Here is a 144,179-nt window from a genome sequence, read left to right as displayed (position 1 = left end):
CATGAAACAGGAATGTGAAAATTTAAACATTTTAAGTATTAGAAATAATATAAGCTCAGATTATGTTTTACCTTTCTTTCAAAACGTGATTTTCATGATGATAAAATAAGAAATTGTAGTTGATGGACAACCACCTACTAAGTGCTCCAGTGTTTCTGAGGGTAGTTTAAACTAAATGTCTTTGCCTTGAATTACAACTTTAAAATAAAACATACTGCAGATTACTTGCATCGAGGAGTTTATTAACAAAACCAAATAAAAATTTTGCTGAGCTTTCAAGAAGACGTGTACAACATGTAAGACGACTTAACGTGACTTTGGGTTCATTTCAGCAATTTATATGCTGTTGTCTGAACTGCTAATGCTATCTGAGAGTATTCTGTAAGAACAGATAGAGATCTGTTGTAACATGACTAGCTAGTGCTATGTAAGAGTATATCGTTAGAATAGGTTGTGATCTATTGTAGTTTAAACTATTGGTGATATTTAATAGTATATTGTAAGAATAGATAGAGATCTATTCTATATATATATATATAGTGCTATATAAGAGCTTATTGCAAGTGCAAGCAATACTTCGATGTATTTCATCTGTTTATTCATAGCAGCTGACCCTAAACATATGTATTTTAATTTCCAAACCAAATTGACCGTAAGAATGCTATGGCAACAAAGCATCAATAATTTTATGTATTTCTTGCTTTAAGTTTTGATTTTATACCGGATAAACCAAAAGCCCTAATCCAGCTAAGTGTTTCTTAAACACGTAAGCTCTTGCAACCAAATTGTTTCTTATCGTTACACAAAAGAATAGACGGTAAGGAATTTTAAGTTAAACAGAGCGTATAGTAATTAATAAAGACCACTGCTATTTTAGGGGACAAATTATTGGAGGTTAAAGTTAATTTAACTACAAATGTCTGATGTTTTTAGAGTAATTATACTATAAGTGTTGTTATAGAATTAAGTACCTAATACCAATAGTTTAAAAGAGAATTTGTCTAAACCTTAAACGGTAAACTGTCCACACCCGTTATAACCACCTTTACTTTTGTGTAATAAACAACAGTCTGAGTGCAAATATTTATGTTTTATAGGTATTTAGCAAACTGAACGCTATTTTTCAAATAATATTGGATTATTTAAGGGAAGGGAAGTATGCACGGCCGATCAAGAGTCATTGTTCTTGATGTTTAAGAACGGTTATAGTTTGCACTAATGTAATGGTTACTGTTTGAGTAATATCTTGTGACTATACAAACTGAACATGTGTATTGACTATATCTCCATTTGCTTTTAACTCATTTTTAAGGAATAAGTGAGATTAAAAATCTTAAAAAAAATGGAAGGCGTAAATTCTTAAAAACTGAGGCGGAATTAATATAATTTTAAAGTGTTTGCCATATGAAACAACTCGAAATGGGAGCCTTATCCCATTAAAGACTTCAACATTGAAATATTCATATATATCTTACTTTTGATTCCACTATGTAACACAAATTTTGTTCTTGAATACTATTTGTTATTTCTTAATTGCTTATGCTGTAAAAGTATAGAAAATGGCCATTATTCCCTTCAAACATTGCTTTTGTGATCAGAATAATGAAATTTCGAAATTAACCTATTTTCTATGTAAAAACGGGCAAATTTGCACATTTTTATTTGCATTAAGTTTGAATAAAACAGCATATGAATCAAGATTTATATGTATTTATACTAAAGTTATACAAAAATGTTTAAAAGTGAGTAGTTTTTCGAGATTTGTGATTATAATGTAAATCAATTTCACGTATCAGCCCCCAAATATAGTCTCCCATCAAGTTTTCGTTATACGCTCCTTGGTAGCGGCTCTCAAAGTCCAGTGTATCCTGATGGAAGCGCTCGTCCTACTTCTCTGAGTATGCTCCCATATTCTCCTTGAACTTATTAAGATAAGCGTCAAGGACTTGGACTTTCAGGGACCTCCTACAGCCCATTTTGCCGTAGTTCTTCCTTAAAGCCTCAGCCTAGTTCCACATAATTTTCTACCTTATGATTGCCAAAGAAGCCCCGAATTCTGTCCGCTCCAGGATCTTTTTTATTTGTGGTCCAACAAAGACACCAACATTGATCTTTGCCTCAGACAGTTTACGGAAGAAGTCTCCAAGGTACTGGAAGGCTGGAGACTTCTTATCAAAAGCTGTGACAAATTGTTTCATAAGATCCAATTTTATGTGAAATGGTGGGAATAACACCTTCTGGAGGTCCACTAGTGACTCACACTTGACATTGTGCTTCCCCACAGAGAACTCGGTCCGTTGTGGCCAGTGCTTCCTGTTGTAGTGCGCTGCGGTATCTCTGCTATCCCAAAGACAAAGATAACAGGAAAACTCGCTAAAGCCTCCTTGGAGACTCGTCAGGAATGCCACCATTTTGAAGTCTCCGATAACCTCTCAGACATACTTATCATACTCAAGGCTTCTAGCAAGATCTTGACGCTGTTGTATTTCTCTTTGAGGGGCACACAAAGATATTTAAATTTTAAAAGGTCTAAAATTTATATAATATAAAATTTTACTACTCAAATAAGTAAAAATTGTCCGTCTTCTAGAGTTTTTTTGCAGTACTAGCAGGTAAAATGAGGTGCCTAGGCTTCGTACTGATCCCCGACAGGTATGCCGAAATATGTCTTGTAAGCTGCACACATTTTAGCAGATGCTGTCACAGAGTACTTTTTCGCTCTTGTGTTGATAAATTGGACACATACATAGCAGAATGCGTCTGGAGAATGCTTGCAGCTTCTTTATGCCATCTCTGATAAAATCAGATAGGTCTATGTGTTCACTCAGGCAGCTGGAACTAAACTGAAGTAGTGAGTGGTGAACTCCTGTATATATATTACTTTGGAAAGTTTTTTTTAGATAATTATAGTAAGTTCTACAACATTCTAGAAAGTTCTTGATAATTCTTGTAAGTTTGAGAAAATTCTCTATCAGCTACTCAGCACTGAATCTACCTGGAATGTTCTGGAAAATGGGTAAATTTGAAAATTTCATTACCCAGGTCACAAAAGCAAAGTTTGAAGAGAAAAATAAGTCTTTTCCACTTACTCTAGGAATAAGCAATTGGAAAATAACACTTTCTGCTCAAGAACAAGAAAAAGTAAAAATTTTGTTACATCGTGTTTTTTCTTTTATTATATGACTTGCACTATAAAATAAAAAAACGACACTTTAAACTAATAATATTTTGTTTGTTTTACTTTCTGTAGATGTACAGTACTGTAAATATTAGAATAATTTACGAATCATTAAAACTGTATGTATTGTTATTACTGACATCAACAGGTTAATGAAAGAAAATCATAATTATATGTATTTAGAACGATTTTTAATAAATTTAAAGACAACTATCCTATGCTGGAAATCATATGAAGTGGTGATTGACTAGAACATTTGTCCTGGCATGGTCAGGTGGTTAAGGCACTCGACTCGTAATCTGAGGGTTGGAGTTTGAATCCCCGTCGCACCACACACGATCGCTCTTTCTGAGAATGCATTATAATATGACTGTCAATCCCACTGTTCATTGGAGTAGTCCAAGAGTTGGCAGTGGGTGGTGGTGACTATCTGCCTTTCCTCTAGTCTTACATTGTTAAACTAGGGTCGGTTAGCGCAGATAGCCCTCATGTAACTTTGCGCGAAATTTAAAAACAAACAAAACTAGAACATTTACAGCTTAGTCATAAGATATTGTTAGGTAAAAGCATTACTAAATTCACATTTTTTTTTTTTTTACCTGCTGTGATTCGGTATACATGAATATTATCTTTAACAGTACAAGAAAGCTTTAACTCTATCGTAAAGAGTATAAAGGTTAGAACGGTCCCATGAATTACAAACACTGTAAACTTGCAGTGATTAATGAAGTAATATGATGCAAAATTACGAGTTAGCTCCCTTTTTTACAGTAATATGCTGCTATACAATCTACTATAAATTTACAGTAACAGTTACTGGAACTTAAGTTGCCAGTGCTTTTCTGTATCTGTTCCTTTTTACAGAGTGTCTTCAAATGAAATAATATTAAAATCTGTTTCATTTTGCAGATGTTTGAAATACAAACATTGAGCGGGAAAGGTACGACTGTAAGCCTTAATTTAGTAAATGTATGCTCTGTTTGCCTTGTTTCCTTACAAATATAAATATATATATATATTTCTTTTTTAGTGCAAAAGATCCAAAACATTGCTCTGAAAGCAAGCAGTATTCACTTTGACCTTTTTGTCCACTTTTCTGATTTCCAACTTTACCATGGTGTAGTATTTAGCACTAATCAATACTTCTAAAACAATTTTGACGCACTGTGCACTAATTTTTGATATATTTTAACCCCATTTACCAATAGAAAATGACTCAAGACTTTTCACAGTTATTAAGGTACTGATATGTTTCAACGAAGGTTTGTTTGTGTTTTGAATTTTGTGCAAAGCTACTCGAGGGCTATCTGTGCTAGCCGTCCCTCATTTAGCAGTGTAAGACTAGAGGGAAGGCAGCTAGTCATCACCACCCACCGCCAACTCTTGGGCTACTCTTTTACCAACGAATAGTGGGAGTAACCGTCACGTTATAACGCCCTCACGGCGTAAAGAGCGAGCATGTTTGTTGTGACGGGGATTCAAACCCGCGACATCCAGATTACGAGTCGGGCGCTCTAACAACCTGACCATGCCAGTCCACTTCAACAAATGTAACCACATGTTGTTATTTTTCCCAATTATCTGCCATTCGTGCAGTTTTTTTACGAACAATCTTCCTTTCTATATTATCCTAGTCCCCCTAGTTAATTTTATTTTTTTAATTTACAATGCCATCAATTCTTATAGAAATCTAACTTCTTATTCTATAACATTTTTTTATAATCTAAGTATATGAATATTTTGTGTCGAAAGTGACTGTTACTTACCTATTTCAAAAAACGATCAATTATCGGCGACATCACACTATTTACGAAATGCCGAATATGCAATATCAAAATATGCTTCTGATACATGCCGTTCCACCGTGATCTCACATCGTCTATGGTTGTCACGTGTCTCTTTTATTTCTAAATGCTAATACATTTTAATATAACGTAATCGAGTTGACTGTGCACTTATTATCTGTAAATGTATTATATAGAAATAAGCTAAGAACTTTTATTATATTTAGATGTTTTGTGTGGAAGTTAACTTTAAACTCATGTTATATGTGAATGTTTCGTGTGAAAGTTGACTATAGCCTTTTACTATCTGTAAATGCCATGTGTATAATTTGACTTAAAAGTTTGTTCTCTGTAAGTACTTCAGATTGAAGTTGAGTGTGAACTTTTGTTATTTATGCAGATTGTATACATATGTTTTCTATGTAATCCTTTTTACTGTTGTTTTGTGAAGAAAAAGATACGAAGGTTTTTCGAGATTCTGTGTACGAACAAGTTTCAAATCGCACCTAATACTGCACCTTAGTGTATTTTACACAGTTTGCTCACGTTCTGTGTCTGATGCATAAGCCTGAAATAAGTAGTTGAGTGAGCGGTGAAACATCAATGAGTAACAGAAGTCCTTAAATACAGCCAGAAAGCAGTGCGATATAAACATTTTACTTCGAAAGTGATGTTTTCTATATCAAATATGATAGATTCACAATCCTACTTACATGAATGACTTAGAAGGCATTTTACACTTTACAAACGTGGCAGCTCTAGTTTAACTTAATAAACTCTACCAAACTTGAGAGGTCCGTCTCCTCTTGCAACCCTATCTCAATTTTAAGAGCTCTAATTCAACTTGACAGCTTTACTTAACCTGGATAGCTAACTTAACATGGAAACTCCACCTCAACTTGACAGCTTTACTTAACCGGGATAGCTAACTTAACATGGAAACTCAACCTCAACTTGACAACTTTACTTAACCTGGATAGCTAACTTAACATGGAAACTCCACCTCAACTTGACAGCTTACCCAACTTAACAACTCTACCTCAACAGCTTACCCAACTTAACAACTCTACCTCAACAGCTTACCCAACTTAACAACTCTACCTCAACAGCTTACCCAACTTAACAACTCTACCTTAACTTGAACATTTATGCCCAATTTATTTGAAATATAAACAACATTTTAATGGTTGTATTCTAATGAAAAGTGTCTTTGTTTTAAACGCACAAGTATAATTATACTCTTAAAAATTTGATTTATTTATGTTTCAAATGAATGATAAACAAACTTAAGTTTGAAACCTCAGTAAACCCACTTAATAAACTACCTAAACTATTAGTTTCCTTCGTGATTTTTAATCATTTTTTCAAAGCTAAAAAATACACAATATTTACAACTACATTATGAGCTATTAACATTAAGAAATTACAGTTTTACATTGTTAGTTAATAATTCACCAGACGCAAAACATAATTAGATTTTAAACGTTCTTTTCATTGCAGTAACAGTGTACAGAAACAGTTCGTTGTTAAAGTTTTGTTTGTCTTCCTAGAAGTATTGCGTATTACATTGTTTGCGAGTCTAGTCAAATGCGAACTGCTCTGTAAAGCAGGACTGTGAATACAAACGCGTGTCTGTATAAAGATGCAAGATTTAGGTACATACATACATAAGAGAGAGCAATCACCAAGCATAATTCTGCTTTAAAGCTATCATATATCAAATTGAATGTGCGCCAACTGCTTTCACATCTCCGGCATTTTACCCACTCTAGCCCGCCATTCAAGCCGTGCACGGAGAAACTTTTAACTAATTCAATACCTCCATTATAGGCAAAGAAGCAACGTAAATACGTGCATTAATAACTTTATTGTGAGGCTTTCTATCGCATATTCTAAGCCTTATCCAAACCGTAATTAGATTGTTTTGTGGCTGCTATCACTCATGAACCGCTACTTCCTTCTACGAAGCCTTGCAATATTAATGTCCTACAACTAGGACGTCTCGACTTGTACAGTCACTTCAAATAACGTTCTTCACTGTCCTCGTTTATTATTTACATCCGTTATGGCGGCCGACTTGAAGTTTATTGTATAAATGTACCAACTAATAGGATTACAATCTTTGAGACTGAGGAGCGCGCGCCCACATCCTTATGGTTTTCTACATTCCGGCGGAAGCCCTTTCGAATAAAATAAACACACTATCATATAACAATCATACCTAAACACAAGAACAACAGTTTAGTCAATTACATGCTCTAAGCTCGGAAGAGAAGAAGTCACGTTACGTTCGTGAATCATTTTTCCACAAGAGGGTGCTAATCCTATAAGAAGATATATAGAACGACATATATATATGTGTGTGTCTGTGTAAGTGTGTGCGTACAAAATCCTTATAATATGCATATAAAGGCCTCATGGTGTAGTACGTATTTATCTGATTAAATCATTGAAGTTTTACAAATTCAAACATGTCTGTGACAAAATAAAAGTGATTATGAAAGTTTTTTTCTTATTTTTTTTTATGAACGAAGAAGAGCTAACAATGTCTTCAAACGGAAATTATGATAACTAAAAATGGCACGTACGTTTAAAGCATAAGTTATATCATTAAGTGTGTTCGGTAAACAGTCTATAATTATGTGTAAGTACAAGGTACATTTATTATAATAGTTTATGTACAGTCACAAACGAAACGGTTTACATACTTAAAGAAAAGAGAAAACCATAGAGAAATTAATTTGTATTATTTTTAATTACTGTCTTGAAAATACACATTAAAGTTAAGTTTTACAATAAAACAACATATTATTACAAAACATGTATAAAATGAAAAATATCATGTAAAAACTAACGTCTTGCTTTGACGAGAGTATTTAAAAGCTTTTACTTCTTTATTTTGTGTCCATCTATTGCTTTCTTAAAGAGTATAATCTTTTTTTCTTTTTGCAACCAGTTTCTGGCATTTTTCCAAAGATATCTGCGTCCGTTCCTCGACCATAGAGGTATGCATTTTGCTCAACTTCGGTTTCCTTTCTTTGTCTTGGCCCGGCATGCCCAGATGGTTAAGGCACTCGACTTGTAATCTAAGATTCGCGGGTTCGAATCCCCGTCACATCAAACATGCTTGCCCTTTCAGCCGTGGGGATGTTGTAATGTGACAGTTAATCCCACTATTCGTTGATAAAAAAGTAGCCCAAGAGTTGGCAGTGGGTGGTGATGACTAGTTGCCTTCGCTCTGCCAACTGTAGGTATCGAACCACAGGTCTTAGCTTTATAATCTCACTGACCGTTGAGTTACTGAAGGAAGTTGTATTATACAATATGAAAAAAAACTGTGGAATACTGCATACTGTACACGTTCTATTACTTAATGACTGGCGAAGAATTTACATGATCTTACAACTTTTTACATATTCAAATTAGTATAAGGCAGACTGGCGCAAAAACCAAAACTACCATCTACATATTTGGTAAGTTAATCTGTTTTTGTCACCTTCGGCGCTTCATAATCCGATTTGAACATCAAGTAATCTCATTTTTGTTCTGGCTACACGCTTCCAAGTATAAGGTTACAAGACGTGGACTAACAGTCTTGCTTCTATTGATTGACTCACCTATTGAATCAACGGCTTTTCGCCACGCTTGCACATTAGACTCGAGCTAAAGTTCTTGATCGAAAGTCAACGCTAGGATCAAATTATCACGGCTGCAACCTTAACTTTGTTTGTGAATCAAAAGTCCTCCGCCCGCTTGCCAAAACGAACGCAGAGCCTACTATACACATGCGCAGTTCGAAATTCCGCGCACGTGAGGGACATGCTTGTGGTCCCATGGGACGCTAAATGCGCGAAATGTTATTACCTGAACGACGTGATGACGAGGTAGTAATCTGTCGGACGAAAGCCTGGAGTTAGTTTCAGTGTATCAAGTTCTGCTCGTGGATGTCTTACTGTCTGTAAGGCAGGGGAAATTACGTGCACAGATTTTCTTGCGTCAGGCAACAATTAATAACTTCAAACATTCAGAGATGTTTTTCTTTCTATGTAAGACTCTATTTTTCAATGAATAAAGAAACACGTTAAGGTCTTCATCCTAAACATGTAGATGTGACACATGATCGCAGTACTACATGTATTCAAACGTTGTCTGAGCTACAAGTGTTCTTTGTCTTCTCCGAACTAAGCAAATTGTTAATATGAATAACGTCTCAACCATTACATTGTGTCTGTCGTACTACAGCAGATATGTGGTTGATATATCATCACACACGCTCCTTTGCTTCTACTTAAAACATCGTATCTGAAATACCATAAAAACAAATGCGTCACACAACACCAGATGCAGACGATATCTCACGATAAAATGTTTAATCTTAGTCATTGGAAAAAAAGATTAAAATAATAAGATATTCTGCACGACATAACTAAAATATATCTTAGTAGATCATGGTAAAGCATATCAAACAGCGCGGTAAAAAGCTATTTCAGAAAGTCAAGTGAAAATAGTATATACGTAGAAAAGTCTAAAATGCACTATCTACAAAAACAAAGTAAATCCAGTATGTCATAAAGTTAGGTAAAAGTGATACTTTTAATAAACAGAAAAAATGTGTTTCAAAAGAAAAATAATCTAAAACACTGTACCTCGAAATATGGTTGTTTTTCGTAGTTAAACACAAAACTATACAGGGGCTATTTGTGCTGTTCTAACCACGGGTATCAAAACCAGATTATTAGCCTTATAAATCCGTAGACCTGCCACTGTGCCACTGGGAAATCAAAAATATAGCATATGACGTAAAAGCGAGTAATTTAGACTATCAAGACAGCTGTAATGTCTTAAGATTTTGTCCTGTGACAATAAGATTAAAAAGAAGTGTATCATGAACCAGAATACTGTTTCTGTCTCTCTTTCTTGTTGTTGTGCTACATTCAAATTTTTTTCATCCATGATTAATGGAGAGAACCAGTTAATTTTAGCCTCCAAAGTTATTCCTAAATAATAAATGTATTCATTTCTTTCTCCACAATTATATCAGCAAAGCGTTTAAAAGAACGAGTTTTCTGACAAAAATAAAGTTAAAAACTTTAATAATCAATATTAATTAGATTTAGTGAGACGGAAAAGAAATCGAGATACAAATTAGCCAACTCTTTCAGCTGTTAAAAAACATGTTCAACAGTTTTGTAACTTGCGAAATAACATGTTACACAAAATAACAACATTCGCTGAAAAGAAGGATTCGAGATATAAGCGTCTATTTTGTTAATCAATTAACCTAGCTTCTTAATTTTTGTCACGGATTTCTTCTTAAATAAATATATGTGTGTGTGTGTTGACAATATACAGAGGGAGCGATAAATTCTTATGTTTCAAGTTATTACATGCTGAGTAAAGCAGTTTCAACATTGTCAGAAATCATGTCCACCACATACATAACCTTGCAATTACAATAGAAATCGTAGGTTAAATACACACATATATGTTATATATATATCTACCAATCAATCGCAACAAAACATCATCTCAATGTGCAAAAACATGCCAAGTTGTATGCAAAATACAATAGAGCTTGTAGAATGGGAATCACACTTGTAAATGTATCAATGATTCTAGATTACGAAAAGTAAGTGGAAAGATATTTGTGGAGTATGTTAACAGAGATTTCTTATATATATATGAGAGTGGCCGATAAATCACAAAAATCAATACTATTTATAACGTATTAACTGCGGAGCTTTCTTGCTCACTAATTCTTTATTAAGAAATTTGTGCCCCCCAGTGGCATAGAAGTATGTCTGCGGACTCACACTTCTAGAAACCGTGCTTCGATACTCGTGGTGGACAGAGCACAGATAACGCATTATGTAGCTTTGTGCTTAATTCCAAAGAAACAAGAAATATGTAAATAGGTCATCTAGCTATCCATATATATATATATAACACAATAATTTTTGTGTCTGTCTGTTTGTCTATTATCTAACCACTCCCAAGTCGCTGGGCTAATCTCAACAAAACATTGGGAGATGATAGTTTGGATTAAGATGCATGTTAATGGTGGATTCAAAAACCTTCCACCTACCGTTATTGAGCTTTTATTTTTTCTTACGTGAAATAATGTTAATTGTGTTCATAATGGCACAACATTAAATTTTCTATAGCACAACATGCATACAGTGTGAGGAAGAGGGCGCTTAACGTCTTTTATATTTCAGAAGGTGTGCTTGCACTCTCTATAGAGGAATACAAGGAAAAAAATGGCAGTCACTATTACAATAATACATAAATTCAACCGTAGTTTATGTACTCCAATATCCACAATAAACGTGATATAAAATGCCGTTTCTTGAGATATACTCACGACATCATCCCATAAGACTCTTCTGCAGTCAATGAACGTCAGTTAATTTATAATGTGAAAGGACATTAAGAGCTGGGTGTTGAAAAAAGGTGATAGAAAGCACCCCTACCGCCACTTATTTGCCTGACAGTCGCACAATGTATATCATGTTTCAAGTCTATGCATACTGAGTTCTTAAAGCTTGTAAAAAACATTTGGTGAGGTAATAATAAATAATGCAACAATATGTTACGTTATAAATAAATTATGTGAAAGTTATGTTTTTGTGTTATTTATCATCATAGCATCTACTCGTATATTTTTAAGTTCACAACGAGAACACAGGACGGGAACCTCAGGTTGTATTACACAGATTAGCCCAAACTAGATATATTGTTCATGTTTTTCATATAGTTATCTAAGGAAAAATATTGCCTTACTGTAAAGGATTCGGAAAAGTGCAGCAGGAATGAATCTAAGGATTGAAGGATTATCTTATAAGGATGTGGTAAGATTTCTCAACTTATGTTATGTTAATAAGACAAGGGTAAGAGATGATCTTATTTAAATTTACAAGATTATCTGGAGGTAGATAGGATTAGGTTTCTGATTTCTCAATGTTATGTATTCTGAAAATAATAAGACGAGAGGACACACAACTTTAATATTTGGAAAAGACAAGCTAGACTCCAGCTAAGACAGTTTTATTTGTCTTATAGGAGGCGTTGTAGTCAGTAGTACTAGAAAGCTAGCACTTTACAGGAGATTAAGAGGGTAGGTAAAAGCAAAGAGAATATATATATATATATAATACACTGATAACACTATATCTATCATTTCAAAGCTAACAAGTCTCTGTAGTGGCATAGCGGTATGCCTGCGGACTTATACCGATAGAAACCTGGTTTCCAAACCCATGGTGGGCAGAATATCAATAGCCCTTTGTGTACCTTTGTGCTTAATTGAAAACGACAACAACTTACAAATCATAATTACGAAAAGGCTCAATGTTATTTATTTTATTACGATAGACAGGTAGGCTTAGAATGTTCCCTAACTATACCTCTACTGATATATACATAACTGAAGTGTAAGGAGGTTAAAAAAACCCATGATACTTATGTATATACATATAAAACGAAGTGTTGCGTATTACTAGTAACAAAAACGTAATCGAATAGTGAAAGTACGGTGGATAAAGTATGACACATAGATACAAATAAAAGGAGTTTTTTTTTTTTATCAAAACAGAGAATTAAATGAAAAGTCGAATTGCAAATGTAGGGCTAAATGTTCAATTCCAACTAGAAGCTTATAAGACGAGTTATCAGTTGTTGGATCAGATAATAAATATTGCTTTTACCTCAATAAAGAGAACTCATGCAAAATTAATTTTCAGCTACTATGATGGACAAACCCTCCTAATTTTATACAAATGCAGAAAATTTAAATAAACTTCAATCGCCTAGTATTAAATGTTGCTAAATCATGCCACTTTTTCAATTAATCTACTCTTAAATGTTACCAAATGATGCTACTTTTAATGCCAATAAAATAATTTAGTTATAATAGAATTGTTAGCCGAAGCAATATTAAACAACATAACAAGAAAAAGAATATATATATATAGGATAAAAATCTGTGTATCTGCCTATTTGTCCGTTATCTAACTACTCCTTGATCGCTGGGTCATTCTCAACTAAACTCTGTGGAGTGATTATTTGGAACAAAGGACGTGTTGATGGGTCTTACAACTCTGCCATCCCCATTATTTATGTTATTAAGCGCTTATTATATTTGACGTAAGTTAATGGTAACTAGATTTATTCTTACTAATGCTAACTAATCCATTCATAGATGGCGCCACATACTTAAACAAAACAAACGAAACTCGTTAATTTTTTTGTAAAAACATACACACAGCGCGGAGAAAAAAGCATATAAAATGTCTTATACATCTTAGAAAATACGTTAACACTCTCTATGACGGAATGCAATGAAAAGAAAATGACCACCACTATTGCAATAATACATAACTTCGGCTGAAATTACTACAATGTATACAGTAATTCTATTATAAAAAAAACATTTATTGAGTTATACCACTTTCGTACTTTGACCCTTGACTTTACAACTTCATACCCTAAGATACTGTTTTACATTATTGACCATCATTGGTCGCAGAGCTGGGTATTAAAATCAAGTAATGGAAAGTACCTCTACCGTAAATATTTTTCCACCTCTTCCTACAAAGTCATACTAAAAATCATACAGTGTATAACATGTTTTAAGAATATACATCTTGAGTTCTTAAAGCTCATACAGAACTTTGGGTAAGGCAATAATGAATACTGTAATGATATATTATGTTATAAATAAATCATGTTAAAGTTAGGATTTTTGTGTAATTTATTAACCAATCCACCCTCACGTTTTTTTTTTAAAGTTCATATCCCGGACAAAGTGCGGATACTTTAGCTTGTAACTAAACACAATACGATTTATCAATTAGATAGAATGTTACTTTTATACCAGTAAAGGTAACTTAACCAAAGTCAAACTGTCAGTTGTCATGAGGAAATAAAGAACATTACTTTTATATCAGTAAAGATATTCTAAGCAAATTCGAATTGTCAGTCATTTACTGAATGAGTATCAGCCACGTTAGTTTCATGTCAATAAACTGAGTTTAGTTAGAGGAATAGATAAAGGATGTTATTTCCATATTACTTAACCTAACTTATGGAAACAATGAACATGAAACAAGATACTTTGGCACCAATAAGAGAAGTTTAACTAACACCGTATATTTACTTCTTATGGTCGTTAAAGGATGTCACTCCGATACAAATAACGAGATCTTAATCAAAGATTGTTTCTATTAGTGGGATAAAATTATTCAAACTAATCTTCGACAAATCAAGCATGATGGAATGTTGCACTATCATTTTAACCTAATCTTCTCCATTTAGGTTGAAAATGCTCTAAGAGCGTTGAACTACGCCACGAATGTTATCTGCTCTACTAACGGACTCAAGACACGCAGCCGCTACTACGAAAATGTTGTCACACCACTTTTAGAATTTTGCTGTCTTAACTCGACTCGGGTATGATTAAATGTTTCATGTAATTCATTTCAAAAGAGTTCTCTTCGCCATAGGATATGGTTTAAAGTGATTCATGGTGCCTCATTACACAACTTCAGTTCCTCCTTAACAAATATATTGAACTTTAAAGATTTAATAATCTGTATTTTTCTATGTGAATAAACGACTTGTCCAGTCGTCTTCTCACTGAGTTGGAGGGAATACTATCTTGTGGTTTGTTTGTTTTGTTTTTTTTCTTTTTCTTATGACAGATACAACACAGACCTCTTGAATATTCCTACCTGCAATACCACATCATTCAATATACCACCCAGTTATTTTCTGACAATCTTTGACCTCGATAACTTCCAATTATTAAACGTTGGACCTTTAGTTACAATTGTAAAATTTACAAATTATTCTTTAGCAAATAAAAGCAACAAAAGTGACTAAAAGTCACAGAAACCTAGAATGGATGAAGATCTATAAATTAGTAGAACTGAAAATGTCGCAGAAGAATGTATATAAAATCTAGCAGAAAACTCCACCACAAAAGCAGTGACGCTTGAGCAAATCAAAACTTTGTACCAATGAGGGAGGACCTTTATTAATCCAACTTTAGAGCTGTAAGTTAACCAAATTAATTTTTTAAAATAATTTTTAATGTAGCGGTAAATAATACTATACTGCATCAAAAGTATTGCATCATCTGCCCCCTAGTGGCACAGTATTATTTCTATGACTCACACCGCTAGAAGATGGTTCGTGGTGGACAGAGCATAGATAGTGTATTGTGTAGCTTTGTGCATAATACCAAACAAAAAAATATTGCATCATCTATTTGAACTAGGAATGCCTCAGTAAGATAATATGTACTTATTCACTTTTACAACAACTAGCTACTTTAGCCAGCATGTCACTGATTATGTTAATTAGTAGTTAACTACACTCTCTGTATTTATAGTAAAGACAATTTCGTATTAGTGAAACTGAACATAAATGTATAAGAGTAAAGTTAAGTGAGTGACCAACGCAATAAGTTTAGAAGGCCTTGCTATGCGTATTTCTAATTTGGTTTTGGATACCAGATCTTTCACCAGCCACGGTGGATACTCCATAATATCCATCACGCAATACATTTAAAAACAATCCAACATCCGTCGATATCTTCGTAATTGTACATATAATATCTGTTGCTCGAATTCTTTGTATATTAACTGCAGTCTTCTCTAATTTCACAGCAGTCATCTACAAAACTGTTTCCAAACCTTTTCCAATATCATTTACCCATGTAAGTATTTCACAACAGTTCACTCAACCTAGTTCAAAAAGAGGCCAGCAAATATTAAATTAAAATGCAAGTTTCTTTATTACAACTTGTTTGTGTTTTTCATAATAGCAAAGCCACATTGGATTATCTGCTGAGTCCACCGAGGCGAATCGAACCCCTGATTTTAGGGTTGTAAATCACTAGACTTACCGCTGTACCAGAGGGGAACTAACTACGACTTAAATATATACTAAACTACAACTAGAATGAATACAACAAAAAACAAATGTATTTATCAATTACAACAAAAATAAATAATAACAACTAATGACTTTTTTTAGCTCTTGAGTTTCTTGTAGAGTTGATAATGCTGATCCACTTATTGTTTTCATTCACCCTGATTTTCATCTCATTAACCTGTGGGTAGACAAGTCACCCAGTTGAGAAGCACTGGTCTATATACCGGAGACATATTAGTAAATGTTCCATATTATGAGATGACACTTTATCAGCAAGAACGGAGTAGAATTCAGCTGTTTTTTACTCCATTGATAAGTTTTACTTAAGTTACTTGATATCTTCTGGCATTGGTGACGTTTTTTGTTTTTTTTAGCAGGAAGATAAATATGTAGTGTTTTTTGTTCTTTTTTTGCGGTATTTCATCATTTTCAGCTTAAGGTCTCAGTAATGTCAGGACTTCTGTAAGAATTTACAACTTAAGTGTATAAACGAAATGCTAAGCCTTGTTTCCCTAAAAACAAAATGGCGAGAATAGTTTGATGAAAAATACAATAGGATCATGATGATAAACAAGTTTAGAATAGTAGCTTAAAGCATCACTAATTTTTATCCAATTGTTAAATAACATGAAATAATTGAAAAGTACTGCTTTATCACATCTACATTCAGCTTTATAATAACTGTAAGTAATACTCAAGCCGAGCTATTGTAAACTTGCGGTTACATCCATGAGAAAAGGCGGTAGTAAAAAGTTTTAGTGGTGCCACATGCGTATAAAGATAGCGTATAAAGAATAGTAGCTTAAAGCATCACTAATTTTTATCCAATTGTTAAATAACATGAAATAATTGAAAAGTACTGCTTTATCACATCTACATTCAGCTTTATAATAACTGTAAGTAATACTCAAGCCGAGCTATTGTAAACTTGCGGTTACATCCATGAGAAAAGGCGGTAGTAAAAAGTTTTAGTGGTGCCACATGCGTATAAAGATAGGAATAGTTTTCAACATTTGATAAATTACTAATAATTGGGCGTTTTTCATCAAGTGATTTCGTTGATGTCAATGTATGGCTGAGTGACTACAGAAACAGCATAAAAAATATCAGATGAATCCACGATTGCTGAAGTGCAGTGTGACAAAGATGGTCCAGCAAAAACAGAGTTATCAGCGCTTGAAGCAGTTTGAGGCTCAAGTAAACTAGTTGATGTATCATCAGTACATCACCACAAGAATATAAAATAGTGGTGTCAACCTCACGAGCTTCACGTTCATCACCAGCACCACAGAAACACAGAAATGGTGAGTTTGTTGTGTTATTAGCAGTGTATGGAAACAAAAGTATAGAGCAATTTTAATGAGGCAACCAGTATATAGCTTTACCATAACATTGCAGTATATATGATACATAAAATTTATAGAAAAACCTCTTATTGTACTTTTCTTTATATAGATATATTATAATATCATGGATCAAACATGTAATTTAAGGCACCCAGACATGTACATAACACAACACAAGGTACCTATTCTCTGGGCTTGGGCAAGGGTATTTGGTGCCTTAGGCGAACCCTTAGATGTGCGCCCCTAGTAAGTTTTCATAAACTAATGTAGGACCTCCATTACTGTATTGTCCATCTTAAGTCTCGAATAAACATCTATAACACGTATATTTTCATCTTATGGTTTCATATCGTCATTCATACAAATAATCAATTTATTATAATAATAATAATTCAGTGAAAAAATATGAATGAAATAAAATTTATTGTTAAGTTTATTTTAAGGTAATCTGTAAAAAAGTAAACATACATATTTTAAGCATTTAGCTAGATCATTTAATCTATTATTAGTAGTATTATTGATTATTATTATTATGTACGCGGAGGGAACATGAGTCACAATTTATATTTTATTTTCAAAGAACCCTGGTAGCCTGTCGGCTACCGCTAATTATAGATCACATGGTGAAATTGTTCAGGGGCCAACACAACTATATAATCTCAAAGGTTCTTTAATACTACTATATTCACAGTCCTTCCACGTTTGACAAATTAAATATATCATTCTATTTTCTTATAATAACAAATGAGAGCATTGTAGAGTACTGTACATAATCTGTAATATTCATATTACTTTTCTAATATTCTAGAGTACATAACTTAGATGAGCCTATATTACATCTAATGAAGGATAAGTCATAAGTGCTGTATACTGCAGACGAGTATATCCTCCCAAATAAAAACGAAATATGATTGTAAGGCACTTCTGTTTATATTTAATAAGTTATGTAACTACAAATGTGTGGTAATATAGTTCTCTCATCTCAAAAGAGGTAACTTGCAGATAAATAGAATTATTACACTATGTAACAAAAGTTTTACTTTTTCTTGTTCTGGGCACAAAGTGTTATTTTCCACTTGTTTATGCCTAAAGTAAATGGAAAAGACCTATTTTTGTCTTCAAACTTTGCTTTTGTGACCTGGTTAATGAAATGTTCAAATTTACCCATTAGCCAGAACATTCCAGGTAGATTCAGTGCTGAGACAATTGGAACTGCCTATAACCCGAACGAGTGGCTCCTCTTTATTGATAGCTCATCCACAAGGCTCAAACGGGAATCCGTCTCTTCTCCTGGCTCATTAGATGCACCTCAAAGAGGAATACAACAGCGTTAAAACCTTGCTAGAAGCCTTGAAGTATTATTAGTACGGCTGGGAGGTTATTGGAGATTTTAAAATAGTGGCATTCCTGATGGCTTTCCAAGGAGGCTTTACCAAATTTCCCTGTTATCTTTGTCTTTGGGATAGCAGAGACATCGCAGCGCACTACAACAGGAAGCACTGGCCACAACGGACCGAGTTCTCTGTAAAGTGTGAGACCTCCAGAAGATGTTATTCCCATTACTGCACATAAAATTGGGTCTTATGAAACAATTTGTCACAGCTCTTGATGAGGAGTCTCAAACCTTCAAGTACCTTCGAGACTTCTTCCCTAAGCTGTCTGAGGCAAAGGTCAAAGTTGGTGTCTTCGTTGAACCACAAATAAAGAAGATCCTGGAGTGCACAGAATTTGGGGCTTCTTGGGCAATCATAAGGCCGAAACTTTTGTAGAACTGGTTGAGGCTCTGGTGAAGAACTACGGCAAAATGGGCTGCAGGATGTCCCTGAAAGTTTATATCCTTGAAGCTCATCTTGATAAATTCAAGGAGAACATGGGAGCATACTCAGAGAAGCAAGGCGAGCGCTTCTACCAAGATATACTTGACTTTGAACGCTACTAACAGGGAATGTATAACGAAATACAACGCTAAAATCAGGGGTTCGATTCCCTTCGGTGGGCTCAGCAGATAGCCCGATGTGGCTTTGCTATAAAAAAAACAGTATAACGAAAACATGATGGGAGACTATATTTGGGAGCTGATACGTGAAAATGGTTTACATTATAGTCGCAAATATTGGAAAACTACTGATTTCTAAACATTTTTGTATAAATTTAGTATAAATACATGTAAATCATGATTCATATGTTGTTTAATTCAAACCTTTGCAAATTTGCTCGTTTTTCACATAGAAAATAGGTGAGTTTCTAACTTTCATTATCCAGGTTACAAAAGCAAAGTTTGAAGGGAACAATGGCCATTCTCTGTACTTTTACAACACAAGCAATTAAGAAATAACTCATTTTACCCAGGAACAAAATTTGTGTTACATTGTAAACTATTATACATATTCCCGTAACTGTACGGGATTGGCTGTACTTTAAGCCAAAGTAGATATATTGAATGAAAATTGTATTTACATATTATTTCGAGTGAACTCTGTTTAATGCAGGTATGCTGATTTTCTGAGGCGCTGTCCTTCTTGGTCATCCTTGGATGTTTCTTGCAAATTTATTTATAAAGCTTTTACTGATATTTTTATTGGTTTGTTCGATAGCCACTTTGATCATGGCACAGCTTATTGTCGTAGGTACAACAATGTCACCAATATTATATAATATAACACCATTATTACTATATTGTATGCAAACACATGAACTACCTTTAAAACTTTACCTTTCATGCTTTTGATCTGGCAAATGTGCAAACAAGTTGTTTCAAGTCAAGTTTCTCAACAATTTCATGTTCTATTTACAGAATGGAAAGTCTAACAAGCCTTTTTTGCGTATCGTTGACCGTAAATACGTTTTTATCAATTTAGTTTGGAAAAGCTTCGCTCACCACTGGCCACAGACTCAGGGAGTGTCAACAGAACATGTAGAGCAATAAATACATTTGGAACACTATCTGTCAGCTTTTTTTTTTACATATAAATTTCAAAATATCGTGTGGTGATGCACGTTTCTCGACCCGTCTTGCATTGAATTGTAATTCGCTACACAAATCTGCAGAATCAATATTTTTTCATCATCAAGTTGCAAAGCTTTTTCTAGTTTTAAGCTATGTTCTATTAGTTTCTTCGATGATATTTTCTACATTTTGTGGAACTCATAAAGAAAGTCAAAGAGAAAACTTACTTGACGCGTGTGTGTGAATCTTTGTTCAACTGATTGCATTGCTGCGTCCAAGACTGTAAAATAAAAGTTTACTTTAAAATTTTGCTTGATGTTCTGAAGTGGTTCATCGTCTACCTCGTATGTGAACTGCTTTCTCCTTCTTCTAATATGAACTGAAGAGTACACATAAACATGTTGTACCAGGTTAAAGAATGGTGTTGCCCCCAGACAACTTTTGGCAGCATCATTAACAACCAGATTTAAAGAATGTGCACTGCAGGGAACGAATAGTGCTCGTGGATTGATATCCAATATTCTCCTTTGTACACCATTTTATTTTCCTTTCATTCTGCTTCCGTTATCATAGCCTTGACCACTCATATTTTTGACCAGTAATGATATCTCTTGTAACTGATGAGGAATGGCGTCCGTTATACCAGCACCTGTTGCGTCCTTAATTAGCACAAATTCCACAAAATGTTCTTTGATGCGAAGCTCTGGCTCGTAATTATCAGCGTCTGAAGATATGGCTACAAATCGAAATATCATGGTTGTTTGTTCAACAAGTCTCACATCAAATGTGCAATCTAAGATTATCAAATAATACTTGGAAGCATGAGCAGCTGTAGTATTTCTTTTTTGTTGCATTGGCTAATAGCTGAAGCAGCTCATTTTGTACATACTTCCCAAGGTAGTGTACACATGTCTCACTGTCTTGTATCTTACGAAAATGTTCATTCATAAGTGGGTCAAACAAAGCAAGATATTCTACTAACTTCAAGAAGTTTCCATTGCCAGACCTGTGCAGGTCGTCGTGTTATCCTCTAAAAGGTATATTTTGAATAGTAAGAACTCTCACTAAAGCAATAAATCGTTCTAAGATTAGCTGTCAATATCTTTCTCGTTGTTTGATATGGCGCATGTTTGTTTCATCAATTGTTTTTTTTTATTATTTGTTTTTGCTATTCAATCGTAGTTCAAGTTCTCTCCAGTTTTCAGAATTATTCAAATGTTCCTTACTTCTTTCATGCAATACTGGAATTGTAGATATGTTTTTCCAGTCTCTGCAACCTTGATCAGCTAGAGGCGAAACATTTTGGTAGACAATAATAAACAGTTTACAACAGAAGCAAAATATCGAGTCCTTTGATTTCCGATGCATTTTTTTCCCCATTGTCAAGTCTTCTACTGTGATGAACTGATGAGAATCTTCTTTGTTTATGGTCTTTAGGAAAAATCGTATTACTGAAGTTCTGATCCATGTTCCACCAAGATTAGTCGCAGATGTTCGTCACATTTGTGCAAGCAGCAGTGTCATTATAGTCCAGATTAGTGGTATTTTCACTTTTGTCTTTCCAAATTTTGTTTCTCACAATTACCACTCTTTTCTGTTTGTTTATTTAAAAATATTCACCTGTATTTTGAAAAACTGTGGTAAAACCGGGTATCTCATTATATATGTCTGTTTGATCAGTTGAATGTTCTAAATTTGGACATTGTAGACGAAGATGCTTCAAAAGAGAATCTGCTTGTTCTTTTAGTTCGATATCTTTTTCTGCTTTCCTTTTTCGATTCTGACTCCAGACAATTTTTTTTACAGCTTTCTCCAGCCATCAAATAACTGTGTTATAAGAATAATAAAACAGAATAAAATTTAACTTACTGTCTGACAGGATAATCAACTCTTGATCCTTGTTCCACTGATCACTGCAAGACGAAGACTGAGGTTACAGGTGTCATGAAGTCTTGAGCAACTCGCATTTTCCACTCCACTCCCACCCACGCCAAATTACATGGCCCGTCATACGTAACACCACTCGTCGTCCGTCCTCCTGTCATCCACGGTTGACCTCATCATTCCCCATCCTGTCCTGACCTTCCACCTCTCCCAGAAACGTCGGTTTTAGTTGTGAAATGTCATTTTAGTAAAACTCTTCCGAGTCCTTCTCCACAGTTTTTTTTTACAACATAACTGTCTTCAGCCCAAGTCATTTCTCCTTTCATAACTGAGTTTTCGTATTTGTACTAAGATTAGGTAATTTTATTCAATGCTATCTAGACCAGTGCAGCAGATGCACTTGCATTGTTCAAAAATTAATGTATCATCTGTATCAATCAAATTACTGATCAGCCGGGATTCTTATCTTGTCTGTCTTAACAAGCCTTCGCCACCAACCTCTTGAGAGTAACTGTTACCTCCGTAAAATGGCACGTTAATCTCTAAATGTTATTCTGACCGGAGACTCAGAAGCTTGTTGTCCGTTGTATGACGCCAGTGTATGTGTGAAGTAAGTTGAGTAGTCACTCGCCATTTACAAGATGTGGTCACTCCCAAATGCACGTGTAGGCTACTTGGAAGTGTATTTGGTGTGGTCGGCTGCGAAAAAAGAGGAAGGAGAGGGGTTATGGGACTGACCTCAGCTGCGTGTCAGCCAGAGTAGGGTTACTCCAATAGCCTATGCCAGGCGCTTGACAACTAGAAGGGTAAAGATGGAGGATGAACTCGCTGATCTGGGAAAGAAGGGAGGGGATTTGTACGTCACACACACCTTCCCCAAGCTTCTACCGGGATTATCTTTTGACATGGAATTAACTGACAGCTGCCTACCTATTGTTTTGAAGAATTATGCTTATTAGAATATGAAATGTACAATTAATATTTTTATATATGAGTTTCAGCATATCTTTTGCTACTTATGAATGCTTTCTGATTCTGTTTCATTGAAGTCTGTCCACAAGTTGTGGCGCCCTAGATGTTAATGCCCTAGGCGAACGTCTAGTTTGCCTAGTGGGTAGCGCCGTCCCTGCCTATTCTAATTGCATGTCAAAGACTATATTGGCTAATGAAACATCAAAGTTACGTAGCACTATACCTTGGTCGTCACGTGCCAATCTTTTTCTTTTGCTGGCATGAAATATTTGTATATTGCCGCAACCAGATTCATGTAGACATTTCATTCTGATCAGTAAGAAGTGTCGAAGGTCTAACTTATACATATCGTATACTGTGTAGTTCCGCGAGTCAAACTCTTATTCATACAGCAGGTAACTTTCAAATTGGTTTAACATCAATACAGTTCTCAGCTCTTTCCTTGTACAGGAGTGTATAAATCTCAAACTCACAACTACTTTATAGTCTTATTTCCGTGACGCGACAAACTTGATTCTGGTCAAAACCGACTGTTTCAGTTTAAGTTTAACACAAGCGTTGTTATTTGGATAGTTTACACTACGCGTGTGTCATATTGAGTTATTTTTTAGAAGCGAGAGATTATGACAAGTTTGGTTAATTTATTGTTTGCAAATTAAACGTTGTGTAACGCGTAGTTCAGTTTTTATCAGTTAGCGATTGTTATATTGTTGTGTCATGTTACTAGAACTTTTTGAATTTTTCTTTCTGTCTTAATTGAGTATTAACGTATCAGAATATCTAATATTGCTTGGGATGTTCTAAAATAAATACTCGTTGAAAGATATTTAAAATGCAGACTGCGTGATTATGAGTTTAGCTATAAATAGCATATACTGGCGATTTTTAAAGTGAAATTATCATAGACTGTATTTTAATAAATAACAGAAAAGAATAGTTCGTCTTTTCAATTATGTTCTAAAGTAATTGAGTCAGTCCATGTGGACTTTGACGAAAAAGAAACAGTTGCTTAAAGCTCTGGATACAAATGTGATAATCAACAATGTAACAAACATTCGTATATACGATTGAGTTGTTTTAACATATTATTTCAAAACAAGTGGACTGTGCTGTTATTTGTTTATTGTTGAAATTTATCCCCAAGAAGTCACAGACACCTACTGTAAAAAATCCGACTTACCAAACCCGACAATAGCAACATGGCTTCAACTTCCAAGTATAATGTATCAACAGAAACCATTGAATGTGACTATTTCAAGCCAAAAAATGCTAATACTGCATCAGAAGAATGTTGACAATGTAAAAATCTTAAATTTCATAAGCATCTACGCTATAGCTATATAAACACATTATTTTTAATCACAAAACAGAGTGTTCGGTCGAACCCACCATTCTGCGTACTTTTACTCTAAGGAAGCTGTTTTTAAGCAGGTATGGCGTTTCATTCACTAATGCAATCAATCGCAAATACACAGATTTTAAGAATATAAAATATTTTTATTTGTAAATCTGCATTCAACGATATAACAATGCATTTAAGTTAAATAATCGAGAGAGGTTACTTATGCATGTGTATATCAGTACGAGTGAATTGACAGCTTACTTTTTATAGCTGAACCAAAGAAAAACAAAACTAGACGAATTGGGTTATGTAGATGATATTAGACGAAAGGTTTGGATAAGACTAGGAATATCTGTGGAAGTAATGATAAAAATATATAGAGTTGTGTCTAAGTATATGTTAATTGTGAATTTGTTTGATTTTATTAATAATATTTCTCTATTTCATCTTTTCTTAGTGTCTGTTTCATGTTTCAGTGTGACGAAACTTTGTCCATACAAACTGATATTGTTTTTGTTCATATGGTCATGGACTTCACTGTTTCTAATTTATCGATATTTAGGTCATTTAGATGGACCTGATAGGGTCAAGAATAACCTTGACCTCTTTCTTCCTGTTCATAAGGTCGTATGGAATTTTGTTTGTTTTGAATTTCACGCAAAGCTACACTACCTGTGCTAGCTGTCCTTAATTTAGCAGTGTAAGGTAGCTAATCATCACCACCTACTGCCAGCGCTTGGACTGCTCTGAGAAACGAATAGTAAGATTGTACGTAATTGTTTTGAAATTAAGAATTGTTTCACTTATCTAAAACTTGTGCAACCACTACGAAGGGTTCTTTATTTATTTTACCTAACGTGTTTCATTCCAAGGGTGAAAATGAAACTAGTCGTTATGTTAAGAAAATATTTACTAATTTTTCACAATTTTCTATTAGAGGAATGCTGATATTTTCTATATAAAGGACAGTACCAGTAATTAGGTTTTCTTCATTTTGTGAAGTGTTTGTAAAAAAAATATTGTCTATGTTTTTTTAATATGTTAATAGTTTGTAACTACTGTGATAAGGAATTGGTTTACGTTAGTGAAACAAAAAAATTCAGTGGAGTAACTTTTCCATTGATGTATTCTGCTGTGTGTATATAGTGTATGTTAAGTTTAAGAGGCGTTTTGAAGTTCCATGTTTTTGGTGGGTTACAAGATTAGAAAACCATTTATGTAATTTCCATTGTTTGTGTCTTTTCCACGAATTTGAGTCACGAAACTTTAGGTGGAATGTGATCATGTGACGTTAACAATTGAAAATTTTGTTGTGTTGTTATTTTCATTTCGACTTAAACTGTATTAAAAGAATGGCTGTGGTATCTAGTAGCGACTTTCCCATGACAAGTCCGTATAAATCAAGAAAGTATGAAACTCTGTGTTAAAATTAAATAAATGTAGCTAACTATAAGCAGTTGGATTAAATTGACTTTTTTTATGCTAATTCATCTTTTTAGATATTGTAAAATAATTGTTCTTCTAAGTAGTATTGCGCATGTCAAGAGATTTGATGGAATAGGTTTACGATATCAAAGCTACAATCGTCTAAACTATGTAAGTATTGTAGGAGGTATAGAGTGTTTTTATACGAGTATTTCATTTAAAAACATGAGATACCAAAATCCAGTTGAAAAATATAACAAGTAAAGACACAAAAGAAGGTATAAGAGAACGTAAGTTTTGTTGTTGCTGATAATATTTTGTTTTTGTTGTATTGTTTAACTAAGAACATTTAGAAGTATTATTCAATATATTTATCATTACGAAATCACACTGGTTGGTAGGATCACGACAATGTTTTTATCTGCTCTTTGACTGACGTCTTCTTTGTTTCTAAGAGGTTTTAAATAGTTCATTTCTGATGGTGTTAGGTTTTGTTGTATAGGTTTCTTGTTGCTTAATATTTTCGAAATACTTTTCACTAGATTCATCTTGAAGTTTATAATGGACCGATTTTTAGTCTTGTTTAAGAATTGTTCTCTAAGTTATGTTTTGGAATGCTGAAGATCTCCGGATATTCATCGTTGTCTTGAGTCGAATCAGACAAAGATTTTTCTCGAGATTCTGGACTTGAGATTACTTTTAGCTAATTAGATTTATGATTTGATTATGTTGTTACTTTCCAGCAAAGGTCTTCAGTGATAGTTTTAAAATTCGACAGTGGGATAATGATAGGAGTAACTGTTTCGCTAAGATCTTTGTTTAGGGTTGGGGTTTAAGGTTCACTGAGGTATCTGCGAGGTTCATTATGATATTTATTACAACATTAAATGCATTCTTGGATTGTACTGATCAATAGTGTTCTTCTACCTTCTTTTTTTCTCTCTCTCCTTTCCAAATTTTATCCTTTGTCTACTTTTATATTTACTCTTACAAATAATGTAAGCACTCTTTGACTAGATCTAGGTTTAATATTACAAACAGTTATAAAACTAGGTATAGATCTAGATTTCTAATTGCATAACACTTTGTCTGCCTCTGTATTTACTACTATACAATGTATTTTACTGTTTATGTTACATTTATACTTACTATTATAAACACTGTATGTAGTTGCATGCATCTTTATTTATTACTGCAAGTGGTGTATACATTATGTCTATATCTAAATTTACTATTGCAAGCAGACTAACAGTTTTTTTCATTATATTCTAATAGATGTATCTTTAGTTTGATGAAAGTACATGATACAAAACGGATTTCCTTCAGGTTATAATGTAATGAGCATTCGTTTAGTACAGAGTTGTCTCAGTAAAAATGTCGGTTGATATGAGCAAAATTCAAAAGTATTTCGTTTCCATGCAACAGCACGTGCACCTGATGATAACAGTATCGGTCTTAGTATTAATTCTTACCAATCTATAGCTTTGGATTTAACAATACAGCACTGTGATCGTCCACCTTTATTGTCTTAAAGCCTTCCATTGGGTCGTTTGATAGCTGCTAAAATTATCACCAAGCTTCTACAACCAATGACGATCGAGGTCCTGGTTTGACGTCCCTTTAGACCACGGGATCTTTTACGGCACATTATTAACCTTAAGGCTGACGTTTCTCAGTAACTAGTCATTACATACTCCGATGAATCTTCTAGAATGTTCTTACTTTAAATCCCGTCTGTTTTCGTTTTCAAATTTATGAGGAAGGTACAAAGTGATCTTTAAAAATTTTCGGAATTACATGTCTCTTCTCTGGCAGAAACTTCTTCATCCTCTACCAGCTGAGAGTAAAATTAATGATCGACACCAGACATGAATTTCAATTTCCCCTATTCGACTGAACAGTTTGGTTTAAATCTTGTGGATCAAATTTAAACCCCAGAAAAAATTTGGACCGAAGACTGAACGTGGCAAGCTTCGGGAGTGTTGATTTCAAGTTATGGTTTCCGAAAATTCCCATTTAACGCTTCTCAACCTCTCATCAAACTATGAAAACAAGGAGATAAAATTTCAATTTGTTTGACAGTTCATCAATTTTTCAAACGTACGCTAGACCGAGTTTCCCGCCTCTTCAAAGATTAAGTGAAAAATGAGTATGTGAGGAAAACGTATAAAAGATATAATAAGCAAAAGTATTATACTATTGTCAAAATTACTATACTATTGTCAAAAGCGTTAGATATTAGAATATGCAAAAGAGAGTTAGCATGGTCAAAATATAATTCATTTATCGTATTACTGACACGAGCGTCGTTTTAATTATGAATGAAATAATAGTAATAATTATAATTATTGAATTGAACGATTCCTTATGCGCGTGGTGGGTTAAAGGGTCGAAAATCTTATATGATTTAAGCAAAGCCGTTGTCCCTAGTTTTGAGACAGAGAAAAGAGAGGCAATATAAGGTACTCGCTGTTAGAAAGAGCTCTTTTTAACCAAATAGCTGGCCCGGCATGGCCAGGTGGGTTAAAGCGTGCGACTCGTAATCTAAGAGTCGCGGGTTTGCATCCCCGAAGCACCAAACATGCTTGCTCTTTCAGCCGTGGGGCGTTATAATGAGACGGTCAATCCCACTATTCGTTGGTAAAAGAGTAGCCCAAGAGTCGGAGGTGGGTGGTGACAATTAGCTGCCTTCCCTCTAGTCTTACACTGCTAAATTAGCGACGGCTAGTGTAGATAGCCCTCGTGTAGCTTTGTGCGAAATTCAAAAAACAAACAAATAGCTTACTTTCCTGTCACACTCATAACGAACCCACAGCTAAAGTTTGGTGGCACCAAACTTGTTAAGTTAACTACACTAATTGGAGCTAAAACAATTATGATAATATGGGTAAATCCAGGAAGCGTGATGATTCAAAAATCATGGTTAAATTTCTACACATTTATTAACAAGTGTGAGAACAGCTATACAGTAGTTAGGCTAATTAAGCTTTAATCAGTAGGGGTTACGGACCGACTTCCAGAAAAAAGATTCGACCAAACTTTATTAATATGCTAAAAATAGCTGTCCAGTACTTAGGCTAGTTGAGTCTTTATTAGCAATAGTTGTAAACAGAAAGGACATACTACATTGGAAAACAAAGAAATTGTTGTTGTTTTGAATTAAGCACGAAGCTACACAATGGGATATCTGTGGTCTGCCCACCACGGGTATCGAAACCCGGTTTTTAGCGTTGTAAGTCCGCAAACATACCCCTGAGCCACTGAGGGGCCAAACAAAGGAAAATTCCATTTGTATTGTTAAAATAAATATAAAATTCGTCCACCTTCTTAACAACAGCTTACTTGTGTGAGACTTCACTAAGTATAATCCTATTGATTTGGCCTTTGTCAGATATTTATCTCCATCAAACATTAGTCAATCTTATTAAAGTTGTTTTAGTTTGTTTTATTTTAGTTTACTCTTAATATTTGTTTTATGAAAAGATATTGTTAAACCTTACTGTTGATCTACTTAATTTCTACTCAGTTAAGTAATTAATTAATTCTACAATTTATTTATACAGATGAAAGTACCAGAATAGTGGACCTTTTATTATATTTATATAGTTTTGCTCAGCAGGTTCACTGGACATCCATCTAGAAGAAAGAAAAGTATATTATAAGGTCTATTATTGTCTGCTATGTAGAACTTCTTGTACGTGTCTTCCAATGTCATGTCTTATCAAACTTTCTTAAAATAGATAAAAAAGAAATTAAAAACACAGCACGAATACTCAGTTAATAAACTAATAAAGAGTTCTATTCTCGTTGTATAACTATTTCGACCTCCGGTGACACAGCGGTGTGTCTGTAGACTCCCATCCTTAAAAATCGAGTTTCGATACCGGGAGGAAGCAGAGCACTGATAATCTATTGTGTAGCTTTGTACCTAATTATAAAAAAGTAGAAAACAAATTATAACTGTTTCTATAAAATCCATTGTGGTTACATCTAGTAATAAAAACAATAACTGTGGAAGAAAACAAACAAATTTTCAACTCAAATTTTAATAAATTAACTTTTTCTTCTGTAAAATATAATAAAAATATCTGGGTTCCATTCAGAGGATGTTTTGCAGCTTCTGTACAGTTTAGAAATAAAATAGCTCTTTACGGCTTTATATTTGTAGTTCTCTTTTAAGGAAGTTTGAGTAAGACTGAAATATATAAAAATGTTAAATGTATCGTACAGGGAGCAACTAACGAGCTTGTTTGAAATAAATCTGCTACTGAGTCTATGTAATAATATAACCCTTAGTTTAGTATATCTTTACCACGTTTTCAGTTATAATTGTACGTATAAATAGTTGAGTGGATAAATTTGTATATCTTTTATATATGTACATATCACGATATTTGTATGAATTTATTCCACATTAAGTTAGTTTAATATACTGCGCATTGTGATATGTAGTAAATCCAAGTAAGCTAATGATAAATCAATTCTGATGACGGAAAAAAACCACTTGGAGACAATAAATTTTGGAGACGGCCTGAATGGGTAATGAACAAAACTTTATTACGAATTTATCGTAGTATCAAATGTACAACGTTTCGACAACGATTTGTCATCATCAAGTACAAGTGGTTCTAATAAAGTTTTATTCATTACTCATTTAAACCCTCTTCAAATCTTAATGACGTAAAACCCTCGAAATATTTACGTTAAAAATCAATTAGTAATAAGTATTTAATGCAAATGTTCTCAAACTAAAAAGAATAATGAAATCATGCTGATAAATATGTATCTTGCATTTAACAAAGTACGTAAATCGAAGAAAATCGTAAAAATCAACAACAACGGAAAATACGACAGTTATTTAGGACAGTAAAGATCCGTCGAGATTTGTCTTTCACGCTTTACTGTAAATTATAATAATACCAGTTTCACTCGTGAAATGTAATATATATGTATATAACGTAGTAATATTTCCCAATCATTTGTTAGTTAATTCACCCGTAAGAAATGGAAGCTGACAAAAATCTCATTGATTAAATCTTTACAACACTGCAACCATGGTAATATGACCCGGGGATATAGCTCTAGGAATTACACTTCATTGCCAAACGTTAATCGTGGACATTAAACGTAATGACTAGCTTTGCTGGTAGGGGGCGCCGGAAGGAAGCACCATTGGTATATATATATATGTATTACAGCAAGAAACTTTATCGACGTTGCTTATTACGTTTACACACCCATGGAGAGCTTTGAGAAGAGAATGATATCTCTGAATTAAAAGTAGCTTAAAAGTGTTCCTTTTTTACGTTCACTTTTCACAGTACATTAACGGAGGTAGTATAATAATAACAAATTCAAATTTCCAAACTAATAATATAATAACAAGTATAATTATAATTCCCTGCCAACTCTGCACTATATATTTATCCTCGAAATATCTCAAGCTCATTCAAACGATAGGCATTTTTAATTCCATGTTCCCCAAGACGTGTTCAGAACTAAACGTGAAGTCCCCTGATGAGTTAGTGGTACATTTACGAATTTACCACACAGAAATCTAGTGTTAGAGGTCCCACAGTGGACAGAATGCAGGTTGCCATTATGTTGCTTTATGTTAACTCCAGTGACTTAGTGTCAAGACTGACGAGTTTCGATACCCGTGATGAGCACAATAGAGATAGTCCATCGTGGCTTTGTGCGTAATAACAAAACAAACAAATTTTGCGCTAAAAACAAAACACATGTCGGAAACGACACTTAAAACATACTAATAACATATTTAAATTAACCTATTGTTTCAGTTGCTATTGTTTAAATGTTTTATATGTAACTTTATTTAATGTTTCTAAACTCACCAGAGATGAAGTATTGCTGGTACACACCAGAGTGCCGCTCCGGCATCTGAAATTGAAGCTGAGTCCAAACACTTCAGAAACTAAAAACACGTATGTAAACAATACGTTATTCAGTTTACGATCCAAACTGTATTTTATAATCAAACACTCAGAATGTCACAGAATACTGTTGCTGTTTGTGATTTTCAGTATCCATTGGTAAAGCATTTTGAGACCATCCAACACACACTTTGTCACTCCCCCTTAAGAGCTGGTGTCAGGCATTTGAAAACGCTCTTCTTTTAGAGTAGTTGTCAAAACGTTAAAATGGTGACATGTTTTTCCTTTTATATCAAAAAATTATCAAAATGCACGAATATGGTATCTAAAAAACGCAATAATACACGTTTTACATTTATACTGTGTATTCAAATCATACATATTTTAAGAATCGTATCATTTACATAATATGTAATGGAGGTCGCTTGTTTTACTTATTAATGTTGGGAAGACAGGAAGTGTGCAAAGCTTTTAAAGGTCAAATTTGATAATACTATCGTGCACTTAGAAATATGGTAAACTAATAAGATATTCGCTTATAAAATGGTTCTAATGTTGGTGGTTTCACATAATACCCAATTGGCTTTCCTCTTTCTTGCTGCTGAATTTAAAGGAAATTGAAATACTTGTTTTCTCTCAGTAATATATGAATATTCTATTTAGCACTAATGCAAGTAGTCTCAAATAATCAGTGCTACACATATTTCCGTTATTTAAAATGGGATCACAGAAATGGAAATTAAGTTTATAATATGATACTTTTACGCTAATGGTCACGTCATACGTCTGACAAATTTTGGCATGTTCTGATACTATAAAATTCAGTAATGCTCCACTTAGTTTATCTGCAACATAAATTCACGTCCCAAGAAACTATCTCACGTTAATGTTAAAACGAATGTCAGAAATATAATTTATATTGGAAACATTTAAATATGTCTTATTTTTTTTAAATTGCTGCAATTTTGACAACATCTCTTGATTAGAACGACAAATTATTTTCAAAACTTTTAAGTCTTCTCTAATTTTTAGAATTGCTACGATTTTGGCGGCGTCTTTTAGTGAAGGTGTATGAAATATAAATTATAATATAAATGTTTTAGCCTTATTTCCTTATTATCATTGCTAGGGCTTCTCGGTAAAAGTTATATATATATATATATATCTGTGGGTGTGTGACATTATTTATTTATGTACATGTATTTGTTGTATTTTTATTAACGTTTTTTGCTTTAACAAAATCTGGCGGACCAGTAAGCTAGTTTTTGTTGTTTTCAAAGTGAGTGAAACAGCTACAGTGTCAACACGAGAAAAACTCGTAAGTAGTTTTAAGAACCCATGAGAGAAATTAAATGAGAACGCAATAGTATGTTAATCACACTATACCCGCAATATCCAAATTGTTATTAAAATTCAAAATCAAAATCAATTAATGCTGTGTCATTAATTCTTACCCTAGTTATCTGATTTGTAAAAGACATAAAATTAACTAAAATTACAATTTACTTGCTTAATCTCGTTCACAGAATAACACTAGTTGACCATAACTGGTGATACATATAGCGCCTACGCCGCTACTATGTCTGTTATATTCCAAACGGTTTAATGAGGTCTGGTATTAGACCAGTGGTTCCCAACCAGGGGTGCTCGCACCCCTTGGGGGTACGAGATAGCGTTCCAGGGGGTGCGAGATAACATTTTTTTGGCTACCTTCACCTTTATTCTTAAATAAATAATTACTGTGAGGGGTGCGAGGACATATAAAAATGTTTTAGGGGTGAGGGGCATAAAAAAGGGTTGGGAACCACTGTAATTAAACAAAAGGCTTCGTTGACACTGGATGAAGCAGAAGCGATGTGGTTCACATATTATAATATTCACCTTTGCTTTCACCAATGAGATCTTAACGTTATTTTTTAAATTCTCAATTTACCCCACAGGTTAAGCTGTTATTAAAAAAATATAAGTATTTTTGCAGGGTCACCGAAAGTGTTCAATTTCATGAATAAATGAAACCAAAATTAAGAATAACAAATATTTTTACTTCTCGCATTTCAACTTCATATATCATACTGTTTTGTTGCCTATAGAGTGCATAATTATTCTCTTAATTCGTGACACGGACACGTTTTACTGATGTTACGACAACATAAATTGCAGCGTTAAGCATTCTTATATGACGTCATTTTAGTGTATATTTAACTGAGTGACAGACAAAACATTATCATAAATTCGTGTGAGTGGTTAAAAAAGATGACGCATAGAATTCTGATTTTAGTCTAACAAACATGAAGCTGCAGCTAATTAACAATAAACATTGAAATTGTTTTAGGTATGAAACACCATATAGGCTAAACATAATTTAAAGACTGTTAAAGTGCTATTAGAAACAGTGTACAAATTTTAAAATCCACAAAATATATGTTTTTGTTTTAAAAAAGTTATATTTTCTTGCTTTGGTATTATTATACGTAACTGTTAAACTGCTGTGCATGTTAGTATAGCATTTTACCTATACAAGACTGTAACAAAGATCCTAGAGTTCCATATTGAAGTGGTGACATGTAAAGGGTGGAAACAATACGTTTTGGGCACTTTTATTGGTTTGAATAAGTGTTCATAAGATCTTTCTTAACAACCATATTGATCAGCTTCAGGAAGAAACTAGTGTTGCATACAACAGGAAAAGCAAATGCTCGTGAATCATCAGAATGTGCTGGTTCGCAGCTCCAAGCATAGCGTTAACTGGACCCCTTGCTGACCATACTGACCATCAAAAGGAAAGTAACTTTATGGCATGAATTCTGGCTTGAAATGTACTGCCCGACTAACCATACCGGAAGAAAACATTCTTCTACCCTAGTCTCTTTCAAGACCAACTGGGATGACACGGTTAGGCCTACTATTATTCTGTTTACTTGTAGCAGTTTAACTTCCTGACTGGAAATTGTTTTAGCATGTTGTGATAATCTTCTCTAGATTTCACAGACTTTCTGAAAAACTGTAAGAAAAAGTTTTGGTCGCATCTCATGATGGATAATGTTTTAAAATGTTTATCAGAAACTTGATTTTTAATCTATGCGTTTCAGTTAAATTCATAACTAAACGGCCTGGAATTTAAAAACAAAAAACATCTACACTCTTGAAGAAAAGTTTATTGAATTTCAAATACTATTAATTCTATTTATAATATAACAAAAATAGGAGCATTTTGTGAAGCACACATTTACATTACAACTCCAATTTAAAAATAAAAAAATAAGTCAATCATAAAATTATTACTTATAGGTACAAACTGACACTTTATTATTCTCGGAGAAGACAAGTTTAATTGCCTATATTTTAATATTTTAATATGTTTTTTTTAAAAAAGGAGTTTTTAGAAGACTTAAATTTTATACGTTGGGAGACATAACATATTTTGTTAGGTTTTGGTTTTGTTTCAATATCGTAAAACGTGCTTCAGTTATATGGATATACGAGATGAGCCTGCTTGCGTTAAAGTTTTGTTTCGATTACGTTTTTTTAAAAATAAGTTGAGATATTTTGGTACAAAACTCTAGAAAGGAATGTCCAATTTTCTGTCAAGTCCTTTTATAAAGGTTGTAGCAACAGACATGGGCTATTACCCTTCCTCTGCCGGTAGACATACCGTCTAACTCGTCAGGAAACTCCGGCGGATGCTTCCCCGTTACAACAGGCGATTACAACGATGGTCACTCGCAGAAAACTGGCCTAATGGCCTTAATGGGCAGCAGGCTCCGCAGCAGGGTTGCGGAGTTGTCTTGGTGGTGACTAGCTTAATGACGTTGGAAATCTGTGACGATTGCTTGGACAGCAAAGCAGAGCAGCGGACAACCTCGCCCCCATACGGGTGATGAATGAGAGATTTTTTCTCCAGCACAAGACAGTGGAGTAAACCTACAGGAAATGGCCAACTCTGCAAATAAAGTCTTAAGCACCATATATTAGAACAGTCACCATTCTTAGGAAAAGTAGCATTAAAGAGAGGTTTCTATCAGTGCTTTGCTTTCAGACAATGCTCTGCATGTAGTTTGGATTACTACTTCTAAATAAAAGTAGTAAAAGAAAGATCCAGGACAATTAACAGAATGGTCATAGATAGACAAAGAAAAAATTATCTAAATTTTTTGTAGGGGGGAGAAAGAGATAAAATGCCGTATGTTAAATAGTTAAATGCCCTGAGTTTAAGATCAAAGGAAACTGTAATGATAGTAAAGGAAAGGAGAGGCAATATTTTGTAAAAATTTCTGATTTAACATTTATAATAGTTTATAAAATTTCAAAGTTGATCAAGAAAAAGTTTGTTTGAATTTCGCGCAAAGCTACACAAGCGCTATCTACGTTAGCCGGCCCTAATTTATCGGTATAACACTAAAGGGAAGGCAGCTAGTCACCACCACCCACCGCCAGCTCTTAGGCTACTCTTTTACCAACGACTAGTAGGATTAACCGCCACATTATAAAGCCCCCACGGCTGAAAGGGCGAGCATGTTTGGTGTGACAGCGATTCAAACTCGCGACCCTCGGATTAGTAGTCGAGTGCCTTAACCACCTGGTTGTGCCGGGCCTGAAAGAAAAGAGGAATAGTCACAAAATTTCAAATAAAACCGTAGTTTTGTAACATCAATATACGTACATGAAGTCTGTATTTACACAAAGAGTTGTATATATGTAAATGATCTACGCTCAACTATCCTCAAAATAATTATTTTATTTATAACGTTTGTAACACATATCGAACTATTAAAATTTCACGTTCTTTCGAGACAGTCCCTTTGTCTTCATTGTCTTCGCTAAATATTACACAAGTTTCCTTTCTCTTATTAGCGTGGGAACCATTAAAAGTCACCGAACACTGTTGAAATAGGACATTATAAGAAAGAAAGAACGTAGGAAAAGGAAGCAATATTACTTCAAATATTGTGTTATTCACAATGTTCTACTTTGTCTTGTTTGACTGGCTTTACTTATGTATTACAACGCCTCCAAATACTGCATGAAATTGAAATGGTTTCGTTTCTCTTATTGCATTTTGCAACAGTTTCTGTTGCGTAGTCAAAAGCTTGTGCCTTACTTACGTATATTCCCAAGAAGGTGGTTCTTTTAATTTACTTTGTAGATTTTTCTTTCGAAACCAAATATAGTGTCTTTCTTATCTTACATTTGATTGTAAAACAGTAAATTATATTTATTTTCTCTTTAACATCCTCTCTGATCGCTCTTTGGTAGCTCAACGGTTCACATAATGCCAAAAATTTGATTTTCTATAGTCCATACCAACGATGGGTAAAGCTTAGGTAACTCATTATTGTAATTTGGTGCTGATACCTAGAAAAAAAAATGCTTTGTTTCCTGTTAAAGGCTGAAAAAAGTGTAGGTAAGCATTTGTTTTTGTTGTTTTTTCACATCCTTGAGAATAGAGTAGGTTGGTGGAGTATTGTTCTGATTGGATTTTGCCACTAATATTCGTTATTCTAATGGTACTTTCAACTTTCGCGGGGCATTTTGTTTTAGGCCTACAGTGAAGTTCAACTGATTTGGCACCAAATGTGTCTACTAACTTGTTTATCCCAGTATGTTGACATCTGATCATAATCATTCGAATCTGGTTTAGGATAATATAACTGGAACACATCTTTGAATGTTCCAGTAAATTGTAACATTGTCTTTTTTGTTCTTGTTGTTGTTTAGAAAACGTGGGTACCTGTTAAAGACGGCAGCCAATATTAAAGTTGTCGTGATGAAATGTTTGAAATTTCTTGAATGGAAGCTCAGCTATTATTGGCTAGTAGTGTTGACATACCGCACCGATTAACGAATCAGAAAGGTGATTTTGTATTATATTTACCTTGCACAATATAGTAGCAGTTTGCTACAGTAATTTCATGTTTACTTGTTTGAAAATAAGCACAAAGTAACACAAAAGGCCAGGGGCGTAGATCCTGGGGGGTATACACCCCCTTCATTTTAGGTGGGGGGTATGGTGCATACAATCATCCCCCCTACAGTTTGGTCTGTTGAATTGTTTTATTGCATCACAGGCCTACAAATTGTGTTTGTTCTTGTGATTCTCGTGTTCTTACCAATCGAATTACATAATTAGACCTAGATGTAGGCTTTTTCAGTAGCCTAAATGTACATCTTTAATATAGGCGTGCTTCTAAGCTTTTCGATCTAAGTTATAGTTCGTAACTTCGTAAGTAACATTCAGTAGGCCTAAGTATACATCCAAGTATCGTGGCAACAAGATTACTCTGTGACTGCATCTTTACAGCTTTCAGGTTCACGTAATCAGAAATTACCAATATGCAAATTGAACAGTCCACATAAGTGGTTGCAAAAATCATCCCCCTCATCGGGTGTAAAAAATATACGCCCCTGCAAAGAACTATCTGTGCTCTGCCCACGAGAAGTATAGAAACCCGGTTTCTAGCGCTGCAAGTCCGCAAACATAGCTTTTTGGTTATGAAGGGGTTAATAATTTAACGAATAATAATAATAATAATCGAAGGGCAGGTCAAGAAATGAATTGGAGAGGGGAAGCAATGTAAAATTTTAGAGATGCGCTACCGGGAACATTACACATTATAAATAACTTTTTTATCGTTATTACTACCTACTAATATTTGTTTCATGAGAACACAGGTTGTTGTTTTCACTCCACTTATAGTACATATCATGTTTAATTTTTACATCATTTCTTTCTACATGTTGTTTCATAACATTTTCACAAAACATTCTCATATTTATTTCAACAACTCATATTTTCAAAGTTTTCTTTGTCACCTATTTAAATGATATTTTCAAGCAACCGTATGCTTGTTTTTGTTTTATTTCCTGTTGCTCATCTTGTTCTGCCACATTGCACTGGGATATATCAATTATTTTTTTCTTATAATAATTTTACACGCTCAAAATAATTCTTTGTTTCTATGTAATTTTCTTTATAGCTATTTTCTACATAACATTTAATTGCTTTTGTACGTTTTATCTTGCATTTTACCGGTGAATCTTGCATGTGTTTGATCTTTCTTTAGTCCGACGTAGCTATGTAGTTATCATACAGGGCTGTGAATCCGAGGGTTCATGGTTCGCATCCTTTTGCTGCATAACACTCTTTTGAATTTTGTGGCTGGTTGCTTCATAAGAATGAGGGTTAAATCGCACTCTTCCATTAGAATATACGAAGAGTTGGTGGTGGGTGCTGTTAGTTATCTGCTTTCCTTCTAATCTATCATTTCGAAGTTGTACACAGTTGACACAAATACTTCTTGTATGGATTTGCGCAAATGTCAGAAAAACGTATTAATAGCTTTTTAAACTAATTAAACTCGATTTTTTTTCCAACGGAAGTAAAATAAATAATTGCTTTTCTTTATCCTCGAGATATTTCCTTTCCTTTATCTGGGTGTCATAAGAGTTATTTTCTACCTGTTATTAGCAAATTCCTCATTTCACCTTTCTATACCGAGTGATTTTCCCAGGCCATTCACTGACGTGACAAAGAAAGCCTCATGAGTATTTCAAATTTAACGGAAACTGTACTGCCATCAACAAAGTATAAATGCCCATATTTGGAAATTTAGAAGACTGAACTCTCTAAACAGGAAATGTAAAACATTACAGCAGCTGAGATTGAGAGCACAGAAAACCAAGCAAGCAAATAAGTATGTTTGTTTGTAGTTTAAACACAATGAGCTCTGCCCACCATGGATATCGAAATATGGTTTCTAGCGCGTAAGTCCACAGACATACCGGGAGGTTCTACATAAATAAAAAAAGCATGTGTAACCCCTTAAATATAGGCACTAAATAGCCTGAGATCGTAAAGGCTTCTTACTTTACTTCAAGATATTTACTTTCTTTTGTCTGTATTTTATAATAGTTGTTTGTTTACTTTACCTTGAGGTTATCATGGTCGAGTTAGCAACAATAAAACAAATTAGCAAATCACGTGATTATCAGAGGTGATATAAAATCGCAGAGGAATGACACATCTCGAAATATTGTTTTGACATTTATGTTCGTAGGTAGTGTGATGTTACCAAAAGTCGGTCGAAGGGAAGCAACAAATACCCCACAGTGTGATCTTTTGCAGCAAGTGAGAATACAAGGGTCACTGATTAGAGCTGCCAAATTATCCCAGAGACAACATAATCAAGAAAAAATATCCGTCTGGGAAGGCGACACAAGTCAGGTGTAAAAAAAGTGTTTTAACGACATATCCGTTAAATCGTGGCATATCTCAAGCAGCTAGAGAATGAAAAGGATATTTATGCTATTCAATACGAAGATATAATGAAGTCGCAGACGCAGCCCTTACAAGACTATGCGAACGGACTATCGAACGACTTCTAGAAAACTGTTATCATAGAGTAGATGAATTATAAAAAGGGGTCGTGTGCTTTGGACATGGCAGCTTTACGAGGGGGCCGTTTGCAATAGAAATATGCTGCAGAGATTATTGTTAATATTTAGGGTCATTATATGGAGTTTAACTATACGTGCTGACATGAGCTGCAGTGACGTGGTGATGCTCCAAAACTGTTTTAATATAACTTACTCAGCTTTTGTATTTATTGACCTGGTCATTCAGATTTTATTAAGCTGTTAGTTGTTATTATTATAATAGTTAAATACTAAATTCAGATAAAATGTGCTACATATAATCTACAATAGTATGCTTTTTGTAGTATATTTTTTATTTGTATCATAAATAAATTCGACAGATAGAGAATGATAGTTTTGAAGTGAGAGGCTTGGGATTTCTTTCCTGTATTGGTCTTAGAGTAGTTTTGTTTTCACTAAACTCAGAGAACTGTTACCCCATATCGTGACTTGTAGATATGCCGTTTCTAATTTTACTACTGTTTGTTTTTTGTTTGAATTCCTGTTAACTTTGTCCTTTCATTTATCGCAGTGTTCTACACAACCTCGAAATAAATACTTTCTACTGATTTATGTAAATTTTTGTTTCTGTGATCTAACTTCGCAATGAGCTGTTCTTACAATTTTCTCAACAAGAGTATCTGTAGTTCTTTGTAACTGTGGGTATTTAATTTTACTGCTGCGATCATTTTCCGTCAATAGCGAATTTTAGGGGAAGTTTTAACAGGCTTATCTTGATCTATAGATTTCCTGTGTTCTAGAAACGAAAGTCTAGTTAAAGGATTTATTTTTTCATAAATCATCCGTTACTTTTTATTTGCCTGTTGGATACTTTCCAAATGTTAATTTCCAACTAGGGACCAGCATGTGTTAGTTCCTAGAATCCATTTATCAATACCCTATGAAGCCAAATGCAGTAAAATAATGCGTATACATAAAAATAGTCTAATGGCATAATCTGAATGACATTAAGCTTACATTATGTGTAACAAAACTATGGTAGCGACGGTCGAATTTACTGCCATTTGAGCTACTTACTTAAACGTTACGCAACTAAGCTAAATTAACGTCAAGAATTTACAGCAAAGAATTGTTTGTTGTGCCATCTGTTGTCATTCTAACTAAATGTATATTTGATTTCAATTTTTATCTTATTAACTAAATATCACTCAAATGAAAATAAAACCTTCTGCATCAAATATATTTGTGGTTAAAATATTAGCACAGTAATTACTTGCTTGTTATATTGTAGGATCAATTTATGTACTGGGAATTATTATAAGGCAGCATCTTAAGTGTATGCAAAAAATAAACGTTATCACATTGATTGCATTATAGAACTATGTGGAATCACACTTAGATGGATTGGAGACTACAACGCTTGAATTGTAACATGCGAGTTGCGGATTCGAATCTCAGTAGCCGAACATATTTGCCCTTCCAACCGTTTAAGCATTATAATGTTACGGTCACTCCACCTATTTTTTGGTAAAGGAGTTGGCAGTAGGTGGTGATGTTTTGCTGCCTTCCCTCTAGACTTACACTGCTAAATTCGGGATGGCTAGCGAATATGACCCTCATGTAGCTTTGCGTGAAATGCAAAACAAACAAACCGAACGTTTAGAAAATTATTATATGCCATAAGTAATCGCCCGTATTGATAATAGATAGATAGATATAGCTTACGTTTTCAAACGTATTAAGCATACATAATATATAATTTTAAAGTAATACACATGTTCAAAGTTACCACTGCACTGCCAGAGGTCTTCTTGCTACATATTCAAAACTTAAATTTTGAAACGTCTTGCATTAATCTTCTCGTGTCCTGTTTTACCTAAACATCACCAAACAAAGTTGTTGATAACAAAGTTAAGAAAAAGTGTTTGTGATTTTGTTGGCTTTTATGGGGGAGGAAGAGAATTATCGCCTGTACAACACTTTGATAATATCCTTGATGAACGACGTATTTTCAGCTTTTCTCACGGTGATATGGAATTATCTTCAGTGTCATATAACAAAAACAAACTGTATCGCTATTAATAACAGATGTTTAAGACGTTCGACTAATAATCCGACGGTCGCGTGTTCGAATCCCCATCACACGAAACATGCTCGCCCTTTTAGCCGTGGGGAGTTATAATGTGACGGTCAATCCCACTATTCGTTGGTAAAAGAGTAGCCCAAAAGTTGGCGGTGGGTAGTGATGACGAGCTGCCTTCCGTCTAGTCTTGCACTGCTAAATTACGGAAGGTTACGCAGATAGCTCTCGTGTAGCTTTGCGCGAAGTTCAAACTAATGTATAGGTTATTTTATTTACTAATCTGTATAAAGAAATATGATGTTATGTGTGACAATTTTTATCAGTTTTCTTGAGCGATATTGAAAACAAATGATGACACAGTGATTATAAATTAAGAACCAACTGACTGTAAGTAAATTGTGTATTTGTGTATAGACAAACAGTTCGAATAGCTCGCTTAAGGTACGTTCTATAGAATTCTAATTAATGACAACCACTGTAATTGAAATGAGCTCAAGTTAACAACAAAAAAAAAGCGTCCATTCAGCTCACTTCTCTCATCTAATTGCAGCTAATTAGCTTTTAAAATCAATTAAAGTTAGGGATAATTAGCAATTTCCTGGAGAATACAAAAAATGAAGAATCACCTATACAACACCAGAGTGTGATTATACAATATTTACATAAGTCTTAGAAATGTTAAAGCTTATTCCAAAAGTGGGAAGAGTTTAACGTACGCATCAATTTTCATGAATTAAACAAACTGATAATTATTCATGTCCCTACTGATAACTATATATATATATATATATACACGCATAATGAAAAATTAAGCAAACATTTAAAAATTTTTATTGTTGTTAAATTGTTACGTGAAGTGGTTATGTCAGAAAGTATTTATATCACAACCATCATAACTATATAGCGTCAAGTTTTCTTACGACTACATTATGTTAAATGCCTATAACAACTGTGTTATGTCAAGTTAAATGCCCAATTTAACTTTATGTCAAATGTTTATAATAAACATGTTCTATTAAGTTAAGCGACAATCACGATTTCATTATTTAAAACGTGTAAAAGGACTATATTTCACGACTGCATTATGTGAAGTATCTATAATGTTTACGCTATGGCAGGTAAAATGTGTATCACAATTATGTTATGTCAGATATCTATAATGACTATGGTCTGTCAAGCTTATTGTCTATCATGACTGTATTATGTCCATAATGACCATAATTCAGCGAGTTGAGTGTGCATTACAACTACATTACGTCAAATATCTATAATGCCTGTGTTAAGAAAAGTGCAGTTTATCACTATATTATGTCACATGTCTATAGAACGTCAAGTATCACGAAATGTGTAAAACAAACTTTTTTTTTTTCTCAGGTTATAGAGCCAGATGTGGTTACAGTTCTTATTGCGCCAATCTTTATATATGAAGATTCATAGTTAGTGTCCTTACTGCAAAAAAGTGCTTCACACTTTGTAGTCGTAGGTGATTTATTAGGGCAACTATCAAACCCACCAATATATATATGTATATAAGAAGTCGTTGAATGGCAGAACATTCATGTTACTTGAGTAATTTAAAAGCAGAACAAGCACTGTTGGATAGAATAGTTCTAATTAAACCATCTAATACAAAAGTAGACAGTCAACATTTCCACGTGACGCTAAGATTAATTTTAGTGTGTAACTTGATTGTGCAAATCACAGTTGAAAAGAAACGAAGATAGATCTCTTACTGAAGATTTCTCATTTTTATACACGCGAAACTTCTAATCTTAAACATACCTCATAATAAAATAACAAATACCCAAATCAAGGCGTGCCACGAAACGCAGTATTAACTCTCGACAATGCATCTAGGAAAGATCACATAACAGAAGTTTATATTTGAGTAGAAATCGTTTAGATACTCTAATAGTTTTCTTGTTATCCATTGCAAGTTGATATGTTTTATTTTATATATCAAATACATACTTTTAGGTCTTTCGCTAGATAGGAATCTTAGTGGTTTAATCCTACGCTAATTCCAGTTCCAAAGAATGGAGCAGATGCACGTGTTTCTTATATACAAGTTAACTCTTATAGTTAATTTAAAGGTACATAACTGGCGCTTTAACTCCGAGTTATTGGGGCACAAGTGGGCGAGAATGTGTATTATTCCTAGATGAAATGCCTTTCCATCACAGTTTAACCATCAGTTACCTGTTTGTACTTTATTATATAGCTTCGTAGACAGAAGAAAATGGCGAAAGTGTCTTGCTGAATGACACATCAAATACTAATAATAATACAGAATTAAGCAAATAAAAACACTTTGAAGTGGCTAAAGTGCTCGTATTTCACGTCTTGTAATGGCTATACAAGATTCAAAAGGCTGAAGAAAAAAACGTCTCATTGATCACACTGCACAACAAAGGTTTTGCTTCTTGAACACTGTTTGGTGTTCCTTATAGATTTTTGGCTGCTAATCACGAAAACCACATCCAAATTTGCCCATCACGTACCGTTTCATTGAAATCTTCAGTTTTGTCGTATTCACCAGGACATTGCTACAATGGAAAAACGATATCAGAGCAACTGGAATCCGTCAATGCTTGCTGACTACTATTGGACACTGCAACGTGATGCACCGGATATTGAATACAAATGGAAATCAGGGGCAAAACACTTTTAATTATGTTGAACTTAATAGCGTATTAGAAACATAAACGCAATTAAATACGTTATTGCCGGTAAACAGTTAACTGTCTATTTCTCAGAGTTCCTACGTGATGAAGCGAAACCAAGACTATATTTATGCATATCCACCAGGTACCTGTCACAATCAGCAAAAACTTTTCAGGAAGCAAAACTTTTCAAAAAAATTGTTGTGCAGTGTCATTTATGTGTCAGTGAAATTACAAACACAACCTAAAGATCACATATATAATGTTAAAAACAAAGTGTTTGTGGGTCATTGGAGCAGAGAAATTTTTATTTGTCAATTATGTTTTGTTTATAATAAAAAGTGTTATATGAGTTGTTATTAAGCTGATGTAAAAGCAAAAATATTTATATATTTACAGATTATAAGATTCTAGGCCTGTAACGTGTGTGGCTGAATATACAGAAGTGTGTACAGGTTGTTTGTGTGATTCTGAACGTAAATATTACTGAAGATACAGAAGTGTGTACAGGTTGTGTGGTTCTGAACGTGAATATTACTTAAGACACAAATTTCTGTACAAGTTACACAGGTCTGCGATGGTTTTGTTGTCTTGAAATTTCTACAGTAACTCCTGTATGATCAATCTGAAATCCATTTTTCTCCATCACGTACAGAGTTTTCAGAAAAAGTCATATGTACTTTAAGCTATGGGGCATTGTAATGTGACGGTCAATCCCACTATTCGTTGGTAAAGAAGTACCCCAAGAGTTGGCGATGGGTCGTTATACGAGGTAAATTCTCCTTGATCATTGTTAGCTTCCACTTTCTACCATATTTTTCTAAAAGCAGTACATTAAACCCTTAACAGTTCAAAAGATCAAATTAAGTAAAGGCTAGTATGCACTTCATCAAAATAGAAGCTCCTTGATGACTTTCTCTTGACAGTCTCAGATAAACTAATTTATGTGCAAGTATTAAATATGTATGCTAATATCTAATGATTATGGAATTGCTTAGTTATTAAATTCTACATTTTCTTGAACTTTTAAAAATAAAGATTCATGCAATATTCCTCATAAATAACTGATAAATGGAAATAAGATGAAACAAAATGGCTGCAATAATTCTGAGCGAGTTAAGAAAGAATTGTGAAGTTCAAAAAACGATAAGGATCCTGGGCCAGATATTTCCTCAAAGGGTTTTGAAGGAAGTTGAAAATTGTATATGTTAGCCACTTACTGCTTTTTTTTTTTTTTTAATCACTCCTATAATAGTGATGACACATGAAAGTCACTTTAGGCTTAACTCCTTCCTGACGTCACATGCCATTATTTAATGATTCTAAACTTCTCTTACAGACTAAACGATGCATATGTTTCTCTGGTCGTTGATTTTGTGTACGATACTTACACTCATCACTTAGTGCCTGTCATCGGCTTTATTTCGCTGATAGTTGCTTAAACCTGACTTTAACCACAGATAACTCTATAGCACAGAGTATTATTACACTAAATACACTCTGTTGTGCAAGTGTCGCAAAAATAAATAATGATATATCAAAAGGTTTCTGGTTAGGAAGATAACGTAATAATGCTCGTGATTTTCGTTTGTATTCAATGTCCAGTGCATCACGTTGCAGTGTCCAACAGTAGTCAGCAAGCATTGACAGATTCCAGTTGCCTTGATATCGTTTTTTAATTGTAGCAATGTCCTGGTAAAACTGAAGATTTGGATATGATATTAGTGATCAGCAGCCAAAAATCTATAAGGTACACTCGAGAAACAGACAAGAGTTGGCGATGGGTCGTGATGACAAGTTGCCTTCCCTCTAGTCTCATACTACTAAATTAGGAACGGCTAGCGCAGATAGCCTTCGTGTAGCTTTGCGCGAAATTCAAACCAAACCAATCACCCTTAACTTAGAGACGGGATAATCCTTATGTAGGTTTGGGCGAAATTTAAAAATATTAAACTATTAAACAGCGCCACTTCTTATCTGCGCTGAACATGAGGTAGTGGTTAGAGTGCTGGAATCCAAGATTCACTCCAAATACTTTGAGCAATGGAAACGTTGTGCTGCGACAGTTAAAAATAGCCATATAAGCGACAAGTGTCTGGCTAGCAGTAACTTACAGATGGTTTATATTATTGCTCTTACGTAACGTGTCATTCTGATTAAAAATATCAAAACTGGTTTCCTGCCTTAAAAAAATGTAATTTCAAAGTATAATTTGATATTAAGTTTATCAAACCGCGAAAAAAAATAAACTACACATATTTTACTTCAAATTTATCATAGTTTCACATACATTAGTAATACCAGTGGTTATCTTAATTAAAAAAGGCCCGTGTTTGGTGTATTTTCTTAATATATATTCCTTTTGTATACTTTTGAAACAACAACACAGTGGTTTCCAAACGGTGCTGCTCGAGAGGATAGCAGATGTGGCGGTAAGATTTAAAGACAATCAAAGATTTAGAGACATTTTCAAAACATTAATGTGCCAAAAATGAATGTGAACTTTTTATTTGCAGATCATGAATAAATATTTTTTTCCAAAGTGAGAGCAAGAGCATTAAGTGAGGATGACGACAATCCGAGGCCACGTTGTGACCCAGAATTGTCGTCTTCTAAACCAAGCCAGTGGGTTGAACAGAGTGCTGAAGATTTCTAAGTTTGCCATTCAAGTTGATGAATCAAGGAACATTAATGGGAAAGCATAGTTGCTTGCTTGTATCAGATTCATTTTCAATGACGAAATAATTACACAGTTTTTATGTTGCAAAAAACTTGAGAAATATATTAGAGGACAAGATATTTACCAAACCTTGTCTGAGTATTTGGCAAAGTTTTATATTTTATAGGATTCTTGAGTTGGAATTTGTACGGATGGAATGATAGGGAATGTGAGAGGCTTGATATTGCTCATCAAACAGAAATATCCAGATGTAATATCAACTCACTGTTTTTTACATACAGAGGCATTAATCAGCACGACCCTCGTAGCCGATTTGAAGTTGGTTCTACATCAGGCTGTGCGCATCATGAATTTCATCAAAGCAAACCCACTAAAGGCGTAATTATCTGCTAAACTCTGCAAAGACGTGGAATCAGAACACCAATGCCTAATTCTGCACACCGAGGTTCGCTGGCTATCTCGCGGAAAAAGTTTTAAATCGGGTGTTAGAATTGAAAAACGAGTTCAGAGCATTTTTGGAAAAAAAGAAGGGAACAGCCATCTGAATGAAAATGACTGGTGTGCAAAGCTGGCATACTTGTCTGATATCTTTTCCCGACTGAATATGCTCAACGTATGCAAGGCTGCGATGGCAATATCCTCATGACAAACTAACTGCATTAAGAAAAGCTTCAGCTCTGGCTAGGAAAAGCGATGCAACATAACCTCAAAATGTTCCAATTGGTAAAAAGATTTAAAACGAGGAAAGAATTGTACGGCTTCATACAGGATCATCTTGCAACACTGGTAGATAAGATTAATCAGTACTTCGCATTGTTGACTACAGAATAATTCGACTGGGTTAGAGAACCCTTTGCGAATTCCAACTGGTTAGATTCTGACATTAGATGAGGAGAAAATGAAACATGGGAGTATGCGACTGGGCTCTTTTTGGATATCCAACCAGAAACAATATCCACGCATCTCTTCAAGAGCATAATCCATTCTTCGACATACTGTTGTAAACATGTATTTCCAGCTCTGACAAATATCAAAAAACAGAAAAGAGAAAGGCTTATTTGTATTGATGATGAGACGAGTTTGTCTCAAATTAGACCTAATATAAATAATATTACTGCACAAAATTAAGCTCACACTTTCATTGAATTTGTATATTTTGTGAATGAATCATGTTTTTATGTAGTTGCCTTGTTTTATAATATAGTTGCGTTCTGTTATGAATAAACCACTGCTTGGAGTTGATTTTTCGTTTTTGAAGGTATTTTTTATCAATAAAAAATTCGGTGTGGCGCGAACAAAAATTTATTCCGAAGGTGCGACCAAGATAAAGAGTTTGTGAACCACTGCAATAACATATGATGCCTAAACTACCTTTAACATTCCTTGATCATTGTACTCATTTGCTATAAGAGAAACTTTCAAACTGCATGTTATTTACGCATTAAATACAAAGCATGTTTGTGTATCGACAACTTACTGTGGTAGAAAAAAATTGAATTATTGCTAATATTAAAATTAATTAAAAAACTCGATATTATTAAGGTGCAGTTTAATTTTATTTGCAAAACGTTTGGCTTTTGAAACAAACCTATAAATGTGTTTATAATTGACAATTCAAACTATTGGCACCATCTAGTGGTTAAAACATATAAGATTAAATTAACATCTTAAATAAACCAACATAGTCAATTAAGTATACCATTAAACGTTTTAATAATAATTTCTTTTTTCGAGGAAATAATTTTCACAATTAACTTTTTACCTCAATGTAAAGAGATCTATTTGAATAAGCCAAAATATGAGCTCTCACAAAAAAAAGAACTTTGCATAATCATTATTATGAGGTAATTCGAAATCAACCGAGCTCTTTAAATCCTAGAGACGAGTCCTAACCTGATATATGACAGTCACTTGGCAAAATGTTCTTTAATAATTGGCGCAAAACAACTTACAGAATACTGTTTTTAGTACAAGTGTATTTTCTTCACCCGCTAGCGCTATGAAATGTTAAAAACTAGCATAGTTTTTAAACTAGAAAACTGTGTGGTGATAAGAAAAATGCTATGCTTAACTTATATATCTATAGATACAATTAATGATGACTATTTATTTCCAAAGCTGAAATCATCACGTTAAAACTTTAAAAACCTAAGATTAGTTTCAATCCGAAAACTTATCTACCGGAAATGGAAAATCATTACCAGATCTTTTTCAAAATAATCTAAAGACAACTCTTGATAAAACAAAATCTATGCAACACTTCATGTACTTTGAACAAATACCTGTATTGTCAACTAAGTACGAAAGTGATCAAGGTTATGTTAAAAGACAACAACCATTACTCAACAAAATAGTATTTAAAACTTATTTTTAGAGGTAATAAACAAACACTAACAGGTTAAAAAACTATGATAATAAAAGACGGTGTTGAATTTCACCATAGATGGCGCAAAATTTCATTCGCACAATATGTAAAAAAAAAGTTCACAAAGAAGAAAAGTCTGTCATCAGCTTACTTCACGCATATTCACGACATGCATCATATTTTAAATTACATAAATAATGATATTGCTGCCTTCTCTTCACATCACCCTGCAGATAAAGCAATAGTTGCTGTGTATACAAGCCCCTATTCTTATTATAGAGGAAGTTCATGGGTTATCTGTTACCTCTACCTCATTCACATTACATTTAAGGTCAATCAGTTTTACTGATTGAAAGCCGTGAGACGTAAGTTTATTCACTTCAGGTCCATTGCACAATTTGAGAATCCTAATGCCAGTCAAGAATTTGTGGCTTTTAACAATGTCTGGTTGCAATAATTTCTCGCGTATATCATGTCAAAATCAATATAGAACATGAAAGAGAGTAAACAAGATCACCTGTTCTGATTGCTACAGTTCCTTCGCGAAATACGCCATTCATGTCATGGATAATTGATACTGAATGATACGGGTATTGTGACTAAGGAACGTGTATCATAGAAAACATTCCGGAGACGTTCTACTAACTATGGATTCCTTTATATAAGGGGCTTTTGTGCAAGGGGAGAATTGATTCATCTTTCATTCTTTTAAGAACCCAGCTAGTGATAATGAAAATGTGTCCTGTCTTTGGTTTGTCGCCTTAGTTTTGCAAATGCTATTTCAATATTCTTCAGTTTTTCTTTTTTCAATGCCAGAAAATTTGAGAATGTATAATATATATATATCATTAATGAATTATATAAAAATGTTAACCAAGCTAATTATTTTAAGCGAATCCATAAGGGGCACAAAAATATTTTATTCTTCCAATACATTAGTTAATTTCAAAAGGATGTAGAATGAAGACGTTACACCAGGTGGAATGTTTGGACGAATGTTACAACGTTTGTTTTCTTTCAAGAACACTTTAACACTACTCTCACTATTGGTAAAAAAATAACGAGCAGAGAAAACATTCGAAAACAATTCTATTGTGTTGCATCATGCAAATGATATAATTAATGTTAGCTACAATGAAACAAATATACTTCACTGCTGAAATCACCTCAAGTCTACAAACTAGCATTCTACTACCGAATGGTGACATCAGCATTATAGCCTTCAAAACTAATGATGTGCGACAGATTTTTCTACTTGAAAAAATAATTACCATTAGGGAAAATGGTTTTATTTTCAAACTGATTTAAATATAATATTTTCATTAATCAGATAACAAGCTACATACCACATTTATAGAAAAGGAGGTGCTGGTTGTGATGAAGATTTCGTTTCTTGCTAGTACATAATTTTCTGAGAACCAAATGGCACAGGATACTCCGAAAAATACTTAAGAGCTCTCGTTATTATTGGATTAAAGCATATTCTTCCACGTAGTTTCGAAAAAGATTCTTTAAAAAAACAAATTTAGTAATTTTTTAACTACTACTCTCCATAACCTTTTCAGAAAAAAATACATTTTGACATATTTTCAGATTACACGTTTAACTTACTAGAATACAATGTTTTACCGACACATTTAAGAAACGTCCATCTGATCAACAGACCTTTTTCTGAAGTAGAGTAGGCTTATAACATTTTTGTGTCCAACAACCCTGAAGTCATTAAAAATTTCAAATGTAATGTCTTGAAACAGTACATTCATAGTTTTAAATTCCATTTACAGATAAAATCTTATATTAATTTTATTGTTTCATCGTTTAATGTAAAAAGAACAAAGTTAACCTGTAATTTTTAGATAATTTTTCTATGTATTGACATATTAATTGTATAAACAGCATTTTGTTTTGAAAAAGCTGCATTTTTTCCTCACTGGATTAAAATTTCCTAAACTCTTTTCTTCTGATACACTGAAGTCTTCAAACTAAACTTTAATTAAAAAGGTTGGCTAAGTTTCAAGTTCATATTACCACTTTAAATTCAGTAACACTGTATTTATGCATTTAAATATAATAATTAATAATTTATAGCCAAAATTATATTGGTTTTAATATTATAAAGCACTATGAATGACTTATAAACTCATTTGCACTAAGTTTTACAATCAAACAGTACACGTTTCTTTAATATATTTTTCATTATATTTCAAGTTTTAAAAAAAATGAAATGCATAACTGAGTACCTTAACAAACTGAACATTACATAATTAGATACACTTACAATTTACATTTGTGACATGTTAACAGGGTCTTTAATAGTTAATCTACATTAATAATTAATTTCACCCACAATTTAATAAAACCAAATGCCAGGATTTTTTAACTGTATTATTATTAATTAAAACATGAAAGACGTAATTACATCATTACTAGGACATTTAACATCTGCATTAGTAATGATCACCATCCATCATCTAGTATACCACAAAGCATTAGGATTTCATTTTCACTAATGACTAATATTGTAAGTAATATACTCATATCGAATACCAGTATATCATTCATTAACATTTGTATTATTAATTAGTATCATTCAATGTATCCATGATGTAACTCCATTAAGAATTAATATCACAGTTGATGTTCCAACATCCCATGTCAGAATTGTAACCTTTGCATTAGTACTTCCTATTATAATGGATGTACTCACTTCATTAATGTCACTTACCATCCACATAAATAATTATCATCATCCATGTTATATCTATATTAAATGCCAAGATAACTAATATCATCAGTATTCCTAATATCAAGCAACAAATTTGATCATCTGCATTACTAATTGATATCAATGATAGTAGCAAATGTCAGATTTGCAACACTAGAATCACATCATGTTGCTTTTTAAACATCTTATGTTAGCAAGACTGTTCTTTACAATATGAAGGTCAATGGCTGAATGAAAGCAATGGACATAATACCATAATTATGACAATGATAGCTTATTTTGCACCCCTATTCAATCACATTACTTCTATGTTCTGATGTCAGTTCATTAATGAGTGGGTGTTTTACCTGAGTTTTATTTAAAGGTAGAAAAAATTTACTGAACATTTTTAAAGCATTTTTATGATAAAAGCCTATAACAAAATGACTTCTGAATACAACTGGCACTGTTTACAAATGGTATTCAAACATTTATGACAGTTTCAATGACAACAATTAACATTTATAAAAACAAACTTGTGCTCTTACTTTTACAATAAGATGAGATTTATACTTTACATATGATTATGTATGACTACAGCCAACTATAAATCATATGATATACAATTCTAACAGCTACTTAACTAATGCTCACTACATCTCATTCAATATTTGTAAATGTACCTTTCTACACAGACTCGATGTAAAAGCACATAACTTTTAATTCAAAATCAATTCACCTGTGGTGAAGTTTCAAGTCAACTGCTTTCTTCTTTAAATATTATCCAAAGATAATATTTTGTAATTAATTTAATGTGTTGAAAAAACTAGTGCAAATGTACATTCTTAATTTCTTGCCAACAAATTTAGAAATGTGTGAAATGAATGTGTTACATGACAACACATATACTTAATTCAATGCAAGTAAGAAAGAAAAAAAGAAAACTACAGATATAATTTAATCAGATTTTATAAGGGGGGGGGAGAAAATGTTCTAACAATACCTCATAAAATGTGTGAACCTTAGCACTTTCCTGAAACAATTATACTGTCTTTTAATGGCATTATTAGCCCAAATTTTGCTCTCTGATAATTTTCAATGTACACACATTTGTTACCAATCTTTTGTATTTTATTTTGTTATTAGTTACAGTTAGGCGAAACCAAATTCTGATGTTAATAAACTTAAGGGGCATCGAAATAGCTAAGTCAGGTAAAGTTTATGCCATCTATATGCACATTTTAATAAAATCTATAGTTTTCATATTTTCTTACAAAAATAATGATAATATAAAGACTTACTTTTAAGCAATTTTTCTAATAACTACAAGTTTTGTACTTCAAGTTTACTATCTAAACAACAGAGCAACAGTGTCAGTCATACATATCTGCCCTTTTTGCTGGGGACACATTTTTTCATATCACTGAGATACATCTAAAGCAGGATATGAATTTATGCAAATTACGTTCCTACACCACTTAACTGTACTTCTTAGTAAAATATTTCTGTACAATAAAATAGTTATTTTTTTATCCTCATAACCTGTATTTAATATCATATGTAATACAGTGCATTTTATTGTCTCAAAACAATAGAAATATGCTAGACACCTACTTAAGAGTAAATAAAGACTAATCTAATTAAAGACTTAATATGTGAAATGTGACAACAGAAATTTATTTGAAAAAAAAAATTTAACACATACTTCATACAGCATTACTTAGTTCTCATAACAAGTTTGTACTATGGTATTTTGTGCACACCTGATTGCTCAAGTTCCAAGGAATAATCCCAAATGTTCATGATAATTTAAAAACAAACAAAAAACACTTTACAGCATTTTTACTAAACTACTAGTTGAACCTTTACTGGTTTTTTTCACATAATTTTCCAGCATGGAACTTGAAAGAATTATTAGTGCTTGTCAGTTCTTGTTTCAAAACTAGTTTCAAATGACTTAAAAGACTATTATACAACTATTTGACATAATACCAGTTAATAAAATATATCCAGTGAGGTCAGAGTACAAATTCAAGACAACAATGCAAAGGAATCCAATTCATTAGATTTACAAATTTATAGATTACAAAGATCTATCATATGAACATAACCTGGAAAAGCATTTTGTCAATACTCCAACAAAGATAATGGAATTATAATAAGGCCTTTTCCATACTGACAATATCCTTATACCTTTATGAATAAGTTACTTGATTCAATAATCTATTTCTGCTTAAAGCATTCTTTTTCTGCATTTGTATTTGAAGATAATATAACCCATTCTACTGACTTTATTGTCTGCATCTACATCCATTCTTATGCTGTTATTTTTACTATAAATCTGTATCATGTTTTTTCTCTTCAAGGAAAAAAATTGTATGTGAAATATTTCTATAAATGTCTAGAAATCCAAGATATGACTTCCTATCTGGGGATAAAAATACAAACAACAACAACAATAATAAAGTATGTTATATCTTTAACTTGACTACTGCCTTATCATTCTAAAACTAAACATCCAACAGGTACACACTAAACACATTATTTACAGAATAATATATATGTCAGTGTGTGTGTGTGTGTGTGTGTGTGTGTGTATATATATATATATATATATATATATATATGTATGTATGTATGTATGTATGTACACATTTTTTTTTTAAATATAAGTACACCAGCTACATTTTACTTAACCACATGGCTAACAAGATGTTCAGTAGTGTTGATTTAAAAGTTGATCCCATACAAAGGGGATACTCAACCAAAACTGAGCACTAATGAAGTCATGAAATCTTCTAGACCTGCTACTGTACAAGTACCCTGTCCCTGGGAAGGTTGGTGACTTCAACTTCACAGCTTTTTTTCTTATCAACACAAACAGGGACTAAATAGAGAAGAAGCTCTTGTTTATGGTCAGTCACTACAACAAATAAACAGCACAAGACCAGTGGTCAGGCTTCACAGGGCAGGAGACACAAATTACAAAACACCAAGATGGAGGTTAGCAGGTTAATGTGGGATGCCGAGTGAAGTCAGTCAGTCATAAATAGGTGGACTCCCCTGTAAGTATTGAAAAGAATAAGTAAAAGCAACTTAATGGAGCTTTTAAATCACAAGAGAAATCTAATTTTCCAACAACAAGAATGTTTAATTACAACAATCTTTACAGCTAAGACAAAAGTGTTTATATTAGTATACGAGATATATAAATTGATAGACAATCCTTAAAGCATAAATCCAGTTTCTAAAGAAAAATTATAATGCAGGTAAAATAATTATAAACACCTTTCTATGGCAATACAAAAGAGCACGCCAGCATCAACCACATTATATGTGTACATAGACTAATTAGGTCTACCAAACAAAGCAAATTACCCTTAAAGTAATATTCTAAGTCTGGTTTCATTCTGAATTAAAATTTTACAGATAATAGTAAAATAAGTATTACATCCATAAATAGATGCAAAACATTTCTTTAATTGTATTAACAAATGCTACGACAAACTATCCTTTTAATTCCACCCATTTCTTTAACCTAATAAGGAATGTTACTTGACTATGTAATTTTTATCCAAATTCTTCACAAATTTAGCTATCCATGTTCATAGTATGAAAGTTTGGCACGCTTGCACTCCCTATACCTTTAGCTAAAGTACCTAAACCAGTTTTCTTATAGAAATACCTCATGCCTAGAATTAACCCAAGATAATGTAAACCAATTAACAAGGTTAAAAAACAAAAGTCACACTAGCATATCCCAGTTTTACAGAATTTGGGCTATTTCCATGTAACTTTAACTACTCAAATTCAAATAAATGTAAACATGCATCAAATTTTTATGTTAAAAAATTCTTGCATAATAATCACTAGTTTCTTAAACACAAGTCACGGTTTTCATAAAAAAATTTTAGCAGAACTATTTTATGCAGGTGAACTTATAGCCAATTTTCATACCATCTATTTGTTGTTGTTTGGAATTTCGCACAAAGCTACTCGAGGGCTATCTGTGCTAGCCGTCCCTAATTTAGCAGTGTAAGACTAGAGGGAAGGCAGCTAGTCATCACCACCCACCGCCAACTCTTGGGCTACTCTTTTACCAACGAATAGTGGGATTGACCATCACATTATAACACCCCCACGGCTGGGAGGGCGAGCATGTTTGGCGCAACTTGGGCACGAACCCGCGACCCTCAGATTTCGAAGCGCACGCCTTAACGAGCTAGGCCATGCCAGGCCCACCATCTATTTCAAAATTCCTCTAAGTGACTAGTGTACATTTATTAATATATAACAGGAGGAATTAAATCATGTAAAACTAATTAATGCTTCAGTAAAACCTCAATTTTCACAATCTCCATAGCTGTATAATAATCCAATATAAAGAAGTTAAAAACTGTCAAACTTCCTCATCTATAAAACATTTCTGACAAAAATTTCTATCATGACCATTCTCTCATGCTACTTGAAAATGTACAATGATTAATACTGGAATACTGCAGTAACAACAAAATGATAATTTAACTCAAGAATGACAAGTTATTTTGCAATTACCACAAGCAATAAACAAAGAGATGAAGAAAATTAAACCCAGAAAAACAAAAAATTGAAAAACGAAATACTTTGGAATTATAATAAATCATTTAGCATTGTATCGTTTAAAGATGAAATTTTACTAAATTGGAGGAAAATTTTGGCACAAAGGAAAAATAAATTCCTCCTCTCACAGAGAAATTTTATTTTTATTCTTTTCATGAGAAAATTTTAAATGAAACTGGAGAACAGATTTGGTCTTCTGAGTCAAATATTTACTCTTAGCATCATGAAAAAATAAGCTGTGTTCTTAATATTATCATTTAACTAAATCAGAAATTTCCACAAGAAAATTTTTAAATGCTTATAACAGTGTATTACATATCTGTAAGAAACATCTACTTTAAACAACTGTTAACCTTGCCCCAAAAATATATTAACAACTAATGCACATACAACTCATAACAGATAATAGTTTTCTTCTTTTAAATCAGTATAACTGCTTAAACACAATGCATATAGACTGTCAAACTTAATCAACTTTTTTAGTTTATGAATTTTACTTCTTTGAAATGGAATGTTTAATAATGCATGTTTAACTCAATGTTCAGGTTTAATGTATTCCTATTTACAAGAGTCTTCAGCCTTCATAAAATAATATACTTTTTCCTACAATGCAGATAGTTTAATATCAAAACACTTGTCAAAATTATCTTAAAAGTAATAAACTACCTTATAAATTCTTACTTTGATGATTTCAAAATTAATATAACTACAAATTGAAAAATATTTTATATATATAGCTCAGTATTCACAACAGTTACTCCTTTCCTGAAGCTTTTTTTAACCACTCAGTAGTTATACATGTGCGACATTAAAAAAGAAACTAAGGCTAAATACGTAATACTGGATGATATTCAACAGTACAAACACATTTTAAGGTATGTTTATTAAAAACACAAAAAACATTAAATATGCTAATTGGTGGTATCCTGATGGAAACTAAGAATAAATATATGTATAAAGCAACATAAATAGACATGCATTTGAATTATTACATGTTTTACATATAAACTCTATACATTACTTTATTCTTTATATGCAAAAACGGCTCGTTTGGGTTGAGAAAATATTTTACATAGAAGGTTGAAACGTTGTTCACTCTTCTATGTAAAATATTTTCTCAACCCAAACGAGCCGTTTTTGCATATAAATTTCTCAACAAGTGGGTTTCTCGACATCACTGATTACTTTATTCTGTTCTAATCTCAAATTATTCATATTCTAAAGTGTAATAAACAGTGGGTGATGCATTAGACAGTTTTAAAGTAAAACATAATATATAATCTCATTAGTCACAGTTAGCACTTTAAAAAAGGCTGTAACAGAAGGAATAGTGACTCAAATTACTCACAGTTAGTGCTTTAAATTGAACTGTAACCCAATACTGCTTCACATTAGTCACAGTTAGTGACTTATAGTCAGTGGTTTAAAATAGACTGTAACAGAAAGCATGGTGTCTCTCATTAGACAAAATCACAGATTTAAAGTACAACGTAACACCACTTCTAGTGCCTCTAATTAGACAATGTTTTAAAAGGGAATGTAATACACAGTATGATGCCTCTCACTACACAATCACCACAATATTTTTTTTACAAATTGCATTAAAGACAAACCTACAGCTCTAAAGTATTACTTTGTAGGCTACTTTTTTATAAAAAAATTAATAACTAATTCTCTTTACATTCAATAATACCCCTTAGAAAATCTGGATAAATAAAGACATAACAAGAAGCTTTGTTTGATAAACTGTATAAACACAAAAATGTCAAGACATTTACAAACTATACTACAGAAATACCATTCTTAAAACTTTTCAGTTTGCTAATTTAAACCTTTTAACAAAACATTGCAAAGCACACAATTCTACATAAAAAGTGTTCACAGTGATTTGATACTGCAAAACACGTCCTACAATGAAAAAAAAGAATATTATAAACAAACCTAAAATTATGTTTTCAAATTAGTCACAATTAGTGCTTTAAAATAGGCTGTAACACAAGGAATAGTGCCTCAGCTTAGTCACAGTTAGACCTTTAAATTAGATTGTAACACACTATCCAGTTTCCATGTGCTACTGATTATTCTTTTGCTGACAGCATGAATACTGAATTCTACAGAGAACAATATTTTATCCAATCAGAGGGTTCACAAAGGAACTAAGGTACTATGTCAAATCATCAAACAATTTACTACCATTGACAGAATACTTCTTAAAAGTTACAAGAACAAAGCTTTATATATACTTACATTATTTTAATGTTTATCTTTTATTTTACTTTCATCTCCATACAAATTTCTTACAGATGCATGAAGGTTTGTTTAACTAATTAATACGACAAAATTTAAAATCTGACTGACTTTTTAACGAGATACTGAATAAGACGAGACAACCAGAAGCTACATTCAATTACAGTATGTAGATTCAGAAGCTGTTCAAGTATTTTAAAACTTCTAAAAAACCAACTAAAGATTATGTGGATAGTTCAAATACAAAGATAATTAAGAACTTCACATGGCATAAACAATTATAACACTTGCAGTATATAAATATTTATATTTATATATACATATATGTAGCCTTGAGGCAAGAAAGCATTAATTCAGTTTCTTTTCTCAGCCAGTCTTTCAGCTGTTACTCAATACAAGTCTTTTGATTTTTAATGAGAGAGTCCAATAGTGTAGTTATAAAATCAACAGAAAGTGTTTATGATATAAAGAATAATAGTTTAATAGTGTTAGTATAGTCATTATTTTCATATTATGTAACAAAGCTAAACCCAAATAGCACTACAAATCTACAACAACAAGTATCATTTGGCTGAACACTTATTACATCAGCATGACTTGGTGAGATTGTTACATTCTGGAGGGTGTTCCAAACCTTGTTTGCCAGTTACAGAAGAAATTAATACCTATCATTTCATTTCTTTGCAATATTTTTAAAATAATGGCACTTGCCATTCATGAAAATGTGATGTTTATATTGATGAAATACCTTCAGTACTATCTTTTCAAGGCACCTATTTTGAGCATATTCTTTAAAAGTGTAAACATATTCAGTCTATGGCAGTGGACTTTTGGAACACCCTTTACACTGGTTAACAACAAAAATCCTAAAGCTTTCATTAATTACAAGGGCTACCCTACAAAGCCGAAAAAACTTTAAATCACTTGTTCAGAGTAATATAAAAGTAGCTGTACTTCTTGTTTCAGCATTTCCATGTGCTACCGATTATTCTTCTGCTGACAACATAAGTACTGAATTCTACAGATTCTCAACCCTATTAATTATTGGACAAGAACAATGTTTTACAAAGGTTCACAAAAGAACTAATGCAATAGGTCAAATCATCAGACAATTTACTACCGTTGAAGGAATACTTCTTAAAAGTTACTAAAATAGCATTTTAGTTTTATATATATATCTATATATATATAGACACACCCACACCCACACAAATATATATGTATTTTAATGTTAATCTTTTATTTTACTTTATCTCCATATTAGTTTGTTAGTGATGCATGAAGGTTTGTTTGGAGTTAAGTACAAAGATACACAATGGGCTATCTGTGCTCTGCCCACAACAGGTACAGAAACCTCGATTCTAGTGGTGTGAGTCTACAGATGTATCACTGTACCACTGGGAGGTGATGCATAAAGAACTGGCATAAGGTCAACAGAAACAAAATAGCAGATATTTAAGTTTCATCAGGAGATAATTATTTCAATATCATATACACATTCAAAAATCATTTTATCATGTTTGACTACTGGCAATTACACTTAGGTTATGTCTATTTGAATGCCTTAACTATACATAGTATAACTTCTAACAAAAATGTGTGAATCTATTATAGTTTACTATAATACAAAATCCACAGTTTTGAGTGTTTGAACAAGTTTTAAAGAGAAAAACAACTTTATACAATACTTTATAACACAAAGTATCTGATAAATCCAAGTTAAGGAGACTTTGACGTATGCACTAGCCATTTTAAGTACAAACAATGTACATATAATTGTATGGGTCTCAGAGGTAGCAAAGAGGAGACCCCAGCTGTCCTCTTCTGTCATGGCTCAGTTACATTGAGTAGTTGGATTCACCTAACAACAAATTGCAATTAACTCTCAATGTACTAAAAGAAAAATTGCCTGATGAATATTACATGTAAACAATCCACTACTTCTTTTATTTTTTTAACAATTTTTCAAACAGCCTAAAGCATAATTTTACATTTGTCAAAACAAAGTAATCTCTCTCTCAACAATGTAACTACCCAAGACTTATTTCTCAAGTGATTTTTCTTCTATTTCACCTTTCTGTTTCTCCAAATAACTTTTTTTATTTGCAATTACTACAGTAAAATGCAATAAGTTCAGTTTTATTACATAATGCAGTTGTTAGCATGGTATTATAACACATTACAGGAGATAGTGGCCCTGGGACTAAGTATTTCAAAAGGAAATTTATTTCAGAGCAAACCCACACTGACCTACCTATATGCTGTGCCCAACATGTAGAATTGACCCCATAGTTTAGCATCACAAGTCTGTAAATTTTCTGCTCTCTCACCAGTGAACTGAACAGCAAGATATGATCATCACTAACACCCCTATGGTTCCAAAGTATGGAGTACAATTATACATTTTGTTTTGTAAATAATGGGACCCAACTTATTAGTGCTGACCAATTAACTTAATTAACCAATCATTACAAGCATACTATGTACACATGATATTACCATAAAAAATTTCCAATGTATTATTTTTGATTAATACAAGGTTGTTCAGTTTCATCAGTTTTTGTTATGACCAATGAAAATAATCAACTGATATTAGTGTTTTCAGTTACTATTTTTTATTATTATTATTCCAACTAACCCAGACTTGTGTGAGAATACTAATTTAACCAAAGGTAATCAGATGAGATTACTCATTAAACGATTAGAAAATTTTACTAATCACTCATTTCTTCAAATCACAGGATCTCAGATCCACAGTCACGTACACTATCTACAAGGTATCACTCAAACCCAAACACTTTTTTAAATAACCTAAATTCACCTCTAACAATATATTCACAGAACAATATCATTCTAGCTTTATTATGTTCATGTAACTCTTTACCTTCGACTGCTATATTTCACCCCCTTCTCAATTTGTACTATTCTGATATTTAGAACACATATATCAATCTATGTGTTCTAAATATTTACTTTTTTCAGTACAAGATTCCTTTCTTTTAAAAAATAATACTGTAGGAAGTCAAAATATTTAAAAAGTATCACAAAATTATCTTATAATAATTGATTTCACTGACAATTTTTGTAATTATATTGCTTGCAAAAAACCACACTTATTTCTTTGCATACAACTGACGTCCTCTAGACAAAATGTAAAGATTGCTGTTTTCATTTCTTTGTATTTCAGATACCTAAACTGATGTTAAAGAATTCTGTTTTCTTTATGTATGTTAAAAGATATTATTTGAATAATAATTAGAGTATTGAGTATAGGTTATTAATTTTGCCAGTCTTTGTTTCTGTAAAGATTCACATCTTAAGACATTTTTGAAATTGATGAAAGTTCACTCATGCACACAATTATGTATATTGCAAAAATTTCTCCCATCTGTTATGATTAAATAAATAACGATTTTCACAATGTAGCAGCCTCATGAGACCAAAACAATTCACCTAGGTAGAAAGTCATAAAGTTTATTCCTTACTAATTACTTTGAAATTTTATACAGAAAAGCTAAAAACACAAGAACCTGAAATAAACATCAACTTTATTCAAACTAATTGTCCAGATATTGCCAGATCTAGAAATACTGACTAAAACAATAAGAAACTTTACAAAACTTCTATATGACCCTGTTTGCTATGAAAAATATAAATAAAAAATCAGTTTTTTTTTAGATATGAAAACAGAGCATAATAGTATAATTTAAATTTTATTTAAACTTAAGCTGCCATAAAAGACCTTGAAATATCAACTGTTGAAGTTCCAGAACTGAAATGCTCACAACTTAAAAAATGAAAGAATACGATTGTGCTCAAATTACATAGAACTCAAGGAACATTTTAAAATATGTGAAATACAAACACTGACAAACAAATGTCAAATACCTAAATGAAGCTATTCTTTACCATAAAGTGAAACTATTCACATATCTCCAAACATGTACAAGTTTTACAATTCCCCTCCCCAAGCTATAATTAAATATTAAACCAATTCCTCTTAAGACATTCAGGCAGACAACTAATGCACTCAGCCTACTCCATTCAGAAGCTACAGATTTCAGTTACACTGTATACATCCAAAAGTTTTTCAAATATATAGAAAGCTAGCAATAACTGTACTTGGTTCATATTTAATATCAATATTACAAATACTGTTTAACACAAAGAAATTACAAACCAACTTATGTTTACCTTACACAGTTAGAGGTATATGTACAAGTAACACTCCTAGTCTCACATAAGAAAAATATATTTACTATTGTGTGATTCAGCATTTATAACAAGTTATGACCTGGTTTGTTTTTCAGTCATACTTATGTCACTATATGCAGTACTGTACAAGTTTTATTTTTTGTACTGTCAAAAGATGCACTGTCACTAATACTGTAAATAATCTAATACATAATATGAACCACTCATGCCCAAATGTTTACTTTCATACCAACTGTAGCTGCCTCTATTCTCAAGAAAAGAGCAAATCTATAAATTAAAAGTAAACTCTAAGAAGTTCTAAAATTAACTGTTATCAAACAAGTTCAATACAAGTCAAGATTCCAATTGACATTAGAGTGACTAGTAGCTAACTAACAAGGCAATAAAGGTAGTCTTTCTTTCATTTATTGAGTGAGGTATACAACTTACAAGAGCTTGAAAATTGGGTATCAATTTTACTCTTTTTTTTTTTATCTTTTAAGTAAAGATTAACACTAAGATATAAATAAACCATTTAACTATTTAAAAAAAAGAAATCTTAATTCATAATTATATTCATAAATTTCTCAAAGTTATCTAGAAAATATTAAAAATACAAAAAATATTGGAAAAATGTATGTTATTACATAAGTAGTGAAATGTTTTGGTATCAAAGAAATAAATTTTTTCTAATAAAAATCTGATTTTGAATCCCATACATAAATTTAACTTGCAAGACTGTACGAATAATTTTAATGACTCTACTTCTAACTTACAAAACATACATATCTTTAGAAATCCTTCAATCTGACAACTGTACTTTCAAGCAATGTAGTACTTCAGAAATATCACTATACAACTGTACACAGCTTAATGCTAAAAAAACATGAAACATATACATTATATTACAAAATATCAAAGTTTTGCTTATAAAAGTTCTAAAAATTATTAGCCATACCAGTTTTTCACAAAACAAAACTATTATAAATATATAATATGTAGGCTCTTGCCTACAACATATTTAGTAGTACCTCATAAAAGCTGAAAACTTTTTTCATTAAATACGCTGATACTATCTCTTAAACAGACGTTTACCAGCCATGAAACATTAAGGTTTATTTATATGTTGAGTATATTTTCAAGCATGGTAAAAATTTAAACTGAATTGATTATCTGATGGCTGTCACTATTAAAAGTTGAAAAGAACAACAGACAAAACACTTAAACTTGTGTACATGTGCGTTTACTTCTTCCTGTGACTTTCTGTCTTATGAGTTCCAGATTTATTGTATGAACTGGTAATTCTACTTTATAATAAAACAGTGAACATCTCATGTCCACACCAGGTACAAAATGTCTTCTGACCAGAAGGCTTACAATTGCAAGCTTCTTTTTACCATATAAACAAGATGATATCTGTGTTAAAAGTATTTTCTTAAGAAAGGAATATGACACAAATAACAGCTATATATACATATGTTATGAATCTAATATTATAGTAGACATCCATCATACATTAATTACACTTTTCTCATCATTTCTCACAATGATAATAATTCTGAATTATTTGTGATCAGTATTTCCAAATCTGTCATTAAACATTCTAATTCTGAAGCTGTTATTCTAACCTGATGTAAAAAAAATTTCATACTCTTATCACTTATGCTATTGACTTTTACACCTTACTGAAACACAAAGAAAAACAACTGACTAAAATTCTAGAAGTTTCACTTAAATCTAAATTAAAACATTACCATCCAAAAGATGTTTATTACAAGTCAGGTTATCTATGTCATACCTAATGTAGCATGAATACCAGTGAAGAGATTCTAAGACACGCTTGTAACTCAGTGGTACTAAGCATCTGTTAAAACTGTCTTTACATAAGCTTTGTAATTAAATTTATGTACACTGATTTAATGAGTAACTTCAAATATAGTCATAAAATTTCTTTAGAACTGACAACTTTGTAAAGGCTCAAGTAAATATCACACTTGAATTTTACTAGAGTTTATTTGCACATAATTCTTTTACTTATTGCACATTTTAAGTTATTGATAAACTACTTACATGAAACTATGTCTATTAAAAGTACTATGTAATGAAAGATGCAACCGTAATTACTACAAACCAAAAACACTGAAGGAAAAAAAAAAAAAATGATGCCACTGTGCTTTCATCTTGGTACATAAAAACAATTGAATAATACAAATTATCAATTTAATGGAAAGAGGAAGTTACTAAAGGTGTTGCCTCACAACCTTCCCATTCATCATCTTCATCTTCAGTTTCTGTTTCTGTGTCTTCTACATCACTGTAGTCATCACCATGAAAACTAGAACTATCACAAAAACTATGACTTGGAGAGAGTTCCCTGTGCTCTAGAAAAGGTGACTTATTCATATCTTCATTTACTTTGCTGAAGTATAGTTGTACCTAGGGAGGGAAAAAAAATGCCAAAGAAACCTTCCTCTAAACATGTTATTAACCTTTGTTTTAGATTCCTGTTCTGTTGATAAGTTTCACTGTAAATATGGCTGTAATTTTGTTTGTAAAATAAATCATAGATTCTTTTTTTCTTTCTATATGAGAATACATTTTGCAAGTTCTTCAAGTTCTGGACAGAGATAGATGATACAGAGAGATGGGCCAGTTTGTTTTGGATATTGATAAGAATAGGATGATAACTAATATGGAATGTTGGGGCCAATAAACAGCTTAGTGAATCAGTATAGATCATGTAATTCGTTTATTGTATAGTTTCAATATTATTCAGGGCAGGCAAGAGAAATGGCATACAATTTGGCAGTGAACACAAACTGTAGAGGGGATTCTGTGTGCTACAACTGAACTGTAACAAACCATGGTAGAACCTACAGAGTCACCTGATTTTGAACCATCTGTATATATGGGAATGGATGGATCGTTTGAAAGATGTTCAGCAAATAAAGAGCGATGTTTCCAATTGGGAGTAACAGCCTTCCTTAGATGACTCAAAGATACGTCACAGTTGGGGATAGTAATTAGCCATGGTGGAAGAGGCCAAATTGTTGATACTGCTATGCTATTCAAAGATATGTCCAAGTTTTCTGATTGTGCCCAAATACAAAGACTAAAAAGGAACAAGGGCAGATTTTCTATTATAGAAAAATGTGGCTCACTGAGGATGGAAAACACAACCACAAGTAGGATGCTGTGGTAAAGAGCAAAGTTTGGAAGCATACTTAAGAGACAGTTGCAAATGGCAAGTATACAGAGGGGATTCATGGGACTCCACATACAAACTTTGGACTGGAAAAGTACAAAAGGCCCCAGTGCAAAGCCGAAGCCCCTGATGGTAGATAGGATCCAGCATTTTCAATGCTGAGGTTCTGGTACAACCATAAACCAGAGACCCATAGTCAAGTTTCGATCGGATAAGGGCTTGATAAATTTTAAGCATGGAGTATGTATCCACTCCCAAAGAGGTGGAGGAAAGGACACAGAGGATGCTCAGTGCTCTTACACATTTTACATGAAGTTGCATGATATGAGAAATAAAGTTTACTTTACAGTCAAATATAAGACCCAAGAACTTTGCCTCAGGAACAACAGGAAGTACAACATCATCAATACTAAGTTTCGGATCTAAACAAATACCCCGTTGGTGGCAGAAATGTACACAAACAGTTTTATGGAGAAAAAGTTGGAAACCATTTGCTGTGGTCCACTTAAGTATATGACTGATTGCAGTTTGTAGCTGCTGCTCAATAAATTGCATATTTGATGACTGGCATGAGATATGAAAGTGATCAACGAAAAGACCATTTGCAACTGTAGGGGATAGTTGCATACTGATGGCATTAATCTTTATAATGAAAAGTGTGAGACTCAGAACACAGCCCTGAGGGACTCCAAGTTCCTGTGGGAAAAATGGGAAAGTGTTGAGCCCACATGGACCTGGCATCGGCAGTGCATTAAAAAATGCTCTATAAAAAAGTGGCAAATTACCATGCAATCCATATGAGTGAAGGTCTTGCAAGATGCCATATCTTCATGTTGTATCATAAGCTTTCTCTAAATAAAAAAAAAAGGAACAAGACACTGACACTTCAAAAAGGTTTCTCTAACTGATGTTTCAAGGCAAATTAAGTGGTTTATCATGAAGCGTTGTCTTCAGAACCCACACTGAGTGGGTGAGAGAAGGTTGTTTGATTCAAGGAACCAAACAAGACGAGCATTAATCATCCTCTCTAAGGTCTTACTGAGACAACTCGTCAAAGCAATGGGATGGGAATTCGAAGGAATCTTTGGATCCTATCCTAGGTTTAAGAATAGGGAGAATGATAGCTTGGCACCAAGCATCAAGAAAGACATTCTCCTGTTATATCCAGTTAAAGACAGCCAAGAGAATAGTAAGAGAGACAGGACAAAAATGGTGTGGCATCTCATAATGTACATCATCAGATCCAACTGATGTATTGCCAGACCAATGAAGTGCAAGTTTGAGTTCCACCACTATAAGAGGGCAATTGTAGTCATAGGGATGATCAGTAGAAAAGGAAAGAAGCAGATATTCAATAGAGAGGGGGACAGAAGTATATCGTCCACTCACCTTCCGAATCTTGTCCTACATGATTTGGAACTGGTGGGTGAAGAAATGCTGGAGGTATATTTAATCCCAGATTCCTTCTGGCTTTGATGTCTAACTCACCGAGCCTGTGCACAGGCTTGCCGAAATGCAATACAGTTTGTAAGTGTGAGATATCTGCAAAATTTATCCCAAGCAAGTTTTTGAGCTTTTCATGTGATAGAACAAGCAAAATTCCACCAAGGGCAGGGATGCCATGGGAAAGATGTCAAGGTTTTGGGGATGCACCGAGCAGCTGCTTGGACAGTACAGTTAGTTACTGCTGCTACACAATCATCTATTGATGATTAACATAAGATGGCAGGATCAAGTTCCAAGACAACAGTGAAAGAGGGCCAGTTGGCCTGGTCCAACTTCCACTGAGGCACACAAGTCAGGTAGCACTGACCACAGCCAATCTCTCTTAATATGATAGGAAAATTACCAGTACCTCATGGATTGATGTCAACCTCCCAAGAAAAACAAGTGAAAAGCGAATGGAGGTAGATAGAAATATCTATAGCAATAAATGACTGACTGAGTGCATGAAAATAAGTGTAAGAGCCAGTACTGAGAGACAGGTTGTGATTCAGGAGGATATGCTCTATAGCACGATCCTCCACATCAATACCAGAACCACCCCAGAAGGGATTATGCCCATTAAGATCCCACAAAATCAAAAAGGGGGTTGGCAGCTGCTCAATGAGAGCATCAAGGTCTCAGGGATGATAATTTTTTTTCCAGGAGAAAGGTACAGAGAGCAAACAGTGATGGTACAACCCAAGAAGATATGGATGGCTACGACCTCCAAGGGCATATTCAGTGACAAAGAGTGGGTTGGTACATGTTGATCAACCAGCAGTGGTACTCCCCCATGTCCTTGTCCTACACAACCTGTATTAGTATGTTTTAAAAATGTTTTTCGTAAAGAAAGACATTTGGGATGATAAAAAAGTCAATGAAATCCTTGATATCATTCACATTTGACTGAAAATCTCGACAGTTCCAATGGATTAGTGTGGCCATTTTTCTTTATTTTGGAGGAGAATATGGCACAGAGACCTTCTGCTTACAACCATGTTACCAGGTGTGGGTCGGTCATTCTCTAGTGATCCTGCTCTTGATCAAGTTGGTAGGTCGGAGTTTGTAGACATACGTTTCAGTGATTGAGGACATGAATGAATGGGTTGTTTAATTTTTGTTTTTGGTGTCAAGAGAGGAATACACCATAAAAACATGTGGGCTTGAACAAGATGATGTTTGGAAATAACTGGAAGATGTGGTAGGAACAGAGATAGAAGTAGATACTGATTTGTTAGCTTTGTTGATTTTGGAGGGTACTAGATTAAGATGTGCTGTTAAGGATTCTGTAGGAAGCACAGAAAGGTCTGTCTGGACTCCTACTTTAGTAGTGAAATTGATTACAGCAGCATAAGTCTGAGATGGAATTGGGAATAGTAAGTTGTGAGCTTCTGGGAAAGTAATATTATGAACTGCCTTGAGACGTTGTACTTCTTTTCTCTTCCACCCATTTCGGGTAGGAAGTAAAACAGGAAGAATGTAGACCATTACAGTTAACACAATGTGGTTCTAGTTGTCATTCAAAAGCATTATGGTCTTTACCAGCACAACAGGCACATGTCAAGTAACCATGGCAAGATGTTTTTAAATGACCAAATCATTGACAATGAAAACATCTAACAGGGTTAGGGATATAAGGCCACACCTTACAATTCAGATATCCTGCCTTGATTGTGGTAGGACTTGATGTTATAACTGTTAATATTAGAACATTTGTCATCTCCATAATCCTGTCTCTAGGATTAAAAATTTGGCAAACAGCTATAATACCCTGACTGGTGAAACCTGCAAGAATCTCAGACTCTGGAATGGTTTTTAAATCCATCTCAACTATAACCCCTTTGGAAGAACTTAAAGTAGAATGAGGAGTAACCTCAATGGGTATATCCCCAATGGCCCTCAACTTCAAGAGGAGTTTGGAATCTTGTGATGAAGCTGTTTCCACTAAAATGTCCCCAGACCGTAAATTGTTTACCAATTTAGGTAAGCCAGCAAGCCCTTCTAAACCCTTCTGAATAAAAAAATGGAGACATTTGCCCTAAGGGTTATTCAGTTATAGAATATAGAATTAAAAGTCACAGGTCAGATTCAAGTTATTTAACCATACAGAGTGATCAATATGCGGTTGTTTGCCAGTAGTCAGATTTTTCTCTATGTTGTCATACTTGTTTATTTTATTTATTTGAGGGGTATCCATAATAAAAAAAAATAATATTTCGGTGACCACTGACTCCACCCACCATGGAGCTCCACGAGGGGATGCACTACAGTGCCTTATAAGGTCACTGCAGCAACGCCAGGGTTTGTTGAGCACTATACCTGAACAACAGTATCAGACAATGTTCACTACACCTGTTGAGGACCTCCTACGCTGGCACTCAGTGGACCCTGGCCCAAATGGACTAGTTGATTGATCTTAGGGGGGCCATCTCAAGGAATTCAAAGCCAAAGTGGTGTGTTGGAGTTGGACCCCTCAACCACCAGGATCCCCTCCTCCCATTCACAAACACAGGTGGAAGTTTAGATCCCAGAGGAAGTAAACTGAAAGTACAGAATCTTCTCTGTGAGGTCCCTTCACAACATACAGGAATCCACATCAAGGGGTAAATAATACAGAAAAAAACAAATTAGCTTCAAATAAATAGTACTTGAATAATGATCTGCTGTTTTTAACTTGTTACATTTTAAAGAAAGGTTGACAGTGTATTTCATTCTAATTATGTAAAGGGATGTTATTTAAACAAATTGCATTAATATATATATGTACTTGGCCACATGCAAGACTGATAATTACAAAATTCTTCACTGATCCATTACAGGTTTTCATTAAAAGATACGTGTTTGCCAAAGTTGAAACTAAGTTCTACAGTGTAAAATGCTAAATACAGTGAAGAAATATTGCTTAAAGTTTTACAAAACATTACAGCAAGACTAACAATACAATCATACAACATCAGATAAAGGACTGAAATAAATAACACTTCATCGATGACAATGAATGTCATCCTTACAACACAAAAAGTGCAACTAAAATACTTTGTAAACAGTGCCTTTGAAACAGTTAAGCGAATTGAAAACAAACATATAGGGAAGGTATGGGCCTCAACAAAAGAAGCTGAAACAGTTAGTATATAAATACAAAAGACACTGTTTCTGGGATCTTACAATAGATAAAGTAGAAACAATGGTGAGATGAGCAGGAACTGCCTACCTCAGGTGACAATTGTAAAGAAAATCTTGGAGAATTAGTTATAGAAGTAGTTCAGATAGAAAGGATGACACAGAAAAGCCTTCTGTCTTTTAAATTTGTGTCAGCTTGCAATAGTGTGCAGAGTTTTATGCACTACTTAGGAGAACTGAAGTGAAAGTGACAATCGTCTGATGGTTCTTATACCATTGTTAGTGGAATAAGTAATGATTAGAAGAATGGCTATCACAAATTCGTGTCTTCAAGGACTGAATTTCTTATTTCACAACGGTTTTAGCATGCTGATGTAGAAAGATTTTCATTTTTCTTGTTTAGTAGAATTTCTGATCTAATGTGTCTGTAACAGTCCTAAGTTTATTTATGTCCTGTCAACACAATTCTACACTGGTAGAACATGTTATGTATTTGTATCAGTATTATTCAGTCTAAATTCTTTTATCTTGCTACAAAGTGTTTTCAGTTTCTCCAATGTTGGCCTTTTTACATGAGCATAGTGTTTTATAAATTAAGTTTTTTGCACTAGTTGCCTGTTGTTCTTACTAATGACAAAAACTATTTAAAAGAACGTTCTGTAAAACCTCCACCAAACAATTGAACATTTGGACAAATCTATAAAAGTCATACAGGTAGAGAGGACAACATTTCCAAAGCCTTCCATCTTTCATGCCATGTTGATGGAACATAATACAAGCTGGCCGAGACAAATATAAACAACTTGAATCACACAAATTTTGTAAAACAAAAAAATCTTTCTAAAAGTTACACTATGAAACTATCACTAAACAGAGACTAAGGCCTATATACTATCAGTTCGTTACACTGTTGTTCTAATTACTCAACTACATTACAAAAACAACCAATCAAAAACAATGTACACTTTCATTCTTTCAAATACTATCTAAGACCTTCAAAGTCCACTTCAGTTAACTTGAAGTTGAAAGGCTTTCCAAATGTTGTTTCTTTTACCTGAATTACCTCTACAAATTGACCTTTAAAAACTTTCTTTACAAGAGTCATTATGAATTAGTTGCTGCACTTTCCACCTGTTCATCATGGATACTCTGCCAAATTATCTATTAAAGAAAAGACGAAGTACAGTTGAAATACCTCGTTAGTAAAGGTTTATAGAAGATAAAATGTACTTAAAATACACTCCTGATACAGACTTGCACTATATAATGTGTAGTCCAAATATGTTAATATTTTTAGTACTGGAACTAGTAGTGAAGAAATATAAAAACTTTTATTTCACATAGAACTTTTACAGAAAATATACCCAAAAATCTATCGCAGATTTCAACTGAACTCTACTCTATCAAATCACTTGCTTTAAAGAAGCAATTTTTTTTATTATTAGTTAGCTACATTGACAAGAAATCAAAATCTAGGTCAAGATTTTGCTAGTTTAATTTCTAAGTGGTTGATATCTAATCTATACCTTAACATAATTTGGCTAGTTTAATTTCGCAGTAGCTGATATCCAACCTTACCTTAAAATCGTGGCTGAAAAGTTTATGAGCTTTGTCTTTGTTGGCCTTGTCAAGCTGGGTTTTTGGCAAAATAAGTGTAGAAAGTTTTCCTTCATCCCCACTCCAGTGCCTACTGCATAATTATCAAAAATAAAACCATCACTTTCTTAACATTTTACTACAAATACTAGTTTTGAATACCACAGTCAGCCAGCTTAAAAGAAGATAATGAAATGAGCCTATAGAGTAAAAGTAACTACTTCATGACTTTTAGAAAACAGAGCTGAATTTACAAACAAAGAAAATTAGTGGACTGTTACTAAATTCCATAATCAAATTTCCAGATATATCTTGAAGTCTTCCAAGAAGGATTAAATTTACATTTTTCTGATGAATTTTATTCATCAAGCATGCTCACCAACAGAAATTGCAACAGTCTCACAAGACAAAAGATTTTCTTGTGGTTAGCATGAAACAAACTAATCCTGATAATGCAACTTAATTTTTGTTTTACTTAGTCTAGATTTCATGGAGGAAGTTTTTATTGACACTACTGAAATATTGTTCAGCAACAACAAAACAAAATGAAGATTCAATACACCAATACAAAAAAAATTAGGATTCATCAGTCTGAACTAAAATTCAAACATTTTAACAAGATAGAACCAACTTAACTACAAAATATATAACCATTTGTTGATTAAACTAAAATATAAAATAACATTTTAAAAACATCTAAAAGAAATGTAAACAAGTTCCTTGTATGGACCTTTTCTTGCTTAAAAGGTATTTTACCTAACTTTAAGAACTATTTTAATCTAAAAATCACATGTACTTTGCTTATGATTATAAATACTGATATCAGCAGTTATAGTTTAAATAAGAACCACAAACACGATCAGGAAAAATTATAAATTATCTTTTCTTTGTATTTCATTTTTCACTTACATTTTCCTAAAATGCAAAAATTATTTGGAGAGATAATGGGGGAAAAGAACAAAAATTCTACAAAAGGTATACACACAAACAGGTTTTTCAATAAAAAATTCAATACCACAATTACACATTCACATTTGAAAAGTAATTTACAACTTTAAACAGGCACAGGTCAAATGGCATTAAAGTAATAAAATAAATATATACAGAAACATACTGTTATGAGCTTTAAACTTTTAAAAATAAAGAACTCTAGTACCCTGTTAAAATATGTAGTTATTCTAGAAAGAAAAACAGGCATTTTAGATTTGATATTTTTAATGCATATAGAGTTAGAGGAAATAAAGTTTTACTCAAAAAAACTGGTATTTATTTAGGAGATTTAGAGATTATGCAAGTGTAATTTGATAATTTTTAGATGAAAAAAAAGAAAGTATTTCTAATCTTAACATGAAAATCATTTTGCATTCATAGCAGTCAACATTCTAACTCCATATATTTAGACAAATTTTTAGTAAAAATACTCAAGTTATAATATCTGATCTTTTGTACACAACAAGCTTGTGATATTTACTGAAAATCTACCAAATTGAAAGTTATAATATGTAAACTAATGGTTACTTTGGGATTAAAAGGTTGGTCACACGAACCAAGTCCATAGCAAGACGGTTAAAGGACTTGCCAGATTCTTCTGAAATGTCAATAATGAAAACATCAACAGATGTTTATTTCAGGTATTTGAACAAAGTACACAATGACTATCTCTGCACTGCACTAACTATTATTATTATTTTCTTTTCACTGATAGACTAGATGGAAGCCAGCTGGTCAAGTCACCCATAACCAACTCTTGAGCTATTCTAATCAAACTGTAAAATCTGTTCATCACACAAAACTACACAATAGGCTACCTGTGCTCTGCCCATAATGGGCATCGAAACCTGGTTTCTAGTGTCACAAGTCCGCAGACTGTGCTTCTGGGGAAGGGGGGGGCCTCATCCCTCTGTAGAGTGCAGCTTTGATCCCAAAGTGTGGAGCAGAGATTTATAGCACAAACCATGCCACAAACCATGAACCCTCAAGTTCATAGTCCAGTACACTACACCACCAGGCCACAATTGGCCCCATACCAGCTGTTACTGAAGTATTTGGATGGAACATGTTTAACAAACTGTTCAGAGTTTTGAATTTCATTTAAAAATTCTTTTCACAACTTTTTTACTCAACCTGCATAATGTTACAGAATATTATTTTCAAAGGCATGTGGTAAAAGTAGTTTCTCAGAAATGCAATTATGGATCTAGAATTTAAAAATACAAAAAATTACTTACTATCTGCACCTTTGACACTGAGTATAATTATGCTGCAACCTTGATAATGACATACAGCTCTCTTCACGCTCTGATCTTTCAAACCTTTCAGATATTTCAAACTTAGGTAGAGACACAGAACTAGGATCCCTTTCAGATTTGCTTTTCTGTCTTTCATACTCCTTCTTTAGGTTGCAGTTGTTACTTGGAGTTGAGTTATTTTGCTCTATGAAACCATTAGCTTGTATAACATCACTAGGAGGTTCATCCAAAGACTTTACAAAAAATGTGTTGAACCAAAATGAAAACATCTTTTCCTAAAAATAATAAAATTATGAAATATTAATCTAATGCAGTGGCTGGAATGCCATAAATAAACCAAGTGAGTAAAATGGTTTTATATTAAAAAAATATTACAAGCTTCACTGCAAATCAGTAAATCATGAGAAGACAAGGTTCCAGCAGTTAAAACAAACTGACTACTATTCACACAGTGAAAGTATTGAAGAAAGTTGAATAGAAGTGTCATCAAATTATGAGAAGCACAAGTCTACTTAAATTTCTACAAATATCTAGGCAATTTATTATCACCCACTTGATGTTATAATATTCCAGAAATGGTACAGAGCAGGTTACAAAAGTTTTTCCAAGGGATTTTCAACAGTTAAAGTTATGACAATAATAGTAAGTTTTAAACATTCAATCTCCAGTAAAATGCTCAGAGAAACTCTAAGTACCATTAAAATAATGCCAATATACCAAAGGAAAAAAATATTCATATGAAATAGATTCCAATATGGTATAGTTATAGATAAAACAAACAGCTATGCCAATGTCCAATTTCCTGCAAATGATGCAAGTAAATGTGAGATTTTGTGCCTTAAACTTGTTCAAAATTGCCCTCAAAAACAGCTATCTGCATACAACTAATGGAGGTTTTTTGTTTCATTCTATAGTATGTTTAGTTTGCTGTTGTCCCTCTTTTTACATGCTTTCCAAAATCCAACAGATGATATGACACTGCAAAGAAATAGCCTAGATTATCACTAAAAACACCACTGGCAAGTGTCATTATTACATACTGTAGTGTTTCAGGCAAATAAAGAATGGCTTTACCTATTTTCTTACCTTCTGTTCTTTTCTATACGTTTTTTTTTTCCTATATTCTACAAACTCTTTTAACCATCACTAAAAGAAAATAACTTATGAGCTATTGATAGTTTAAAACTAAGAGTGTAAAATCCAATTCACTTAAACCACAGTAATCTATTGTATCAAGGAACAGCTATGGTGATTTACAATACATAATTATCACAGCATATATACATTATTGAATTACAGAATATAAAATGGGTCAAATATAATAGTGAGCATCATAAATACATTACTTGAATAATCCACCAAAAATGGTGAATAACTTCAACCATACTGAAACTATTGTTAGGATTACAAAATTTTCACAGTGAATAAACCAAGACATTGTTCTGCCCTTTATTTCAGCAGTGCTGTAACAGTTTGGAATCAGTTTAACTTTAAGTAGCACGATTATACAAAAGGTTTTTGTTTAGTTTTTTTTTTATAAACAATTAAGTTAAACTCTAGCACTAATAACAACAGAGAAGCAGAACAAAATCAAATTAAGAATTTCAGTTTAGTTTCTACTTTTAAAACATCTATCAATGGTCTGTAGAAATTAAGTATTCCTTTAATCATTGCATAAATGTCTTGATCAAGTACAGATTTCCCAATTCTAAACAGGATAACCAACATTTTGTTTGTTTCTCTGCCCACCAGTGGTAACAAAACCAAGTTTCTAGAATTGCAAGTCTGCAGACATACTGGTGTGCCACTGGAAAGTGCTAATCAATATCTAATTTCTGTAGAAAAACTGATTGGTTTAATTAATACCCCAGTAAAAGACAGTTGGCATATTTTACTATCAGCAAAAAGGGGCAACAATTATTTCATTGTAAGGTTTTCTGCATGTACAGAAGTTATAGATTTGGAATATTATAAAACAACCATTATTACATCAACAACCTTTAACATGAAAAATTTGTCATAAAATTTGTATTATTTATGTTTACATGAGTAGAGTGCATACCTGATATATAGTGATAGCATGTTTTCCCAGTAAATTATTCAATTGCTTTATTATTTTACATTTAATCTAGTTCAAAAGTTTTAGTTCACTGTAATTTTTTAGAATGCAGTTGTTCAATATGCTAGGAAATGTTTTGTTTAAAAAACAGTTACTTGCCAGCAGTAAAAATGAACTGACAGTCATATTTTGAATAATGTAATACATGAGCTACCTGCAGTCATATCTCATTGAGAAATATTCGTAATAATTTTTTCATTATCTTACATAACACTATGTAACAAAATTTTTATTTTGTCTTTTTCCTGGGCAGAAAGTGTTATTTCCCAATTGCTTATCCCTAAAGTAAATGGAAAAAGACCTATTTTACTCTTCAAACTTTGCTTTTGTGAGCTGGGTAATGAAATTTTCAAATTTACCCATTTTCCAGAACATTCCAGGTAAATTCAGTGCTGAGTAGCTGATAGAGAATTTTTTCAAACTTACAAGAATTATCAAGAACTTTCTAGAATGTTGTAGAACGTACTAGAATTTTCTAAAAAACTTTACAAAGTAATATATACAGGAGCTCATCACTCACCACTTCAGTTTAGTTCAAGCTACCTGCGTGAACACATAGACCCATTTGATTTTATCAGAGATGGCATAAAGAAGCTACCAGCATTCTCCAGATGCATTCTGTTATGCATGTGGCCAATTTATCAAGACAACAGCAAAAAAGTACTCTGTGCCAGCATCTGCAAAAATGTGTGAAGCCTAAAATGCATATTTCGGCATGCCTGTCAGGGATCAAGAAAAACAATGGGCATCTCATTTTACATGTAAGCACTGCAAAATACTCTAGAAGGCAAGACAGATAATTTTTGCTTGCTTGAAGAGTAAAATTTTATATTATACAAATTTTAGACCTTTTAAAATTTAAATATAACTTTTAATTTATTTTTTTTAATTTCCAATAGTTTAGAAGAAATATCACAAAATATTTCACATGAGCCTCTTACACATTCGTTGTGGATGAAATAAATTTATTCTTCATAATAACAATTTTACTCTTTTGCAGGATGGTACAGAGGATAAGAGAGCCATGAAGTTTGCTATTCCAAAAATTTGGTGTGAACCCACTGACCACTCAAGCAATTACTACTTCTGCATGGTGGATCCTTCCAAATGTCAGGCTGGCAAGAATGCATCCTGTTATGTATCCAGACCTTCCATCATCCATCACCCCAGTGAGACACTGCCCTGAGCTCCCTGTACCAGATAGAGAGCAGCCCCCCCTCAGAGACCTCAATGATTTGATCAGTGATCTTGGTCTAACAAACTCAATTGCTGAGACTATATTTGGGGCCAACACGTGAAAGTGATTTACATTACAGTCGCAAATCTCTAAAAACTACTCGCTTCTAAAAACATTTTTGTTCATTTTTGTATAAATACATGTAATCTTGATTCATATGTTGATTTATTCAGACTATGTAAATGGAAATGTGCAAATTTACCCATTTTTACATAGAAAATAGGTTAATTTCTATATTTCCTTATCCAGGTCACAAAAGCAAAGTTTGAAGAGAACAATGGCCATTTTCTGTACTTTTACAACACAAGCAATTAAGAAACAACACGTAATATCCAGGAACAAAATTTGTATTGATTTTTGCATGCCATGTGGTATCCTGAAGGGAGCATTGGTTTAAAAAGAGTATTTGTGATGTCCAAATACAAAGTCTATACTTTCATATGAATTGGGATCTCAAATTACTTTTTTTTTTTTTTTGTTTATCTATAGCTTATGTACTGAACAGTGGCACCACTTACCTCTTTACATTTTTATAAATGGTCCTTTGTATACACTTACTTCAATACATGAAATGAATAACCAACTAAAAGCTCAAACTTTATGCTTAGTGGCTTTCCCAGTCATTATAAAGTTAGATAAGTCATTTTCAGTCTGTTCAAAATTTCATTCGTTTTTTTTTTTAAAGACAATTAACCTTAAAAAAAAAAAAAAAAAAAAAAAAGCTTATCAAGCTACACTAAATAGCAACCAAGTACAAAGGTTGTAACTGGAAGAGATAATTTGTTTGATTTCTGTATTTACCATTTTATGATCTAAAAAACAAGTTTAAAAACTTGTTTGTAAATAGCAATAGTCTTTACACACATAATGTATTATCATTGAAATGTGACTATTTCACAAAATGCTCATCCACTAAAACATTGCCAAGGCAGATGACTTTGTAAATACCAAAGATCAGTTTTACATTATTAGATACCATAACATAAGTGCATGTGCTCCATGTCAATGCAGCTTTTGTAATATTAGCAAGGCACATCTGGAACATCAAGATAATAAAAATACATATAAATATATAATGTAATGAAATTTAAGGTATTTAGGCTAACCATTTGCATTGTCATGTTGTAATCTGTAGCCATTCTGAAACAGAAAAGCATAATTTATATTTATTCACCTAAGAATTATGGTGAATACAAGGTCAGTCAAATTGACAGATCACTTACAGTTAGGGTAGAGATAAATAACAGACAAAACATATATTTTTATTAAAAACGAATGTTTGAAATGTATTTGAGATGTTATAGACAACACATAAATAAATACAAGACTTTTGGGAAGAATAATAGTTTTTTTATTAATAGCATGAAAGTACCTTCACACTCAAGACCAGTAATGAAAGACTTCACATTTTCATAAATAAAAGCTTTATTAAAAAGCTGTTAAGAAATCTGACAAACAACTTGCAATCTTTACTAAAAGTGTATCAAATTTTTTGAAGGTATCCATACTGTATCAATAATTGTAGAATAAGTACTTAACTCATGGATACTATTCTGATCTCATTACAAAAGGGTTAAACAACAACAGAAAAACTTATCACCATGTTGCTCCAGATCATAAACAAGGTACAATTCACTGCTGGTGATGTTTATAGCCCTTACACCACACTTTATTCATATTTTGATTGCTTTCAACCACAACATTAAAAAGAAAATCTAATTTTATAAAATGTCTTCACAAAATTATTCCCAAAAAGAGCTAAGATGTGTGTTTACACTTTATCCTTGGATTAAACATAATTTTCCATTATGAATGTAATTTCTCTTAGTCAACAATTTATAAATTTCCTTAACTTAAACATGTGAGGTTTCAGAACAAGAACACTAGGGGAATAAACAAAATACGGTAATCTAAAATGTAAAGATGCATGTATACTTCAGGATGCACTGACTAATTGTGAAAGTGGTGTTTCAATCAATGTTCAAGTTAATTGTAAATGCTAAGAGTAAAGACAACACTTGATTTTATACAAGAAGCCAGCTTTGAATAACCATCAAAATGATCCAGACCTTTCATGAGTAACTTAAGGCATTTTAAAGTTTCAGCTTTCCACAATTCATTGAAATATTAATTTATACAAGATTATTTTTCAACAACCTACCTTCTTCATCATTTTGGGCTTGTTATAGAAATCAATTTTTATATCCCCACATACTAGTATTGACTGAGGAATCTCAAAATGTAGGAACTTTGAGCCTTTTCTGAAATCTATCACAGGGGATGTGTATAGCTTCACATTTAGTTGGTACACTACAAAATATGGACCTGCAAAATGTATATATGTATTACTGTGTCTTCTTATCATACATACACACACATTAAAATAAGTATTAGAACAATATTAAATTTACTGCAGCCGTGTACAATACTTATGCTAGTACAATATTACTGCTTTTAAGCCTTAACAAAAGGTTAGAAAAACAGCTTACTGAAGATGTTTTCTTCATACTCCTTTTAATTAGTCCTTTACATATTACTAAGAGATGTGGGGCATAAAAGAATTATCTTTAAATCTACTACAAGACATTCATCACAAGACTTTTTCTTTAAGTATCAGTAATTATCAGGTGGGCTATACTTGAAATAGTATTTGCATAAAATATTAAATATTCATATACAGACATAATCTTAATTTCACCAGTGAAGCCTATAAATATTTTTTCATCCTTCACTGGGAATAATAATGTGTTTTTATACAGTTGTCAGTTACATTAGTTCACAGAGATAAAATTCTCAGTATGAACAATCAAAATATTGGTATCTATACTACAAAGTTAAAAATGACCACAATTAAAACACTGAAAATGTGTACATTATTGCACGAAACACACTATTCTTAAGTAACAAGTAACTGCAATTCATGAGAGCAAAGAGTGCAATTCAATTAACCATAAACATTTGTTGACCTATTTGAATTAATCAGAAAACAGTTTTTCTTTTAAAGCAATGGGGTGAAAAATAAATGTGGTACACCTATACAAGCAAGACTAGCCAAGTTAGATTTCAAGTTCTCATTTATGCACTTTTTACATATATCTGAAATCACTAAAAGACAGGCATAAATTACAAAAAAGTGTTTAGTTAAATCCTCAAACATAATGTAGTATAAAAAGGTGTTTCAGTTTGAAAAAAATTTTAATGTTATTTCATCTATACCATATTGATAATCAGACAGATTGAATTTCTGTTAAATAAGATTTTTAAAAAAGTTGAACATTAACTGCTGAATCACCCTCCAAGCACTTGAACCATTTAATGTCAAGTCATAAATACACATTTATTACAGCTGTATCAATATTTTAGACATTCAATTCCATCAAAGTCTAGGCTCATTACTGTATGCTTATATAAAACTAATGTCCTCTACTGCACTGACAGCTTACCAAATTGACATCTATAAATGATGACAAATATTTGGTGCTTGTGTAACAAGCTGTATGTTATAAACTTTGTTCAACTGAGGCCACAAACCCACTTTCACACATTCCTTGAATTGAAAGAGGAGCATATCAATAAAGTTCTTGAATTAAATTTAAATTGCATTTATACCTGCACCCATTCTCTAAAATGTATGAAATTATACAGAGATATGAAACTTCAAAATAGGTAAAAATATTAATTATAAACCAATAACTTATAAAACTGAACATGAAATCTGTCTTTGTAAGCACAATAAACTGTGTCAAATGTAAAAACAGACAGACCACTATTGTACTTACTACTTGTTCCTCCAGTAAAAGTTGGAATTGGGTCAAGTTTTACTGACCTCAGAATCAATGCCAAAGGTTTGTACTCAATGTTCTTACTGACTAGCTCACCATAATAGTTCACATATCTTCTCTGACTTGGTATTGTAACTCCCTAAAATTGATTAAATGAGTACGTTAGATGATATTGTATAAAAGAAGTCCTAAATTGCTCTAGTTTGTGTTTGATATTTACAAAAACATGGACCTAACACAATGATAGACTCATCAATACAAAGAAAAATGTCATTTAAAGAAACTGTTGATCTGAAGTTATGTTAATTGCCCAAGAAATATGACAAGACTAGGGACTGATGAAGTTTTAGGGCCCACAGTTAAAACAAACAAACAAACTAAACTGAGTCCCTAACATTTGGTGAACAATGACTGTTGATTTGTCTAAATAGATCAAGACCACATAACATCATAAGAATCTTATAGATGAATGCTAGACTTGAGAAAAATCACTAAGTCTTGAAAAATGATATAAACAAACCGTAACAGCCTGCTTGACCAAAAATTAAACAATTTGTTTCAAACTTCGTGCAAAGCGATATGAGGGCTACCTGCACTAGCTGTGCCTAATTTAGTAGGGAAAGATTAGAGGAAAGGTATTTAAGGTCACTACTCACCACCAACTACTGGACTACTTTTTACCAACAAATAGTGGGACTGACCACCACATTATAATACCTACACAGCTGAAAGAGTGAGCAGGTTTGGTGGGATGGGAATTCAAACCTGCATATTGCAAGACAACAGAAGCCACAAACAGTAAAGTGAAATACTTCCAAGGAAGAGAATGATCGTAGTATAGTACTTGCTTTTTCCAAAATTAATAAACAAATATCATAATGGTAGAAGAATAATTAGCATGATATTTAACTATAACTACCTACCCAGAGGGATAACAAAAGCAATAAAGTATCATTTAAACACAAATTACAAAAAAACATCTTGAGAAGGATCAGACAAACTAACTATTCAACCAAACAAGCAGGATAAAAGAGATGTAAAATACTTTTAAATTATAAATAAACAATTAAAATAAAAAAGTTTTGATAAGCTGTAGGGCACAAAGCAAAAATGTACAATTGTAAGGCAACTTGTACAAAGAGTTACAAGTGCACGAACATTTTCAATACAAAATTATTATACTTATTTTTAATTAAATTAAAATTACAAATATGAACTCTGACATGACTGAATAGAACACATACCAATCAAAACAGCATTGTTATTGTCTGTTTAAGAGCTCTCTTTCCACTGTAAATATTTTCGTTTTCAACAAACAAGTTTTGGCTAGTCCGTATAAAGCCACAACTTTTGAAAACATTAAACTTCTGACAATTCAAAGACTGTATTAAAGATTTATCTTTCACTGTACAAATTCTCATCTTTTAGTCATTAATTCTGATATTATTGTACTGAAAACAAATTTCACAATACCTTTTAGTTACAAGTTTAACTCTGACTAGTTTGCTGTGCTTTGCAAGGACAGCTTTAAAATTATGTTTCCTACACTGAAAATGTATTTCCAACATGCACACAGCTATTTTTGATCGGTACTGCCCTCTATTTGCAATAATCGTTTTGCATGCTGCATAAATTTCACTCCCTCACTTCCCTTAATTTACATGGTTTACCCGATTTTCACATGGAAATTATTATACAAGAAACCACCACAAATAGTTGTGCCACACACCCATATGACTCCCTTCAAGCTATTCTACCAAACTATCACTTCAAGTTTAGACAGAAACCTAAGTACCAGTTAACAGGGTGGAGGAAGGCAAAGCAGACTCTGGTCAGGGCAACCAGGGATCCTCACAAAAGTAAATTAGCTGTAAAAAAGTATAAAGAATTAAGAAAACAATATAGTTAATATAATTTAAATGTAAATAAGTGGGAAGTGAAATAAACATGTATAAAATGTTACATGTTAAAGAAAACAAAATATTTAACTTAATTATCAAATGTGAATTACAGGTAAATAAATATACTTGTTAAGCCTAATCAAAATGTGCAGGACAAAGTACATCACAAAGCTCTAATTTAAAAATCCTAACCTAGCAGTAACAGGTACAATATTGGGAGAAATACGTATTTGACAAGAGCAAATGTATAAGATGTTATATTTTGAAAAAGAAAAACAACACAGTTAACCTATTTATATTACACTAAGATGAATTACAGGTAATCCTAAAATAACAAAACCCATGTTATGCCTAACTAATGTTATAGGACAAAGGATACAAGTAAATTTTCATTTCAAGCATGAACTGGAACAATCCAAAAACTACAGATAACAACAATAATAATAATAGTAAAAAAATATTCAAAAACCATAATGGTAAAATGCCTTATCTTTCCAAAGACAGCAGACTATATTTCAAAATGTGAAGGCTCCAAAACCCAAGCTCATTGGATTATCTACATCCTGATGAAGTAAAGCCAATAATTCCCTATTTGAGGACTACCACCTGAAGTTTATGTAAATATGCTGATAGAAGATAACATTCAAAGTGGTAACTTGAAATTCATAATTCAGAATGAATAGCCAAACACAACTGTATTGGTAAAAGTATTAAAAAGTACAAAAAAATGGTAATGAAGTATTAAATTCCATAACTGGGTAGAAATATAAAAATTCTACTTCAAAACAAATTAAATATCACTATTGTATAATAAATACTTAACTTATTGAGCAAAATTGATGCAAATATACAAAAACAACTTGAAGAAAGTACAAATTAAAAATCAAAATATGAGCAATGCCAAACAAGAAGTGATAATTAGGTAAAATATCAGTTACATGGGTATGTAACTACTACTACTGATGGAGATGCAAGAATCAGTTTAACCACGTGAATCAAGGGATGGGTGAAAGTAAAAAGTCTGTGGGATACAAAAAGTTTTTGTAAACAGATGGCAGCACCAAATGAGAATAGCTATGTATAATACCTGGAATAAGAAATCTTGTTAGAAAACAAAATTATTACATTCTTGTACTGAGATGATACAATATACCTCTCTACACTAAAGTCCTAGGAATTTCACCATAAATGTCATCAACATTTACTTATGAGATTTTAACTTATTATAAAAAGCTAGAGCTCCTTCAGAAAAACATTCCTAATTTCTGATAGAGCTGTGGACAGCTTTCATAGTATTCATTATAAGATCTAAAATCCTTCATTTCTTGTGAAGTTTTAGAGGAAATGTGAGAAACTACCTTTTTAGGATAAACTATTATGATAAGTTGATTGTCTATCATTCCAAAATAATGATTTACAGACAAACACATTAAAGTTGATTATTATTTAAAGCAGTGAAACAAATGATGGAAATAAAAAACATTTTAAACAAAAAAACTGTTTTATCATGAAAAGTTAATTAAATTCATTTTCCAATAATTTAACCACTACCTTATGATCGTAACACTCCCAAGTGAGAGTAGCTATCACACATAATAACATCTTTGAGCTAAGTCATAAGAATATATAAATAAAACTATTAAACCTACCTTCTACACATTACAATATCTGTCCAATCTATAGAGAACTAAAAGTTGATACTGCAAATTTTTACCTTCTGGTCAAGAGTTCGAGCTTGACCATACATAATCATAGCTTCATCAGGTGTTGAGCATATCTGTTTATGTAACAAGTAGGCACATACCATAACTCCTGTTCTACCCTGAAAAAAAAAAAAAATATTGTGTGAGCACAAACTTTTGCATAATAAAATATTTACATGCACAAAATACACAATCATAAAATAAAAATTTTGTTGGAATACAAAACCCAACAAAATAAAAACATCAGGCCATGTGAATTTCAATAAAATTCTATATGATAAAAAAAACTAACAGCTGGTAGACTATAAAAATCAAAGGTTTTTCAGAAAAACAAAATATTAACAACAAATATAAAAAACATTGTATGTAATTGCAGCCTTATAATAAGAAAAGAATACATTTCTTTACTAATAATTCTGCTTTTTGTCAATCATAAGGAAAAAAATGAAATGTACAATGGAGGGAGACTTGAATACCTATAATATGTGAATAATTTAGGCACATTATGGAAAAAGATTAACTCTATGAACTGAAACATTCCAAGATAGATGGAAATCATATCACTTATGAATGTAATTATTACATGAATGCCCTAAAACAATTTATCAACATGATAGGTGATGGATATAAACTTTGTCAAGTAAGGCTCAGTGACCCAGGAGTTCAAAATACCATGAAAACAAGTTTTTCAAAAGACGTATATTTGGTGTGTTGAAAAACAACAACAAAAATTAAATTTAGACACCACAAGCCAAGGATGTGATTACTATTAAGCAGATATTCTTTAAACCAAATTTCTATTGTAGGCCTACATCCTCAATATAAAGAACACTCCAACAGAAAAAAAATATATAAAAAAAACATTAAATGACAGTAAAGTTCTGATATCCATTGCCTAACATTTCAAAGGCAAACTATTTATTGCAAAGTAGAAGTTAGTTATATGTAAACAAAATTCACATAGTGATTATTTACTTTTTTGAAATTTATGACAAAAAAAAAAGCAGAAAAACAAATGCCAATCAACACAAAACTTTGGTTAGAAAATCCCACATTTTTATTTTACAAAATCAATGGTCTTTCTTTCCTTCATTACTCTTGCATGTAGCTCACTGTCATTTAATACTGTGAAAATCACATCTTTTATTTTACTCTGAAAAAGAACAAATACCAAATCCTATGATTTTTTTTTATTGTAAAGCGTTTTCTAATGAACCGATTTTAAATATATTTTTTACTTTAAAATTTGACTGAAAGTACCTTTTTCTTTCAGAATTCATAGACCATGCATTATACGTTTTTCTGTTACAAATACTTGAGTTTCTTTGTTGGTAGACCCAAAATTATTACAGTTGCTTTATATACAATCCTGTGCACTAACTTCTTAATCAGAATTACTGGTGATTAGTGATTTTGTCAACAGATGTGTCATACTTTCAGTTTTCATCTTGTTTGATCTGCAATTCCTACAACCAATGGTGTAGCATCAAAAGGTACACAGTATTACATCTACAAATTCAAAAAAAGCTGTGTGCTGTGTACTGCCAGTACTTGTGTGCCTGTTCCAAAATCTGTTCAAGTGTTAACTGCTCCTTATATTACTAGCTTTCTTGGAATCTCATTGGCTGAGGAAAGATCCTTATCACCCCTAAACATTTTTTTCCTAAGGAGAGTAATCAGTATGCAGCTGTTGCAAGCCTTAAGACACATAAATATTTACTTTTTATAATAGATTTAATATATTGCCAAAAAAAAGTGAAATTTTATTGTTAGGTTTATACAATTCTACATTCACAATAGTATATTTCACTCTGGTGAGATTTGCATTTTATTTTCTGCAATTAATCATTTCTCTATGTATATATATAATAGCCAGCCTTGTTCTGTACCTTATGAATGGTTAGTCATAGGATAAAATTACATTTCAAAATATTCTTTTCAAGGGTACAAAAAAATTATTCATTTTTTGAAAATTCTTGAAATTTTATACCAATATCAACACTGGTCAATTAGTCTTTGTATGTCCTCAATTATTAATCTGAGAAAAAACTAAACAAAAATAATATTTATTTTTGTGAGGAAATTTCATAAAATAAACAGGACTTCCTCCATCCACTAATTGAAAGAAATATTCCAAAAATAGCAACATGAATGGAAAAGAAAAAACATGAAGAAAATAATATGTTTAAGTACATACATGTTGTTCAATTTATATGTATGTATGTATGTATGTATATATATATGTATATATATACTAGCTTCACTTGGGTTATTAGGCTGATGTTTTGTTAACTCTGTCAGTGCATGTATTCTGAACAAAATTTAGCATAAACATATAACCTATATATACTTTTGTTGCTAAGTAACGTAACATAAAAGCCATTGTTGGAATGTATTGTTACAAAAACACACTCGTTTTTCTATACATTAGAAGTTGCTATATAAGCAACTATTTTTTCCTATGCAGTTTTTCACTAGCTTGCTCAATTAAAAAAGATGCACACTCATGTTGATAAGTAATACCAAGGTGCATACTCTCAGATACCTTTAGTATGGATGGAAAATTTCAGGTGTCTGGGAAAAGACTCTTGAAGTTATGGCATTCGCACGTCTTTTCTTTGTGATTTAAAAACATGCACACAAACCCATGCATATGGATAAGTAATAATACCCAGGCACACATCCTTAGCATCCACTTACTATGTGTGCAAAATTTTAAGTTTCTAGGTACCTTCCTCTTGAAGTTATGGCAGTCACACACACATGCCCTATTATCATCATAGATGACTTGTGCATACACTTGGAGAAGTAGTAATACCAGATGCACACTACACATACAAGTGTCTGCCTGTTTCTATGCAATTCTTATTTGTAATTTAAGAAACCATTTTTTCTGTAGTTTTTTTTGCTAGCTTGCCTCATTAAAATGAACAATGTGCATGTGGATAAGCAATACCCAGGTGCATACTGTCAGGGTCCATTTAGCATGAGTGCAAATTTTCAGGTGTCTAGGTTCTTTTCCCTTAAAAGATATGGTGGTCACACTTTTTTCTATGTATTAAAAAGATGCACATGCATTTGGACTCACCCTTAGCACACACTTCGTATATGTGTTAAATTTTAAATTTCTTAGGTTCTTTCCTCTTGGAGTATAGCATTTACACACACATACACACACACTCTTATTAATAGTGTTACATGCATGGCTATAATCTATCATGTTACATAAATCAGCAAATAGAATGACCTTATGAAGTAGAGAAACATTTATCAGCTAATTCTACTCTAAAATTTAGTTATTCAAGTTTCAGTCTATTATATCTTAAAAAGCAGAAATTGTCAAATTCTAGTTATTTCTTACACCAGATAAAAGCAAGCAATTTTCAAAACAATGACATCCCAGTTATAGAATATTGTAGTCTTAAAAGTCTTCAATTAACTTTGCAAAAGCCATTTCAAGTTCTGTCTGAAATAATATGTTTTAATAAATACATTATTAACTATAAACTACCTACCTACATAAAACATAATGAAAACTGAAACTTGAATTTCATTTTCACAGAGACAAAACCCAAGTTTATTTTCCAGGGATGTTATGCTTAAGAAATGATCAATCCCAAATACTGCCACTGATAATACAGTTGAAGAAGATAACAGCACTTTAGGTTAATCCAGCATTACCGATACAAACATAAGAGATTACACTAAACAAGCTGTTGGTTCACTTGATGATGCTGGACTGAATATGAAGTTGATGGTGGACGATCTTTGGCCTATGACCAAAGTTAATGGTACACTAACAATTAATACACTAATTTATCCTGCTGAATGGTCTGTAACCCTTTCAAAATCACTAAGACCAGTTTATTTACAGGAGGCCATTTCAAGTCATCCAAAATTTCCTTAAAGGTAAAAAAAGATGATTTCATTAATAATTGAAGGTGTCACACCTTTGTGAATGAGGAGAAAATCCATATAATCTGTTCATGTACTAAAAAAAAAAAAAAGTAAATTTACTGCTTCTTTTGCAAACTGTTTCTTTCTAAATAGAAACCGAAAAGTGTAGGGACATATGACTGAGTTAATATTTGTATTCTTCTGAAGTATCAAGAAATATGTCCTGCAGTCTTAGAAGGAGCTCAATTTTTTTTTTTAAAAAAAAGGAAAACTGATTAATAAAAAATTGTGTACTATTAAAGCTGTAGTGTTATCATTATATCATTATGGTACCATGCCATAATGATTTCAAATAATTCATAATGTAAAAAATTGTCTACAACAGACACTTTGATAGTGCAAAGCCATGTAGCCCTTTTCAACAAGATTTTATCAGAACACTGAACATATTTCACCTTCCCCAAGTATCATTTACTGTAAACATATTACCAAATAGCAATTGAACTGGATCTTTGTAATATTAGAGAATGCTCTATTATTATTTTCATTCTTTGAAACAGTTAATTTATAAACATTACTTTAAAATTGTTGAAAATATTTAACTTTGATAACACATTTAAATAAGTTTAATTTAATGGAAGCAGTTTATTTACCTTCAGAAAAATGCTGCAATAACTTGCAAAACAATCTCATGTAATTTCCAAAAAACAAAATTAACATTACACTAAATAAAATTTCTATGAGCTTTCTTGACTTATTTAGGTGTAAAATATCCATGATCAGTTAGTTCAAAATCTTCCTGTCATCAATTTGTGAACATGCTTTCAGATGATTCTGCACATTCAGCTAAGTTTGCTTTCATTACAACTTTACATTTACTTTACCTTGCAATAACTTAGCATCAGTTCATATCACAAGTTACTATAAACATATTTTAGCTGGATTTTTTCTTTTCTATGGGTTTTATCTTTGTTTATCTTTTGAATCACATAATACACTGAATACTTGTAACTGTTTCAAACTCTGTACACTATTACAAATACTATAACTTTACTGTTTACTTCATTATTATTAAAGAAACTTGCATATGTATAGTTATATTACATAAAGTTACGTCTGTGCGAGTTTATTCATCTGACTGCATACAACTTTCTCACATAAACCAGGATTTATTGGCATAACAAAATTAATTTAAGAAAGCATAGCTTAAATGGCACACATGAAAATGATAAAGAAAATTTAAGCAAAAGGCATGAAAACTATTGCTAATGTTTTGCAGGTCCCAGCTAGTTACAATTATTTATCCTAAATAGTCTCAAGCTCCTAACAGTTTCATATCTATTTTCATTATTTTCATTTTATTTTATTATTTGATTGCTCCTTGAATCCTGTCTAACTATTAAGTCAATGATTTAAATAACCTCACAAAAACTTTATGAAGATTAGGGTACACAAGATATTGAATTACATTATGTGACAGCTGCCCACATGAATTTCTTACAAATGTTTTTATTTCATTTTTAAGTTTCATTATCTAACCTAATGTTTTCCATTTTTACAATTTAGCTTATTTTATTTAAAAAATATCATAATTAAAAATAATATTTGGCCTTGAGATCTTTTAAACTGAGCTATAAAATTTAGAAACCTATTTTCTCATTATGCTAATCCAAAAATAATTAATGCTGCTCTTAAAGATGTATTTTAAAACAAAAATATGGATCATACAATAGATTAGAATATTTAAAAACTGCTACAATTTACCTGGCTTTCTAACTTAAAGATTCACAGGTGAGAAGAGCAATGTCTTTAATCCAAATGCATCAAGCTCTCACAATGAAATATGAGCTTTTACTGCTAAAGCAAAACAATCCTCGAACTTAGGTAGTGCAGAAATTATCATTTTCTAACACTGAAAATGTATTTCCAATAGGCAATTACCACCTCTCAACTATCGACTTTTATTTACCCTCTAGGCATTGGTAAATGTTTTAAAAGTGCATCAGACTTTCATAACCCTACTTTTTTTTTTCATCATTAGAGCAACACGTGATCATGTGACCACCCTCCACCAATCCCATAAGCACTCTCTAATCTTATGGCACAATCCTCATTTCAGAATTGGCATTTGCAAACTCAAAAACATCAACAAGTCAGCAGAAAATGGGTGAGGGAGGTAACTACCTATCAGAAATACATTTTCAGTGTTTGATATCATTAACTTCCAACATGGTATTAGCTCTGATCCTCCATAGCTAAAATTCCACACTGGAAAGGTAGAGGGGCTGCTGAAGGTATAAAAACAAATAATAAATTGGAGAGCAATTGCTATAAAAAAGCAGGTATGCCACAATAAAAATGTGACACCTGTGAGGTATATACTACTTCTAAAACAGGTACACTCTTCATCCAGTAAAGATAAGATACATAGGGTGGAGCTGAACAGAATACATGGCTAGGACTAGAGAAACATACAAGAATAAGCCAAGTGTTGTCCACCCAGCAGAAACCATCCAGAAGAACACCTTGGGATACAACATATGCCAAGGGTGGTCCAAGGACAAAAAAACAAAAATACCTTGCTTAGTTTGTAAAAGTAACTCATGCAATCTGCCTGAGGAAAACATACAGACAAAGCACTCTGGATTGATATCAAGATAGCCAAGTGATGTGCATCCAGGCAACTATACCTCGGGAAGCTCCTTGAATACAATGAATTATTTCAAGAGTGATCCATCTGGACAGGAAACATCCAGTGGAAGCACCTTACATAACAGAGTTTGTGTCATACTATGTAGAATATACAGCACAACAACAATAGATAAATTCAATAAATGCACAACATTCAGAGATAGCCCCTTTGTGTGTGCATGCATATTGGATTACACCAAGTGCAGTCCATCTAGCCAAAACAACTTTCAGTGGAAATGTCTTGCATAACAGACTGCATGCCATTTATATGTATAATAAACAGGATAATGATGATAGCCCTCTTCTCACTGAAAGAATACATATAGCTGTAAGACAGCATTATTCTACAAAACCCACAAAAAACCTCCAGTCCACCACTCCAGCAACTAGGAACTAGAAAGAACTCCCATGCTCCATTGAAAGAAAGAGGAGGGGGGGGAATGTGTTGAGAGATCTACAGGAACAACCCAATGGAGATAATGCAATGGATGTCTATGTTTCCATATTTTGAAAAGCAAAAAGACCGATTGTAAGAATCATAGGTTAGTAAGACAGGGCAGCTATTTAAAAAGCAACAACTAAAACAGGCAAATCTTGAATACACAAGCAGAGGAAGAGTTAGAATAACTAAGGAACAGAAGTGCAGGAGGGATCGGAAGCCTGAGAAAAAGACAAAAGGCTAAAACAGCTTAAACCTCTGATACAAAGACAAAGTAAAAGGAACAGGCAATGAAAGATGTGGCACAGGTATGATTTTCTGAGCTGAGGTATGGGACCAGACAAAAAACATGCAGGGGTAAGGTCTGTGGCTCCATAAAGGGTCAGAGAAGAGAGAATCATGTCAGAGCCAGCCAATTCAGATCAACCAACACAGAACACAAAAAGGAAGGGTATGGATAATAGGAAAATACCCTGAACAGGAGGAGTCTGAACAAAGGGTAGACATACAGAGGCAAGAGACTAGAGAAAAATCACTCTGAAACAAGGAATGTGAAAACATCTGGATGAAAAAAATATTAGACTGAGATTGTGAATGAATAAGGAGGGGACAGGACAGATAAGGGCAAGGTGCATTATTCCAGTAAAGGCCAGAACAAAAAGAACCACAACTGAGTGGCCAATACAGAAGAACCAGCAGAGCACAACAAGGTATGGTCCCGACAAAGACTCAGAAGATAACAAATTGACGAGCAGGAAAACAGGTTAAAACACCTACAATCTTGACTGAAAGTATCTACCTCCACAGTTAAAAGGTGAGGAACTGAGGACTAAAAGGAAGAAATTGTGGCATACCAGTGGATAGGAAGCATCTACCTTTTGAGAACACATTCACAAATTTGTGATGATGAAGAGACCACTCTGTGGAGAACCTGGTGAGGATGCAATAAGAGACTGACAACAGGAATCAGAATTCAGGGAGCATGATCCAGCAGAATAGTCACATTAAGGTCAGTGGTCCAATACATGAAATTCAGAGTCTGACCAAACACAGATCAGTATACAGTTCTCCCTTTCTAGGTTATAAAACTAACAATAGTGGAATTGCAGAAAGAACCAAAACCATTCTACCCCACAAGAAAGGATACAGAGCCCAATGAACTATAAAGGAACCAGGATGTGTATATAAAAGAGTAGCCTTGTATATAAATAAAAACACTTATGAGAAATTGAGGAAAATGAGATATTGAAAGAAATTGTGAAGCAAATTCCACTGACTGAGAATTATTCAATGAAGGGAATGCAGGTATGTCCAAACTAAGGGTAAGAGCACCTCCAACAAAGACCGTATTCAAAGAGAGATAGAACCTTGTGGATAGAAAAGGAGAAGAGATGGAAAACATGACTGTCTGCTCAGTATCCTGGAGCCAAAGAGGAGAAGTCAACTGATAATAAACCCCAAATGCATAAGATGATATGATGGGTTAGTAAAGGACTCTCAAACAAGAAACCCACTTGACAAGCTTCTCAAAGAATGAAGCAAGTGTGAGTGAGTGACTTACCTGGCATAGGATGAGATAAGCAGTAGTCTGTCATCATGAAATGCAAGTCTGAAGATACAATGAGTGAAGATGAAATGAAAAAATATACCACTCCATAAAACATACAGACAGATCACCCAGAAAAGGAAGACAAAACTCATCCAGAGGAACAAAAGAAAGTAATATTTAACTGGTGAGAGGTAGAACTATGGTGAAGCAAGGCAATGGCAGATAAGTATACATCCAGAAAAGATCACAAAAGGAAGAATAAGAGTTAACTTTTGGTTGAAAGGGCTCATTAAATGGCTCAATTTTGTAGTAGGACACAAATAGAATAAGCAAGACAACCCGACAAGGTTCGATCCCAAGGAAGAGGGAAGGAGACTTGAAGAACAAAACTGAAGTCAGAAACCCTTAAAGGGAGCCCCAAAAAATGAAGATGAGGTGTAGCCAGAAAGGCTACTTAAGAAAATTAATGAACTAAAACTTAAGAAATGTGAAGTCTACAAATAATTTAAAAATAACACACCTGCAAAAAATGGTAGATAAAGAAAGGAGCCCTAAATTTTCTACTTAGAACAGCCAATTGTGGTTCTAAGCAAAGTTAGTTATTGGTCAAAACTGAAATGAGATTTGTTTGACAGAGAATTTTACATGAGTAATATAGTAAAACATTTTTAACAGCTGCAAAATAATTATACAGGCTACATCATCATAGATTAAAAAAATTTTCTGTAATCACACCAAAGACACCACTACCAGTTCTGTGACTTACTAGTCAATCTTCAGCAATCTTTAAATCTCCACAACACATGCAACTTCTATCACTTGTTGTTAATGATAAACTTGTTCACATAATGACAAAGATCATCTGATTGATAAATTCAAAGTAATTACTTTCTTTTGCAGTAATTTTATGAAATTTCTGTATTGTAAGATTTTATGCGTTATATCATACGTTATTATGATACTTAAAATTAAGAGAATGAAGTTCCTAACTAAAAAAAAAAAAAAATTCAAAATATATTACAATAAGTTAAGAGTCTGTATTTTATTTAAAAAACAAAGAAAAAGAACTAAAACACACCTTCCCAGCTTTACAATGGATGGCAGCAACATTATTCTTGTCATCAGAAATCCAGTGATCAACATCTTCACAAAATGGCTTCATTAACTCAAGTCTTGGTGGGTTATGATCATCAAAAGGATACTGTGCTACCCGTTGATGAAATTTTCCTGTGTCATAGTTTCTTTCTGAGCAACTGAATGAAAAAACAAACGTTCATTTTGACAATACGTAAAATTCATGTTAACATTTGTACAATGTTGTTCAATGATTCCTTTCTCATTATTTTTGATAACTTCAGGTACATTTGTATGGTGCATAAAAGCACAAATATGAATACACAGTGTTTTTATTTAGTGATTTTGAAAATAGAGCTGCTTTCGGTCAAGTCTGCAAAGTAATCCAATATATTCTACAAACACATATAGTACCCTCGAATAATAAAGCACTATTTACAATATAAACAAATTGGAAATTTGGAAACCTGCAAACAGGATCCTAAAATAGTGAGGAAGCAAGGCTGGAAATACTTTGAATGTTATATATTCAAACAACAAGCTCCTATTTTTGCTCCATGCTGTTATCCAGAAATACATTTTGAGAGTCAAAATATTAATTTAGTTTCAGTAAATAATATCTACAACACCTGCAGCCTTGTTTCCTCACTTTTTAGATCCCTATATGAAAGTTTTCAAATTCTCAAACAAATCATCATGACAATCTCCAACTAACATGATCATGTAATTTGTAGCTACAGTAAAATCATCATGAACTGTATCAGCTAGCTACAATATATAAAGCAATATTTACCTGTAGTTGAGCATAAAAACCAGAATACAAGGAGTAAAAAAAAGTTAATACACAATTAAATTTTATTACACAATTTTATAGAATAATTAAAAACATTAAGGTTTTATTTAAAGTAATATTTTAGACAAATATGTTTTATTTAGAAAGGCTTCTTTTCCTCTGATAAATTTTTTTTTATATACACAGTGGGGATTGTGTTTTAGTCTAGGCACATCTTTTCCCACTAAGAGGAAGAGATGCCTTTCCAAATAAAACACATTTGTCTAAAACATTACTTCAAATAAAACCTTAATGTTTTTAATTATTCTATAAATATTGTGTAATAAAATTTAATATTGTGTGTATTAATTATTTTACTCCTTCACTTCATACATTATGTAAAGGTTAGCTCTCTAATTTCTCTGATTGTAACAACACATTCAATATCTAAGTTTCAATCACCTAATGTTCATCTATCACTGGTTGGTGATTCCAGTTTCACCCTGTACTCAAGCTTTCTAAAGAAACACCAAATATTTGTTAGAAAGTTAACTTCAAGGAGCAAAACAATGTTTATACTTAATGTTTTTAACTCATTCAGAATAGAGAAAAAACGTATAGGACTTTTCAATAACCTTTGACCTTCACACTACTTTATTTTGTATTATACAAAATGTTTGGGTGCAAAATATGAAACTGTTTTTGTTATAGGTTGACATAGAGTAAAGAGAACAAAAATAATTACAAAACAGGACAGTTTGAGTGAATATTCTTTTCCTTGCAAGTCTAATTTGCACACTTTTATGTGCATTTTTATGTGTACAGCCTACACAGTCAGTAGCAAAAGGTTTTAATGTGTTGTTTGTATGGAATCTTTACTGTTTAAGGTTCTTTTTGCTCAAATGTTATATGAGGGATTAGTTCAATTCCTCACAATCCCTATTACAAACCACTGTCATGATTTACAACTAAGTGAGAATAACTGAATGTTCACAATACTTTGGAACTTAGTGGTTAACCATCAAAGAACCAGGTAACTTGCAGAATAATCTTTGAATTTACACTATCACATACACATTCTTCACAATCTGGTCTCATGGATTAACAAAAAAAGCTACCAAGTTAATTTTTTTTAAACAACAGAGAAAGGATGTCACAAATGCGTATTAAAAACAAACAGTAAAACAATATAAAATGCATGATGCATCATATTTCACTATCATTGTATTTCACCCTTACATGAAATATTTTATGAACAATTCTTAGTGACACGTAGCTTTAAATTACCTTCTTTTCAATGTGAAGGATGTTTTCAGAGTTACATTTCTGTTTAACTAAAATGTTCAGTTTGTGAAAAATAAAATAAAATAGTAAAACAAGTAAAAAAAACTAAACAGGCACACATATTAAACATTTATTTTTACTTCTCAAAAATGCAAAATTGCTCATTTTAGATTAAACAAATTTGTCTGGTAAACAATGTAAAAGAAAATGCTTATGAGGACTATACCTGAATTAACTATAGTAAAATCATTAGAAAACTACTGTCACTATGACAATCAACATTTTAGGAGAATACTGCCAACCTGACATTTGTTGCATTTTATGAGGACTTTCTTTACTGAGCTAAACTCATTGTCTTCTTCTTCTCGTCATGAATTCTGACAACACCATAATTTGTATGAATTTGACTCAACTTGTGTAGTTTATGCAAGAATATACATAGTTTAAGTTTCTAGATACAGAATATTCCAATCACAAAAGTAAAAGGTACCATATAACAGTCTACCTTTCACTTGATATCTATATCATTACCTCAAAAGAAACGTTAAGACTTAAAACTGCATTTAAAATTTAATTTTGTAATTGCCTAGTACCTCATACAAATAATGCAAATTATTTTACCAAAGTACTGTAAGTTATATTATAACATATACAAATCTCAGTTTTTTTTTGTTTTTTTAACACACACTACCATTGTTGAGACTCAAAATCAAAACATGCAAGAAAAACTGCATTTTGTAGTTTTAAAATAACATATTAAGCTGTTGTTATTAAGTTATTAACTTTACTCTACCATAACTGGTATAGAATAAATCTTTAGTAAGGGGGGTATCTCATGTAATTTTTCAAGATTGTATGCAAGTGTCCTGCATGTAGTGTAACACTGTTGTTAAGCAAATGTCAAACTTGTACTTATTATTTTACTCTAGTAAAGGTTACATATGCTACTAGCTAAAAATACTTGTCACTTTAATTTGATATATATTCTCCATGTAAGTGAGTAGCACAGATACTTGTATAAATTTCAAATTATAATTTTTTTTTCTCATTAATGTTAGTTGTAAAATTTATTGATGATAAACAGCACTAGATCCTGGTATACCAGACTCCTAAATTTTTCTCCAAGTTTGAGTGGTATATTAAAATTTTTTTGTCCTCATCCTGTGCAAACTTGGATTTGAATTCCTCCTGACCTTGTCCCTCTCCCCTGCAGCCATAGGCTGGTTAGTTATGTACAGTTTTGGAACATTTGTGAATAAATTTTTCTATACTTGTTCACTTGTGTTTCTTTTGCTTCCAAGTAATCCAGATGAACAGGGGGAAGAGAGATTGAGTTTATCTATAAAAAACTTAAACAACAAATATACCTTGAAAAATAAAAAATACTCCATTTTGTGAGAAAATGAAAAAAATATTCAAAATAGGCATCTGACTTAAGTTAAAACGTTGTATATAAAAATACCATGCACTTTCTTATTTTTGCTACTTATGAAAGCATGTGCAGTTTCCATATAACATATTAGACAAGGTCATTAATTTCTTTTTGTTCTAGGCATCTACTGTTCTTTGTTATTCACCTAAAATAGCATCTTCTGTCTTCAAATTAAAAAGATAACTGCACATTCATTCACAGTCTGCAAATTTATAAAAGTTATCTTTCATACTAGCAGTCAGATGGTTCTTAAAGTGATGAATTCTCTTATTTGGGAATGATAAGCATGTGGGTAGCACTAGTCACTTGCAGTAAGTCTGACATTAAGAGCTAAATAAGTAAACACAAGATTTATCCAGTCTGGGAAAGAATAGAGTTACTGTTATCTATGATCAGAATTTATATAAAACATCTTTAAAACTAACTTTCCAGAAAAGGCAACTGTCTGTTGTGGCAGGTAAAAGTTAACATTTTATTAAAATTAATGTCTTTCCAATAACACTTCTCTCAAATTACAGCTATTACTTGAGTGCTTGGGTGTATTTTATTTTCCCATCCAAGTATTGCTTTGTTTTTTTGTTTGTTTCAATCTTTTTTTATTCCACATTTAATTGCCCTTGGCAATATCTCGTGACACTCTTCACCTACATCAATATGCTCTCTTATCCTGGTACTGTATAGAAGCATCTCCTTCAGATAATACTGTCACTTTTTTAAGAATAACCCAATCTGTAATCTCTAGCATCAGCTCTTAGGGGGAAGGAATAATAAAATGTTAACTTCCAAAACATACTTACCTTACACTACAGCTAGAATCCCACAATGGATCAACTGTTGAGAGCATCCTCTATACAGAATATATTTGCATAGATCAAAAGCATACTAAAATAAAAAAAATAAATACAAGATTAGCAACCTTCTGGAAAATCTCACTACATCTATAACATCTTCATCCAGAAACTAAATCATGCAATGCAGTTGGAAGTTAACACATCCATCACCACCACTGATCAGCCCCAAACCAGGTAGGTAAGCCAAGATCCCATTCCTCAAAATTTGAATTATGGGCAATGGCCTCTGTATCCTACCTGGTGGCTAAGACATTTGGTCCACTATATAGGCATGCACATGTATGAGGGGATTTCAAACTGTAGCCGTAGAGTGTGTGTTCATTATCACTGGAATCAAGAACCAAAAGTAAATAATGCCAAATTGAACAAACCATTTCCTCAACCTGATAAGTTTGAAAGAAAACACCCCAAACTCAAAACAAAGATAACCCAGAAGAAACAATATGAATCAATTTTCATTTCCACTCATTCAAGGTAATGAGGGGAATAAATCTCTGGGAACTGAAGGATCACAATGAATAAAAAGTCATTTCATTGCAATCCTAAAAGATTTAGTGCAGGCAACATATCAACAAACAAGACGAGCATTAACCATCCTTTCTAATGTCTTACAGAGACAGCTCGTCAAAGCAATTGGACGGTAGTTTGAAAGAATCTTGGGATCTTTCCCTGGCTTAGAGAAAGGTAAAATAATAGCCTGGTGCCAGGCATCAGGAAAAACATTCTCCTGCCAGATCCGGTTGAAAACAATCAGAAGGACATCAAGAGAAGCAGGAGATAGATGGTGCAACATGTCATAATGAATATCATCAAGTCCAACAGACGTACTGGCAGACCGATGAAGGGCCATTTTTAGTTCCACCAGGGTAAAGGGACAATTATAGTCAAAGAAACAGTCAGTTCGAAAGGAAAGAGGTGATCGCTCTGCCCGAGTCTTGATGGCCAGGAAGGTGGAGGAACAAGCAGAAGTGCTAGATACCCGGCAAAAGCTTTCACCTAGAGTGTTAGCAATGTTCCGAACATCAGTCACCTCCTGACTATCAGAGAGTAAGATCGAGAGAGGGACAGAATTGTAGTGCCCATTAACCTTTCGAATCCTGTCCCATATGATCTTGGAACTGGTGGTAGAAGATATGCTGGTTGTGAACTTAATCCAAGATTCCTTCTGGCTTTGGCGTCTTACCCACCTAGCATGTGCACGGGCCCGTTGGAAAGCAACCCGGTTTAAAAGTGTGGGATATCTACGAAAAGTATCCCAGGCCCGCGTTTGAGCCTTCTGTGCTAAGTGGCAAGTAGGATTCCACCACGGACGAGGATATCGTGGAAAACGTGTCGAGGTTTTAGGAATACACCGAGCAGCTGCATGTGTAATACAGTCAGTTACCGCTGCTACAGAGTCGTCTATTGATGACCGATTTACGATGGCAGGATCAAGTTCTGCGAGAGCAGTGAAAGTGGACCAGTCTGCCTGATCCAGACTCCACCGGGTCACGCGGGTAGGGTGGCATCGACCACGGCCAGTCTCTCTTAAAAGGATCGAAAAATGATCACTGCATAGTGGATTACTGTCAACCCTCCATGAAAAATGGAAGAATAATGAAGGGGAGCAAACTGAGAGATCAATAGCAGTAAAGGACTGACTAGGTGCATGAAAGTAAGTGGAAGAACCAGTGTTGAAAAGAGAAAGATTGTGATCAGAGAGCATCCGCTCTACAGATCGGCCCCTCCCATCAATAATAGCACTTCCCCAGAGGGGATGATGTCCATTAAAATCCTCTAGGATTAGAAATGGAGATGGCAACTGTTCAACGAGAGCATCAAGATCTGATTGATCATATGCCTCTCCAGGGGACAGGTACAGAGAACAAACAGTGATGGTATGACCCAAGGAAACACGGATGGCTACAGCCTCCAAGGGTGTGTTGAGTGACAAAGACAGGGTGGGCACGTGTTGATCAACCAACAGTGCCACCCCTCCATGTACTTGACCATCACACAACCTGTCATTTCTGTACAGAGAAAACTGCCGAATGGAGACAGTATCAGCAGTTTCGAGAAATGTTTCTTGTAAAGAAAGACAAACAGGATGGTAGGAAGCAATCAGCGTTTTGATATCATCCAGATTAGAACGTAAACCTCAACAGTTCCATTGTATCAAGGTGGCTATTTTTTAGAACGGGTAGGTGAAGTGGCTGGAGAACCCTTCGGTTTACAACCACGTCTTTTTTCTTTACTGACTTTAGTCGGAGGAGGTCTATCAACCTCCATGTATCCTGCTCTGGGTCGGGTGGGCAGGTTTTTGTTATTGGAAGGGGAATCCAGTGACTGAGGACGCGAACGAATAATTGTTTTGTCTCTTGTGGTGGGAGAAAAAGATGTATCAGAAGAAATGCCTGTATTTGAAACTGAAGGACGTGGATCTTGAGGCTTGTTGGAAGGTATGGAAGGAACAGAGATGGGTGTGGAAGTCAATTCATCAACCTTTTTAACCACGGAGGTCAAAAGGCTTTTCATTTGTTTTGAAAACGATTCTCTTGGAGGCACAGAGAGATCTGTCTGCACTCCCACTGTAGTTGTGGAATGAAGTGCAGCAGCATATGTCGAGATGAAGTTGTGGACAGCAATTTCCGAGCCTCAGGATAACTAATGTTATGTGTCGTTTTCAAACGCTGCACCTCTTTTTCCTCCAACCATTTTGGGCAAGAATGAAAGTAAGAGAGGTGAGAACCATTGCAGTTTACGCAATGTGGGTTCATGTCACAGTCATAGGCATCGTGGTCCTTGCCTCCACAACGAGCACATGTCAGGGAACCATAACAAGATGTCTTTGAGTGGCCAAATCTCTGACATTGGAAACATCGAAGAGGGTTTGGTATGTATGGCCGAACCCTGCAAATGAGATGACCTGCCTTGATGGTGGCAAGTGCGTGGTGAAGTAAATGTTAAAAGCGAGGGTATTTGTTGGCAGTGTAACTCCATCTTTGCAGTGGAGATCGCCTCACTGCAGAAACTCCTTGAGTGGAGAGACCAGCGAGAATCTCTGACTCTGGAACGTTCTTCAAATCCCTTTCAACAATAACTCCTCATGAAGAATTCAAGGTAGCATGGGGTGTAACCTCAATAGGTATATCCCCAATTGCCTTTGAATTCAAGAGGAGTTCACTGTGTTGGGATGTGGATGTTTCAACCAATATGTCACCAGATCGAAGTTTCTTTACTGACTTTGGAGAGCCAGTAAGTCCCTCTTGTCCCTTTTGAATAAAAAAGGGGACATTTGCCCTAAAGGTTTTTTTGAAAGAGAATGTAATATAAGAAAATGAGGTACGTGTGTTACTGATGTTGAAGATTGCTGTTCTGAGTATTCAAGACGTGGTCGCTTACCCATTGACTGTTTTTTACAATTTTATTTAAATTTTTGGAGGATCCATGGGAAAAAAAAAAAATTTAGGTACCCACTGACCCCACCCACCATGGAGCCCTACAAGGGCACGCACTACAAAGTCATGCAAGGACAATGCAGCAACGCCAGGGTTTCGTGAGCACTAAACCCAAACACCGGCATCAGGCACAATGTCCACAACACCGTTGAGAACTTCCAACACTGGTACTTGGTTGACTCTAGCCCAAGTGGACCAGCCGATTGACCCAAGGGGGGCCACCCAAAGGCCGCCTGTCTACAGGAATTTGAGGCCAAAGTGGTGTGTTAGGATTGGACCCCTCAACCACCAAGATCCTCTCCTCTCCTTCACGGGTCGCCACCCACGGCAAACACGTGGGTGGATGTTTAGATCCCAGAGAAGGTAACCAGATAGAACAGAACCTTCCCTGAAAGGTCCCCTCACCACGTACAGGAATCCACACCAAGGGATCAAAAAAGTCCACTGCAAAAACTTTGATGAATCATAAATTCAGCTGGTAAAATCTGGTTGGGCTGAGACAACTTATTTGCCACCAAATTCATTCTCCTAGTAAAATGTTATGAAGGGAGTGGTCCCAATATAGAAGATCCATGGTTCAAAAAGAGAGACATGGACTAAGTGCCCGCTTGACAGACAACATAAGACACCAATGTGGAATTGTTAGGGTGAAGCATAACAGCTTTGCCACTCAATAATTCTAGGCCCTGAACATTGCTTTTTGAACAGCAAGAAGTTTTATAACATTGGTGTGAAGAGAAGCCTTGTCCATACACTCTGGAATTCCTGTGTGTTAGAGACTGTGGACTGGATCAGTTTTGAAAAAGTGATAACATAATCTGAATGAGATGCTTATATACAGTACCAGTATAAAGGGAGCATTGACATTGGCAGAGAATGTCATAAGACAAATATTGCCAATGGCAATTAAGTGGGAATTAAAAGACTGGATTACCCAAAAAAACAGACCAATATTCAGATGGGCAAAGGAAAAGAAACTAACAGTTGAGTACAAGCTGTAGTGTCAGTAAAGGTAAGCATGTTTTGAAATACAAATTTTCATTGCCTGTATTTAATAAAGAGTGTTTATTGTGACAGTAAATTTGTGTTCAGTCTCTCTACTTTTCATAATTAATGGTCAGAATTTATAGTTTGGTAGTAAATATCTTAATCTCCTGCTATTTAGTGAACCTGTTTTATCACCCTCAGGAGAAATCAATTTTGTCTAAAAATATCTAAACAAGATCAGTGAACTTGATAGTTTCAAAAAGCAAAAACTGGTCAGACTAGAGTAGTGAAAACAGCACACAAAAACTGGTGTAATAACCACACAACTTCTGGTAGCAGGCCTATAGATTCTAACAAGAGATGGTATTGGTCATGTCATATTACACATACTAATTATAAAATCAAGAACTGTCTTTGCAAAACATAATATAAAATGTTACAGTTTTTAAGTAATACTTCAGATTTTAAAACAGCAGTATGATTATCTAACAAAACAAGTAATAGTTTGCCTAGTAATAAAACAAATTAAACAAAAACAATAAAAGCACTTGGGTTAAAAGATTTCATACATTTATCTAACAATGCAAGAAATAATCATCCATTAATATAATATCAATTTAATTATATCTGTAACAAACTTAAGAAAAAAAATACTTACAAAATCTCATTTTGGTAAAAGTTATCTATGGAAAACTGTCACAAACAACTAGTGACACAAACTGGATACTAGTGTATAAAACAATGATATAAGATATGGTTTCATTGCTTTAGTCTATTGGCACATATTTTAGTATCAAAACAAATAGAGTCATAAATGTGCATGAATATATAAATGCACATACATTTCAAAAATTTGTGATCTTGAAATATGGATCAAGAAAGATTTACTGTGATATGTTAAACAGGTACAACCTTAAATATAAATACCATACAACAACAAATTTCATATATAAATCCATATATTTATCTTTGAACTATATAATAAAAGTAGGTGTGTGTGTGTGTGTGTGTGTGTGTGTGTGTGTGTGTGTGTGTGTGTTTATACAAATACATCAACTCTACCAAGAGTTGTATTCAACACAAAATTTGAGAACAAAAAATTTCAAGTATAACCGACGCTGCTCCTTTCCATCATCATACTATAAAAGTTAACACTCCTCTACACTCACAACTACACACTAGTTGTTTATCACTTAGAAATAAACTGTTTAAATAATTTTAAGACATGTTTTTCTAACTTAAAAAAATCCATTTAATATTTGTAACACAGCAAACACAACCATGAAAGCACCTGCAATAAAAATTCTAAAACCATACAAAAACATAAATGATTTCTCACAAAATGTTGATTTAAAAAAATAGAAATAAATTCATAATAGTAGCAATAAATTTGGTACACACAATTTCCTCAAATCACTTAACTAATAGTCATGAACCAAAAAATTGTTACCTGGTGATTTAAGTAAAAGACAGTGCACTTTTAAAACTTACCATTATCCAGCAAATTTTAATGAAATTGCTTATTTTAAATTTTGGAAAGCTTTTATCACATTTATAAAATGTTTCTTAGTTATTCATAAAGAAAATATAATATCCACATGTAAAAACACTTGCTTATAACCAAAACTTAATGTACAATAACATTTTAATTTTACTTAACAGATGAGTTTGAAATTACACTAAAAATATGTTTATACTTACAGGTTGTATATTTTATAATGGTCTTTATGTCTGGTTTCTAGAAACCTATCAAATAAGAGATAACAAATGAAAATATCTTAAGATTTAAAAAAATAATAATTCCAGTATAACTAATATGTTTAATCCTGTATATTGAAAACAAAAGTAATTACAAAACTAATATATTCTAGCAACAATGCACATGTATCCTAATGTTGCAGTATATTCTCTTAAATATTCCTTACAACTTATTACCAGGATTCAAGAACAGTTTTTGGCAGATTATGGAATACTAGCATTCAATCTTCAAAGGGTTATGTTTACTTCGAGTCTCATGGCAAATGATTTTCATCTTCCGTGTTTAAACCTTCTTCAAATTAACGATTTTCATACCACATGAAAAAACTTCAAACTCACAAGCACTGTTATTACATTAGCAGTTTTGTATGAGTTGTAGCCACCACTCTATAAAAGTTGTTGTTCTTACAAGGCATATACTGAAATATAAACCAATCTGCAAGATCGACAAAAGTTTACCAAGACTGAACACCACAACAACACCAGCTAAGTCAAGTGGAACAAAAAAAACTCCTCAGCATAAACAAACAATGAACACTTCAAAGATTCCAATGTCAAAACCCATCAAACTATTACTTGAGATAAATATCTACACTTCAATGATATATAATTTTACACAAACATACTTATTGACAAACTAACAACCCAAGTTATTACACAGAATGATTATCTTTCATAAATAACACCTCTAAAAAATACAAAAAGACTATAAAAATACCTAATAATCTGGAGCTCTCTTCCAAGAGATCACTATATATCTTCTGGATGGTTAAATAAAAACAAAATCCATAATCACACTGAACTGTACACAAGTATGCACTGTTTGAGTTACAGAGACATAATAGTACAATCATCTGACAATACTGTTATTATATCCAGAAGCGATAGCACAAATAGGTCATAAGTGTGTAAATTTAAATACTATATTTATGCTTTACGTGTTCAGCTTTCACTAAAAACGTTTAACATAAATAGTATAATTCTGTTCATTCTGGTGCCGACTCTGAATTTGGAAAATCTACTCATTATATTTGAAAATATGTTGCAAAATTATTACATGAACCAATATATGCAGGTCATAAGTTACAATTATGTAACAGCCTCAGCATAAATAGCAAAAAGTCTACCAAAAATTAAAAAGCATGACAAATGCAAGACAGAAGTTTCACAACTACTATCAGAACCTTATCTTCAGATTTTTGTTTATTCCAGATATTTTAAGAGTGTTTCATAGGCAGACATGCACACCCACTTAAGACAACACCCCCAGTATGTATTGGAAATGTATATATTCATTATAAATACATTAAATGAATATTAGCTACCATCTCAAACAAAATGAGTGCATTTATGATACTAGCTGCCATTGAAATCACAAATATGTTGATTAAATTTTACTTGCAAAAGTTGTTTTCAGTTCTAAAATTGTTTTTGGCATTATAAATGCCAACCTTAAATGATACAAAATAAGAATTCCAGCCTAAAAAAAACAAAAAAAACTAATGTAAGCAGAAAAATGGAAATAATACAATTTCTACAGTCACTTTCCTGTTATAAACAATGCTGCAGTCTACAAGGTAAAGCATCTGAAATGATAAATTAATTTTCACTTATTTGGAATTTAACAAATGGGCAGACAACAGTATATTCAAATTTAAATTTTGGCAACATCCATACTTGGATAAAGTTCAGTTACATATTTAATGCTATTTTGTTTCGGTTATTTTCATATTTAACTTACTTTACAGGTAATCTTTAACTATTAATATTGACTGCCATTTGTTGTTTGTGGTCTGTCCATCCCTAATTTTTCTTCTATATATTGATGTTTAAGGTGTTTATGCTAGAGTTATGTAACATAATGCAAGTTTCTTCTTTTATTATAATTGTTATGGATGATGTTTTTTTTTGTCTTCACTTTGTTTATATGTACAAATCATTCCACAACTCATTTCACACAGAACAATATTAGTAACTCAATATATAACAGCTCCCTATATTTAAAATTAGAATCATATAGATATTTTAATGACATTTCAGGACTACTAAGTCCTTTAATCATGGAACAATTTCATCAACATATTTCTGAACATAAGAGATCAAATCAATACACACCGTACAACTTCATCAATGTGATTACGATAAATTCCTTCTAGTTTTTCAGCTGGAAAACCCATAGCAATGATATTGTCGCAAATATCTGATTCTGAAGTTAAGGTAATAAAACCAAATAGATTAAAAACAAAAAACACAAGTAGTATGATCAACATTAAAAATAAATTTTAATATAGAAAATGCATAAAATTACAAATTTAACTTAAAGGAGAAAAAAATGCAAGTTAAAATTAGTTTCTGCTACACATATATGGTATCAGTTTAGTAGCACTGTATAAACAACATAAATATACTGAATTTTGTAAAACTGATTATCTTTAAAAACAAGGGGATTATACACTTAAAATAAGTAGATAATCCTCTCAGTTTTAGTCAGAGCATGTGCATTTCCATAGAACTTTCCTAGAGTTAAAGAAAATATGCTCCTCCAGATAACTTTAAAGATGAAAAATATAAGAAACAATATTACTTGCATTTCCTGACCTTTCTTTAAATAAAATATGAACAGAAGTGATAGCACAAATAGGTCATAAGTGTGTAAATTTAAATAATATATTTAGGTTTTCTGTGTTCAGCTTGCACTAAAACAGTTTTACATAAGTAGTTAATTCTAGTAATGACTCTGAATTTGGAAAATCTACTCATATCTGGAAATATGTTGTAAATTATTAAACGAACCAATAAGAGCATGAAAATATTTCATTACACTTGTATGAGAAGAGAATGGGTACCAAACATATACTGCTGATCACCTGAGTATTCTATTATATATCTTATATTTTCTACATGTTATTCAGAAAGTGCTAGAAATGTCTTAAAAAAATTAATTTAAGAGAAACGCAAAAGTTCCACTTAAAGTGATTCTGATAAGAGTTCCTCCTTTATAAAAACACCAGTAAGAAGAGGTTGGTTGGTTTAATTAGTGTTTTATGGCACAAAGCAGCTGAGCTATCTGCACCAAACATCCGGTAAAAAGGTAAAATTAAAGTAAACATAGTAAAATTTGTAAAAGGAAATGAAGGTAAAACAAATAGCATTGAAAAACAGAAAAAGCATAAAACCAATGTTGACATCTAGTCTACAATGTTAAGAAAAAGACCAGAATAGGGGAAGTTGTAAAAGACTTTCTGTAGCATAATGGTAATTATCATAACCTGCCAAATAGACAAAAAGGTAAATACAAGAACCACCGTCAGTCACATGAAGTTGGCCTTTCCAGTCCTGGTTCCAGGTTATGTGTCATTACAGCCATTACCAAAAGGTAAAGTAATAAAAGTTTTAAAAGACATGTAGCAAAATTGTAATAATAACTCACCAGGACAACTAGCAGGTAGCTCAAACGGAGTGTTCAAACAGCAGTGTTAGTCACCTGAAGTTGGCCTTTCCAGTCCTAGTGTCGAGTTATTTAACGACATGGCCATTTTCCAATTTCAAATTGAACTAGAGAAATTGTACTCTTAAAAGGAAACCACAATTAAAAAGGTGTAATGAATAAATATCAAACACTTAAATGACATTAAAAAGATTAATGGCCATTAAAACACTAATAACTTTATCAAGGTGGATAGTGTCACCGTCACCAATAACACTGTCTAATGTTATGGACAAACCTTGGAACAAAACATGTTTAAAATAGTGCCATCATTGAGAGTCGTAATGATGGCAAGAAAGTAAAATGTGGCTTACAGTGATCTGAGTGTTACATAAACTACACACTGGTGCATCAGTTCCAGATAAAAGAAAACAATGAGTTAAGAAACTGTGATCAATGCATAGTCCAGTTAGAACAACTTCCTGCTTCTGAACCTTACGGAAGCTAGACGGCAAAAGTCCAATATAGGGTTTCATTTGGAAAAGCTTTTTGTCACGTTCCTCACTCCAAGTGGACTGCCAGCTGGCACGGAGCTGAGCCTTGAATACAGAACCATAGTCCATGTATGGAATAGGCAGAGTGGTGATAGTGCCAGAGCAGATAGATTTAACTGCCATGTCTGAAAGCTTGTTCCTGTGAATACCAATGTGGCCTGGTATCCAGAAAACTAGATAGAAGTAGATGTTGATGAGAAATGGGCCAAACGGTTTTGAATATCAGCAAACACAGGGTGTGAGCTAATGTGAAGCAATTCGAGGGCCAGTAGAGAAATAAGTGAGTCAGTATAATAGTGCAGTTGAAGTACTGCTAAGCTTCCAATATGATCCAGGGCAAGAGAAATAGCATACAGTTCAGCAGTGAACACAGAAGCTGCAGAGGGGATTCTGCATGCAACCACTGAACCACAACAAACCATGGCAAAGCCCACAGAGTCACCTGATTTGGAACCATCCATATAAATTGGAATGGAAAGATTGTTCGGAAGATGTTCAGTAAATAAAAGATGGTACTTCCAATCAGAAGTATCTGCCTTTCTCAGATGACTTAAAGAAAGGTAACATTTGGGGACTGTAATAAGCCATGGTGGGATGGGCTGACCAGTAGATTCTGCAATGTTATCCAAGGACAGACCCAATTCATCCAATTGTGCCTTGACGCAAAGGCCAAAAGGAGCAATGGCGGATCGTCTGTTCTGAAAAAGTATGGCCCACCGAGGAAGGAAAACAACCCCAGGTGGGATGCTTTGGTAAGTAATGAAGTTTCGAAGAACATAGTAAAGACAGCTGCAAACAGCAAAGGTGCAGAAAAGGTTCATGAGATTCTACGTATAAGCTCTGAACTGGAGAGGTGCGGAAAGCCCCAGTGCAGAGTTGAAGTCCTTGATGATGAATGGGGTCCAGCATCTTTAAGGCCAAGGGTCTGGCAGAGCCATAGACCAGTGATCCATAGTCGAGTTTCATACGAATAAGAGTATGATATATCTTTAACATGGAACATTGATCCGCTCCCCAACTGGTGGTAGAGAGGACGTGCAGGATGTTCAGTGCTCTTGTGCATTTGACCCGTAGCTGCTTTAAGTGTGGTATAAAGGTCAGCTTATGGTCAAAGATAAGCCCCAAGAACTTGGTCTCAGGGACCACTGGCAGTGAAACTTCACCAATATGAAGTTCAGAATCAGGGTGAATACCCCGTTGGCAGCAAAAGTGCACACAAACAGTTTTAGAGAGAGAGAAATTAAAGCTGTTTGCCGTGGACCATTTCAGTACACGATCGAGGGCAGTTTGTAGTTGCCATTCAATATATCTCATGTTCAACGACTGACACAAGATGTGAAAGTCGTCTACATAGAGCCCGTTTGCAACAGTGAGAGGGAGTTGTTCAATGATGGCATTAATCTTTATACTGAAAAGTGTGACACTCAATACACAGCCCTGAGGGACTCCAAGTTCCCGTACAAAAGAACAGGAAAGTGTCGAACTCACACGAACTTGGAATCTCCTGTCTGTTAAAATATTAATAAAAAATGGGTAAATTGTCACGTAACCCATATATATGGAGGTCTCTCAAAATGCCATACCTCCATGTCGTGTCATAAGCCTTCTCAATGTCAAAGAATATTGATACAAGATGTTGTAATTTGAGAAAGGCTTCTCTGATTCATGTTTCAAGTCAAATTAGGTGGTTCTTGGTGGAGTGCTGTCATTGGAACCCACACTGGGTGGGCGAGAGGAGGTTGTGTGATTCGAGGAACCAATCAAGATGAGCATTAATCAACCATTCTAAGGCCTTACAGAGACAGCTTGTCAAAGCAATTGGACAGTAATTTGAAGAAATCTTGGAATCTTTCCCAGGCTTAGAGAAAAGTAAGATAATAGCCCAGTGCCAAGCATTTGAAAAAACATTCTCCTGTCAGATCTGGTTAAAAGCAATGAGAAAAAATATCAAAAGAAGCAGGATATAGATAGCGCAGCATGTCATAGTGTACATCATCTGGTCCAATAAGTGTACTGCCAGAATGATGAAGGGCCAGTTTCAGTTCCACCAGTGTAAAGGGACGATTATAGTCAAAGAGATAATCAGTTTGAAAGAAAAGAGGTGAACGCTCTGTGCGAGTCTTGATAGCCATGAAGGTGGAGGAACAAACAGAAGTGCTAGATACCTGGCAAAAACTTTCACCTAGAGTATCAGCGATGCTCCGGATAGCAGCTACTTCTTGGCCATCAGAGAGTAAGATCAAGAGGGGGGCAGAACTGTAGTGCCCACTGACCTTGGAACTGGTGGTAGAATATATGCCAGTTGTGAATTTAATCCAAGATTCCTTCTGGCTTTGATGTCTCACCCACCTAGCATTTGCACGGGCCTGCTGGAAAGCGATGCAGTTTGAAAGTGTGGGATATCTACGAAAAGTATCCCAGGCCCGTTTTTGAGCCTTCTGTGCCATGTGGCGGGCAGGATTTCACCACAAACGAGGATACAGTGGAAAATGTATGGAGGTTTTAGGAATACACTGAGCAGCTGCTTGTATAATACAGTCATTTACTGCTGCCACACAGTCGTCTATTGATGGCTGACAGACAATGACAGGATCAAGTTCTGTGAGAGCAGCGAAAGTGAACCAGTCTGTCTGATCCAGCTTCCACCGGGTCACATGGGTAGGATGGCATCGACCACAGCCAGTCTCTCTCTCAAAAGTATAGGAAAATGATTACTGCCTAGTCTGACTATGTGTGTGAAAATAAATGGAAGAACCAGTACTGGAAAGAGAAAGGTTGTGATCAGAGAGCATTCGCTCTACAGAGCAACCCCTCCTATTAATAACAGCACTTCCCCAGAGGGGGATGATGTCCATTAAAAGTCCCCCAGGATTAGAAAGGGAGACAGCAACTGTTCAACGAGAGCATCAAGATCCGATTGAACATATGTCTCTCCAGGTGACAGAACAAACAGTGATGGTATGACCTAAGGAAACACGGATGGCTACGGCCTCCAAGGGTGTGTTGAGGAGTGACAAAGACAGGGTAGGCACATGCTGATCAACCAATAGTGCCATCCCCCCTCCATGTACTCATCCATCACACAGCCTGTCATTTCTGTACAGAGAAAACTGCTGAAAGGTGACTATATCAGCAGGTTTCAGAAATGTTTTTTGTAAGGAAAGACACACAGGATGGTAGGAAGCAATCAAGTGTCTTGATGTCATCCAGATTAGAACGTAAACCTCGACAGTTCCATTGTATCAAGGTGGCCATTTATAATGACGTGTACACAAAGTGGCTGGAAAACCCTTCTGTTTATAACCATGTATTTTTTCCTTACTGTCCTTATTTGGAGGTCTATCGACCTCCATGGATTCTGCCCTGGGTCAATTGAGCAGGTCTTCGTTGTTGGAAGAGGATTCCAGTGACTGAGTGACAGATCCTTACTGTATGGGGCCATGCATTATCCTGGTGTAACACGACATCTTTACGACTGATCAAGGCAGGCCTCTCTTCTTTCAGTACAACATTTAAGCGTTCTAACTGTTGACAATAAAAGTCTGATGTAATTGTTACATTGTGTGGCAGCAACTCAGTGGATCACCAACAATATCCAACCAAATGCTTAACAAGACTTTCCTAAGGTGAAGGTCCATTTTGTGCTGTGCTGTGCTTTAGCCAGTTTACCTGCACTGAGCCATTGTCTGCATGGCTTAACATTTTTTATAATATATCCATTTTGCATCTCCAATCACAAACCTGTCCAAAAAAAGGTGAGTTACATTCACAAGAGTGCAGAGAAGTACAAATGTCCACTCCTGTTCTAAGGTTGGCTTCTGTCAAATCATGGGGAACCAGTTTTCCAAGTTTTGACACCTTTCCAAGCTGTTGCAGATGATGGTGAACTGTTGAATGGGTTGAATTATGCTTCTGTGCTAGTTCTTCAACTGTTACAGCACAATCTTCATCAAGTACAGCCAGCATCAAGTCATCCAACTTAACAGGACAACCTGAACATGGCACATTACTAAAGCTGTAGTCACCTGACATGAACATCTGAAATCACCTTTAACATTTTTTCACTGAGAGACTCCGCACAATACGCACCTTGAATGTTTTGTGTAGTTTCTGTTGCACTATTGCTTTTGTAAATTCATAAACCATTATTTGCTTAATGTGCTCCTAAGACACATCCATTTTCAAAAGGGTTTATTTAATTAAATATCTGAAAAAGTGAAGTTGGGTTAGTTTCTTTTATTTGACTGAACATTATACACATCCTACTATAAATTTTAATCATTAAATCCTTCTACAAAGACAGAAATGAAAGTAAGGTTTCTGCTTATTAATTTACAAAATATTGGTATTATATACTACATCATCTCATAAGTAATGTCTGAAAATTTAATACAGCAAGTGCATCATCATTTCTGTGAATTGCCAAAATATAATTAACTAACTGAAGTCAGTGCTTCTTGATTACTATCACTTTTGATTATTTGAGTAATCAATTTATTCAATTTATAATTAAAGTTATTGTATAAATTCACAATCCTAGTAAAAAGTGCCAATGTAGAGGGAGGATCGACTCCATTGCAAACCTTAGAGGATCTAGGAATTGATAGAGGTGAGGAGGATCTCTCATCTTCTTTGGTACCATGAACAGATGGGAATAAAACCCTGGCAAATCTGGCATGACTCTCTCCCACTACCCTCTAAGACCAACAATACAATGATAGCCCTTGAATGAAAATTATTAAATTCAAGTATCCAAGGGAAGCAGAAATGCTAGAAACTGAGTGGATAATGGTGTTGAAGATGTGAAGTGAAAACTAATCCTGACTCAAGGAATGAAAATACATCTGTCCAGAAATTCTTGAAGCAGAGCATCCACTGGCTCCAAAAGCAGACAACAGTCACCATTGTCTCTGGTAGCTTTATGATCGAGTACAAGAACCTTACAGAAATGGTCAGAATCCATTCTAGGTACCAATGGACCTATGGGATGATGTTGTGGGATGGGATGGAGGTAGAACAATCAAATAGGGCTGAAATATGACCCTCTGTAGGAATTTAGGAAAGTCAAGATGCCAACAACAACAGGTATGAATGGAAAAGTTGACATCAGAATCAATGTACATACTAACAATGGTCCCAACTCATCATCAAACTGACATGGTAATCAATGTTTGTGGAACAATTGGAAGGGACAGTAAATATCTTATCATGGTATACATGGTGAGACAAATCCTAGAAAGTTGTTGTCTGATCTATTCAATTTGACTACAAACCCCTTTCTAAAACCCCAAATTTCCAGAAGAAAGAACTAAGTATTCACCTTCAGACCTTTTAAGTCATCAAGGAAAATGCAGTCTCAACAGTAACAATGAAAATACCCAAAACATACCCCCCCCTTCAAAGAACCAACTGAAGAAAAGAAACCAGAGGCAGATGATCCCAAAGTGGCTTCTTGAGAAGCTAAAAAAATAAAAATAAAAATGAAGGAGAAGGAAAATGCAAATCTGACTCTCCAGAATGTCTAGAACCACCTTAAAATGTCACTTCAGAGCACCCTGTAAAAACAATACAGGATTAAATATCCAGCTCCATCTCACTATATTTTAAATAAAGTCATTAAAAGGCTCAACTAAAAGAGACTCTCCCTACTCCAATTGTTGAGTGATGTTATATATCAGAGGTGGAATAGAAAAAGTTTATTCACCTCAGTAGCATAAACAATAAATCAGAGAATTTGTCATACAATCAGCTTCTAAATGAAACTTGTTTCTTTTCTTCAAAAATCAACTAGGAACAAAGAATATTCAAAGTATCTCCAATGGTCGTAGTACAAAAAAATCAGTTGGAAGACACATTGCAACTAGCAATAGGTTTCTTGCATCAGTGCAATGATATACCTAGTTTTTCTACAAGTACTTTACAAAACTTGAAATATGCAACCAAGAAATCATATTTTCCCTGAATATCACCTATGTGACTAAACTCTTCTGTAATGATAATCCACTATAGGAAATATGAATCAATTTGCAAAGCCACCACATTAGGATAATGGGATACAAGTCACAGAAAATAGAAGGATCCCAATGAACGAACAATCAGTTCTTAGTACCTCGAAATGAGTTAGTACGAGCCACCTAACACTTTGGTGCCCTGAGAGGGTGATTAGGATTTGGATAGTCAGAAAGGTAAGAAATGGCTGCAAAATGGATTGATAAGAAGGATCTTTCCCCAGTCTTGGGAAGGAAATACCTATCAGGGTAAAGCAGGACACGTGTAGAAGGATAGGGATTGCAAACTCCAATCAACAATGTCCACAAGCCAACAACAACAGAAAAAAAACACCACTTGAAAGAAAGGTAAAACAATGAGCATGTAAATTAATGCTCAAAAGGAGGATGAAACAGTGCACATAAAAGAACTGTAAAATCCTAATTTGTTAACTGGAAAGTCATTTAGGCTGAAAAATACAAAATAATTTTAACAGACCTGATAGAAATGGGAATTCAAAAACCTTCTGATATTTGGAATACCTAAAAATAGTGGATATGGAAACCATATACAATGTCACCATAGATGAAGCAAGACCCTTCTCAAAGTCATAAAACAGGATATAATAGACTTTTAGATAAAGGTTTAAATTCCTCTTAACACATCACTGACAATATTTATTCTATTTCTGTTAATAAAAGGTCATGGTAGCCTGTGAAGAGAGTTAGTTGAATACAGAGAAACCTTAGAAGTTAAACCCTTATGTTGGACTGACCACACAACTTCTAAGCATGAAGATTGAAGTTTCCAAACATCTGGGTGGAGTGTGTCTGATCAGGGTCACTTCAACAGAGACTGACCATGTGGAAAAGGTAGAGGTGGACATTGCTGCAGATACTGAAGTGGAAACCATGTTTGAGCTGATTGATATTGTGCAACCAAAAGAACTTAACAGGAAGTAGAAAAAACTAGTCATAACCTTGAGTAATAACCAAATCGGGGGAAGAAGCATCCAGAATGTAAATTTGACTGGTTCTTACTGAACATATCTACTGCCAACATTTGAGGATGACATATCAGAGGCCAAAACAACTGCAGTTGAGAATTACAAGTTGCAAATGCATCAATCACTGGAGATACAAAATGAGAGTAAACCCACAGAAAAACTTGTGATGTAGCATCCATTCAAGCAGTAGATTGTTAGGTTTAAAAAAGTGATCTGCAATTAGATTCATCACTCAGTGATGTCAAGAAAACCCACATGTAGAGAAAAATGTATGTGTAAAAATGACTTGTTTGGGTTGAGAAAATTACAAGAACCGATATACAATTTAAAACAGAAATCCACTGGAAAAAATCACTCATACTGGACTATACATTCCTTGGGACTCAGCACTTGAAACAAAACAAAAACTCAACATACTAAGAAACCAAATAAACACAGCCATAAAACTATGCTCACCAGATAAAATTAACGATGAATTAGACAAAATAAAACAATACTTCATCAACATCAATAAGTTTCCTCCACAAACCAAAGAAAACATTATATGCACACACCTAGACAAAGCAAAATCAACCAACTAAAGTAAATATATTTCATGAATTAAAAAAAATCACGAAACCATATACTGCTGCATACCATATATTCCCGACATCAACAGACAAATAACCAACATTTGGCAAAAACTAGTAACAAAATATGACATTCCAGTTAATACCAAATTTATTCAAAAACCAGGCACAAAACTGATATCTATACTATGTAAAAACTACACTCACAAACACCACACAAACATTATTTATAAAATACAAGTCTGCCATGACTTCTATATTAGAGAAACAAGTAGAAAAATAGAAACCAGATTCAAAGAACATAAAAAGTCACCTTCACACGTTTTTGAACACTGCAAGTCAAATAAATACAATATAACCATAGAAAACACTCAAATACTAAATAAAAAAACAAAAGCAAAATTAAGGAAGCCTTACTTATACAACTTAAGCCCAAAATAAAACAATACAAAGGAACACCTTTATACATATATTAAAAAATATTATAATAATAAAATAATATAAAATTATATATTCAAACATATAAGCACGCCCTCTATATTCCGACACTCAGTTGCACAATCCCTTTCAAACATGTAGCCAGCTTCTGGTCAGTTACCTCTTTCTTTCTTTGTGAACCTGATGATGACTGAAGAAAGTTGAAACGTTGTTCGCTCCTGTACGTAAAAAAATTTTCTCAACCTAAATGAGCCGTTTTTACACACATAGATTCATCACTCCTGGAACATGACAAGCTAATAAAAGACCAATACAATGAAAATAGGTCCACGAGATCCAAGTCTTAAAATTGTGTGCCTCCTTGACGAGAAATCTGAAATACCACTGAAATAGTCAGAATGTAATACGATAATATTTCTCTTCAAGAGAGGTAAGACCTCAGACAATTGCTCAATATACTGCAAGGAGTTTGAGAATGTTAATATGAAGGGTAGACTTGTCTTTCATCCAATTACCATGGAACTTCTGACCTTGATAAGCCCCTCATCCCTGAAAAGATGTGGCTATTAAGAAATGACGCCTGTACAAGTTGATGGAAAGTATGGAAAAACACATCCAGATGGACAAGATATTGTCGATGGCAAAGTAGATTTCCCCAGTCTGATAAGTAAGTCTGCTTTTGTAGCTTTTGAAAAGAGAATCCAAGAGACTTTTCTGCTAATTAATAGAATGTAGTCAGTAATTCATAAAATGTGTGTAAATGCCCAACAAATGCAGGTGACGGGAAAAGGCTTGAACAACTCTGCAAAAGACATGAGGTGCTGATGTAAAACCAAAAGACAGAATCCTTAATTGCAGCAGCTGACCCTCTTGCATAAAACTGAAAACCACAAGAAAAATATTGCCATGGGAATATGGAGATAAGCATCAGTAACATTGAACTTGGTCATCCAGAGCACTGGTGCAAAGTGCCATCATAAGTTGAGAAAAGATTCTAGCGTGAAACAAGAAGGACCCAAAAAATTGGTTGAGCAGAGACAGATTAATCATTGGGTGCCAATCTTCTGTCTTCATAAGAGCAACAAATAAAAACAGGAATAAAATCCATAAAGAGCAGAATCACCCCACCCACCTCCAACAGATTTTTTTTTTTATGAGTAACAACTCTCTTATGGGCTGGGAACAAAGCTCCACTCACGTAGATTTGTCAGATGTGAGAAGGCAACAAGTTGAGTAGAAAGTGGGAGAAGTGATGGAATTTGGATGATCAACTCCGAACCCAGAATAGGGAGTACCCACGGATCCATGTTTAAAATAACTCTAGATGACCAGAAAGTGATGTAGTTATGCTCCAACTGCTCACCTGCCTCCAGGATAGTTACCAACAACATTGTCATTGGTCCACCCAAGGCAAAGATCCTTGAGAAAACAAATGGATCCCATTATAGAAACCAAAAGAGAGGTTTGAGAAACACTACAAACCAATACTTCCAAATTAGCACCAGAAAGGCAAGAAATCAATGACAGCATAAAAAATAATGTAAGTCAGCAGTATAAATTCAGGATTCCAACATTTCTGGAATTCCATTAAATAACATGAAATGGAGAAAAGAAGATTCCTGTAACTCCTTGAGTTACTCATCCAGAAATTGCTGCAGAAAATGTCAATAGAATTCAGACAAAATTTGAATTAGAGATAAATACCTTAGAACAATCATAACAATGAGACAAATGCAAAAACACTGATCTGTTTAAAGCAATCTTGACCCCTACAGGTCCAAAAGGGAATGAGAATCCACTGAGAATATAAACAGACTTTCTCCTGGTAGAGATAAGCCAAAGTATGCTGATCCAACAGACATGAAGGGCAGGCTACAATTATTCCACTGCATAAGTGATCAGCACATCTCCCACTGTGAACAGCAATATCAGGAGGAGGAAGAAAAATGAAGTAATCACTTGCCATCCTTCCTGCTAACAAGAAAGGAGTATGATCAAATGCAATAGGATACATGCCCCAAACTTCACAAACATAAATAAATTAGTGAATAAAAGGGGTTGGAGATGACTGATTAAAATTATCCTCTGTTGCAGCCAACCAAGTAAAAGGAGCCATTCTTACCAGTTGTTCCCAGGTCATTTGCAAAAGATGTCTCAGAACTCCTAGGAGAGAACACCCTCAGACTGAACACATCATGTCGCAACAGATTAAATTCATGGACAGCTTCACTGAAGTGACCCCTTCTCTGACAAACCACAAACAGAAGAGGTAAAAAGTTAACTCAGGAATTCATACCCAACAGTACATTTTTTTTGGTTATTTTTGTTAAGTGATTTATAAATATAAATGAAAAGTTAACCATAGAAACCAACTACTTTCAAAGTCACAACATAAATACTGAATAACCATAACACTTTTGTTGATAGAAACCAGTGCTGAATGCTATGTCAAGAGAAGGTAATTACATTACCTGAAAAAGGTGGTTATATATAATATCTAGAGAGTATATTGAAGAGTACTGAAGACACTTTTGTTATACCTAAAACTCCTGCACATTGTGACCAGTTTTATGCAAAAACAAGTCCACAATAACACATTTATAAATTAGCATATTCTTATATAAAGAATTCAAAAATACTAAAATGTTTTAAGTAAAAATAAATTTCCAGTTATCATTCATGATAACATGAGCATTTATGTAAAGTAAAAAATCTCAAACATTTATGAATAGTACTTACTGCATGTACTGGCAATCATATTAAATAGAAAAATCAACAGCATAAGCTTTTTTCAAAGGATTTAACATACTGATTAATAGTTTTTTCATCTGGAAAGAAGATTATGCCATTCTTTCTAAAATAAAAATATATTTAAAATATCTAACACTGTATATGAATTTAAGGACACAAAAGATGTAATCCTAGATATGTTGATTGATGACCAATAACACATCCAGCATGCACAATTACATTCTCAGTAAATGTGATATACCGGAAACAAACAATGCACCAGAATCACAGTTCACTTCATATGTGCAAAGGAGAGAAAGGAAAAATTCACACTTAGGAGAGATTCTTTCAACACATATGATACACATGTCAAATAAAATGGTTAGCAATTACTGTGTCACTACAAGGTCATTTATCTCTACATTATTTAAGGTACTTTCCACCAGAAATCAGTAAAAATTACTTTGAAAGTTTAAAATGACAAAAATATAAGTTATAGCAGTTTGAAAATACAACAAAACATGAGTTATTTTTAATTCACTTAGATTCTCACTACAATAAATGAGTCTACATGCAAAGAAAGTTCGCTTCTTTGTAATCGAGTAGCTACATAATGGGCTGTGCTGTGCCCATCACTGGTATTAAAAACCTGGATATTAGCATTATAAGTCTGCAGACAAACCACTATGTCACTGGAGCCAAAACAGAAATTTATATTTAGCAAATAACATTTATCTTTAATTCAAACTACAACTTTTCATTTCCAACTAAAATACTGCATCATTTCTAGGCTTGGTACTATTTTAGTTCAGTGTTATACACTGGGTAATACAGCTAAAAATTTGTTATCACATTTTTTTTTATAATTTTTTTAAATATTTCTTCTCCTTCTCTTTCATCCTTTAATTCCCCCCCCCAACAAGTTAATAAGCAAGATAAAATGTGTAGAATACCAAAATATATTTATTCATTAAAATATCTGTTGCAAAACCAAAAAAAATGGATACAAGATAAATCTAGGTCAAATCCATCTTCTTGATACCGACGTTTTTTCTTGCTAACCAGAACCTTGATTTTTGCTGCCATCTTTCTGAGGTTAGTAAGTGTGTTGAAACCAACCACAGTCACCTGTTCACATCAGAAGAGTTTGATTAGATACAGTGTAAACTACAATTTTTTTAAATGTAATAACAGTATGGTCTGTGATACTTAAAACAATATTTTCAGTAAACAATTGCTTACTCAGTATAAATTAATTTTGAAGAATGAAATATCTTCAGAAAACATTTTGTCACCATTTTATCTAATTTGCATCCTAAACCAACTCAGTTTACCAAAAAAAAAATAATCTGAATTTAACAGCCATTAAAATTAAATCAACATAAACTGAATAACCATTGCAACTTTTCAAAAGCAAAAGAATATGAATATTTTCTTCACATTTATGTGAAAAACATCTGTAATAAAGAATTACAAAGAATTTTCCCTTACTATCCATAACATCAATGTTTTACAATTGAGGGATATACTCCAAATGAAGGTTATGAGAGTCTAAAAAAACAATATTGCAATAATTGATATTTTAGAGGATCTCCAATAGGTTTCTATTACTTTGTGTGTTGGTGGGAGGGGGAATCGCAGCCCAAATATTTTCAAAGATGGCTTGGTAAAAATATTTTTGAGATCACAATTTAAATTAATGTCGTCTCACTATTCATAATTAGTACCGACTATTGTATCTTTAGTATTACAATATTTATACATGCTGTACATTACACATGTATATATTTTTCACTTCTTTAGTGTCACAGTATGTTTTATTTATAGTACAAACCCGATATAAAACTGCTTGCTTTCTCTTATTTTTTGTTTTAATATTTTTGAATAAACGAAAGAGCCTAAAAGTAAAATGGGTATATTTTTGTACTTTTACATTCAATGACTTCTACAAGAACTTAACTTTTATGTATGCATTTTCAGTCTGTCCGTCTGTGTGTACTTCCTTCATAATGACTAACAGGTTATGTTGTAATACAAAACTGCAATATTTCCTGTATCAATCCCTTGTAAAACATGCAAAAAATTGTTAGCCAAATATTTGTTCTGAGGTGTATCTGAACTGACTGATGTAAATTTTCTAGTTTCAATTTCAGTAGTTAAATAATGAGTATTCTGGTTTTCAACATTTGCCTGTGTTCAGCATTTGAGGTAAGCAGACAAACCCAAACCAGTTTGGGAAAGTATAAGAATTTGTGAGAGAAAGTTTTCTATATTTAATTATTACAACTTAAAGTTCACATTTTTAACATGTAATATGACTGTGAATGTGCATTTCTTATACAATATATTTTTAACACTTTCCTTTATTACTTTTTGTTACCCAATACAAAATTCTGAACAACTATATATATCCTAAAAACATACTTAACCCTTAAGTTAACAACTTTATTGATGAATTCACTGCTTTAAATACTTTGTCTCACTTTTGGAATAAAGAGAAATTCTTAATGCAGTATTTCCAAAGTGTGAGAAAATGTTACAAAACTGACAAGAGAATTTTAAAAATTCATAAATTATATCCACCGAGAGATTGATATTGAGTATATGTTTTAGCACTTTGGACAAACAAATAATAAACATGCAAGTAGACTTGTTGTAAGAAACCACAACTGTAACACTTATTAACCAACAAAGATTCATGATACATATCACTACACATATAAAAATCACTTGAATAAACAGATCACTGAAATGAAATACTCCTACACCTAAACTTAATAAATGTAAAATTCAATTGTTTTAAAAAGAGATTACTTGTTACATACAAAAGCTTGAACATAAAACATTTTCATGTGATAAGCATGATTACACAAAATAAACATGGTAAACAATACTGGTCTGATTATTTTGTCACATAAAGCAAAATCTACAGAAAACCCACCTACATTTGGCATCTATGGATGTATAATTTCTGATTTCTGCTACAGAGTATGATTGCTGTTCAGCATATCTAACCATTAGTTTAATCTTTCATTAATGTTAAAACATCATTGTTACTGTTAATTTCAAATTAAATGAATTATAACAAAATTTCAAACTGTAAAATCAAAATCATTTTATAATTTAACTTGCTTCATTACAGACCATTCTAAGCTTGTTGTGGGTTGAGGTGAACAACAAGTGCTAATTATGTGCCACATGATAAAAGACAGCTAGACATTTCATTTCACACAATTAATGCTTGAATTATATTATGGTATTTTTGTAATACTCAAGATTATTTATTGTTTTTGGTGGTGCACAAAAATTCATATTACTGTCTCCAATGATTTTTCATCAATAAAAACATCTTAAGCAAAACTGTATGTTGTAAGTTTAAGATATTTAACTGCTATACACTATTTTACACAAAGAAACATATTTCAGCTTTATACGCTTCACAACTACAGATTACTTAACCATTTCACAATGGGTCATGGGTCAAAGGCCATGCTATCACATTTGTTGATTTACATTATATAAATTTATATCAATAAGACTGGAATCAAATTGTAGATTATAATACAAGATTAATACGAGTTAATTTCCTATTTTGAAAGTAAATATTAATAGAACACACCTATATACAGATTTTAGCAAGTCACGTAGCACGTTGAATGCAGTACTCATTAAAATTTGATGCTTGTGATGTCAATATACTAAACTATTGTTTCTTACAAATTAAGAACTCAAATTACCAACATTTAAATGCTAGAATATAAAATAAGAACTTTTTATTTTTATTTTGTTGAAATATGATTTATGTACTGAATCAAACACAGTGGCCTCACTCACCTCTTTCCATTTTTGGAAACAGTCCCTTATGTACACTTACTTCAATATATGACCTATGAATAACCAACTGACAGCTTAGAATGTTCCCACAGTGGTTTGCTTAACCATTTTAATCTGTGAAATGGCTACCACCTTCTTCCAAACTGAGATTTCAAAGAGGTAGGTTGTGTCTTTAGTCTGCTCAAAATTTCATTTCTTAGACCTAAATACAGTTTAGTTTCTTAGCTTAATAAATTAAAGTGGAATTCTTTGGTATCAGTACAGTTATTTATGATTTTTTTTTTGGTTTATTCAACTGTATATACAAATCCTAACAAAAAAGTTTGTTTGATATTCTCTTATATCCAGTAGTAACAAAATTCAAAAGGTCATAACCACAAGAGATAATTGTTCACTTTAATTCTTGATTTATTGTTCTATATTTTAAGAAAAATAAACTTCATAAAACTTATTTCTGAACAGTAATAATCTGTATACATATATGTATAATAATTGAAATGTGACTGTATATTACAAAATACTATTTCACAAAAACACAGCCAAGACTAAAGGTCAGTTACATACTATTAGATACAATAACACAAATGGACTTGCATTACGTCAATGCAAGTTGCAATACTAGCTAAGCACCACTAGAAAGTAAATACAATAAAAATTAAATATACCCAAATATATAATTTTATGAGATTTAAGCTACTTAGACTACACATTTGTATTTTCATGTTATAATACACAGTCATTCTAGCATGAACAAAATCACAATTTATATTTCCTAATTACAATGGATGCAAGGTCAGTCGATTTACAGACCCCACATAGTAAGGGTACAGAAAATAACAAAATATAAAATCTTACTGAAAACAAATGTTTGACATGTATTTAGGAGGTTTTAGAGATTACACAAAAATTATACGAGACTTTTTGGACAAAGAATTGTTTTTAATCATAACATAACACTTTTAATTAACAAAAAAACAGTATTGATATTTTCACAAACAAATCTTTAGTAAAAATACTTCATTTAAAATTTTGAATTTGTGTACAAAAAAACTAGCTATTTATACTACAAGTCTACTGAATTTTGTAAAGATGTACATACTGTGTCAAATGTATAAACTCATGCATTATACTGAGCCAATTGTGAAAGGGTTAAAATAATAACAATATTACTGAATCATGGAATTTAATATTTTAAATTACTTCCTAAAAAACTGAAATATCAATTTATTTCAAAATTTCTGATTACAAGAGCCCCAAATCATCATTTTAAATCAGGTTCAAGAGATTAACCAGGTAATGTTAAGTTCTATAGTATAGTTCCAACTACTTAAGTTGGAATACATTTGTTTTGTATTGCTCAACAGCTACAAAAATACTCAGTACATCTTGTCATATTGTGTATTTTAATGAAACTTGAGAAAATATAATTACAAAGTAGTTACATCTATTCTTCACCTAACAATATTCGAGCCAAACAAGAAATATTTTACATAACAGTTACAACTGCAGATGTCCCTTACAAAGAGGTTTTTCTTGAACCAAATATATATATAAAAACTTCAAAATTTTGGATAGAGAATATTATTAACATCAACAACTTCATTCAGCTACATACTGATTCAAGAATAACACAGTAATTGAGCCTCTATAATTCTAATAGACCAATAGCTACATGTATGTTTTAGACAGCAATCTATCAGCCATCATAAAATGTATACCAGATCTAAATGGAAGTAACAAGCAATAAAAACAACTTGCTACTGTATTTCAGTTAATCCAATCTTAATATAAAACCTTCCGATATAAAAGCCTACTATACCAACCCCTAATCACTTTTGTCAAAAGTACAAAAATTAACCTGATAGTGTCACAAGGTAGCATTTTTGGCCTGTTATTATGATTACAGCTCTAATGTAGTATTACTGTAGCTGTTGAAATTAAACTATGAACTAACTTTGCAATTACATTAAATGTATTATTGATCATTTTAATGAGGCAGCTGCAAATAATGTTTGCAATATTCATTTAAGTGAAATGGAATTATTGAAAATTACAAATAAAAAAAACCTTTAAAGTAAATTGAATATAAACAGTTAGGTGGTTCTTCAAAATGAAAGATAGAAAAATCATGTTCCCAACTCTTAAATTGTTTTTGTATGTACAAAAAAACCTTTGTGGTGAAACCAAGTCATTTGGATGAAATGTAGGGGGTTTTACATAGAGTTTGTAATTTCACATGCAGCTCGCATATATGTTTGAAGTAAATTATTTATTCTCTACTGCTATTCTTGTGATTTTGACCATTCCAGTTGAACTTGCTATCTACTGCACATTTTGAAGTTGTTTTCAATTGTGTACAGTACACCTGTAATCTGGCTTATGCAGACCAGTGGGATACATTTATTTATTTAATTACTATTATCATTTCTTTATTATTTATTTTAATTTCATTAAATTCTAATCAGTTTTATGCATTTTTTCAGAGTAATTGATACCTATCAGCAATTGATCATGACAACTCATTCTGAGGATTACCTTTGCAAACCAGATGATGGGATTAAAAGAACAAAACTTCCTTCTAAAGGATAAGTTCTTTCATTCTTTCTGTGCCTTCACATTAAAGAGGGGAAGACAATTAGGGAAAGTTCCACAACAATTATCACATGTGTGACAGAATTCTGAGGATGCAAGAATTCCAATGATCCACAGAGATAATGCAATTACTAAAGTAGAGAAGCAGTTTATCAGAGTTTTAAGAAAGGGAAAAACAGAAGACAGGCCTCACAGACATAGAAGCAGAATGCCTTTGAGGCAGAAATGTCCAACTTCTTTGACATAGCCACCTCTGATGTTCTCACAATAATCAAAAATCAAGAAGACCGAGAATTCCCGATTGCTCAACAGGAAGCAGCCCACAGAGGAAAAGTGGAACCAGGAAGCCAGCAGCATCTTCAAACACAATACAATTAGAGTCATCTTCCAGCAGCAGCAGAGATGAATCTGCAAATTACAAGGAAGGTTCTGTTGTCCATTGGGATGAAAATCTCCTCAGGAAGTTAACAACCAAGGAACATATTGACTGCCTACCAATTGCTAGATGAATGTCTAAAGTAATATACTGACAAGATCTCGCTTTTTCATGATCAGTTTAAAGTGACAGACAGGGAGAAGAATGGTCTTCAGCAGATGCATGTCTTTGCAGTTGAGATCAATCTCAAGGCATCAGCACCAAACAATGAACTGAATCTTCTGAAGGCTCTCCAACACAGCTCTATCAAAATCTGTTCCAGACAAGTTCTCATCACATTTCTGGTACCTGTCCGAGGAGCTGGTGGCCCTTCCTTTTTTGATCTACCTGTGTCCTCTTCTACAAAGAAGTTTATGGCAAGGACAACAATGGGAATGTGAAGAAACAGAAGATGCTCCTAAGTGACAGACAGTCAATCCAGCAGCTACCAAAAACTTCAGCTCTCTGCTCTTGTGACTAGAGGGTCTCTATCATTCTTTGAAAAGCTTCATTTGTCCACTAATTTCCTAGACCAGTATCTGGACACTTGGCCAGCTAGAGAGGATTATAAGGAGGCTCTCAAGGTTATCAACAGCCTCACCATCATAAATGATCATGAAGAGCATGGAGTTGCTCTCATTGAAGAACACAATCGTATCCTAGTATCTGCTTCAAGCTGCAACAAAACATCACAGGTTTCCCGATTCCAGGAAATCGATGCTTATCAAGAAACAGTGAGGGGCAATCATGATACCCTGATTTTTGAGCAGCTAATACCCCCTTTTTAGAGGGGTACCAGAGTGTTTGTTTTGAGGCCACAAGAAGTCTTCCTGTTTATTATTATGAAAGTATCCTGAATCATGATATTTATCAAAACAAATTCACTGTGCAACCCCTAAAACTTGATGTATTCAAAAAATATTTCACATGCAGAAGTTATACCTCAATACCAAAAAAAAAATGTTTGGAGTAAAACAATTAAATTTTTTTTGCCTGATGCAGCTGACAACCACCTTAATAAACAGCTATACCAAAAGTGAGATAAATATATTTAATTGTAGATTTTTAGATAGTACAATAATGTAAATAAAGGATGGAGCCACGTATGGTAGATTTTAGATCAGACAACAATAAAAAAAAAGAAGTTTTATAATTAAGTAACACATACACAAATATTAATTGATTAAAATCAAAACACTAACAAAATGATAAAGAACAAGTTTGTTAAATCTACCATAAAATTTAGTTCACTTATTTCTAATTAATTTATATACCATCCTTTTAAATGATTCATACCAAGCAAAATCTCTTCTGTCCTCTTTGAATACATTATTCTTGTCTCCCTAGAATGTGTTAATCTGTAGCATTGCTCAGATGATCCACAAAACCTGAATAACTTTACAGCATTTAAACTATCAACTATCACTCAAAATAAAAGATACATGTTGTTGGTTCCCATTTTACAACTATATTTCCATCCCTATACAAGTGTTTTATGAAAGTAGTTCAAAACTTTTTTAAAACATTTAAATAACAAAAAGGTAGAACATGTGCTGTCATATTCCCAAAACAAGTTACACAAAACACAGTCATTAATTTGACCAAATGTTACAAGAATAAAGCTAGAGCATTTTATAGAAATTTCAAATATTGTAAAAAGAGGCTAATGGTTCAAAATGAATCAATCATCAATACTAGAGCACTGTTCCAAACTTTAAAACAAACATGTTATAAATCAACTAAATGACTGAAAAAAGGCTTGCAAAAAAAAAGGAATTGAGAAAAGTAAGATCCAAATGTTAAGCAACAAAAAAGTAGCTAAAACTAATGACTATTAACCCGAGATTTTTAAGAACACCAAAAATACAGTTGGAAAATAAAATTAAAAAATATTATGTGAATCAATGTCAACATGGATAAAGTAGTAATTAATAAGCAATACATAGCTATACTAGGACACATGTAACTTGCCTGGAAAATTAATTTTTAATGAAAAAAAAAAAAAAAGACTAAAACTCATCAAGAAAGTAATTATCATGAACACTGACAAAATAAAGCCCTTTGTGGTTTAAGCAGTCAGGATTTCTAAAGATACAAGATGTGTAATCTTTATTTAGAAAAATCAAGAAATTGGTATTTAACAGATAATGAGGCAATTTCCAAAATGGAGCAATTCATATCTTGCACAGAACCAGAGTTACAGAAATGATAAAGGAGTAGATAGTGCTGAATAAAAGTACAAACTGTTATGAGTTCTGGATTCTAGATAATTCATTCTTTTAAAGTTTTGTCAATACAAATATGATAAAATAAGGTCTGGAAAGTGTTTATACATTTACAAATATGAAGCTGACTTTTTTGTTACACTATTATCTAAAAGCATAAACGTGTCACTGTGGCCAGTTATGTACTTAATGGCCACTAGGCTACACCCGCACATTCTCGAGTTGTATAGCAGCATAACACATGTATCATACAAATGGAACTAGTAATAACTATGTTTTATTTCTATAATTATAATAACTGAAAACAGTGTTAGCCGACACAAATAGTTAATCACCATAATTTATGCTGAAGGTGATTAATTCAATTAATTATGCAGCTCTGCAGAAGTGTGTGCATTATATCAACCACACTGTATCTACAATCATACAGAGCCAATTGGGCATTTCTACTCTAATTCCAGGACTCTTTATGCTGGCTGAGAAATGACAGGTAGTTGACACTATTTATATCAACAAACTGCTTAACAATTATTATGTTATCCACTGGATCAAGTTGCAGAAATATCATTATTGATAAATTTTATTCATAATCAGATCAGTACTAGAGTCAAGATTATCTAATAATAAATTAATAAATAGTGTTACATCCTATATTATTTTCTTATATTAAATTTACTGGTGAAACAGAAAATGGTAATATTTTTACTAAAAAAAAACAAATTTACTTACAGATTAACAGAATTTGCAAGATCTTTCTCTAGTAGCAGCAGCAGCTATGCAGTCCACTATTAATTACTATTAGTCAAGTGACCAGAGTCATATTCCAAATTCATATTTAGTCTACTAGCTGAATAGTTTAAGCTACCTTTGACATGATACTGATTACAAGATAAAGGAATATATTAGTCAGTTTGCTGATGAAATCACTACACAATTTTAAGTGTAGCCATGATGTCATATTCAAATTAAATATCTAAAAAATTAATAATCAGTAAAATAGATTAAACAAAGCTCAGTTTAAAAACCAGAGAAAAATGTCGCAAACCCACAATAAGTAACTACACACATTTTGTTCTGGAACATTTTAACATTTTTGAAGTTATGTAATTAAATAAAAGTATAGTGTCACACATGTCTACTGTAAATAATAGTACGTCTAGAAAGGCTCAAATAATGAAATTTCCTAACTGATTAATCACTGGTCTTATTAATGAATTACATTCAACTGCTTGATTACTCTAGTGTTTCTCTCAAACAGAGTATGCTAAGCTCAAAGATATATGCAACAGGTGAAATTTTTTCAATAGTTGTTCCTCAGTATTATCTATGTTTTATGCATCCATACTTTGTGAATTATAGTTACTAAAGCAGATAATCATAACAGCTTCATTAAAAAATAATTTTGTAATGAAATGATTTTAAAACAGTCATGGTTGTACATAAGTTTACAGTAAGTTTGAAAAGCTTCCAAAAGAGAATCACTGGATTATTCTGATGTGATTAATCTCCCCATTTTCAGCTAATTTTACTTGAACATAATTTGCAAACTACCATTAACTGAATATCAAAGATTTTCTGGTTATTTACATTTATGCATGATGTGGAAAAACTAGTGGACATTTGTTTTTAAAGGAAATCTGAATACTTCCTACACAGTATACTGCTAATATTGAGATGACCATAAGGTTATTTTATTTTTATTTTTTTGGTTTTAAAATATGTAGCAATAGTGCCTGTCCCCACTGATTTTGGGTAATAAAATAAATCAATAATCAAACAATAAAAACATGTTTTATCATCACTGATAACTGCAGTATTTTTTCTTATTTAAAAGATAAATCAATTTCAATTAGAAATGATTAAAAAGCCAATTTATTTATGTTGTTTGAACAGGATAAAAATTAAAACAATATATTCGTTTGTTCAAAGGTTTTCAAACCTTTCCACTGAATGCCTTTGGTCAATGCTACAGAAGATCCAACTAGAAACCTTCCCACACAAACAAACACTCAAGCCACTTATTTACTCTACAATGACAAAAATAAAAAAAACAGAACATTGGTCTATTCAATAATATCTAAACTCAGTCTTTTGAAAGCAGCATTTTAAGTGAATTATCAAACTATATGATGTGATACTGTACAAGTTTCAAAACAGGTTTAAACAAAACTAAGCAGAAAAAAAGAAACCAATGGAAATGTTTGAAAACCAAGAAATAGATATATTATCAAGAAGTGACTTTCCTAGAGGGGAAGGAGGGGGATATTCTGTTTTTAGGATAACCACACACACAATAAATTTATAACTGTGTTGGTTAAATGCAAAACACTTCAGAACATTGCAGAAATAAAAAATTAACTTTTTCACAAATTTCATTAAATAAAATGTGAGAAAATGGAAAAACAAGTTCTAAAATATTTGTGACTTAAAACTCTTTGAAAGTTACTAACCAATATAAAACTGATTTAAAAAATTGCAAGACTAATGATAAGAAAATATAGAAAGTCAGAAGAAACCCTGTATTCAGGTACAATAATTAAACATTAAGTTGCTTTTTAACCTTAAATCATTGTAGATAAAATTTTATATTTATAACAAAGTGCAAAAATCTATAACAAGCTACATATTAACACTAAGCTGAAGGCTTTTAATTACAAATTTCCATAAGATTGTTCAACTTACATTATTGAATAGTGACAAATGAAATTACTCATTAACATGTTACAACCTCAGGCCTTGAAATAAAGTTTACTACATTATACGAGTTAGAGATGTCCAATTAAATGGTATCTGTTAATCAACTAATCAACAGCTAATTAACTAAATGAGCACGAAGTCAGTCCCTTGGGCTGACACCATATCAGAAAGTTAATGTTTTAAATTTACAAAGTGTAACTTTATGAAATGTGGCAAGCGTCTAGTCAACAATACAAGTGTGTTATACAAAACCTTTAGTGACACAAGATATGGTTGTTAACTGTCAAAGTCTTTCTACCCCAGACTGACAAATCAGAGTGAAAGGTTACAAACCTCGAAAATTAATCTAACATTTTTTCAGTATCCCTGTATGTTTTAGCTGGTATTTTCCCCTATTTTTTCCCCTAATTAATGTACGGTAACATGAAATACTAATAACCAACTGACACCAAATGCACAATACCTCTAGTCAACAAGTTATAAAAAAACCAAAAAAAACAACATTGGATGGTGCTACCAGCCATTTGCCTTCTCTCTAGTCAGAAGTTCAAAATCAGTGATTATGGCAGATAACCTTATAAGTTTAGCCCCATAAACATGGGGTAAGCACATTTGGTAACATTTCAATGAGATGAATTAGATGAACAGTTGAAAAAACTAAAAACTCCCATTTCAATTAGTTCATCAAAAACAATTATTATAAATCTACTGTTGGAATAATAAAAAATAGTAATAAACCAAAACACTAATTTTTAATCAATGTAATTGTTTCTCACAAGTAAACCTTTTATATTAATTAAATCATCCATCTCTAATATAGACACAAGTGTACTGTGGCAATCAACTATGTGGACACCTTAGGTTTATCTTCATTGTAAAAAGACAAATTTAAAATAATCAAGTAGCACTGTTTTTATATTTTCTTCCAAATTTTGTCTACCAAACATTACTTAGCATTGTACCATACTATCGTCAAACTAGAATATGTTTCTCAAGCATTCTACCAAATAAATGTTCTATTTTTGTTTCAGTTTCATATCCATTATTTTAGGAAAAAAGTTATTACTTCTACTTATAAAACATTTACTCCCCTATAATGGACTTGCACACTATAAACTAAAGTCTTTGTTTCTAATACAGTTGCCCAAATAGATTTCTAGATTACTTGAACTTGCAGTCAACTTATGTGCATCATGCTAAATCCATGTTGTAATACCATTTAATAGTTCTTTAGAGAATTACCTTTCATTCACATACACCATATATTATATTCAACAATTATGCATTTTGCATACAGTTTACCAAAATTTAAATTAATTGAAATAACTCAAATTAATTAAACTAAGTTAACAATACACGAATTGAAACATTTTTATCTTTCAAAGTGATATATATGGATGTTGAACTTCTAAAAAACTTAAATGTAGTGAAATAATTTACTTTTTTGAGTTGTGAAAATATAAAAACAATTATAAATGTTTAATGTTGATGCTATTCACAAAATAAACCCCAATAATTCAGACAGACATTCTGAATATTATACCACTTCACAATACCATGTAAAATTTAAATATCATCATAGCTGAATTCTACAGAATAGATTACACACTTTTCCAAAACTGATTATTTGCAAGAATTTTAAAATGAATATGGTATTCCATAATAATAATATGCAACAGCACAGGCATATTACAACTTGTACATTAAACTCTCTCTGAATGAATTAATCCATTATTTAGCAATGGCATCAAATGACAGACATATTACCAATCCTAATGAGCTAAATCCTACTACACTTAGTAACAGTAACATGTAAACAACTAGATACTGGTTTAGAAACTGATACTGTAAAAGATCATCACTCAAAACAGGATACTGGTAGTTTCCATCAATAAACTAAAAGAAGTAGTACGTCAAGTTAATGAACATAAACATTGTACAGTGAATTACATCATCCACCAAAACATGCAAGAGCCTATTTTTAACATCATACAAAGTTACTGCACACAATGAAACAGTGTTATGATGCTTACCAATACAATAAGCTATCCACTATGCTATATTTTTAATAGATTTCAATATAAAATGTAATACTAAGATACATATTTATAAAACAAAAAGATATAGCAAAGATACAAAGAATTTGCAAAAAAACAATAAGTAAAGAGATTTACAAATTTCTAAAGTACAACAAAAGTTATTTGTAAATAAAGGAAGATGACTATCTAATTGTAAAATTGTCAAATTGGCATTAAGAAAATGGGTAAGTAATACAACTGAACTTGGAAATCATTTATGGCATATAAATGGATGTGAAAAGAAAAATTTTGTGAATATGCAAGGTAAAAATTATAAGATGTAGTAAACACTGTTAACGTGTGCTGAAATTCTTGAATATTCAATACATATTTATGCATAGTTACCAATGTATTTATTTATTATAAAAAATATTTATACAAGCTTAAATTCTTATGCAAACATTATCTACACTTAAATCTTGGAGAGGACAGTGCTTTGTAAATATTTAATTTTTCACTGAAAGGTTTTTCAATTCAATTTTAAAGAATCCATTACAATAACAAATTTGCCTAACTTAATTATAAACTAATGCCAACCAAAGTTGTGTTCTGTAGATGGATTCATTTCAAAACTTGCTTGTGTGATCACAAACATATGCTTAAGTTCCTAAGCATTTCTTTAGAAAACATTTATTGGAATTTAAAAGTAGTGCCAGAAAAAAAAAGGGTACTGTGTCCTTATGTTTGAGTAAGAATGGGCATTATGAGCTGTGTATGATAACAATTTAAATATTATTCAATAGACTGGTTGAAAAGGCAAAGGAAAATAATGCAGTTGTTTACTTCAACAAAATATTTTGCAATACAAACAAGGCAACCTTATAAACCAGATTATAATGTTTCCACATCTAAATTAACAGAAATACAAAAGGAGTTCCAGAACTTGGGATACATTTGCCAAATTAAGTAATATTTGTGTAGCTTGTACATTTATTTGTGCAAACCACAGTATCACTAGCAGTAACATTAAGTTATAATCTGTGTTACAGTTAGCATTAGTATTAGCTACAAGTTTCAGCCAACAAAGTATGGGTCTACATGCTTGGAATAGTAGTACCAGAATGCTGCAACAGTGCAAATTCAACTATAACAGAATCAGTAACTTATACATTTCTGAATATTGTGTTCATTCTCAAATTTGTTAGCTAAATTTTTACAAAATGTACTACTTTTAGTAGTAGCAGCATTATTACGTGGCACTAGAAAATCTACAAACCAAAAAGTGTTTTAATGTTACTAATATCAATAATTAAATCATCAAATGTCAGCTGTTACTAAATCATGTAAATGTACGTGTTCTCTTCCCCTCCCATTATATTTCAATACTTTACCACCTTAAAATTACAGCATTTCATTTTTTTTCCAACTAAACTGAAACACATGACATTGTGTCAATTCGTTGTCAGCACGAGTGTAAATCCTACTCCCCTATTCCTAGCCTATCATGATTAAAAATAATTGCTAACGTTAGGGTTAGGCTACCTACCGCAAACGTTCGGTTCAACAACGTCAAGTACTAGTTACGCAGTGCACGAACAAATGCATATTTTAAAGTAACAAGGCCCATTCTCCAATTATTACAAGTACAACGCTGTTTCCAAGGGCCAAACATTGAGCAAAATATTATAAACCGTTTGGAGCAAACAATTCATTACTTATTTCTAAAAACGGTGCATATTTGTTTAACTTACCGAAAAAAAGCCATAAATCATGACATTTAACCAAACTATCAAATACACTTCTTAGGTCATACAGGAACAGTTAGTTATCAGGTTCAGTACTAATACTAATGGGCTTGGCCCAAATTTACGTCACAATGTTCCCTTCTTGTTTCAGCTTCCTTATTCATATTATACATAGTGCCAAATTTCGTGGGTATAAATCCACGTTTTATTACACACGACACTTCTAAGATCAATGAATGATAATAGTGTTGGATAAACATATTGTTATAATCGCCTAAACAATTTCAATGGTAAGTTTCAGAATTATTTTAATTTTGAAGAACAAGTTAAAAAACATCACATAAAACAAAGGTTTTGGAATACACTTCATTTTTCGTATTCCTTTATTTAAACAGTTGGTTTTATAAGTCATAAAACATTTTTTAAATATAACTTAAATTTTGAAATTATCATTTAATCATGTTGTAAATGTTTTACGTGAATTTAATTTTCGTCCCCTGCTGGGACAGCGGTAAGCCTTTAGATTTGCAACCCTCAATAAATCGGTTCACTTCCTGATAGATACAGCAAATATCATAATGTGACTTTGCTATAAGAAAACCCACACGCATATTTTTCACCGTTTTTAACACCAACGGTTAGTGCCAATAAAATAAAACAGAGGTAAGAGGCATCTCTGTCTACGGTAGGCTTGTGAGAATAAATACCTGTTCTAAGTACTCAGAAGAAGTTAAATTTCACCAAATGGGAAAAATCAGCGAAAACTTCTTTGTCAAACCATCAGATTTCTCATAAAAGTATATGACTAATCACTGTTAACCCTAAGATAGAATTCCATTCACAATGTTCGATGAAATGAATAAAAACGTCCGTTTTCTGCCAGACAACAACCTTTCTACAGAGGTGTAAGCTGGAAATGAGTAAAGGAATAAGACCGATAGCTTATTAAAAGTGTTTTTTGCGGACTCGAGAAAGTGTAAAAATTGTAGTATTTTGGATATTTTTTAAATAATTATATTAATATTTGCAAAAGTAAAAAAAAAAGAGAGTAACAGAAAAATGAAATGACATAATGAAAGACGATATAGAAAACTTAGAGAAATATAAAAATAGAACCACTTAACTTCGAGATCAATAAATAAATAAAGGTTGTAGAATAAAAGAGAATGCTAAAATCATCATTTGTTGTTTGAATTTCGCACAAATCTACTCGAGGGCTATCTGTGCTAGCCGTTCCTAATTTAGCAATGTAAGACTAGAGGGAAGGCAGCTAGTCATCATTACCCACCGCCAACTCTTGGGCTACTCTTTTACCAACGAATAGTTGGATTGACCGTTACATTATAACGCCCCGACGGCTGAAAGGGCAAGCATGTTTGGCGCGACGAGGATACGAACCCGCGACCGTCAGATTACGAGTCGCACACCTTAACACGTTTGGCCATGCCCAATCATCATTTGACAATATAATTTGAAACATGGAAATACTGAAGGTATTTAAATAACATGTCTTAAAAAAACAGAGAATCATTTGGTCATTGAAGGTTTCAAGACTTCTCCTGCACACCCATCTTTGAGAAAAAATAATTCAAGAAGTTTAAACATTCCCTCAATTTTTCAGGAAATCATCGATTCCACTCTTAAAGTGCTTGGCCAAACGCGTTAAGGCGTGCGACTCGTAATCTGAGGGTCGCGGGTTTGCATCCCCGTCGCGCCAAACATGCTCGCCCTTTCAGCCGTGGGGGCGTTATAATGTGACGGTCAATCCAACTATTCGTTGGTAAAAGAATAGCCCAAGAGTTGGCGGTGGGTGGTGATGACTAGCTACCTTCCCTCTAGTCTTACACTGCTAAATTAGGGACGGCTAGCACAGATAACCCTCGAGTAGCTTTGTGCAAAATTCAAAAACAAAAAAACAAACACTCTTAAAGTTGCTCTAATAAAGTGCCGTCCTCTACTAGTGGTAATAAAAACTCATTCTATAAGCAAATCATAAGGCTGTTAGCAAAATAAAATAGTATTACCTTGTATGGACCAAAACATTTTGTTTGAGTTATCTAACAATTTCTCGATGAATATCAGAATTATAGACAAATTTTTGTTCATCACGGAAACGTTTTGGAAGATCTTTAAGGACATGTTTTAAAACCACTGGAGGTGGCTAAGAATTGCCTTAATTATCAGTGACGAGTGTGTCCGGATAAAGAAGTTTGTTTGTTTTTTCCAGTCAGACAAAGCATAAAATTTCGGCAATCAAAATTACCAGAATTTCTCTCGCTATCGTTCGTAGGAGCCTCAGTCAACTACTACTTCAGTGGTCAGAGCCTTGACTTCTCAAAATTAATTTATAACTTGCCTAACGGCGTCTTACATAACTACAACTACCTTTAGAGTTACTGAATTCGTAAGATCACTTTACCTTCCCATCCTTTAGAAAACAATAAAAATGTGATAGAAAAATATCAAGGGAAGTAATATGAAGTTAAACTAGATTATTATTTCTTAGATGGAGAAGTGTTATATCTTTTTATTGCCCCATGAAATTAGCCTTCAAAACACCGATCAACTTACCTTGAGAGGACAAATTGTTATCTTAAATTTTATTACGTTGTGTTAACCTTTTTGAAATTTTCCATCATACGTGGATACGTCATAACTGAAGAATAACAAAATAAATCAAAAACTGTCTGAATAGCTAACAAATGATGAATAATTCTTTATTTGACTGTTTTATCTAGAAGAGTTTCAGAATACTTTGTAATCAAAAGCAGTTCTTCATTTGCCACTTTTAAAGGTAGATATACATATTTAACAAACGAAGAACTATTTGTACAGTTGATTCTTCGCAACCTATTATACAATTGTACGAAAATTAGAAATATAATACGGGCGTGGCAACAAACTCAAGTAACAATACAAACAAGGAAGTACGCATAAACTAAAAATTACAACAATAGAGAAATTTAGATTTTTAGACACTTTGTGTATTTGACATCGGAAACATCACTGGGCGCTGATGCATGGAGTCCGCGCCCCGATTCTACTTGATTATACCCCGAATTACAGTTGGTATCTTGAAAAATCGGAATAAAAACTGTGATCGATATAGTAATGAAATGTCGAAATTCCCACGCCTATGGGTCGGAGCTTCGAATTTTTTAAGTATCTAATAATACTTTTATTTGACTTATAAGCAATAATAGATGAAGCACGGACGAATATTGTTAATTTTAATATCTGTATCACATACTGATCTGTAAAAAAACCATTTAATTCCAGAAGTAATCAACATTATAACACCATATTGTTAGTTTTCTTTAACTGGACACTCAACGTTTTGCTTTACAGCTTTTTCAGGAGTGAGCACTAAAACACAAACATGTTGTGTATTGACCGTGATATCATTTTATTCTCTCTCATTGAATAAACTGTAGTTGATTGATTTCAAGTAATTTGAATCTGGAGTCACTTGTAAAGAGCCATTTCCTTTAAATTTGATCATCCCATTGTTTGTAGCTTGACAACCATTCCAGCTTTTAATTTGGAAGTTATTCTAAGTCTCTTTTGAAGATTTTGGGATTTATACTTCGATAACTTTATTTCTAATAGTAATAGTTTCACATGGTGGTTAGAAATTTACGCAGAACTCCTATTGAAACATAAAATTTAACCCCAATCTGTTGAAACTAAAAGTCTTCACTAGTCAAAACTTCGATTTCTTTTTATTTGTTAAGTTGTAATTTTGTTCCAGAAACCATGAGTGTATCCATCACATTACTGTTCAGAAAATAATTGCATTCTATACTTTTATAAATATTATACTGGTATGGCACTATCTGAATAGTTGTATACCAGTCAATCATACAGAATGATATCAAGTTCATGCAGCTCATTTTCACACAATTTAAGATGAATAACCACACAATAAATTTGCAATTAATGCACTTCTTATTCCCAGTTTCCATAATTATTTTCACTGCTATGATAAAAAACTGTATATCGTAATCAGAAAACAAAATTAAATGTGAAAAACACAATCATGTTTGTGTGTTTGTACTCAAGCTCAAAAAGCTACATAATGGGCTATCTCCATAAGTATCGAAACCCAGTTTTTTAGTATTACAAGTCAATAAGCATGCCGCTCAGCCATTGTGAGGCAACATAAGTCAAACTTTCGGAGGAACTACTGATGTAGGGATTTCCATATAGTTCATAAGGACCTCTTGGTCATAGAATACGAAGCTACATGAAGGTAACATACTTTCGTATACTTGTTACCACACGAAACTAGTTCGTTATTTACGATCCACCTCGGCATCAATCACCCACAGATGACGAATCGTAGAGAAGCTCCTTACAACAAGAGTAGCTTCCAGTTTCTCTTTTGCCGGAACTTTACATCTTCCAGACGAATGTATTGATTCTTCTTCGTTGTTAATCTGTGAAAACAGCTTCCTACCTTTCATTACTAAATAGATCGAGCTAATGTAGCTGTAGAACCAACATTGATCAAAATACTGCAAGATTTTTCATCAATGGATTCTTGGACAATTTTTGTCAACTAATGAACTTAATTTATCTTTAGAAAGATATATGATAGTTCTGTCGTGAAATGTAGTACTTTCTTTGAGGAGGTAGACATTCTATGCTTCAGCCTAATTCTCATATCTTCAGATGTTATGACATCTAAAAATTGGTCATGTCCCAACAAGTCAATCATTTCATGAGGAACATCCATGTAAGGTAACTGAGAAAGTCTTTTCAAATCTTCTGTAAATTCGGCTGAAGACTTTTTTTTTTCTTCGATACTTCTTTCTGGTGCATCATCCCGAACTTGTTGGATAAGCTGGTTATCAATGTTGGGTAGTTGTTATGGCTCTCAATTGGAAGGCTACTTAATGTTTTCAAAGCTATTCTTTTTAAATTGGCAACAAGATGAATAGATAATTGTTTATTATTGCACATTTTCAGTAGGGAAACGATTTCAAACTAACTCTGGTATAATTCCCACAATACCTTCTGCTCATAATTCGTTGTTTTCTTGATTGGATGATGATGAGTTGATTATCTGATTTCCAAAAGTGAATTTGGTTGTGTTATGGCTTCAGTAGTTCGAAAATTTCCTCCAGTAGCAGATGGTAAAGCAATCGTGGTAATAGGTTTAGACTAAAAAGTTCGTCTTTCAATATTTTGTAACAGAGAATGTTATAAGTTGGAACTTCTGAGCCAATATAAAAAGACGTGTGAATGTTTTGATGTTTACAACTCGTAAATATCAGTTGCTGATTAACACTGGTGATTGCAATGCAAGTGAAATAAAGTTCAAATATGTTATCACAAATACAAAATTTTACAGAATTGTCCAGGATTAAACTTCGCTATATAGCAATATATTAAATGAGTAATGAAAACTGTAGCAGTTTCTAACTTGGAAGAAACGTTTCAGAATGATAAGAAAGTTCCCCATTGGTGGAAATTGCAGGTAGACTACTCCCTCAACCAAAGACTATTCCACGAAATGCACATATAATGTAAAAAGAACTTTGTTCGTCTGTGGGTGTTCAAATATATTAACGTAGCATTCAAGTAAGAGAGCAGTGGTGGAAATAGGTATTACATGGCACACTGTGTCTTGAAGTTGGAAATAAATTTGTAGTTCTGCATTATTAATGCTACTTCGCTGATAGCCTTTGCATTAAATACTATAACAAACACTTATTTAAAAAAAATACTGTGGCTTGGTTACAGCATTCAAGTCATAATTCTGTAGGATGTGGGATCGAAACTCGACGCCGACCATTTTTACCATTTTTGCTGTGAAGCCTTATAATGTGCCGAACTATTTCGCTGTTAGTTAGTAACAGAGTAGCCTAAGAGTTGGCGGCAAGTGCTGCTGTTGGTTGCCTTCCTTCTGTTTGGCAGTTCAAAATTAGGGATGGCGAAGGTTAATCTTTTTAGCTTCACCAACAAATATAAATTAGAAATTTTAAAAATCAGGAAATTAGTGAGAAATAGTACTATTTTAATTTCTGTCAGGAGAAGGTATATCAGTTTTATAATAAAGTCTTTATTCCTAGTGTAACAGCACTTTATCGATCATTCGGAACATCTTTCAAAAGTCATTGGTGGCAGATGGAAAATATCATACCCTTGAATCAGTGATTAAAGTAGTTAGTGAATGGAATACCAGAACTAACAATAAAAACTTAATGACCATGCTCTCTGAAACACTCACCTGCTGTGTAATATTATACAAACCATAAATGGTACAACAAATTACTGATCTGCATATGTAAGTAAAGGTTTACTTTGCTTACAAAAGGAACTAAAGATGATAGGTTTAGGACCAGGTTGCCATATGTTGGTGATTCTAATACAAGTCGTAACGTAGCCTGGTATCTTTACAAACTTGTTACTGAAAGCCTCTGACAAGGGATAATGAAGCACATGGAAGTTATCATATATAATGTTCGAAATTTCAGAGGAAGTGGAGAGGTGATATGAAAGGGCGATAGGAAGTTTTTGTGAGCTGTTCCTTTCCGAGCGATAGAACTTCTTTGTGCGTGTACGGTTTTCTAGCTTTGTCTATTGAGTGATAAGTACAAAATTAGAATAGCCACGAATAAAAAATGACATTTTTCGTGTTATTTTCGGATGACATTTCATAGTTATTCTCACTGCAAAGACAGCACAGACGTAAAAATTGTACTAAAGTTAAAAATATTTAACAAATGTTAAGTGACAGTTATAATGGGCATAAGATTTTAAATCTAAAATTATATTATAAACAAAAGTTGTAATTTTGATTCTAGATACCTGATTGAACAGGTGCTTCAATTATTATCATAATGTTTTTTTTTAATGCGGACTTATTAATATAAATAGAAATTTTCAGGCTGAAGCAATATGTTTAAGTGATATTAACATTATATTTACCTTCACTTCTTGTTTACATTGCAATCAATGCAATCTACGATCTACCAGTGTTTATAAAATCGTGTGTTTGGGTTACTGAACAATGTTTAAATGCAAAATAAACATATGGTCGTTTAATTTGTTCATACTGAAAATTTACATTTATTTTTAGCCTTGAAGAAGTGTAAATCAACACCCTAAAATTAAGACAGATCGAAAAATTATTTTCAAATACTAATTAGACTTACAAAGTGAGAAATAAATATATAAACAAACACTGTATCAATCTAGAGATCCTAGAAATGTAGCATGGAGGTAATTAACCAGCCACACGACCCAGTTCAGCATCTTTTAGTATTGAACCTAGGATGGTCAATAAAAAGGATGGGGGAGGTATTATGGAAACAAGTTATTTAAGGTAATTTCGACAGTCCTTGATCAATGAAGATCAGTGAAACTTCGTAAACGAAATGTTAATGAAAATATAACATGATAAAATCAATGTGGATTATGCTATGGTGGTACCATACCGAGCATTATACCATCTTTTTTTGTATTTGCTCTTTATTGCAAGAACTGGCATTTTAACATTGAGAATCGCTGGGAAATTCATCTTGTAATGCATTCGCATTTGCTTCCAGTTCAACACTGCATCTTTGGGCTTTACTAAGCCAGAAAATATTACAACTAATGAATTCTTATATGTGAGTTTCCCTTTTTGAAAATAACGATACTATTGTGCCCGTTGTTTTATATTTCTCTGTTAGTGAAGTAATCAATAGACGAAACTCTGATTCTGCTGGTATGTCAAATCGACTGGGATATTTTAAAATAGGTTCT

The 144,179-nt window shown here is 33.1% G+C and overlaps 1 protein-coding gene across 11 annotated transcripts; it reads right to left on the bottom strand.

The window, feature by feature from the left end:
* Positions 1 to 50,774: 50,774 nt before the first annotated feature.
* On the bottom strand, positions 50,775 to 137,325 carry LOC143229393 (phosphatidylinositol 3,4,5-trisphosphate 3-phosphatase and dual-specificity protein phosphatase PTEN-like). Of its 11 annotated transcripts, XR_013015846.1 has the most exons (13): positions 136,431 to 136,587; positions 121,906 to 122,026; positions 108,302 to 108,386; positions 106,130 to 106,174; positions 95,670 to 95,844; positions 86,027 to 86,134; positions 82,409 to 82,550; positions 80,791 to 80,954; positions 75,253 to 75,548; positions 73,007 to 73,118; positions 65,880 to 66,054; positions 58,526 to 58,610; positions 50,775 to 55,641 (listed from the first exon to the last, which is right to left on the bottom strand). XR_013015846.1 is itself a non-coding variant. In XM_076461662.1 (12 exons), the coding sequence occupies exons 1-12, from the start codon at positions 136,449 to 136,451 to the stop codon at positions 55,622 to 55,624; spliced, it is 1,464 nt and encodes a 487-aa protein (XP_076317777.1). In that variant the 5' UTR covers positions 136,452 to 136,587; the 3' UTR covers positions 50,775 to 55,621. The 11 variants fall into 11 exon arrangements, 9 of the variants coding, with proteins under 9 accessions (XP_076317777.1, XP_076317785.1, XP_076317778.1 ...); XM_076461662.1 differs by lacking the exon at positions 58,526 to 58,610; XM_076461663.1 differs by lacking the exons at positions 50,775 to 55,641; positions 58,526 to 58,610 and adding an exon at positions 124,733 to 124,934 and having other exon boundaries at positions 62,882 to 66,054; positions 136,431 to 136,566.
* Positions 137,326 to 144,179: the final 6,854 nt, after the last annotated feature.

This window comes from Tachypleus tridentatus, chromosome 10 (assembly GCF_004210375.1).
Source record: "Tachypleus tridentatus isolate NWPU-2018 chromosome 10, ASM421037v1, whole genome shotgun sequence".
Classification (NCBI taxonomy): domain Eukaryota; kingdom Metazoa; phylum Arthropoda; class Merostomata; order Xiphosura; family Limulidae; genus Tachypleus; species Tachypleus tridentatus.
Note: the sequence above shows the minus strand (reverse complement) of the source record. Positions and strands in the feature narration are given on the sequence as shown.

Coding starts and splice junctions, on each gene's coding strand:
- LOC143229393 (XM_076461661.1), bottom strand. CDS start 136,451: ATGATTTATGGCTTTTTTTCG. Junction 95,845..106,129: donor CATTATAAAATATACAACCT/GTAAGTATAAAC, acceptor TTTTTCATTCAG/TTGCTCAGAAAGAAACTATG. Junction 75,549..80,790: donor AGCCCAAAATGATGAAGAAG/GTAGGTTGTTGA, acceptor TATTATTTTTAG/GAAAAGATGTTTTCATTTTG.